Source organism: Lagopus leucura, unplaced genomic scaffold (assembly GCF_019238085.1).
Source record: "Lagopus leucura isolate 7727_CA_CO unplaced genomic scaffold, USGS_WTPT01 Super-Scaffold_739, whole genome shotgun sequence".
Lineage (NCBI taxonomy): Eukaryota > Metazoa > Chordata > Aves > Galliformes > Phasianidae > Lagopus > Lagopus leucura.
The window spans coordinates 3,562,279-3,706,457 of NW_024962255.1; the positions used below are offsets into that span (position 1 = coordinate 3,562,279).

The 144,179-nt window shown below is 38.1% G+C and overlaps 1 protein-coding gene across 1 annotated transcript; it reads left to right on the forward strand.

Annotated features, from left to right (window-relative positions):
- Nucleotides 1–31,533: 31,533 nt before the first annotated feature.
- SH2D4B (SH2 domain containing 4B) lies at nt 31,534–99,646 on the forward strand. The gene is made up of 8 exons (XM_042863263.1): nt 31,534–31,717; nt 46,550–46,709; nt 49,202–49,349; nt 58,498–58,642; nt 66,002–66,212; nt 69,429–69,556; nt 95,868–96,088; nt 98,832–99,646. The coding sequence occupies exons 1-8, from the start codon at nt 31,534–31,536 to the stop codon at nt 98,922–98,924; spliced, it is 1,290 nt and encodes a 429-aa protein (XP_042719197.1). The 3' UTR covers nt 98,925–99,646.
- The last annotated feature ends 44,533 nt before the right edge of the window (nt 99,647–144,179 follow it).

Below are 144,179 nucleotides of genomic sequence, written 5' to 3' on the forward strand. Positions count from 1 at the left end.
TTTACAACACTTGCTATAGATTTGGAACTACTTAGGCTTTGCTTGGTTTCCTAGAGTTATGAGAGTGTATCTTTGGATCCAAGGTTTAGGTTTAACAAGGTACTTAGTCTGTCCCAGTCTAAATATATGGGAAAACTCATCTGCTTAAATTGTAGCAAGTGTTTATCCATCTGATTATTCTACTTAGTGCTGAATTGAAGCACAGGTGGCAAAGCAAAGAGGAAAACATTTTCATCTTCTCTGACTATAAAAAGATGCTTACATAAGACATGGGAAGTCATGGATTAAAATTCTATTCCTGATGCGTGGCCTAGCCATTAATTTTGTAGGTATGCACAATATCTTTTATTAGACCAGCAATTAGAACAGTCAACTCCCTCAGACTTTTTGCATCAAAAGCATGACTAATTGTCCTTAAAGTAGTAAATCACCATTCACCAGGGTATTCAGATAAATGCAGGTTTGTCATCTCTGGAAAGTGTGCAGAGTCCTTAAGATGTTATCCTAAGGAGGAAGAACTATTTATTTAATTCTTGTCTGACTGGTGGAGGTCTTAGACCAGACCCTAGACAACAAAAATGAAATGAATGCTGTCCGATGAATGAAATAGTTGATGAACTTTCTTGATATAAGAATTAGAATCTTTCTGATGCCATAGTTAGCAACCTATCAAAGGATCCCATCCAACATGCTTCTCTTTCAAAGCAGATATTTATTTATTTCCTAGGTCAAACAGACTTTGATTGCTTTAGATATGGGAGAAGTTGTATCATTGTAGAAGGTCTACAGGAAGCAGTAATTAGTTGTATAAAACTGCAGTGCCAGCCATTTCTGTACATCTCATTATTTTGCTTTGACTGCTACACATACAACGTGACTATTATGCAACCCAGACACACTGTTGTAGTTTTGAGATGTAGATCAGTCAATTAATTTGCTTTCAACCAGCTATCCCTGGGAGATTGCTGAATAATGCACCTATTGATTGTCCTGTTTATAAAAGGTAAAGGGTGGTTGAATGAGTTTTTTAGACACATTTTCTTCTTAAGTTGTTACATAAAGGAGTACTATAATATGGAAATGTCTTTGCAGTGTCATTCCTTAATAATTTAGTTAAAAGTTAATAAGCTTTCTTAGCAGAGCTAAGTCGTCTTAGGACTTCACACAAATACAGAAAAGGAGGTTGAGGTCTGACTTAGTGTGTGAAAGTTGGCATAACTGTAACTGTCGAGCCATGTTATAGCCATGGTATCTTATTTATTTGTTTGCTAGTAAATCAAGTACTATTCGGTACATGAAGATTTTCTTAACATTTCTAATCTATTTGTTTGCTGAATTTGGATGCTGTGCTTTTCTTGGCCTGGAATGCTGAAGCACATCTGTCTGTGTTAAAAATATGCTGAATAATATTGCAAGCATTTGTCATAACTACAAATGTGGTTTCGTACTAATATACAGATAGTTCACATGTTTTGGAATAAATCCTCTCTAGTACATAGCAGCCTGTGGATATTGCTGAAGACCTTATAATCTGGATGCAAATAAAAGCATTTAGGAAGTCTGGTTAATGAGGAAAGACCGTGACAATCTGTGACAGCCTGTGAGAATTCAGATCTCATCATCCAAAATGCCTCTGAAATATTTAGAGATGCTATTGCTGTATTTATTCTTCAGATTTTTGTAACTTGTTTTCTGTGAGCTGAGAGGTGTTCAGGTGCGCTGTATGAAGCATGCTGTCGTACCAGTGTGGCCACTGGTGAAATCCCTGTGCTTGGAAGGAGGAAGGACTGCTGCCACGTGAATGCTGACAGGTAAAGCAACCTTCTTCAGTAAGGGGTATAAATAAATAGATCTCGGCTAACAAGTCATTACCCCCTTGGCTGTCCTGATTCCTTTCCTCTCAAATGCTGAGTTTGCCTCTGCAAATAAGATGTCTGAAACATTGAAGAGGCTTTTTGGGCTGAGCAGGCCTGTCACATCTTTTTGTGTAGTTCTGTGCAACAGCATTAGTGAGTTGATGATGTGTATGAATGGAAGGCACGATGAGATCAGAGAAGCATAAAAAGTGGTTGCTACCACTGGTTTTTCATATTTGGGTTCTTAATAAGTGATTGTGAGTGGATTCTTCAGTAAGAATTAAAGGACAGACAAAGTTTCCCTGTTGCCTTTGCTGGGAAAAAAAAAAAAAAAAAAAAAAGAGAACTCAAATGTAGTGTCTGTCCTGCCTATTTTATCTGCAGTGTTTTTTAGTTCTGATTTTCTGGAGCCTTTCTTCTACTTAGAAGTCTGATGTAGAAAAAATGAGACTGGTGTTATTAGGAGGGTGATCAAATAAATAGAATCAAATCTGTTTTATTCTAATTTATGGTATTTTTTGACTGTGTATTTGATTAAATCATCTGTATAATGGTTCGGGAACATCAACCTTTGTGCTTATTCATATGAAAATTACTTCCACGAGTCATTTTTTTGGTCATATACATAATGATTACTGTGCAGCATAACTAGCTATAAAATGAAATATGTTCAGTAACAAATGCACTGCATTTTAAGTCTGTTACATCTTTTTTATGTTACACAGGTTATGGATTTTCTTCTCCAAGATCCATGTTGTAATTTAGAGATAAAATAATTCAAGCAGTTGGAGCAATTTAATATTTTTCTTCCGGATCTGTTATTTATAAATTCACATTAATTACTATATACTCTTTGAAACGTGTTCTGGGGGTCAGTATGTTCTGTACCTATATCTGAGCTAAATGTTGCTATTAGGCATATATTCTGATAGGATATCAGTTTTCGTTCTAGGAGAGCTTGTTTTGTATGAAGTTGAACCCTAAATTTGGCATTTCTTTGCATCTTAAAGTATTTTCATGACTTTAATAGGTCACAATTCAGAGAGTAGGCTGACAGAAAGGAAAACAATAAAACACGCTGGTGAGATCTATAGTGACAGTGTTAATTGCTTGTAATACAGATTATCATGAAGATGAAAAGCTTTAATGAATGCTTTCATATTGAGTAAATAGTTAAAGTGATCTAGAGTGATACTTAGCTATCTTCAGTCAGAGCCTGGAGAATCCCATTTAAACTTTCAGTGATCTGTTCTTCAGCTTTGGTGTCATCTCCACAGAGTTCAAGGTAGTCCAGATGATGACTCAGGGTTTCTAAACAGAGCAGGATGGAAAAGTGCTGAGCCAGCATAAAAATATATTTTGAGATCATTTCTTTTCAGTTATTATGGATGAGTATAAGCTCCTAAAATAACTAATTTCACCCAAAAGCATGGGGGCAAAGTTCTGGTTCCACTTCTCATACGACACATAGTTCTTATGCAGGCATGAGCATGCAGAGATTACATCTGGAAAAATCAGTTTATCTATAATAAATGGCACAGTTTGAGGCAGGGGGAGACAGAGACAGAAAACTTAAATCTGTCACTTCAAAATATCTTGTTATAATAATGATAGCACTTGCAGTTCATCTAGCTAAATATATTTTGGTGGTCAGCAGCAGACATATAAAACAATGCAAGAACTCCATTTGTTACTGGCAACCTTGAGCTTTAAAAAGGATACCTACTATTAATATCAGTGTATTTCACACGTTTATGGACTTCCATATAATTATGGAATTTTCTTCTATTAATTATGGCTTTCTATTGTGAAAACAGTCTTCATTCTACCTTTGGGGCTTCACCAGATACGTCTCACATCCAAAAATGGAAAATTATTGTTAACAGTATCTCCTCCACTCACCTTCCTCTACCACCTCCTTAAAAATGTTTAGAGAGGGAAGTTGTTCAACTGTCATACAGTCTGTTTTACTGTATTTGAGTAGTTTTTGTGCTTTACTGTAATTCTACTATCTCCTTGTGCAGAGATCAGACTTCTGTACTTTGAGTTCCCTCATTCCTTGTGCTTTTCTTTGTGCATTCTTGCTGCTTTCTAGACTCATAATTCTGAAGTTGATTTAAATGGCATTCTGCACATCACAGTTAATAATCTGACAATTCATTTTTTAGTTTCTTATAAATTTCAGGGCACAACATCCAGTCCTAAAAACCTGCTGCTGTTTATTTTATTGATTTGTTCTAGATCAGTCTTCTGCCCTTCCAGACTGAAGTTTTCTCTAAATACTCCCTGGAAATAAAGGATCTTGATATGTTAAAACTAATATAAGAAAATTACACTGTGAAACTAGCAGCTGCAGCAGTTAACTTATTGTAGAATATAATGTAAAATGTTATCAAAACTATAGTATGTTGGATGCTCTGGAAGTAATGCCTCCTGTATTTTTTTTTTCCGTGCAAATTAATATACAAAGAGTGCAGTAACACTATTTGATAAAGCAAATTCTACAAAACACTACTTTGTTTCAACAGACACCACTCTTAGCTATGCATTTTCACCAGCTGTGGGCAAGAGCCCGCATCCTGTGCTCATTACAAAGAAAAGTCTGCACCAGTGGAGGTGACTCTGTGCCACCACTGCTGAAATGCACTACCCCCCTTGCCTCACTGTGCTCACATCCACTGTTTGGTCTCCAGAAATGTTCAGCAAGGGTCTAAATGTTCATGGATGTTATCTGTTCCATGTGGATGAATTTAGTGCCACACCTTTTGCTTCATATGACCCTCCATGTCAGAGGCTGTTTTGTCAGACTACCTTTCTGCTGTCATCTATCACATGGCAACAACATGTAATGTAATTCTGGGAAGAAGGTTCAACATCTACTGCCATCCCACCAACATCTGCCTTTGGTGTTGTAGGCGGACGTCATAAAATAGGAGACATTGTTTTTAAAGCAGCTTTAATAAAATAGTGATTTGCAAACCATTTCACTGAAAAAGATGAAATGTGAGTCTTGGCTTGGAGGTCCTTCGGTGCATGCATAAGGGGAATAATTTATCTTTTTTTTTTTTTTATTTTAATAGTTCCCTATTTCCTATCTCCTCAAAGTGCCTATTAATTAATGCAAGATTTTTGTTTTGTTTCTAATTAAAATATATGAATTTAAGACAGGCAGGAACTGAACTTATTCTGAGGAACCAGTAATGTCTTGAGCTGTTGAAAAAATGAGGAATGAAAGGGAAGGAAATTGGAACATGATTAAATGTTGTTGCTATCCTTTGAGAAGTAAATTTTTTTTGACTTAATTAAAAGCAATTGTTTCTGAACAACAGTTTTAGTTTGCTGTGCCTTGAAGATGTCATCTCCAGAAAAATGACTGCATTCATCAGGTTAAAAATCTGTGTAGGGAAGATATCTCATAATTGTTTTTCTGAGTAAGAAACTGAGGCTATAGATATTGATGTCTCTTGGAGAGGTGCTGTATTTGAAAGTAACTATTTGTGTCCTTTCTTGGCTTTTTCAAAGTTGTGTGCAAAAGGGAATATGCCATAAAATTGATAGATCAGTGTTGTAAAGAAAATTAAGTCTTTGGGTTTGTTGCCTTTTTATTGATGAAATGGACTTAAAAACCTAGAATTCATGTCTGTACAACAAGGACAATTTCTTTTGACCTGCTTGAAAAATTAACATTAACTACAGGTTTCGCTTTTGGTCGGGTTCTGCTACTACAATTTGTTGAATAAAGGTTTTTGTGTGGATCAAGTATGTATAGAAAGCCATTTTCTTACAAAATCAAGTAATACCACCTGGGCAACCTGACAGTTGAGTCAGCTTTCATGTTAAAGTGGGTCTGTTGAGTAGGAGGCTACAACTTCTGGTAGTGCAGCACGAAATAAATTCGGAGCCTGTGACAGTAAACGATCTACTGAACTATATGAGTTGCTCCTTATGGTGACACAGAATGTGTTAGCAAGAGGTAAGTAACTTTGAGCACTCATCCAATGAGAGCAATAATGATATTTTCAACTAAATTTTGAGTGGAGTTACGATACTTAGAAATGTGAAAAGTCAACCAAATCTCCTAAGTGAGAGGTTGTTTTACAAATAGCAGGGGATCATCTACGTTACTGGTGGCTCATTAGGTTGGAATAATGGTAATTAGAAATCCAGGTGCTTTGTTATTCCTTCAGAGAACAGATCAATAGAGCAACACCACGCGCATGATGACAGATGAAGTCCTTGAAAAATAACCCATCTGCTTTGTCTCTTGTGTTGTAAAATCAGTACTGTAAGCAGCAGAACCAGCTTGCCTATTAGAAAGCTATTTTTATAGAAGTCTTGCAGGAGGCCATATTGAACTGTTAACAGTCTTAAATAATAAGCCCTCTCCTCACACGCTCAGAATTTTCTCATGTTGTATGTTACTTATCAAAGCTTGTTTAACCAACACGTTTTTCTCACTGCCTTGAAGGTCATGCTTCTGATTGTGGAATTAGGAGGCAGGTGCTGTAAAACACAGATGTTCTGTGAAGAGGCAATAATAGCAGCATACATGAAGACTGTAACTAGAATTGGCCAGAAAAGGGCATTTCTGTACTGTGGAAAATTTTGGCTTGATGACATTTCATTTCATCCCTTGCTGGAGCAGAATGTTGACACTGTGGAACTTGAGGCAGAAGAGAACAATTTGTTTCAGTTTTACAAATCCTCTTCCCCAGCTGGCAGTGGGCTGGAGGAGGCTGGCTGGGCTGGCGGGCCCTGGGAGCCTGCCCACACTCTATGGGGGGGCGGAGGGGGGTTCAGTAAAATAAACGTATTCTTGAGAAATCACTTCATTCTCTTGAATCAACTTTTTTCATTAAAATGCTGCTGATCAGCCTTAACAGCAGTTGGGTGTACTGGGGGGAAATGCACTTGAGCTCTGATCTGGAAAACACTGATCTTGCTTTTTATTGCTGATGACCTGTAGGATCTGAATGTCTCTGGTGGCTGAAATACAAAATTTTTCTTTTGTTTATTTTTTTCCTCTGAGTTGATGAGCTAGGTAAATTCATGCAGATCAGTGCACCAGCTACTGAGTAGAGGCATAGGCATCGCACTTTTGCTGTGGGAATTGGCTTTTTGGTCACAGAGCAGAAACAATAATGCAGAAAGCCTACTGCATCCAAGGGTTTTTATCTGGCCTCTGCTATGGGGTTAGAGCCGTGAGATGTGGTGTGAGCTCTACAGATCCCCAGATAATACTGCTAAGTCAGTCCCAACACAAGTTCAATTTAGAAAGTCCTCAAGTAGTGAGGTAGTAGTAGGAAGAGGAATCTCTAGGTGGAGATGGATGATTAGTGGTGTCCTGAAGAGTCCGTCTTGGGGCTGGTGCTCTTCAGCATCTTTGTGTGGGTGATTGTGTGACTGTGGCGGACAGTGGGATTAAGTGCACTGCGTGAGCAAGTTTGCTGAAGACATCAAGCTTGGTAGCACAGTTGATATGATGGAAGGGATGCCATCCAGAAGGACTTGGACAGGCTTGAAAATTGGGCCCCTGTGAATCTTAGGAAACTGAGGCCTGTAACTAGTGGTGTTCCCCAGGGGTCAGTGCTGGGTCTGATCTTGTTCAGCATCTTCATCAACGATCTGGGTGAAGAGTTAGAGTCCATCCTCAGCAAGTTTGCCAGTGATGTCAAGCTGGGAGGATTGGCTGGTACACCTGAAGGCTGTGCTACCATTCAACAAGGCCTGGATGGATGGGAGAGTTAGGCAGAGAGGAACCTGATGAAGTCTAACAAGAGCAATTGTAAAGTCTTGAATCTGGGGAGGAATAACTGCATGCATCAGTACAGGTTTGAGGATGACCTGCTGGAGAGGAGCTCTGCAGAGAAGGACCTGGGGGTCCTGATGGACAACAGGTTTGCTTAAACCAGCGGTGTGCCCTTGTGGCCAAGAACGCCAGTCGTATCCTTGAGTGCATTAAAAAGAGTGTGGCCAGCAGGTCGAGGGAGGTGATCCTCCCCTTCTACTCTGCCCTGGTGAGGCCATATTTAGGCCACTGTATCCAGATGCGGGCTCCCCAGTTCAAAAAAGACAGGGATCTCCTAGAAGGAGTCCAGCAGAGGGCCACGAAGATGATGGAGGGCCTGGAGCATCTTCTCCATGAGGAAAGGCTGAGTAACCTGGGTCCATTCAGCCTGTGGAAAAAAAAGCTGAGAGGGGATCTGGTGACAGAATGGTGTCAGATATGGAAGTACGCATGAAACAACAGCGTGTCTTTGAATTCCTCCCTGCGGAAAAAATGGCACCCACTGGTATTCATCAACACTTGTTGAACATGTATGGAGACTGAACAAGGCAAGTGAGCACAGTGAGGTGGTGGGTTGTCCATTTCAGTAGTGATGACAGTGGGTCACTTTTGCTGACGCAGGTTCAGTATGAGCACAGCATGCAGGCTTTTGTTCATTGCTGTCAAAAATGCCTAGCTAATGGCAGTGACTGTGTTGAAAAACTGTGTTTTCAAGCTGAGAATTTGCTCTATCAAACAGCTTTAACTGTACTTTTCCCATCGGTTGTTTCCATGGAAATAAAGAGGAGGAATTACTTTTGGAGCAACCTATTCATTACAGAAGATTTTTCCACTGAGTTTGATTATTATTCAGTGCTGTGAAGTAAGTTAAATGTTTTTTTCTGTAACATGAAGGCATTGTAATTTTGTACAGCAGAAATCCTTTTAACTCAATGTAGTATATCTCTGATAGTAGATGATTAATTAAAAAATTCATTAGTGTCTTTACTTTAAACTTACTCGTACTTCTGCTGCTAGAATATAGACCAGTGATGAGTTCTACAAAGTAAGTCTGGTTTGAGAGAGATGGAGCTTAACTTTTTTACTCCTGTTTAGATCGTCATTTGACCTCTTCTGGTTTTTCTGAAAGTATACTTTATCATTGGTGCAGAGAACACAAGTCTCTATGATTAACTAAAATGATATCTTGTGCAAGAGATAAGAGCTAGGAGTACATGTTGATAAACTGCTGGAGTGCTGCAGTGCTCTCTGCAGGAGAGGAGTCCTGAAGAAATGGAAATTTCGAGTCATAAAGCTAGTAAATAGTAGATGGGTCTTTCTAGCAGTTTGAATAATTAAAAATGAAAACATACCTGCTTTCCTAGTTGCCTGCTAAATTATGTAGCTTTAAACCTCCATTTTCTCACAGTGACTTTTCAATATTCTTTCCTGTAACAATTGAACTAATGCCTGGTGCAGAATCTCCCGTAAATGTGACTGCGTGCCACACAGAGGAAGTAGTAGGCACTGCCATTAACTGGAAATTTAAATCTATCCTTCTGACCACTTCTAATAGCAAGAAGCCCAAATCCTCCTTCGCAGCCTAGATTGAAATCCCTAAAGATACAGTTTTTCTTCATTAAATATGGCTATTTGGGTTAGGCACATGCCTTGATTGTCTGAAAGAAGCTGAATATTTTTCTTGAGGTCAAGAATTACATGAACATCTAGCAGTAAAAAGTGGAAAAAACAAGATAATGAACACAAGTGGGTCAGCATCTTGTTGCAATGTTTGGAGTGTTGGATTTTTAACACCTAAGCACCAATCTCTTAGGCAGGAGAGCATTGAACGGGGCTGAGGGGCAGAGGGATTTTACTGCGCTGCTGGTGTGTCTACAATATGTGCATCGTCTGGCCTTGAACTATTCCTCACTCTCTCCGAGAGCTGTTGATTACAACCACTCAGCCTTTATTCTGTGGGGTTTGGTTTTGTTTATCTGCTGTTGGGCCTGCAGTCTGTCTGCAGAAAGTGTAGTTCTTGAGGAAAACGTGAGTGTTGAACTTGAAAATGTGTATAGTTAAAGATGTAGGAATGTTGCATGATTTACGTGGCAATGGTCAAAGCACAGAATTTTACAGTGCAGTGTCTGAAGCACAAAGCTGCAAGTGCATGGTAACAAACATGTTGTTGAGGGAAATGACAGTTGATTTTGAAACTGAGATTAACAGGAATAAATCCAACCCTTCTTTCTGGAGAAAAAAAGGGGATTTTGGATAATTGAATTTGACTGAGGAGGGAATACAGGAAGGGTGGGAGGATGGCTCTGAGGCTGGCAAGGGGCAGGTAACCAATGCTAAAGGCTTATGGTTGATGTTGTGCACTGTGGAGCCTTCAGGAAGAATGGCTTCAGAACCCTATCTGAAAACAGCTAAGAGGAAGAGTATGTTTGTTTATCCTAGGATAACCTGAAACAGATCAGTGAGATAAGTCAGAAGAAAGCCAGCCAAGTGCAGTCAGGGAGAACATATGTGCTGGAGGGATGACCCACAGTATGAAAAGCTTCTTAGTTGAAGTCTGCTAAACTTATTCCCATTTGAGGGCTGGAAAACAGGAAGAAAATTCACTTTGAATATGAAAGAATAAAAATGTTTGAAGTTTGTGCACAAGGATGGACATTTCTACATTCTTGATAATTTAAGTATGATACAGTGCTGAAGGAGTAGGTCTGTTTGTTACGCTAGCTTTATATGCTGATCTTGAGCCTGAGCTTCCAGGTATCCTGACCCCTTACACAAAGTAGGTATGCAATGCCAGCATGCAGGTTTACTAGTCAGACTTGAAGGAACAGGAGCAAATATGCTATGCTCAAAAGTAAAGAGCAGTACACCTAAAAAGTAGCGCGTGATGCATCTAAAAATATTTCACCTGCATGAACAGCAGTTCGTATTTGGGTCACATTCTCTGTTTTTTTCTTTGTAAACAAGGTCAGAAAGCTTGCTGGTTGAAATCAAAATGTGGCTTTTTCCTAAGGGGCTCGGTTCCAGCCGGGGCTGATTTCACCAAATACTGTCAAATGTGAGGTGAGTTGTCAGAGCTGAGAAACGTGCATTTTGACTCCTCAGCAGTATGAGCTGAGAAGTAATAGGACAAATGGTGACAGCTGAATATAAATTGACTGATTTCATTTATGGAAATGAATGTAGTTTCATCTCTATCTCGCTAGCCCCCTGAAACCTAGCTCTCTGAATTGGTTATGAGTGATGTTGGTCTCTAAAGGTACTGTTGGTCACAGTTTCTATAAATCTTAACTGGCTTAACTTTACATTATGGTCTTGCTGTTTGCTTGCATCTGTAGTCTTGCAGCACAAAGTGAATTAAAGGAGCCCTTTCTGTTGGTCACGACGTGTATGGGAAGTAGGCCATAATCTCAGCCAAATAGCATTCAGTCTAATTTCCCTGGCTCACTAAATTTAGCTTGAAGAGCTGTCAGTAGAGGAAAAACCAATTAGACTTCACAGCAGAGAAAACACTAATTTCCTTTGGCTGACAACTCCTGCAAGTTTTTTTTTTTCTTTTTTTTTTCTTTTTTTTTCCAGCTGGGTAAAAGAACAGCTGTGAATAAACAAGCCTTTGCACTGATATCAAAGCATCAGCTCAGCCTACAACTATTCCTGCTGAACAGTTTTTCGGGAGTGTAGGTGGAATTAGAGACCACAGTGATGAACATAGTCATTACTGTGCAACCCCATCATGTGCTGTCATGAGAAAAGATGCTGGCCAGTGCTGGAGGTGACTTTGGAGTGGTAGGCTGAGCATCTCAAAAGGTTTGCTATTCCTGCTGTCTGGCTGCCTGCCTACCTAACTAGTAGAAGAATTTCTTCCTTGGCTTGGCAGTGCACATAGGCCAGGTGTCCACAAGGATGGGTCTCAAAGCCACCTGTTTGGCTGTGGATGTTTTGGTTGGCATATGAGCATTGCTGGATCATGTTGATGTGCAGTGAATACAGCATGGTTACATAAGGTCTGGAAAAGAGATGTTAGCGGGAGCACTGGGGAACCAGTCGGGAAACTGAATAGCCTGAGAGCTATCTGAGCATATGCTGGGGAACATAGCAAAGGCACGAACTGGGCTTCTCTGCGTGGACTCTACCTAAACAGGCATGGGACAAAAAGATCCCACACTCCATTGCCTGGACCTCATCCTTTATTTGCACCTGGTATGTCTGATTGCCTATGGGCCTCCACCAAGACCTGCAAAATCACATTGCGAGAGGAGACTCTTGTCTCTGAACTCCTCGAGAAGGTCGGAGTTCCACCTAACATGGCAGTTACCATAGTTTCTTATTAGTCTCAGAGGTTCCCAGAATAAAAAAGACTCCAGTGGCAACTTGTGTAAATTCTGGCAGTTTTTTTTCTGTGGGCATTATCTGAAGCTTTTGGAGTACTCAGTATTACAGTGTGAACCTGACCCCACTGTACTCTCCATAGGGATGTAAAGGAGACCCTTGGAAGATACACTTGAGGTAGATCATGTGATGGATATGCTAAGAATATTCTTTTTCCAAGTTAGTAGCAGAAGATGGCATTTTTTTTTATGCAGTGTAAGATACCACATAATGAAAAAGGAGCATTCTGAGCTCTAATACGTTTTTAAAAATATGGCCTTAGAAGATCTATTTGTGCTTAGTGCAAGTAAGGCATTGCTATAATGCATGCCCAGTATTTTAAGCCTCTGCTCCAAACCCTGAGTTGCTCAGCAGTATCTGCTTATTGATACATCACTTGATTGGTTCCTATCAAGTATTAATTTTGTGCTTGTTACCAGTGCTACAGGAAGGGTCAGATTTTAAAGACGTGTAGGTAGACATGGCTGTCCTAACTTTTGAAAATTTGATGTGGATCATTTTTCTTGTTTTAAACTAAAATACGTTTGCCTGCAGTTAACTCTGCTGTATGAATGGTTTGAGCTCTGCTGCACAGAGGGTTGGCATTGCCTGGGCATTCAGGATGCTAGCATGTAGCTCCCAAGCTCTGCAGGGAACTTGCTACCGGGAGCTGCTAGTAGCTGTTCTGGGAGTAATAGAGTGATTATATCAAACAGTGCTGTTTGAAAGGGAGCACGCTCAGACATGTTGACACCTTGAGAAAAAAATGGATGAACTAATGAAAGAAATACAACAGTGCACGCATTTAGTTGTGATGCAGCTTTAGACTTCTCGTCTACAACAGCTGCAGCCTATGCTAGGTAACTTGAATCTCTTCTGAGTGCTTATGGCCCTTTAATATTATGCTGTGCTCTGTCGGCGTCCCAGAACTACTGAGATTTTGACTTCACTTGAGCAATTACTTAATTGCCTAGGAAGATACTTATTATTGAAAGCTGCTCAGTTGTCATACTCCACTTAGAGGCAGATTATTTCACCTTTAAACATGTTGAGTAATACTAAGATTAGTTCCGCTGATGTCATGGGATCTAATTATGGAGTAAGTTACCATCATGTGAGTGAAGGTGGAAGGCTTTGAACCCTTTGATCCAGTTCCCTGAAACTTTTTGATTATCTAGAGAGTAACGAAAACTAAAATCTCAGAGTTGTATTTTAAATCCAGCCTGCATGTCATTAATTTCTTACGGAATGATCATCTTTAAAGGCTTACACTCAGTCTGTATCTAGGTTAAGAGTTGAGTCATAGCAAAGCATTCATAGGCCTGCCTATATAAACGCATCTTCTGTGTTGTCAGTACTGCTTGACAGAGCGGAATAAGAGGCATGTGAGCAGCTTTGCTTTGGTGCACATTGTACTGTCAATAGAGAATGACAAATTTTAATTCCCCTCAAAATACTTACGTTCATAAGAAGTCATCATTTTCCAGTGCCTTCTTCAGTTTTCGTTACCCTCATGATTTTCTGGTGTAATTTAAACAAACCTTAGTTTTCATGTGACTTCAAGTGTAAAGCATTGTTTGAAATAGAACACAAGATTTCAGGTCACCTACAGCGCTGCATTTATTGTCGAGCTGCACTTCTATATTTAAATGACCCTAAATTTGTTTCCTATTTCTAGCACATATATTTGCAGTTCCTGTATGAGAGAGAAAATTAATCGTGTCTTAGAGATCGTATCTATCTATAGTTAACAAGAGCTTTACTTACCCATAAAAGCTGCAGCTCTCCAGGGTGGGGACAATAGAGAATAGTTGGTCTGTGCTGTGAGTCTTTGTCCTTTACAACCAGCAAGCTGTGAATAAGGGTGATATTTTATAGCTTTCCTGCTGATGAGCAGCCAGCAGCACGCTTCACTCTTTTCTCCTTCTCTTTTCTGTGACCCTGCTTTTCAAATGCATCTAATACTCCATAATTACTTAATCCTCCACCACCGCTTGTGTTTCCAGTTCTTAGATGTCATTAACAGAAATGGAAACACAGCAATTATCATGCTGGGAAAGAACCTTTCAGGTTTTCAGTATAATTTATAGTGAATTTCTCTTTGCTGTCATTCAGTAAAAGTGATTTTTGAATCTAGTAAGGGACAGATTTTCAAGACAGTCCAGATGCCTTATTGGCATTTAAGTACACTGGCCATTTTAAGAAGTGTTTGGTTCCCTGAAGCACTTTCTGAAGTCCAGCCAATTGTATCAACACATGAAACTCACCTGGTGGGAGCCGAGCACTTGAAAAAGTCTGATCCAAACTTGTTTTGTTATAACTTCTGCTTTGCACTCTCCTTTCAAGTTTGTGTGACAGAAGCATATGGAAGTATTCTTTTATCTTTCGTAACGATAACGTTAGAACCTGAAGTTGCCATTTCTGGCTCACTGTTTTTGATCAAGTGGGATGTGTTTAAAATGTTTTGTGTTTGGGGGAGAGTAGTTGTTATGGAAAGAGAACATAACAATATATTTTAAGCAATAGTTAAAAAAAAATACGTTGTTTCTGTTGCCTTTTTTCAGCCCTCTTTATTCTATTTGAGAGTTGGGCTTCTAACATACAAGCCAGTTACAGGATGGCTCTCCTCAGGATCCTGTAGAACCCCTGGCATTGCTGTAGCATGAGTTTGAAGAAATGCTGTCTGCCTGCTAATGCTATTTAAAGATTGCTCCAACAAGCAGATTGAGCTTCCCAGTGTGGCACGATGTATTGCGGCAGGTTTAGCATTGGTCTCTGAGTCTTTAGTGCTGTAAAACTTCACTGCACTGTGGTGCTGTGATGATTGTGGTGGTTACAACGCTGGAGTTGAAATCGCTGGCTGCTACAGATGGAAGACAATCTGATAATGAATTTGGAGCCTGAGGATCCTGTTAAGGAGGTTGGGACTTTTTCCTGACTCTCTTCCTAGGTAATTAAAAAGCTGGTCTGTTTGGCTGTGAGGAGGAGGGTAAACAGAATGCATTTCCCCCTCCCCCCAGTCATAATGGGGTATCTTGCAAAGCTGTAAATGGAAAATTAAAATCCTAAGGTAAAGATATCTATGTTAAATTTAACAGGGGAAACTGGTTGTGTACGTATCAGTTGTTTGCATTGTCACAGTTGGGAAAAGTATGTTCCACAGAGAATGGAGAAATACAGCACAGAATCACTGAATTGTAGGGGTTGGAAGGAACTTTCAGAAATCATTGAGTCCAACTCCCCTGCTGAGGCAGGCTCCCTTCAGCAGGTCACATGAGTGAGCATTCACACGGGTTTCCAATATCTGCAGAGAAGGAGACTCCACCACCTCTCTGGACAGCCTGTTCCAATGCTCCATCACTCTAACAGTAAAGAAGTTCTTTTAAGCACATGTGTTTGGTGATTGTTTAAGAAGGACCAAGATCACTCATGGAGTAAGCTGTTTGTTCCAACCCAGTGAGACTTTCTGCCTGCTCAGGGATTTACAAGATGAACTGGTTCATGACCAGTTTTGGCTATCTTTCAGGTACTGCTATTGTGTTTGGGGTCACAAGCTGTCAGTGTAGGCAGAGGCTATGACCTTCCTGAAAGGCAAGGGAGGAGGGTAACTGCTTGCATTGTGTGGGCAGACATGTTAAAGGGGGAAGCCCTTAAGGAAGTAAAATACAAAGTACAACAGGGAGAAGTAGGTGGTGATGCTGCTGTGGCATTACATATGCCAGAAGCATTCAGCCTGCATAGCGGCCGGTTCCAGTGCCTTCTGAAGTTAATGGGAAACTTTAAAACATTTCAGGTAACATATCACACTCATGGATAGATATAAAACAGTCATAATAGGGGGAAAAATAACACCTGTCCTTTGTAAAAACTGAAGGAAACAAAATGAGGTGCACAGTAAGTTGATGAAGACAAGAAATCATATCAGATAAACTCATCCACAGTGTTATTCATCAACTTGCTGCAGAGAATGCTAATGGGAAAACAGGTTCATAATACTGCACAAAGCACTGACAAGCAGCCAGATATGGAAATCCTGTCCAAACGAACTATGATTTTTATATGCAAACTAATCAGTTACATGGATTACAGCAAAATAAGACAGGTGGTAATCTAGATTTGTGAAACAGCACTCTGAAAGTTAAAATATTCACAAAGATAAAAGGAATGATCTAGAATAAATATGAGTGTTCTTCTTGATGAATGGATTGTATCTTCAGGAGAGAGTCAGCAACATATACCTGTGTTGGTCATTACACCAGGATGCCAGCAGACTTGCTGAGAAGGTCTCTTTACACAGGGAATACCGTGTTTTCAGGTATGATATCATTTTTCTTCTCTGCCTTTGAATACGAATGAAAGGATATTTTAGTCTGGTTCACAGGTCTAGTAGATGCAGTTATTTTGGGAAAATCAAAAGACTTTTAGTAGAGGAGTTGTCATTGGCTTACTCACTTAACATGATGTTATTTCTGTAACTATGATGAAAATAAACCAAAGGAAACAGAAGGGAAAGCAGAGGAGTTAGAGTGGAGGATGAGAACATCAGAGGACAGAGCTGGAGCCTGTGGTCATGCTTCAGCAAACTGTGTGGAAAGGATTGGAAATAAGGTGATCTAGAACTTCCCTTTGAGACCCCCCCCCAGCAAACCTCTCATTCTCTGTGGGTGGAGCCAGATCCTGACCTTACAGGTCACAGGAGTAGTGGAGGTGCATATTGTCAGGCTGCTCAAGAGGCACATTCAGGGCTGCTCTTGATGTTGCTGTGTGGAAAAATGCTTTTCTTCTCAGCCTTTAGTGTGCCCATCCCTATAACAAGGATAAGACTTTTCCTCACGCCCTGGAACATTGAGGCTGAACTGACTAGGCAGAAAATTAACTGGCTCTCAGTGAATTAGAAATCTAATTGTGAATCGCAGGAAGGGAGTTAAAACCTACGCAATCTTAATGTGCTCTGCTCACTGGCACACAAGCTGTGCATCTGTGTGACCAAAGAAAAGTGCAATTAATAACTTGAGCAGCCTCCTTTGCCTGGGAATCCCTTACAGTTGTGAATGTGATACTGATTTCCATTCCTTGATTCTATGACTATAATATACTGCATAGATGAAATTCTGTGTTGTCACTGACTGAGCGTGATATAGTTTCTTCAAACAAACAAACAAGAAATAAGTGTGCATTCAATTTTCCCTGGGTTTCCTAGCTATTTCTGAAACTGGGAAATGTCATATTGGCAATGATCTGGGGGCTTACTGAGCAAATCTCTTATCTACTCTGCATTTGCAAGATGTTTTATGTGTTTTGCATACCTAGCAAATTTTAAATTAGCTATAGATTTTTTCATTCATCTTGCCTGGTTCAGGAAGAAAATTATTTGCCTCATAACATGAGTTACAGTAGCAGCTGCCAACACACTGCCACTTTGGTTTTAGATATTTTGTTGAGGTTTTGACATCTCTTTTTCTTATTTTGGTGTATTTTGGTTTCCACAAAAATAATCTTTCACTGTGGTGACATCTTGGAATGGAAACCCTGGGATTTCAATTAGAAGACCACGTACACGTATACAGCTATGCAGGTAAAGCTGGTGTGGAAATGGGCAGATTCTATTCAGATTGATATCTGTTGAGAGTAGGGATTGAATGAAAATTCATCCAGGTACCTCAAAGACTTAAATAATATGGCCAGTGCAATGAATGTCTGATATATGTATTTAGACCTGTACTAGAAATGCTAAATCATGGCCTGAACCAGTGATGGAGCACCTGCTGAGAAGGCAGGGCCAGCCCAAGTGCACACAGTGCAGCTGAGTGACTGGAAGGGCTGGAGCCAGGATCCACCCCTTCCCAGAAGGGTTGGCAGGGGGAGGGGAGCGTATCTCTTGCTGGAGATCCTTGCTTACCTGAGGCCTTCCAAAGGTAAGCAGCTCTTTTTTTCTTCATTTCTGAATATCTGGCTGCTGCATTAGGGTTCCTTCTTATTTGCTGTAGCCAAAGACTTTGCTGCCTTGCTATTACTGTGGTACTTTGCATCCCATTATAGCATTACAGACCTAACCCCGATTATCTTTTCTTTATGACACCTGTTGATAAATCTGAAATATTTAGGTTTTCATAGAACTTGATTTAGGAAAAACTGTTCTGATCAGCTGTAATTATGTCCATCTAAGCAGCAGCATATGCAGCACAAAAGGAAAGACTGATTATACTTTCTACATAAGTACATTTCTCACTCAAGTTATTTCACCTGTTATGCTCAGTGAAACCGCATCTTTGATTTCATAACTTGAGCCAGATAGCAGAAATTAATGCTAGTGAGATATTCAGTGCTTTATACGTCACTTTTCAACTACCTAAAATTATATAAATTCTATTGTTCATTTTATGATGGAGATCAGAGGGATTTCTTCTCTGCTAAGACTAATTTTTAGCATCACTTGTTTTCTTCAGTCCTCAGAGAATAAAGTTTCACTTCCTTTAATATTCACTAATAGCTGCTTATTTATACCAGTTCTCCCTCAGTTTCGAGAGCTAAGGCTCAAGAGGCAGATTCAGTGCCAGCTGAGCAATTCTGACTAGAGGTGCTCCCAGATCCTTGCCTCATGAGAGTGTGAATATTCTAACATCAAGGGAAGAAGCAAACATCATACAGCTCAGCCATGTAAGAACTGACTGTAGTTCTTGCTAGGGATGTTGGAGGATTGAGCTGCTGGATTTAGCAGAAATCTAGAAGTTAAAGTGAACCCAGCCTTGGTTGTTTTTTTGTGGTGTTTTACGGAGTCCTGATGAAATACTCTTCTGAATAATTTCACGTATGGATTGCCTGTTCTTGAACAGATATCTGGTGAGTAATAAAGCTATTCGGTAGCTGCTTTCTTTGGAGGAAAGGGCTTGCATATTATGCTGATGGTACTGAAAACCTCCTTGAAAACTAAGAATTTCCATTAGGAGTCAGTGCAGTTTTTTAAAAGAGGGCATGTAGCATGATTGAAACTGCAGGAATGTCTGACTTTGTAAGATACAGGGTAGCCTGTAAGATGCATTGTAAATCCACAAGAAAGATTTATTCCTTTATGCCTGGTGTGCATGAACTCAGGAAAAGAAATGTCAAGAAGAGAATATGTGCAAGTGTTTATGTTACTCAGAACTGCCTGTATTCTTCTGAGGTTGCTGTGGACTTTCTTCATCTCGTTCCACTTCAGTGATGACAACATATTTTTAGATATAAAAAGTTTGTGATGATAAGGTTTCTTTTTTTATAGTGGAGTTGCTTATATGTATATATATTGATTTACAATGCTTATATGATAAAGGAGTATATAAAGACGGAAACATACTCCAGTATATGGTGCTTTATTAAACGTTAACCAAAGACCATGAAATGTCTGCTTACAAGATCAGGTGCCATTAATGGTGTGAGCTACTTCGACATAAATCTGGAAATTTCATCAATTTCTGGAAGGCCCTCATCATTAAATCTGGCCCTTGGTTTCAACTCCAGTTTCAGAGTTTCTACCTTACCAGCACATCATCCTTAAGCCACAAATGAATCCCTTTAGCAGAAGATTTTCTATGTTGCTTTTCCAGACTATTGTTTTTATATGGTAAAACATGAGATTTCACCTTACTAATCCAGGATACCTTATTTTTCCTTAATTTTATTTTCAGTTATTAATACTGTTAGCTCTTCCTTTCCCCCTCTGTTTTTAATGCAGCTCTGACTTTAAAATGACTTCCTATATCAAACATCTGCATCATCCTGCAGCTTGTTTTCTCCTGAATAGGCTGTTGAGTTCTGCTCCATGTGATGAATGTCTGTAGTATCGCTTGTAAAGAATGCAAATATTGTCCATGTTTCTCCATGATGTATTTTATTTTCTGAAAATAAAAAGTTCTAATGCAGCATTTTGGTAACAATGATAAAAGCTAAAGAAATACAGCCTCAGAACATGTTTGGAATCAAAACGAGAGGAAGTTGAAGTAAATAAAGTAAAATAAATAAAGGATATTTGACAATATCTAGGTCTTCAAGTCTTCAGCTCCTTGTGTAGAGTTTTGTAGGAAAGGTCTGAAGCAAAGTTGGGACAGTTCAAGTAGCTGTGTAACATAGGGAAGCCTCAAGTTTGCTTTAGTGCTCTACTTGCTAATCGTGGCCTCAAGAGACCTGGATATATGAATATCTTTGCCTAAGAAGCCACCTGTTTACAGCATCCTGTTGATGTCTTGGATCTCAGCCTTGAGCCGATCTGTTTATTGATTTTTTTTTTTTATATACTTCTGAAGATTTTATAGAGATTATGGAGTGACACAGCTTGCGGGACAGAGAGCCTCCTGGAAGTTTGCTATGCTGGCTATATGCTCCCTGCAGCTTCTAACAACATATATGCTTATTTTTCCTTAGCTTTTCATCAAAGAGTAGTGTCTGATGGCAATTCTTCAGTGACCTACAAAGCTGGTTAATATTGCACGCTTTAGCTAATTCCATTGATTTTAGTAGTGTTGCCTTTACTGTATCAAGTTAAGTGCTTGCTTCTGTCTGTATTTTCATTAACAGCTGGGCCAACAAAGGAAGGACTCTGCTGGTGACAAAGCTGCCAGCAAATCCAATAAATCCTGGAGAGGGATAGAAGGCTGCTTTGTTTTCATTTCTCTAATGGTTATTATGATTATAAGGATTATTACTTTATATGATCAAAGTAAAGACTGAATAGAATTATCAGTCCATGTACTGCATTACTCTGGCGCCTTCTGGCAGCTATCATGTTTAAGTCGTCCTTTGTGCTATTCGGTGACAACTCCATTTGGGAACAGTCTGTCTGACTCCTGGGTGAGTATATAGATTCACAGTAAATAAGTCAGAAGGCACTGTTAGATCATCTTGATCATCACAGACCATTAAAAAAATCACCCAGTTATCCATGCAACATTTGTTCCCAAGGCTAGAAATAACAGTTCTATGACTTCTTTGAATTCCATAGGAGAAAATGGACTGACTTCACAGGAACTACTGGAGCACTCTAGCACTCAGGTATCATGCTTAATTTGGTTTGCAAAGAGCTGGTTGTGGAGTCAGTGGAGAAAAATGAAAAACTGGCTGATAAGTTAGGCTTTAGCTTTATGAGTAATCTCACTAGGAGACTGATAATCATCAGGATAATGTATTCAAAGTCGCTGCTTGTATCAGTAAGATATAACTTATTGGATGGCTCAGTTCAAACTCAACAGTATTAATGTTAAAATCACATTGCATCAAATGGGAGGGACCAGATCTACCTTGATATTTCAGACTGGGAGCCAGATGGCTGTTTATGCTAACGATTTTGAGACTTTGGGAATGACTGAATACTCTGATGCCTCCCCTTCCATCAACTAATTTGATCTACTTGTGTGCTCTCATGAGGAGTGAATGAGCTCCTCTGCCTCATAGTTATAGCTGAAAGGTAGAAGTGCTCTCGAGGGTGGTGTAAGACCATTTTCTATGGAGGGCCAGCCTTGTGAATACACAGTGAGCTACACAGAAAATAGTCATAAGATTGTGTGCCATCCTGACCAGGATTTTGGAGATATTAGAATAAATTGAAAGAAAGGTAAGGGTAAAAAGATAAGTTTCTTTGTAGTTTAGAACAGAAGAGTTAGTTAGCGAAGGTGTCGTGGATGGAGGAGATCTCTGAGCAACTCAGTTGTGCAGTTCTGGTAAGAGGCCTTTGGAAGAGAAGACAGGATTGAGTAGGATGGCAACTACTGATAGTGTGTAAAATTTGTTATGAGCCATTGGGTTCCTGAAAACAGGAGCCAAACCAGCCATGCTAAAAGGCATCATGGAGTTCCAGTCATTCCATCTGTAATGGGATTGTGCCTGCAGGCAGCTGTGTGCAACTGGGAGCTGGATGCTGTAGCCATTACAGCCACAAGAGAGCTCTGAAGAACAGAATATGCTCACAGTAGCAGCAAATTCTTATAACTGAAGTGCAGCAGCTAACCTGCTAACTGTCCTGCGGATTTCTGAGGTTGGCTGACAGCAGCTTCTGTCAGTCTGTACTTGACAGAAAATGAAAGAGATTTGAACTGCTGAGGAGCCATATAGGTAGCAGAGAGAGAGGAGAGAAATGTGGAACAGTAATAGTGTATTATCTCCTTCCTGGGTGGCATACTCACTGCCCTACGATAAGCTACATAGGTACTTAAAGAATTTTAAGATGAACACACGGAAATAATCTTGTTTGGCAATTGGATATAATCTTATTTTGGGGAATCCCAGGATATCCTCTTCAGATGTGTAGGTGGCTTAATATGGCTTAGTGAAAGGAGAGAAGGGACCTGGACCACTAGCCATCGCCTGTTTGAATCCATTCTCACTCAAGAATGGCTAGAGAATTTGGCCAACATTGTCCCTTCATGGGAACTAACTTGTGTAGAACAGTGACAGTTTTTTCCAGGCAAGAATTTCTGTAGCAAAAACTTCCTCAGTCATGTGAGTAGGTTAGTCATTTTGCACTTGTGCTGTACAATATATGTTATGTAACACAGTGTATAACCTATGCATCTTTGAGTCACAGGGAATGTAGACGAAGCTCCTCTGTTGAGTTAGAGTCACAGTGAGATGCTACAGGGATAGCACAAACCTCTTCTGCAGTGAGAAGTTCTGGGGGAATTTCCATGAGCTGGTCCTCTTTCTCTGAAGGAAGCTGTCAAAAGTGGCTGGAGGCTTAGCACAGAAAGCAGCAGTGGGGAACCTAGTGCAGAAGTTTGGAAGAAAGGAAAAAATAAGAGTGTGAAGAACCGCAATGAGTGACACTGTGACCCTGCTGGAAAAAGCTGAGGAGTTAACTGTTGTTACTGAGAGTATGCTGAGGGAAAAGAGGATGATGAGAAATGTGTATATATGTGTGTATATATATATATATATTTACCTTACATGTATATCATAAGAGACTGATGGGGCACGTCCCCATTGTGAAACTTGGATCTGTCTTAATTTTGCTAAGAGCTTTGAAGCGTGTGTTTTCTCAGCCAAGCGAATGGAATATGGGCAGGAATGCCAGAGCTGCTCAATCTTGTATTGTGAAAATGATTCAGCAGGCTTAATCCAGGTTTTCTAGCTTGAAACTGTGGAGATGATTAAAGTCAAAAAAAAAAGAAAAAAAAAAAAAAAAAAAAAAAAAAAAGGAAGAAAGGTCCCAACAATGTTGAGCTGTTCTTTGTCCTACAGTCCATGACAAGAATCGAGAAGGTTTTAAAAAGGCTACGAAGTGAAAGAGAATGATGTTCAGTTAAATTTGGTTCTGGTCTTTTAAACCTTTTGCCCTTTTGCCCAGCACCCAAGTGTCAAAACACGGAAAGGGCTGAATATGACCTGCAGCAGAAAGCTAGGGATCTTGTGGCAGAGGATTTTCTTTCTTATGGGATGGGCAGCAAGTGAAGCTGAAAATCACACAGCTTTTTAAAGAATAATACAATGAAAAAGTGCTTGTAGCTATATTTGACATCTGAAAACAAGAAGTAGTCTGACTTTTTATGTTGAAATATGTATTAAAAAAAAATTACAAAAGCAACAAACAGAAATCATCACAAATGGCAGCTAGCTTGTGCTATCTGAAATGTTGATCAAGTCCTGCAAGCAAAAGTCCCGTGGTTATAAGAAATCCTGTCCAGATTGCCTTGTGTAAGTCTGTAGGATTTTATTGCCCACAAAGATGACAAGAATAAGAAGTGGCTTAAATTATCAAAATGCCACGTCCTGCAGGAAAATCACTTGCATGATGCCACTGAGGCAAGAAAATACATATGTAAAGCTGATGAGTCATTTAAATGATTAAAAATTCTCCTACCGGTGGCCTTCAATTATACCGGTAATCAATTTAGCTGCCATAATGCAATGTCTAATATGATGAGAAGTTGATATGATATGACTGCTGCATTATACATAATGCGGATAAATTGTACCAGGGAGTATATTAAAGAAAATTAGGCCTCACATGATACATTTTGATGCATTTACAGTTAGATGGAAAAAGGTGAATTTAGCAAACATCTTCAAAAGTTAATATATATCTGAGAGAAGAAACTCACATCATTTAGAATGTGGTATCTCTTGGGTAGCTTATTGTAATGGATTTCATTGAAAATGTACCAAACTCTGGAATAATTTAATATTGTAATTGGGTCATGGTATTCAAAGGTCTCTTGGGCTTTGCAGATACACAAAGTGAATAATTCATGTGAAGGAGAATACCAAATTCCTTCTTAAAGGAATGTATCCTGTTGTTGTGCAGCCAGGTGTGTGCGGAGGGGTAGGGAAGAGAAGAGCTGACAAAACCAGTATTTTCAGGAGGCTGTCTGTACTTAAAGTCCCACCTTGGTTTAACAGTTCATTACAAAGACTGTAGAGAGGTGATTAAGTAACTAGAGAAAAAGAAAAGATGTGCAGGGTCTTGGGAAAAGCCTATCAATCCTGAGTTGAAAGGCAACCTATTCTGCTTTGAAGAGCCACGGATGGCCTCCCTCAGCTACAGAGACTTCTGCTGAGAAACAGATGGACTGACGCATTTTGTACTTAAGTAGCATGAAGCTGAACTGCATCATGCAGGGGAAGCACATGCTGCATCTAATATAGCGTGGTGTGACATCGAAGTCTGACATAAGCAAGAAAGTGTAAAGAGGAGAGCAAGGGGCATTGTGTTCTGCATATATTTTTAACTAAGATGTTCCTTGGAGACAGTTGCCCTTGGGCCTTTTAGTCTACTTAAGGCCAGAACAGATCCCCGCAGACACTTACTGAGCTCTAATTGCTTCCTGAGCAGGACCTGCTGTCTGCCAACCAAGTACACCCTGCTCAGAGCTGAGGGGCTGACCTGAAAAACTTAGTTACTGTTTTGTAAATGAGATATAACTGCAACTGAATTAGACAGCACAGTGCAAGTGAGAGGACAGTGGTGCACTGAGAGCTCTGATTGGGTTCACTGCAGTGCAAGTGTTTTCCCTTCCTCTTTAGCCCCTACCCTGTGAGTTAAATTTTTCCACTGCTAGGCTTATGGGATGGGAGCTTTGTTGCTGCAGGCCAGCAGACCTTAGGGTGACTCTCTCAAAGAACCTTGACTTTTTTCTGTTTGGTATACCTTATTAACTTTCACTCAGAATAACTTTGGTGGGGATTTTTCATTCTCCAGTTGGAAAACTGTGATGGGACTTAACAGGTCTTTCATACATCTTGCTGTTGTATTAATAGCATAAACATGCCATGTTCTATATTGGGTTATAGTTAAAACAAGTCTAAGCTTAAGAAAGTTGACAAACTCATGTTAACCTCTGACACTGGTGACATAGGTCAGAATTTCATATATCAACTATCAATTTGAAAAAAAAAATTGGAGTGCTGCCCTTTCTACCCGGCTTCTCAAATCTTTGATAAATTGTGCTGAACCATGGAGGCATTTTGGGCTCCAGTGTAATTGTGCATACAACAGCTGTAGCACAGAACACAAAAGGATAGGCCTAAGGTAATCTTGCTCGGTAGGACTGCTATGCTGCAAGGCAAAAATCACTGATGTGATGACTTCTGAAGGCCAAGTGGTGTCACAGAGTGCAGAGTTAACCCTAGGGAAGTGGTACAATGACAGATCACTTTATAGAGTGTATCTATGGACTGCTTTCTCTGGATTAGTTTCCATCCCTCTTCCTTCCCTATTGGCAGCGCTATCTATCTTTGGGATTGTCTATTTTTTGTGCAGAAGATGGAGTTTTAGGGGGGCTATGGCATTGCCTCATAGAAATACCAGTCTTGAACCAGTGAAGAGGTGATAAGCATACAAAGTTCATAGTCCAAAAAAACCATTGCTAGCTCAATCTGGAGAAGGAAGGCCTGGAAAACATTCACTCATCCTTATTCAATGTGATGCTTTGTAATGGAATAGCAGCTTCGGGGGAATGATCTGCTGAACATTCTGAACCCTCTGCAGATTGTGCTATAGGCTTCCAGCCAGCTTTATGAGTTTGTCCTGAGTCCCAGCTTGTTTTAGCCCTTAGAGGGAGCCACAGACTTGAATATGGAACTGGAGAAGAAAGGCACGTTTTGTTACATCCTATCTCTGATGGAGGAGGTGGGGAAGGGATAATTCTCAATTGCTTATTTCTAGTTTTTAATTGGCAGCAATGTGCATACTAAATGCAAGACCTGTTTGTTGTGGTGAGTGCTGTAATGTACTTAATTTCCTAGTTACAGATTTGTTCGTGTTTAGAAGGCCTCAGAAAAATATTAATTTTACCTTTCCTGTGTCACAGTCAGCTCCTTCCTGCACTATTCAGTTCTAGCTTCTTCTCATTTTGATGCTGGCACAGTGGGACTTGAAAAGTACAGATACTGTGCACTGCTTCATCTTGGACAGGGAGGGGGGGGAAGAAAAATGTGTTAAAGGTATGAAACGCATATGAAGATTAAGACTACAGAGTTCAGCACATTTTCATTGCCACATTTTTTTTCTTTATGCTTTCTTTCACAATTTCATTCTTTTCTTTATGGGTAGAGGTGTATTACTCCTGCATCTCTCCTCGTAGTATGTAGGTTATAGCTGAATATTTTTATGTAAATGACATGGCTAAAGTAGGTTAGGTAGCTGTGTTATAAAATCTGAAAGAAAATGCTCTTCTGCTGGTTCAGCATTCATCAGCATTGCCAGTGAGCTGTTCAGCCCAGGGAATAGAGGATGCATGTGCTTAGAAGAAAATGGAGGAAGAGATGAGAAAGCTCCGGCCAATTAAATACTTTACCTTTTTCTTCAAAATGGGGCTAAAACATCTTTCTGTGCTTCCTCTTCTTCCTTACTTCCCCAGCAGGTGAGTTCTAGTGACGGTGCTGAGCATTGTTTAGCCAGAAAGATGTTATACCAGAAGCTATGTGTCTAGTCCCACAAGATGCTGTTAAAGATTAAAGGAATCTCCAGTCTTAAATTTTAAATAGCTCTGAGCTCCTTTCTGGGCTAGTACTAATTAGAGCATCAAGGTATATGGAAGTTATAGTAGGGTAAGAACTGCCAGCAAGGAACTGCACTGATAGTTATCTTCTATTTTGTTCATAGGCTCTTGAGATGTAATCCTTGTGTAATTATTTTAGCTTAGTTTGGAGTGTTGTGGTAGGGGTAACCAAGGTGAAAGGGTAATGGAGAAATCATTGTCCATATAAACTTCTCAGAAAGGCTGGGGTGATGAAGAATGCCCACAGTCAGTCATTCTTTCTTCAGTTCTCCCTGCTCTTGCCAGTCATTAATTCATCTATATCGTAATCAGGTCTGAGAAAGGACGGAAAGAAAAATTTTGTTTGTCAGTAGGAAGTTTAATTTCATGTTTTCTCTGAATAGCTGTCTTCTTCCTTTGAATTGTCTGAATCTGCTGAGTCAAGCTATTTCTAACTGTGAACTAATCCTGGAAAAGGGAAAAGTTTTTAATATCAGATTTGGTGTCTCCTCAAGGTTGCCTTTTGAGTTTCAGACCTTGTAAGGTTTCTACATTTTCTCAGAAATCAGAAGAAAAGGTTGAGGGGACTGGGCTTGTTTAGTTTGGAGGAGAGAAGCCTCTGGGGAGATCTCATTGTGGCCTTCCAATACTCAAAGGGAGCGTATAAACAGGAGGGGGAATGGCTGTTTACGAGGGTGGATAGGGATAGGACAAGGGGGAATGGTTTTAAACTGAGACGGGGGAGGTTTAGGTTGGATATTAGGACGAAGTTTTTCACCCAGAGGGTGGTGAGGCACTGGAACAGGTTGCCCAATTACCATTACCCATTCAAAACCAAGCTGGATGTGGCTCTGGGCAGCCTGGTCTGCTGGTTGGCGACCCTGCACATAGCAGGGGGTTGGAACCAGATGATCATTGTGGTCCTTTTCAACCCAGGCCATTCTATGATAAGAATACATGGTGATTTCTTAATGACAACTGAGACTTAGTTTACCAATTTGGATTATTTAAGGTCTGTTAAACTATATAACAAGATCCGGTATGTAGTAGGTTAAAAATTCAATTTTAGGTTTGCATAGATGAACGTCTCACATACTGCCAACAGGTTCACTGAGGTAGTCAAGAGAGAAGCAGCCCTTGCATCACTTGAATAGAGTCAGGCATCTCTTTTAGATGTTGTTGTTGAGTAGTCTGTGAAAAAGTCTACTTTTAATGATCATTAAAGGCTTAATGTGAGGAGAACATTAATGTCTAAAATGATTCCAATGGAGAAAGAGAATTTCTGGAAAGATTATTGCTTAAAAATGTTCTCTACAGGACATTCTACTAAGAGTGTCAGGATGATCAGCAAGACGCAGGCAACAAGGCAGCTTTGCATCGTCTTCACCCTCTTATCTAGGGCAATAGAAGTCAGATTAAACTAGAGGAAGTTTAGTGGTTTAATTTCTGTACTTATATCACTTGCACATGTGAACTTAAAAAAAAAAATTAAAAAAAAAAACAAGAACACAATAAACTAATTATACTCTTATTTGGTTAGTGTGTTAGTGTTCTCATATGTTTTGAGTTAGTAATTTTCAGATAGTGGGTTATTCATGAAGTAGTTATTTCATCTCCTTGTTTTTGCTGTTTTTGTTGTGTGATTGATCATTAAACATTACCAGTAGCTGCAGAAAATTTGTTTGTATGCTGTTTTGCATCTCGAAATCTCCATCCTGAGCTACTTCTGTAGCTGAATGCTGTTCAGAAACAGCTCTTGCTTCTTATCATGCTTAAGCGTACGTAGTCCTTGATGAAGAGTTTGTTCTTTGCACTGTGATAGCTTGTGATCACAATTTGATTTTTGTTCTGCAAAGTCAAGTAAAATAAAATTGGAAAGATGACAAATGGTTAGAACAGCAAAACTGCTTGCCCTGAAGCCTTTACAAAGGCGAGTCTTTTTCAATTAGTGCCAAAATGTGAAGCCACAGTTTCAGTATAATTGAATAAAAGCAGAGAAAGGAAGGCCAAATCCCTCAGGCTCTCCTCTTTCTATACCTGACCAAGAAAAATAGAACAAATAGAAGCAAAGTGTTTCTTTCTCTAGGTATTTTCTTGCCAAATTCTATTTCTTTAAGGAAAACAAAAATGTACAAACAAACAAAAGCCAAATAAAATTGAAGCATTTTGTTTTACGAGACTAAACCTGCACATAAGAGAGAACCTGAAGTGCAGAGTGAACTGGACTCTGTACAGAGCAAACAGCTGGAGGCGTTGTTCAAGGAGAATCTTTAGATTTGTGCTTCCACACAATACAGTCTCTTTACTTGAAATTTGATTTAAATCAGAAGTATTTTCTGCTTAAATTGTGATACTTTGTTTACTTCAGAAGAGCTTAACATGAGTAAACACAGTAACAGTGTAAGTTTTTGAATACAAGGACCATGAAAGCCATGTAAGAGCTCAAGACATCTATAAAGTTATTTTCTTCGTGAGGAAGAATGTAACGTATCTTGCAGTTAAAGGACAATGTTGTTAAAGGCAAATGGAGCTGGTACACAGTTTTTTTCTAAGTGAACTCAGAATTTCTTGAGTGTTTGTTTTAACTTTGTGTGACTGCATATGAATGTCACTAAGATAAGTAATGCTCCACTCTGCAGCATAAACAGCTGCCCCTGTAATTGGGAATTACCTGCATTAACAGGGGAAGAGAGGTCAGTGACTGAATACAGGTGGTTAGTAAGTTGTGTTGAGACTGATGAGTTTGTGTCCTTGACTTCTAATACTTCCATGTATTTCCTGGAGCGAGGAAAACAGGGAAGAACTCTGAGGAGAAGGGGAAGGAGGAAACAGACTCCAACTTTGTGTCCTCTCTGCTCAGGAATCGGTGCCAGGGGCCAGAGGCAACTCTCCAGGGAGGCACCTGCATGTGAATTTCCCTGGTTTGTTTCTCTGTGCAGGAGGAATGCATCATTCTGTGGTGTCTCTGCCCTGAGTCTTTGTACCATCGTTGTGAGAAGATCTTAATCTTTAGAACTCTTCATTTCTGGTTTGACTGAGGGCAAGCACCAGAAATAATTAGTAACTCAATACTAATTCATTAAGTGAGCAGGCATCTTCTTGTCACTTGTTGTGCATGCCAGTAAGGAACCATTGCAGGTGAGGGATGGGGTTAAGCATATTAGCAATAAGTGATAGTATCTAATTTGAAAAACGATACAGGTGTATGGTGGATGGATCATCTGTGTTCCTCTTCCCTTGCTATCTAGTGCTACTGCAAATTAGATATCTTGCTTCTGAAAATTGTTAATGACAAGGAGTGGAAAAGTGCGATGACTGCTCTGCAGTTCTGCTCCATGGCAGTTCCACTGCCATGTTCTGAATGCCATGGGAGTGGCACTCCTATCCCTCTGGCAATAGTGTGGGTCTTCCCTGTACAGTCTACCTTCTAGTGGTAGACCCTAAAAGAGAGATGTTGTGCAAGTATCATGAAATGGGATGCTACAGCCTGAGGTGTGTTCTTCATTTTGTTAAAACTCAGGATGGCCCCATCTTTTCTCTTCTTGGACAGTTTCCCCTCCTCATGGCGTGCTGCTGCTCCTTGGAGGAGTACCCAGGGAAAGCTGGATGTGGAATTCAGCATTTACTTTTCTCGTCTAATTTAGTGGCTCTTGGCCCTGCTGCTGAAACATTATTTTCCAGACTGTGGTAAAAACTCTGTTGAATAGCATAAGGTCACAATTTGCTTGAAGAGCAGCATTGTATCTTTCTGCAGTCACAAAGCAGAAAGTGAATTGCCAGCAGGATGTGCGTGTTCTACATGAACTGCTGAGAACTACCTCTTGTTTAATTAATATTAATTTACTATTTATAAAGTGATAACAAGATTCTTGCGGCTTTTATTACATCTGCTTTTAATTTTAAAGACATTTTAATCACTTTGCATGACCATATTTGTCAGCACCAGGTAAATATGAGATGATGTGACCTACCCTATTGAGACCAGTTAACAGGTTACACTGGGAAATAATATGCAAACTCATTTCTCCTCTCTTATCAGAAGAGATCAGTTCCCGAAGTGACATAGATATTGTTGGTGTAGGTGATACCTTAAACCATGACATCACTTTAAACCCCCAGGGCAGCACTAACACCCTTGGGAGTGCATTATCGCTTCAGCCGAAAGTCTCAGACTTTCATTATATTGAATTTCCTTCTACTCAAGGGAGCAAAAATGATGGGTGCAGTCAAGAATCCCTTATTTTTACCTGTTTGCAGTCGGGAACACTGAAGGGTCTTATTTCTTTTGGTCTTTTCATTTATTTCATCATCATTCTCCTTTCCTCCCCCCTCATTTCACTCGACAACTGTCACTACCTTTGGTGGATGAGATAAGCAGAGAACTCTGTCAGTGTAAGAGAAGAGGAGCAGAATATGCCTGCAAGAAGAGGGACAGAGGAAGAAGAATCGAGCCTGTGCTGGGCTGGCAGATGAGGGAGAATTCCTTTGCTGCAGGTTGCTTTCTGGAGTGCTGTAGGTGGGATCTCCTCGTTGAACTGAAGGTAGTTGGGAGCAAGTTTCTCTCTTTGCTTTTGGAGTAGTCATGCTGCAGCAAATTTTGCGTGATATGTATATCGACCCTGAGCTCCTGGCAGAGCTGAATGAAGAGCAAAAGCAAATCTTGTTCTACAAGATGAGAGAAGAGCAGCTGAGGCGCTGGAAGGAGAGGGAAGAGAAAGCACGAATGGAGGAGGCTATGCTGACAAAAACAGCAAGGCGAAAACAAAGTAAGCTTGTAACCTCCTCCTATGCTTGTTCTGGAGCTGGGGAGATGGGCATGCAACTGGCTGTGATACAGCATTTCTGAAACAGATTACAAGGAAGCTTGCCAGCTGTCCCCATAGGCAAAACAGGCTTGGGCAGCAAAAACACAGTTCCTGCTCTTTGTCTCTCAAGGCTAATTCTTTCTCCAGGGAGTAATTTAGTGTGGGAGCAAGGGGAATTGTTTCAAAGTGACTCTTTCAGACAGAAATCACCGCTCCCATTTTTTCAGTGGTAACTGGAGATTACCAGGTCTCCCACTACTGAGGCTTTTTTCTTTGCCTGCTATCCCTTTACTTGCTCTTCAGTCAAGTGGAAGGTAGGCTTACCTGTGCTGTTGAGGTTTCTTAACTTGGCATGTGACATGTGACTGGATCAGAAGATAGGTTCATGAATTGGAGCTGGTTGGGAAAGGTTGACTATGAATAAGATGTTATGTAAGAACAGCCACACCATGTGAGTTTAGATGTCCAGCTATACAGTTTTGAATAGATGATAGAAAATAGGACAAAAAAGAGAAATTGTGGGAAAAAAAACATGAAGATGTGTTTTCATGGGATATTTAGTGAAGCTGCAGAGCTCCATCCTCAGTCTGTTATGTGTGCTGAATGTGTTGGCTGAGAAAGCAAGTGAAATTATGGGGAATAAAAGAAAAAAAAATTTCCACTTGGTCATTACCGAGTGTTTGATCTTGGGTTCAACTGGTTTAGAATAAATAGAAATATTTCCTTGTTTCTTTTGTGTAAGTGGCTTCCTACTCTTTCCTCATCTAGAGGATGCATGATAGAAAACTATTTTCTCATGAAAATGTGGTTGCAGCCATTCCTCACTCAGCAAGGAGGTGTCACAGAGATGTGTCAGACACTCCCTGTGAAATGCTAAAGATCTCATCCGATCTTTAAATCGATTTAAGTCTGAACATTCGAAATCACTAATAATCCTGGGTAGCTGATTACAGCTGCAGTCACTATGTAAAGTGTTGCTCCTGTTAACTCTTTGCCATAGCAGAAGGCTTTGCTTTGAGCACCTCAATGCAGATACATTATTGGATTCAGTTGTCAGACTTCTTAAGAAGTTTAGAGCAGCTGAACCTTACAAAGTACTGAGTATATCCAGTCAGATACTTGGCAATTCAAACACTATGACTAAAGAAATGTATTTCAAAGCAAAATTAGTTTTCAAGACTCACTTGAAGCTAGGGCCTTTGTAAAATGACTCCAGGGTAGGTAACAACGGTAGCCTAGAAATGAGGGGGGAACATTAAGAACAGTCTATTTAGAAGTAGTGAGTTTGAAGTGTCCCCTGAGAGATGACAAGGTAGAAGTTGGGAAACCAAGTTGTGTCTAGTTTCTGTTTTCTTCATCTTAGTGTTCTTACCGTGAATATCTCTCCTCTAAGAAAGATGGCATTAGGATCGCTTCTCTCATACAGCACAATAACTTTGTTCATCTCGATTGATTTGTAGCTGGAAAAAAATATTAAAAATGTCTTTCAGATCCTTAAACCAAAACAGCTGTTTATCATCCAGATAATCTGCATTATGCTCATTCTTTGGGAAAGATGGATGCAGCAAACTCTAGCTGCAAAAATATTTATGTGATGATTTGTCACAGTGTTGACATCTAAATTTCCATATATAAACTATGCATTAAACCTGTTCAGCTTCCTACTACAGGAGACTATTTTCTGGGTAATTAATTTTCTGATTTATAAAGAATTAGAGGAGGAGGAGAGGAGCAACACAGTAACTTTTAGATTGCGTTTGTACTGACAAAAATGTTCACATTCGCCTAGAGTAAAATGTCACATCAACTTTCTATTTTACATATTACCAAGACTGCTCTGAAAGTAGTGCCTTGTATTTTACTATGTTGTCCCACAATGTCAGAGGCAGATTCTCAAAATATGGCATTTGGGCCACCGATACCCATTACATGCTGTTGCCATGAGACAGATGGCAGCAGAGGGGCAGTCTGACAGAATGGTGTCTGACATGGAAGGGCACACGTAGCAAAGATGTGTCATTGAATTCCTCTGTGTGGAAAAAAATTCCAGCTGTTGACATCAGTTGTCACCTGTTGAACACTTATGGAGACTAAACAATGGATGTGAGCACAGCGAGGCAGTGGGTTGTGCTTTTCAGCAGTGATGTGAAAGATGAGCCACATATCATACACAGCTGTCACACCACCAAATGAAGAGCATCTTGATCAGCTCATCCATGTGAATTGATAGATTATGACAAGGGAACAATGGATGGAGCAGAATCTTGGCTTCAAAGCATTGGAAACCATGGTGGCAATACATGGGAAGAGAAAGAACACCATATGGTATCTGTGAGGACCTCTTGAACTAATAGAAAGTTGCAGATGATAGTTGCCTGAATTATGTCATAAGAAATGATTAAATGTGGTGTTGCTACTATAAGCCACTGTCAAAACTGCAGTACGTGGGGTGGCTACATGGGTTCCCTGCTGAAGAAGTTCAAGACACAGCCCTCAGTGAGTAAAGTTATGTGTACAGTTTAGGATAGAAAAGGGGTGATTCCTCTGAATTCCCTGAAACCCACACAAACCATCAACTCTGACTGCTACACTGTGACCCTGACTAAGCTGAAAGCTTCAACTTGCAGAATGTGGCAAGAATAGAGGATGACCTTTCTCTTGCAACGTGATAATGCCAGGCCCTATACTGCTTTGAAGACTGTGGAGCACTCTGCCAATCTTGGCTGAACTGCACTACCATGCTTTCCATGTTGTCAGGATTTGGTGCCTTCGTGAGTTCAATCTGTCTGGGCTGATGAAAGATGGACTGCATGGGCAATGTTTTCCTAGCAACAATGCCATAAAAACAGCTGTGAAACAGAGGGTCACTTTGCTGGTGTGGATTTTTACAAGTGTGACATATGGGCTCTTGTTCATTGCTGGTGAAAATGAGTAACTAATGATGGTGACTGTTGAAAAATAGTGCTGCGTAGCTGAGAATGTGCTCTCTCAAACACTGTTATTCTGCTCTGTGTATTTGTTGTAGTTTCCATGGAAATGAATAGGAGGCATTACTTTTGGAGTGACCTACGTACCTTCTTAAATTAACAATTTGAATTATCCTTTCGGTTTGACTGAAGATAAAAGCATACCACATCCAAAAGAACTGTACTGGAGAGCTGATCTTACAGAAGCTTTTGAGAGAGAACTATTGAAATTAAAAGTTGAGGAAGTCAGGCATTTGGTTCCACTGAAAATATATCTTAACTTTCATGATCTAATGTTTCTAATCAAATGGCTCTTCCATTTTCTCATAGATAAAATACTTACTTATGAAACCCATACCCTGCCTCTTTGGGAGGGAGTAGGGTGAGGCAGTGCAAAAGGAATTGGTAATAATAAACATTTCTTCAGAAGTGTTCCAGAAGGTGCTTGGGCTTGAGCTGCAGTCCTATGCAACAACTGGTACAATTCTCCTCCCGTTCAAGAGCTCACCTTTTATTACTCTGCAAAGCAAACAGCAAATCAAAAGGGGTGCATTTCTCAAAATTTTGCAATGACGGTGAATGCAATTTTGATTATTTGGCATTACCTTAATGTCTCTGCCAGGAAGGTCAGCTCCATAATCTTCTCAGGCATGGAGCTGAGGCTCACCAGCCTGTAGTTCCCCGGTTCTTCCTTTCTCTCTTTTTTTAAAATGCAAGTGATGGTACCAGGGACTGCGCTTGGCAGCCATGACTTTTCAAATAGGACAAGATATCAGTGAAAATGAGAGTGCTGATGTGAGGTGAAGAGTGGTTACACAAACCTAAGAAGATTTCTGGTCTCTAAGAGCAGGACTCTAAACTTGCTGGAGAAGGGCTTAGAGGCCCTTCTAGGCCCCTTAGAGGCCTTGTCTGCTGCAGGCCGCTGGAGCCATTCCACTCTGATCTTCTTGAGTGTCATCCACGTCAGCTCTTTCTTGGAAGTCCTGGTTTGAAGCACAGCAAGCTGCACTGTGTAACTGGCTTGCCATACAAGGCAAGATATGTTGTCTTGCAGAAACCACGAGCCCAGAGTTGGGGAAGAAAAGGATGGCACTCATAGGTCAAATGAAAAGATTATTTTTGTTCTTGAGTTAAAACCACCCACAGGTTTAGGGGATGTTGCTCAGTGTGATAACTTTTCAATTGTTGTGGAAACTAACTAGCCAAGGCCTACAGTGATTTTTTATTTTTTTTTATGGGGACACCAAAGAACAGAGATTGTCTTAGATGTCCTGTTAAATGCTATGAAGCTTGATGTAAGTTGTTGAGAGAGATTAGCAATAAAAACAGTATAGCATTCTACATGAAATCAGTCTCAGTCTTTGTGTCTGAAGAAAATAATATTAGCCTTCATCAGTAACAGCTAAATCATACCTGCTTTTACGTTTGAGTTGGTTGGTTCGTGTGTCTTGAGGAAAAGGTCACAATTGAGATTTATATCAGACTGAGCCAATGTTAAAGATAGTATTTTATTTTGAGCATGAATGAAATGTTTCCATGGTCTTCAACAGCTTAAAATTCCTCCCTTTTTAAAATATAAATCAAGGTGTTAAAGGAATACTATAAAGGAGTCATTTCTCTGGGATGAAGTATTTCCTTTAGCTGACAGTGAATTGCTCTGATGCTTTTACTGTTTCTACCAAGCCTGTGTTTGTACTTTCCCTAGAATGTATTGGTAGAATTTGAGCATTGCTTTGGGGTCCTCCCAAAACAACATTATTTAATGAATTTATTCTAAGTTCAAGCAAGTATTTTGAAGCTTTTATTATGACTGGTGGCTTTTTCTGAAAGAGCTTGAAAAAGGAATAGAGTTAGTGGAATTTAGAAGTTGTCCTCTATTTATAAATAATTCCTTAGCTGATCTTTCAGGGATATTTCTTCATTGTAATAAAAACAGGTTGCCTTTTCTCGTTGTGCTAATACCTCTAAGGGAAGCCTCTTTAAAAATTCAGGATTCCTTTGGGATTTTCTCAGTGGACTGACAGGCAGCTTTGCAATTTGCAATGAAGTGCATTTATGTCATTAGGCAGAAGCCCTTTAACTATTATAGTGGAGTTGGGACTAAGCGAAGAACGCTGCCAGTTTGGATTTTGACTCTTGTGCTATCCAAAGCTGTTAGAATACCTAAAATGAGACTTCAAAGCCTATTGAGCTCTAGGAAGCTGAAGAGCAGCCATGTGGGAGGTAAGACAATGTGGGACTGTTGCTACTTATGCTGACATTTACTCATTGTGAACCGCAGCTCAGGATGTTCAGACAGGAGCTATTTGTAAACTCTGTTATTTACCTGTCTTTAACAAGCATAGCTGGGAGAAAATTAGGTAGGTTTATCACAGCATGGCTAGAAAATAATTTTTCCGTCTAAATGACATTTGTGTTGGAAAATCATTGGAGAATAGATGAAGCAATTTGAAAGCAAGTATTTCAAATGTCACAAATGGATAGTTGGAGGATAGATCACTGTTGCAGGTGAAGACCAGCGAGTACATGTTTCACTGTTTGCATTTAAGGGTGCGTGGATGTACAAAGTGACATTCCTCTACATTTCTGAACTCAGGAATGTATTCCTCATTTGTAGTAAATCTTCTCTACGTCCCGGTAATGCTTAGCTAAGGCTTGGCTAACACTACAGAGGCATGCTCCTCGCAGTATTCATTGTCTTGTTCCCTGTGTCACTGGATCTAACCAAAACTATCAGACTTGAGTATTTCCAAAGTTTCTGGCTGTATGTGGTCTTGAATTCTGTCAAGTCTCATATTTGTTTTGAATTCAGAGAGGACTGAAAATGTAATGAAAACATTCGAATAATTTTTATTAGGGATTTGAGCCAACTAATTTGAAATTGTTGGAAAAGCTTTGATGTAGCATTCACAACATATATATAGTAGCCTGTGATGCGATGCATTGTTGTTAGTACTAGATACCTTGGGGCTCAGATACCTCAGCTGCTCAGGGTTCATGCCGAATGTGGCTCTGTACTGAGCTGTGCTTAAACAGTAGCTTCTAAATGTTTCTAGCCCCAGCTTGAGAAAAGCAAACATCTCTGACCCAGATATGTACCAGATGGAACAAATCCAGAGGGACTTCTCTGCCCTCCTTGGATTAGCCCTTAAGTCTGTGCTTTTTAGTCTCATCCTCTGCCCTGCAGCTGACTTCGCTGTTTTGCAGAAACATAAGAGCAGAATATTGCTAGCTACGTAGGTCTTATTTCAGCCAAGGTTTCTTTTGCGTCTGTGTTCTGAGAGGCTACTGGGTTAATCGAGTCACTGGCAGGGAGACAATTGCTGTGTTCCTTTGCTGATGGTTCTGCTGAGCCCACCGGGACACAGAGGTGGTAGACAGGCTTTCTTGTGCATAGTTATGCTCTGGTAATGATATGAGGTTGTGACTGGTTGCAAGCTCATGAATACTTCATATGGAAATAGAGCAGCACTGCAACCAAGGGGAGAGTGAGGTTTCCCCAAGCTAATTCCATATATTCTTGCAATTTGTCCCTGTTTTCAATAGAAGCACTGGGTTTTGAAGGAAGGATTTGGAAAAGATAGGAAAACTTGATGAGTTCAAGTGAGTGATGGGTTTATTCAGACACTGATGATGGTTCATTAACCTTCCAATGCACTTCTGTGCTGTGATGATGGAAAATCTCGCTGTGGTGGGATACCAATGATTTTCCATCAGCCCTTGAAGTAGCCATGCAGACTTGCTTTAATTTATTCTGTAGTAGCAGGTAAACTTGGATGCTTTGTGATAGCTCTTAGTGAGAAATAAGCTTTGCATATAACTTTTACTGTGTATAAAAGATAATTGGGATTAGGAATCAGAAATTATAGTGCTTTTTCCTTTCTTTTTTTCAATGAACGGAAAATAAATGAATGCTATTGATGTAAATGTGTTCATAAGCTTCCTCTCTGATCTCATATGCATCTGCACTCTTATACCATTTCCAATGAAAGGGACATAAAAATGGAGTGACTTGAGCTTGCTGCTAAACTGTAATTCGTAGAGTTACAGCAACGTCTTTAAGCTCTGAATGTTACTTCCCAGTTGAAAGTGGGCAAAGCATAAAATTAATAGGCATTAGCGTGCTTTGCCCAAGGAGCCAAGAAAATATTTGGGGCATACTGGAAAGAGATCAATTAAGTGCTATTTTATTTTTCATTTGTTCACAGTATTCAAACCTCTGATATTGCAAACCCATTTTACCTTTGAGTGTTATGCGTGGATATTTTTGCCACATTTGTTAATTACCAGAGTCTGATTTGGGTAACTGTCTCCTCGCTTTGTTTGCTCTCTTGCAGTCACTCTTCCTTTATTTAATCCTGCAGGGGTATATTGCAGCATAATTATTTCCATGGCAACAGGCTGTAATTCCATAAACATAAGATTGGGTTTGTTATATGATCAGAAAGCAGCTGGAGAGCCATGAAGGCTCATTTTTCAGTGGTGCTGAGATCCTGCAACCCTTGCTGATAAATTAATGTAAACCAGCTGAATTCTCTTGCTCCCCCTGCAAATCCTCCTTCAAATAGGAAGGCACACAACTCTGTTGGAATTGGACAGCATATAAAATAAAATGCTGGGGGGCTGCTTGAGAAGTTTAGAGTTTTTCCCCATTTTCTTACTGTCTCAAAGATTAGTTTGAAGCAATGGAGCTCTCAGAATGTATTCTTGGAAGAGATGGGTTTGTGGCCCTATGACTACTAGCAGGGGTGGAGCACATAATTAACTGTAGTATATCTGCAGTTTATTGTGGGATTATGTTACTTTCATTGCTTTCATCATTAACACCTGTAGTGGAAATGCTAAATCATGGCCTGAAGCAGTGATGGAGCACCTGGTGGGAAGGCAGGGCCAAGCCAGGGGAGCTGAGGTGCACACAATGCAGCTGAGTGACAGGAAGGGCTGGAGCCAGGATCCACCCCTTACAGACCTCATTTGGCAGTGGAGGTGAGGGTTTTTTTTTTTTTTGTTGGAGATCTCTGCCTACCCGAGATCTTCTGAAAGTAAGCATTTCTTTCTGACAGCCTGTAGTTGTTGTGTTTGAGCAAATTTTCGCTTGCTGCAGCCCGGGACCTTGCTTTCTTGCTGTGCTTTTCATTGTGTTATACCACTTATTTATTCCGTGTGTATTTTTATGGATCTACAGATGTTAGTATTCAGGAAAGTGCATTCTGTCATTTTATGTCTTTCAGAAGCATTCACAGAAACATGGATTGTCTTTTCTCCTTAAAAAGAAGGGAAATGGTGAGTGGCTAAGCTCAGGAAACTGATAGCTTAATATCCTCACCATCATCTTTATCAGTGTGTTTCTAGTATATGTCTGGTACCTTATAAAACTGAGCGCAACCTCATGTACTCTGCTGACTATGAAAATGCAAGCCTCTACCTTAAAGATGTAACAGTTGTTTTTTCAGAAAGCTAAGACTAAAATCTTATATGAAACACATAGTGCTCAGACTAGAGTATGCCACGTATCTGTGTTCCCAAAGAACAACAACAGCAAAAGTAACCCCACAAACTGCATTTATCTCTGACCAACAAAGGCAGATCAGACCGATCAGTTTGATGTCAGCAGTGAATGCTCATGCAGCCTATTTCAAATGCAGAATAAAGTTCAGGAGCATTCTTCTAGTGCAGAGTGAGAGAAGGAATGCTTTTAAAGAGTGGGTCAAAAGATATTTATCTGACTACAAAGCTTTTCAGCTAGTGAGGAAATCAAGTAATTTGCTGTTGCAGAGATCTGTAGCTTCCAAGTGGGAGAGCTGTGGTGGGAAACCAAACCTCAGAGAAACAAGGCTGTTCATTGAAATAGCAGGCTGTTTTGAGAAAGTGACTTTTTAGCAGACTTTGAAAGCCCTTCTGTGCTTCTCAAATTATAAATCAGTGATCTTTCCATTTCCTCAATTTGCACTTGACAGAGCTTGTAATATTCCTTGTGCTACAAAGGCAAGGGGGATTACTGGTGCTCCCTGTTTGGCAGGGCTGAGTGGGCAGGTGCGGGAAAGTAACAGCACAGCTGGGAGGCCTGACACCATATCAAGCCTCTGATGGGCCTTCGAACTCCTCCCCTGAAAACCAGGGAGATGGATCACAAATAAGAATTGTCAAGGGTGTTGTAGCTGTTAAAACAATAATGAGCGAGCTCAGAGGATGGAACCGATTCCAACGATATCCTGTTTGCTCTGATTATTGCTATTTTTAAAGCCCTTTAATTGCAAGCGTGTTTGAAAATGAAGCTAGATAAAACTGAACTCATTAAAAAACCAACTGTGATTCTCCTCCTCCATCCTGATCAGCAGAAGCAATGAAAGATGGGGAGACTTGTGCAGTTCCATTTGCTGTAAGCCTCAATCGCAGCATGGAAGCCTGAACTAATGCAAGCTGATCCCTCGTTTAGTATAAGCGTTGCCTGCAGCGGGATCCTCCTCACAGGCCCCTTCCCCTGATGGCTTTCACTCTTGTCTAATGTTGCTAATGTTCATGTTCTCTGGCAGTGCTTGGCCGTGGCAGTAACGATATCCTGCATACACTGAGGATTTCTTAAGGCAAGCCCAAAGGGCATCCTGTTGTGATGTACAGCCCAGCCCATGGTTGAGCTCCAGCTCAGTGTGTGAGGTTGGCATTATTGCTGGTAGAGAGAGACTAGTAGTGCTTGCAGGTGAGACACTTGACTTGCTCTCTAGGGTGTTGTTTTATACTTACATAGCTTCTATGCCGTTTACTGAATAAACACAAATAAATAGAAAGATGACTTGGTCATCTTTGATCAGTTTCGATTGTGTGTATGCATTTGTGTTTATAAGTGCAATTTTATGTTGCTGTTGCTTCAGGTTGTAGGTCTCAAAGTTTGCATTGTTATCTCTGTGCTGCAAATTTAGCACGCTTGATTTTGCATTTGCCTAGTGTAAGTGGTAATATGGAGCAACCTATTTACTGGTCTTATAGCAATATAGCTGTAGCTTCGGGAGACCTCAGTAAGAGGTGCTCCTCCATTGACAGGTTAAGAGAATTGCAAGAAGTAATGTTGATTTGTTGAGTTACTACAGAGTTGATGTAGCCAAAAAACATGATAATATTCTGTACCTTTATAAATTGTTGGTCTGAGCAGTAGAGCTAGAAAAAAATCCTGGTGAATTATTCAGTACATTTTCCTGATAAGGTAATTCTTGCTTCTGAAATGCTTGTTTTTTTTTTTTTTTCTGGCTTTCTCTCCTGGACTAATCTTGATGTCCAGTACTTCCTAATGCTAACTATTCACAGCCTGCCACAATCTGCAGGAAAAGAGAAGTATTTCTGTAATCCAGCACCAGGCTGGGACTCAAGAGATGATTTTATTTCCTGATTTTGTATTAGGTTTTATTCCTGGGCTCAGATGTCTCTGTTTCTGAAGAAGAGAAATGAGATTCCCTTGTTGCTTTCTCACTGAGACTTCTAATTTATTTAGTTAGGACCTGTCTTTTCTTTTTAGACTTATTTGAGTTTCTCTATTTCCAATTTGTTGCATTTAGAAATAAATTATATGAATAGGATATGTATATTCTGAAAAATGTAACACTTTAGAAGTGTCTCAAAGTATAAATTATTTTAATATAATCAGCCCTCAATGGTAGTAATTCTGCACTAGTAAGGCAGACAACGCTAGTTTCCTGAAAATATTGAGGAAAAGAGTTTTCTGTGCTCTCAGCTCATATCTTGGAGTTGGTTCTACAGTTTGAAAATGCAAGCTCAGTATTGTTGGCCCAAAAGGCCTGACAGTGACCACTGTGAACTTGATCTTGAGACTGCAAATGCCTCCTATATGGCAGGAATTCCATTTTCACAATGTCAGATCTTCTCCCTGAGTTATTTCTTTTCCTGACCACTCATATTTTTTGGTTGTTATTTTGTGCTAAGAAAGTGCAAGGTTTTATGATCAGATTGTGCAGTAAAGCCAATCTCCAACTTTATAGGGAATGAAGCTCGAGTAGATTTAAGGTACGATTTGCATGGGAGTCATTTCTTGACGTAAAATGGAGAATAGTTGAATTTGAAAGTTTTTCTCATGCTCTAAAGAAAAAGGTGAATATAAGTTTATGTGCTGAAGTTCAAACATAATAAATTTGTATGTGTAGAAATCTACCTGTTTAACACTGGAACTTCAAATTGCCGGATTTTTGATAGCTCTTATCTTCCAACTTGAACTATGTCTGTTAATATAGCAGTATACAGTACTGCAGTATAGTACTTAACCTACAGTATATTGCACCCATGTTTTTCAAAATGCTATGTGTATCTATTGTCTGTAGACTTACAAGACAGATCTATTGTTTTAAAAGGAAGAGAGAGAACAATATCTCAGTATGGGTCTACAAATCAATTACTTGTTTTAAGTGGCTCGGTAATTATGGTTAAATTGTGTGTCTGAGAAACGTATTAGAATCACAGAATAATTTGGGCTTGAAGGGACCGTAAAATCATGAGCCACCTTTTACTAGATGTGGTTGCTTGAAGCCCCCCACACTAGCCTTGAGCACCTCCAGGAATGGCACATCCACAACTTCTCTGCACAACCTGTTCCAGTGTCTTGCCTCTCTCATAGTGAAGATATTTTTTTCCTATTTCTAATCTAAATCTTCCTTCTATTATTTTAAAGCCCTTAACCCTTTTCCTATCACAGCATGCTCCTTTAAAAAGTCCTTCTTCAGCTTTCTTGTAAGCCCCCTTTAGGTACTGGGAGTCAGCCATCTCTTCTCCTGAGAGAAAAGGTTCCCTGAGCCTCTCTTCACAGGAGAGAGGTCCTCCTGCCCTCTGAGCATCCTCATGACTCTCCTCTGGACTTGCTCCAACAACTCCATATTTTTTTGGGCGGGGGTAGAGGGGGGAGGAGCACAGTAGTGCAGGTGAGGCCTCATGAAGGTGGGGCAGAGGGGGATTATCACCTTCCTGATCAGCTGGCCATGCTGTTTTTCATGCAGCCCAGGACTCAAATGGCCTTCTGGACTGCAAGCATACGTTGCTTTCTCATGCTGAGAAAGTACCTGACACAAGTGCAGGATCTTGCACTGAGGCCTTGTTGAACTTCAGGAGATTTCCGTGACCCTACTTCTCGAGTTTGTCGCGGTCTGTCTGAATGGCATCTTTCCCTTCAGCATGTTGACCGCACGGTTCAATTTGGTGTTGTCACAAACTTGCTGAAAGTACTCAATCCTACTGTCTGATGACAACAAAGATAAAATTAGTGCTTGTCCCAGTCCTGATCACTGATGTCCACCTGGATGCTGAGCCATTGACTGCAAACACTGTGAATGCTACCATCCAGCCAATTCCTTACCCATCAAGTGGACCAGCTGTAAAATCCACATCTTTCAGATGTAGAGCCAGTTTCCTAGGAAATCATTCTGTACTTCTCAGGATGTAAAATGCGTGAAATGCAGTAGATGACAGCCTTAGGGACACATACTGATATGACCAATCTGTTCTTGGTAGATGGTTTTCAAATGTTGTGTAGAAAAAAATACAATGCTAACAGAACACAATAGAACCACAGTAGAATACATTCACATTTGTATCCTGAGACATAATCTGATAGACTGTGAAAGGACAAAGCATTTGGGGGTTATTGAAGGGAAACGTTACTAGCTTAAATTTTTCCACTCAATGAAGTTAGCACCATTACACCGACAGAGGGAATTCTTACAAATCACTTTTCAAATTTGATGTAGAATATCAGCTTTCATTGAAATATTTGATATGTTTGTTGCCTTCAGTTTGCATTGTAAACATTTATGAGAGAGGCTTGGCACTGGCGTGACCTGCTGCTTACAGCCCTGCTTCCTTCCCTTCTGCAGTTTTCTCTCTTCAGTTTTTGAGATCTCAAAAATACTTTTGATTATACATTGGGAAACCTTAATCTGGTTAAGTGGATATTTGCCTTCTTGTAGAACAGCAAGTAGTTAAAGATGGTAGGAGTAGCAAAGGTAATGAAGTAGAGAAAGTTGTAAAACAAACAAAAAAAAAGTAAAACAAAAAACTGCAAGTGAAGGTTCAGATAGGACCAAATTTATTTTAACTCCTACAAGATTGATCAGAAAAAAACTAGCTAGGAAAATGTGGGCTGTCCAATTCTTCATATCTTGAAATGAGGCAGAAGCCTTCTGGAGGGTAATAAGCGGCCACCGAGAATTTACTGGTCTCAATATGAAGGCAAGAGGCTAAAATCTAGTGGAATGTATGAGGTCTGCTCTGAAAATAATGCCTTTTATTTTATTACATTGGCTCACAACCTCAGAAGTGGGTGTTGGTGGTACGGCAGTAGAGGCTGAACCTTCCCACCAGTATTCCATTACATTTTCTTGCTGTGTCACAGATGGTGGCAGAGAGACACTCTGACAGAATGTCATGGGAGTGCATATGAAATTAAGATGTGTCACAGAATTCCTCTGTGTGGAAAAATCCATTAACAGTTGTTGATGTTTGCTGAATGTTTACAGAGGCCAAACAATGGATGTGAGCACAGTGAGGCAATGGGTGGTGTGTTTGGTTACTTCTGTTGATGCATATTTTTACAAGCATGGCATGCAGGAGGCTCTTGTTCATCACTGGTGAAAATGCCTAGGTAATGGTGGTGACTATGCTGAGAAATAGTGTTTGTTAGCTGAGATTTGCTCTCGAAAACAGTATTATTGTTCTTTTTATCCATTGTCCTTTTTATCCATTGTCCTTTCCATGGAAATAAATAGGAGGCATTACTTGTGGAACAACCTGCTTAATGTAGAGCAAATGAGATTAATTGCTGATCCCTTGTGGCCTTTTAGTCTGTATTTTTTTTATAAATGATTTTCATTGTCTATCTTGGCTGTAGTGTTTGTGGTGGAATGTCCTTTTGTGAAGGACAATTTCAATAAATCAGCAAGAAGTAAAAAATGGATGCAAAGTGCGTTTCCACTTATTCCTTCTTATGAATCTCTAAAATGTATGAATTAAATGTACAAGAGTGAGGTGGTGTATATGACTTAAAGTTTAGTCACATCGCATCTAATCAGGTACCCTTTGTACTCAGCAGGAAGCCTTTCACAGATGTTTTGGAAATGAATGCTTGCCAAACATTTGTATTGTCAAGAGTGCACAAGCTGTGTTGGTGAAATCTCTCTGCCAACACAGCCGTAGATTTTTGCATAGTATCTTTCATGAAAACTGATCCCTGTGAATTGCCTACTGGAACAGAAACGCTTCTACTGTTGAGTGGTGTGCTCTAATGTGTAGGCTTTCTGTAACTGCTTCATACAGTGGAAGCAGGGAATTCCTCAAATTTTGTGAAGGTTCAGCTTGGGTCTCTGCATGCCTGACGCTCAAAATTCTCTGTGGGCTAAAGCATTTCTAGTTGTATAATGCTACTTGTTTCTATCTCTCCATCTCTTTTTCTCTTCCTTTGTTCATCCTTCGCTGAATTAAGCAAGACAATATAGTTTTGCAATTAATAAAGGAATCTTAGTCCCTAAGTTCTGGAGAATACAACAGAATTTTATTTTTTTTAATTATTATTTTTGGTAGAGCAATGAGCCTTTGAAGATTATATGCTTTGAATTGTACAAACACTGTCTTCCCCACTTCTAGCATGGTGGATGGGTCAAATCTGTAGATTTCATCAAGCCTGATGTATCTTATTCTGAGTAGTAAATTGCTTCCCAATTATGATTTTCTGGTCTGGTCTTCTATTTTAATGTAAGAATTTGAGCCTGCACTTACGTGTTTGCTTTTTCCTTTTTTTTTTTTTTTTTATTTTTTTTATTTCTGCTGTTGGCTGTTGCAGGTAATGGCAAACACGTGCAGTGGCTGCGTGGGAAGGATGGTGAGGTCTGGGTCTGGGTTATGGGAGAAGCCCCAGATGACAAGCCGTATGAACAGATATCAGAGGAGCTAATAGCTGAACGCGCCAGGCAACAAGCACAGAAGGAGGCAGAAGAGCTATGGTGAGGATTTAAGAATCTGAATTCAGGGTCCACTTGGCATTATGGGACACATGGCCTTGTAGAAAGGTGTGAGGTAATGGTGGGTAAAAAATGGTAAGTATGTCTTGTCAACATTTGCTTTCATTTGTTTTTGGTGATATTTCATTCTGTGAAAAAATAAATTTTATTTTAATATTTAAAAAACAGAAGTCTTCTTGCACAAAAAATTGTAGTGAACATTTTTATTTTGGGGAATTTTGCTAAACTATTGTCCAATTTGTAAGTAAATAAAAAAGAGGGAACTGGCAGAGGAGATTGCCAAGTTGCTCTCTGCTGACTTTGAAAGGTGATGGAGAATGGGAGAGATGCCTGAGAACTGGAGGAAAGCCAATGTATATCACTCTTCAGAAAAGAAAGGAGGGAGGACTCACCTGCATCCCTGGGAATGTGATTTTTCTTAATGTCATCTCCAAGCAATATAATTTCCAAGCAGGTGAATGAGAAGCAGGTTATCTGGTGCGTAAACATGGATTCACCAGGGGAAAGTCGTGCTTGATGAGTCTGGTAGTCTTCTATGATGTCATGATCTGCTGAGTAGATGTGGGAAGAGCAGCGGATGTTGCAAACCTTGACTTAAGCAAGGCTTTTTACACTGTCTTCCATAATATCCTCGTAAGTAAGCATAGGAAGTGTGGGATAGATGAGCAGACAGTGAGGTGGATTGAGAACTGGCTGACTGGCAGAGCTCAGAGGGTTGTGATCAGTGGCACAGAATCTATCTGGAGGCCTGTAGCTAGCAGTGTTCCCCAGGGGCCAGTGCTGGATCCCATCTTCAACATCTGCATTGGTGACGTGGATGAAGGGATAAGAGTCCACCCTCAGCATGTTTGCCAATGATACAAAGCTGGGAGGAGTAACTGACACACCAGAAGGATGTGCTACTTTTCAGTGAGACCTGGTCAGACTGGAGAGGTGGATGGAGAGGAACCTTCAACAAGGGCAATTGTATAGTACTAAAATGAAAGAGGAATAACCATGCACATTGGTATGGGATAGAAGCTAACCTGCTGGAGAGGAGCTCTGCGGAGAAGTACCTGGGTGTCCTGGTGGACAACAGGTTGGCCGTGAGACAGCAGTGTAGATGGCCTTGTCGCTGAGAAGGCCAACAATAGCCTGAAGTACATAAAAAGAGTGTGACCAGCAGGTTGAGGGGATTTATTCTCCCACCCTACTCTGCTCTGTTGAGGCCACACTTGGAGTACTGTGTCCAGTTCTGGGCTCCCCGGTTGAAGAAAGACAGGGAACTACCGGAGGCAATCCAGTGGAGGGCCCCAGAATGACTGGGGAACTGGAGCATCTCCCCAGCAATGAAGGGCTGAGTGACCTGGGGCTGTTCAGTCTGCAGAAGATAAGACTGAGGGTGGGTCTTACCAATGCTTATAAATATTTAAAGTGTAGTAGTCAAGTGGATAGGGCAGGTTCTTTACACTGGTGCCCAGTGACAGAACAAGGGACAGTGGATGCAGGCTGGAACACAGAAAGTTTTACCTGAACACAAGGAAGCACTTCTTTACTGTGACAGAACACTGCAAACAAAGTTTGTCCTGGCTCAGCTTTCACTGCAGCCCCTGCCTGTCCCGTGATTCTGTGTGTTTGAGATGGTGAAATCAGAAAATATTTGTTGCATCTATGCCCACAACAGAGATTTTGTATGTGTAATGCTTTTTTTTTTTTATTATTATTTTCCAATTGGCTTCATGTGCATACTGCTTGTGTTAGTTCTTAACCCAGCAGTTCAGAAGCTGATTACTACAAGTGCCATGCTGGTGTTTCCAGTAGGGCTGATTCCAGCTTTCATGAAGATTGAAAAGTCTTTTGATGCTTGATGTTGTGATGTTGTTGGGACGTAGGCCACCTGCTTCCTGCACTTAGTTTTGCAGTTCAGTGCACAGAAGTAACACATTAAATATTGGATTATTCAGTATTATTGCTTTTCATATCAGATTCTTCTTGCTTATAATGATAGCAGATTTAAGCAGGGATTAAAACTTCACCATGTGCTCTGTGCTCCTTTTAGGCTGTCACAATTAATAAATGCTCTACTGTTAAAGTTTTGCAGACATTTTCACTGGTTTCACTATTTGAGAGAAAATAAATTCCCACGGTTTGCTAGATGGATAGGAAAAATCTGTTTTCGGCCAAGGAAGACAGGACATGACTGGAAAATAATAATAAAAAAAAAAAATTGATCTCATTTAGAAGATGCTATATTAATGGGACATTTACTGGAAATTGAAAAAGTTTCTTGTCCAGATGGTTATCTGAAATCCATTCCTCAGAGGTTTCTTGTTAAGTGTTTTTTCTTTTGTATTTCCATGACGTTTAATTCTAATCATTTGTTGCAAACAAGGATCTACTACTGACTAGAATTTGATCTTCAATTTAAAAAAACCCTCAATAACCATGCCTTGAATTATCTTCAATCATTTTTATTTTCAAATTCTTTTCTGAAGGAGACAAAAAGAAGCTGAAATTACAAAGAAATTCCGGGATGCTATGGCTCAAGAAAAAGCCAGAATAGTAGCAGAAAAATGGAAAATAGAAATGGAAGATCGAAAAGCAGCAAAATTGGAGGAGGAAAAGATTCAGGAGGATCTGAAGGTTTGCACAATCATATTTAGGCTTTAAGTGTTCTTACATAGATTCAAAATTCTTCTCAGCTTTGGTGCATGTTTATTAATAAGTTTTAAGAACCAAAGTTGTGTTTTTTCATCCTGGAATATGCAAATAGCTACATGGTTCTCACCGGCACAGCTGGGTGAGTGATGGGGAAAAAAATTACATATCTCATTCAAAAGTGTCAGGACAATCATATGGGTTATTCAGCTCACACACTGATGGAATTGTTTAGTCAGCTCTACTGAATGAATCATACTGGGGGAAAAATGTTCAATTGTGGAATGTATCTTTTTAAGCTAGTCTTTTTGAACATATTTGATGCATTTTGTGTGCATTGCTCATACATTTGACTTAAAAATTCTCTCTCCACATTCATTAAGGTAATGAACAGTGGATCTTTCTCCTACTCAACATATGGGAAAAAGCTTTGTTTCATGAGGTTCATTTACCTGATTTTTATTGACACCATTGTGAATTTTCCATAAACTCGGTTACAGTATTTTAATGTTGGTTTGAAATACTTTTTTAAGATTCTCTTGTCAAAGATAATTTGAAGACAAGACAGGAAATGCAGATCTCTGTTTCTTTCGATTTATTTTGTAATGATAAAAACAGGAAAATACAATTGTCTTAGTGTGCAGAGAAATTATCATGACTTCTGAGACTGAGATGTGTGCTGTGGGACTGCACAAGATTGATGCAGCTGGGTTTCCATGGAGAAAACCTGTAGCAAAGCATGACTCCTAGGAGATCTACATGCAGCCATTTCCATCTACACCCCGCTCACTTTACCCAGTTGACAGTTGGCTACTGTCATTTTTCTCTTCTTGGGATGGTGATTAAATGCATGGAAACTGTGGATGGAATCCTCACCTTGTCCCTCTGTAACAGGACAAATTTTGAAAATCTCAGTGTTTATTTATATGGTTTGATTCCCAACTAAAGTCAGCAAGTTACTTGTCTATCTATAAACAGTGGGGCTGGGATTTGAGGATGGCTATATAGCAAAAAGCCTCTGCAGCACAAAGTTGCTGATTTACCTTTGCACAATTAATTTGAACTCATAGGAGAGAATAAGGCTTTTGAAAATTGATGTCAATGAGTAATGAAACTATACCTTTCAAGTAGCTTTATTAATGTGTGAATGATGAGCAGAGCAACTAATTAAATTGCTTTCCTTCCTCTACTTTCCAGAAAGCAAAGCACTATTGAACTAAGACTGCTGCAGGCCTGTTCACTTGTGGCTCTGTTGTTGTTTCACAATGCATTTGATGGTCTAAATGTCCACAAGCTCACTGTTCTTTTGTTTCAAAGAGATTTTTTCAAAAATCTGAATGGAGCAACTTATGAAAATTCAGTGGCCACCAGTCGCATTTTTAAGGAAAACTAGCCTTCCACAGTTTGAAAAGAGTGGCACCAAACTCTGCTCATTGTACTTAGCTTGATGAGAAGGTCATGTCCCAGCAGCAGCAGCTTCTCTGTCCATCAATTTATTTAATCTCTCTAGGTTCCTTGTTGGGAAAAAGATGAATTAATCAGTTTCGTTATGTATGACTGCAATCATTGAAATCAGAAAGAAATGCACCTTTCATGAATGATTCAGAGAGTGGAATCAAATGCAGATCAGTTAGCTAGCCCACTTTAGCAGGTTTAAGATATTTAATGTGTTGGTACTCATCCTTCTGTGATAACAACCAGCATGTAGTTAAAGCAGTCCCCAAAACTAGGGTATGAAAACATCGGTGTCTGTTAAGGCTTTGTCCTCTTGAAGAATTTTGACTTGAGAGATTGGAGCTCTGTCTGTTCTGATATGCTGATATGTTTAATTTCTGACCACGCTATATCACAAACTCTCCTTTTTAAAACACTTTTGTATTCTTGACCTATCATGGGACTTTAAGGCTGCCTGCGTTAGATAAATGATATCTCACATATCAAACTGATGATTCCTGTCTTCTTTTTTAACACTATTGAAAAAATATTGCATTCCTTGGTGTTTCTTAAACAGAAATGCCTTTAATTTATGATGCTAGAATATAAATGTTCACTGCTCTATTTTTGCAGTTCAAGAACTGCTATTCTTTTATGCATCTATTGCAAAGGACAAATAAGAGAGCCAATTACTATCATTAATCTTTTTCCAAATTCACGAAGGCTATGAGATCATAGACATCATTTCCTGCTTTTATCTGTCATTAAGAGTCTTGAACAATGTACAGAGCTAAGATAAATTAAAGATGTGATCTTCAGTGAGCCAGAAGAGGGTAATATCCTTTAGCTACGTTTAGGAATGAGAGATACTGTCTCAGTTCTTTGTGGTCTCCATAAAGCAAGAAAATATTAATAGTAAAGTGCTATCTGTATGACAACAACAGATACCTGTCAAATGTAATTATATAAGCAGAACTGACAATAAAGCTAGATTGTCTCTTGCAAAAATCCATAGGTATTAATCAAAAATTATGTATTGGGTTTAATTGACACTGTGGGTCTTCATGTATAAAAAGATACTTAGTGGGACTTATAATGACATTAGCACTTTGGGAGAAATAATGCTTATTTTTATCATAGGCAATAAGAGAGGAATAGCATTACAATTTCCTGCCATTATTTTAATTTTTATTGTTATTCAAGTGTTTATGACTAATTCCCATTGGGACTGTGTTGAGTGAAGGGGGAGTTTCTGTGTCCTGGCTGTTTTCATTGCCATGAAAGAAGGCAGGTTTATAAACAACCTTCTGAGAAGAAAAAGAGTAACTAGTGCTCTAGTTCAGGAAAGTAATAAGGACCACGTCCTTAGTAGACAGAGTACACTTCTGTCCCGCTGGCTTGGATGGGCTTTCAACACGTGCTTTGTGAGTGCTTTCCTGTGCTCGGAATGCTGTGGACCTGTTTTTTTTTCCAGTGGTTGCTGCCAGATATACAGATTAGGAATGCAGTAAAATGTCACAGTTACCACTTAGAGTACTTTGCACTTCTTACAATCTAGCAATGAGCATTCTGTCCTACACTAAAAAAAAAAAAAAAGTTGTTTCCAAGTAAATATCAGGTAATTAAGTGGGCCTGTTGTTATGTTTAAGTGCAAATAAGCTATAATTTCAGCTATGTGCTCTGTGCCAAGAAAACACTGAACTCTTTCCCAAGGATAGTGTATTCAGAATACAAGAATAAGACAAGAGCTTCTTGACCGGATTTTGCATCTAACCCGTTCTGAAAATCCTTTCAGTACATTCAATACCAACTGCAATATTTTGGTAATGCTTCATTTCTGTACTTTTTTGACACCACAGTTAAGATTTTATTTTTTATTTTTCTATGCAGATGTTTCTTTAGTGATACGGTAATGAGGCTGGTTTTCATCTTCAGCTGGGAAACAGATCTTCAAAGTTTTCCTATCCAATGTGCAATGAATTGTGACATGAACTTTAAAGAAAAACCCTTTCCCTACTAATGTGGGTACTGATTATGCTGCTGAAGCTGATGTCCTTATTCTAGACGCAGCATAAATATGACCTTTCCCATGGGTAAATGAGAACATATGAACCACTGATGGGGATAGTTGATGTACCAGGGATTTGAATTGTGAAAAAAAAAACAAGCCATTAGGAGACTGTGCTCAAGAATGGTCTGCTCCAGCTCATGTAATAAATCTCAGATCCTTCCTAATCAGAATGAGTCCTCACCTTTGTTTTGTACTTCATCTAAAACATGGTCTTTGCAAAGCAGAGTGTGATGTTGGCACCTGCCCATATGAGATGTATGTGAATAGCATGTCCTGGGGCTCATCTGTTAGTGAAATGTGAATTTTACATAAAGCGCAACTGCACTGATGGTATTTGTCTTCATGCAAATGCGTGCATGGACTAGTGAAATGATGCAAACCCCCTGTTCCTCTTGAGACACTGATAGTAGAGAAAATATGTTTCTGCAAATGTTTTTCTTTCTGAGGCAAGTGGGAGGATTTTCTCAGAAAAATGTTGGGAAGTGGTTGGATGTATTTCTGCTGATGCGTGCACACAGCTCTGCTGGAAACTGCCAGGTGGGTTTGTGGAGAATGCTGGTCTCTAAAGTCAGTCCTGGTGTAACAGTGCTGCTGACAGCACACTGTCCCGGAGCCGAGGACCCTGGGTTTTTCAGAATCTCTTACTGAGGGCTGGGAGACTTAAGGCCTCAGATGTGAAGATGAGCTGTGCTCGCAGTACTCTGGCAGGTGGCCTGGACATCTGCCCTAGCACAAGGCTTTGACTGCGGGGAGTCCAAGTAAATGCATAGCAGCTGTGCTGCAGCTGGCTGCCTTCGGCTCTCAGGCTGCCAGGAACGTTTCCTGACAGCCTTATGTGTGGAGGGAATCCAGGTACCCTTCGTCTCAGAGAGGGCTGCTGTAACAAACCCTCTGTGTGGGTTTTGCCCCAAGCAGAATGGCAGTCGTTCAGCTGCCCTGCATCCTTCCTCCCGAGAGAAGCCCCAAGAGCCTCAGCAGCCAGAAACTCCATTTTCCATTGGAAAACAATGAGGTGATGTTTGTCTTGTCTCAGGGCATTTTAAAAATCATTCTGCAGCAGAAACTGAATACTGACCTAATCTTTTCTCATCTGTGTTGGACTGAAATACCTCAAGCTAACCCTGGCTAGGATTAAATATTATTTAGAGCTGGCTGAGGTAGCACTATCAAACACTGTGTGATGCACATTTACAGTAACAAGTTTGTGGTAAATGCTCAAATGCCAGGGGCTAGATAAGATCATTTAGCATGTTCACATTCTTCAGTGGAGTTTAAGCTGTAGAGGATTACTCCTGCCTATTGAATTGCCAGCATGATTTGTTGCAGCAGGTTGGTATTTGTTGGCAACTTGCAACCATGCACAGAATTGTCACCTTCCTAATTATTCTGGAAGACATGAAAGAATCACTGCACACAGTGCAGTCTCTCCCAGCTGCGAGGCAGACGGTGATGGTTGGAGATTATTACAGCTCTTTTCTTTCAGCTCTATGTGAAGGATTAGGTTCTCAGAGAGAAGCAGATAAACGTGGTGCTGTTCTTTTTCCATTGGTGTAAGTGTGAAAAGTCCAATTGTTCATTTTCAATAAAAATTCACACTTTTTATTCATACTTATCCAAATGCTTACTCATCTGTCCTGTGTTGTGCTATGAATTGTCATTTCTCCTCACAGGCAGTTGTTCCCAAATATACTTACACATTAGTGCATTCAGGCACTAATTTGAGTAAATGCTATTTAAAATCAAACTTGCTCAAAAATATAAAATGGTGCAAAACAAGTTTTGTCAATTCAGAGTCAAGTGCTAGTGTTGAATGTTTTTGTTATTATTTCTTCTTTGACCTAAAGATCCTTGTTCCCACTAAAGAAAAAAAGCTACGCTTTTCTTAATAGCCACTGCTGCTTTCCATAGAGAACTGAATTGGGTTCTTTTTTTTTGTTAGGGATTTTCATCTTTATACTACAAATTCTTGAACAACAGCTGTATTGAAATCAAACTTCTGACAAATCCCTTGTGTGATTGAGGGAAATTGCTGAGGTGGATTCTTGTGGGGTTTGTTCTGGTAGTTTTTGTTTTGTTTGTTGGTTGGTTTTGTATTTAAGATGTTGAATAGAAACATTTTGATAATTGAGGATTACCTCTATGCTGATCTGCCTTCCTGAAAGGATAGCCTCCATGCGGTGGAATTTTTTTCGAAGCAGTGCAATTGGGTGGATAACATTCACCTCGTAAAAATAAAGCACAGCTGATTGGATGCTTTTTCCAAGAAGGAATTTAAAATGTTTGCTAGCGACTGAAATAAGAAAAGTCTTGTTCTGCAGGAGATGTAAAAGGGATTTTTTTTCTTCTGAAGAAGCTTCTGGGCTTTGAAATCAGTGCTTCATAAAAGCATTGACATTTCAGAAATAATGAAGTGTCCACTCAACTAATCTTCTTAAGACTCAGGAGATAACAGTGCGAGGACAATGTTAGAAATAATCAGAGAGTCTGGCATTAATATATGAAAAACTGAGTGAAGAACAAAACCGGGCTTTTCTTTCTCAGAAACAGTAAGATCAGCCTAATTTATTGTTCATCATGTATGCTATAAAACCCCTATTCACTACCAATAAGTTTTTCAGGTCTTTTGATTTAGTTTAGTAGAATCAAAGGGACCTCCTCTGCTTACTAGCGGTGCTCAGCTGAGCTAAATGGAGAAATGTTGTTTTCATTTACTTGAGGAAATGGAAAAATTGCGGAATTCTTGCAAGGGCATAGATTTGCATTTGTTCCATTTTCCCACTTAAAATGTTGATTGTTGCTGCTAAATTGCTTGCTACTTCTCAGTCTTTTTTAATTGTCAACGGACAAAAGCATTACAGAGCTGTGTCAGCTGTCTGACTGTTCAAAAATCAAAGCACCCTGGTGAAACTCAAGGCATCTGTCCTTGTTTATGCACTGTTATTTCCACATTCATGCAACTACAAGATGTTATTTTTCTTAAACATGGCATTGTGTCATTCCTAACTGGAACAACCAAACAGTATTGATTCTTTTTGGGTCTTGATTAAGCTTCTATGAGTCACAAATGGTGAATAACAATATTATTTGCTTTGAAAAGCTGTCTTCAGAAAAGAAGTTGAATCATGCTCCTTTAATTCCGGTTTTCAGTTAACAAAAAATTACGTATGCAGTGCTGGAGAGAATTAAAAAAGCAAACAAGCAAACAAACAATAACCCTTGCCATGGTGGATAAAATTTTTCTTGATTCTCAGATGAGTATTCCAGATGTATTTCATCACTGGAAAAACACAGATGATGGTTACTCTTAAATGTGTTAAAAAGCAATGTTGTTCGGTAACATCTTCCAACAGGAAGAACCAAAATGTGGAAAATTAGATGACTTTTTGCAGGAATAACAGCTTGGTTGTGCTTTTCCTGATGCTGCCTGTGAGTTTAGAGTGTATTCAAAGTCAGGTTTTTCATCCATCTCACCACTCAAATTTGTAATTCTTATTGAGATAGACCACATATTGTGTTGGTCGTGCTGTGAATCCTGCTGTGCTGAAAATTATGAAGATACCTGTTTTCAGATTGTAAAGTATGGCCTTCGAAAAAGTTCACAGTGCACAAACAGGGTGTGAAGGAAGCAAAATACATCTGATTCCCCTTTGAAAGAAGGAGCAGTCTCATCTGAACTTAATTTCAGACTGTGTCTTAAAGAAGAAAAAGAAATAACTCATGCAAAGCCCCATAGTTAAGACCTGCTTGCTGAAATCTATGAGCTCTGAAAATTGATCAGTCATGTTGTTGCATTTGAGAAAGTTGTTTTCTGGTTTAATCCTATTTTTTTCTTTCTCTGTGCTGATCTACTGCCTGTCTCATTGTAATTAAACATTAAAATCCCACCCAAAAGAAGAAGTTAGTAAACTTCTGGCCTTTCACAAACCAAAAAAATCCCACACACAACTGTTTAAGGAAGACAGAAGTATCTCTCCCAAGTCCCTAATGTAAAAGCAGTTTCACCACAGTTTATTCAGCTGGATCAGTTGCTTCATGCTAGACATTTGATAACAATTTATAATAACTGACAGTCTACCTGGGCTTCATTTCTAGTTTGGGTTGAGTTTAGCTGAGTTTGTAATTGAGGGTGGATGAATACTCAGAGACTACTAATGAAACTATTCTGCATAAGTTTCTTATTGTTGTGGTTATAATGGTTTTTCCATTATTCATTCAAGACCTCTGTTCTTAATGAGATAATTATTTACACAGCACAAACTTCTTAGTTTGTAGTAGCAGTCTTCTTAGTTCAACAAAATAAATTCACTTCTCTTCCTAAGGTAATAGTGAAAAATACAGAAATACAGATGTGGATCCCTATTCCTGCACTAATTAGGTACCTTGGTTATTGATAGTATGTAGAAGGGCGTCCATAACATTACTCTATGAGGTTTCCATCACTTTGATAGTCTTCTTGCACAGGAAATTTTTGTGTGTTAAGTTACATCTTGCAAAGTGTTTAGCATATGCTGGAGGATCTGACTTTCCTCCTGGAACGTAATGGTCTTGATATTTGAAGAACGTTGTTCTCTGTGTTGGTTATGAAGACACACGGTGACAGTTGCTCAAGTAAGAACGCTAGTAAATCTGATTCAGAGTAGTACAGATCTTAGAAAAGATGTTGTAGCAGAAATGCTAAGTCAGGGGTTGAACCAGTGACTGAGCACCTGGTGGGAAGGCAGGCCAAGCCAGGGAAGCTCACGTGCATGCCATACAGTTGAGATTGGAAGGGCTGGAGCCAGGATCCACCCCTTCTTAGCTCTCACTGAAGTGTTAGCAGTAGATGTGAGGCTATCTCTCTGGAGATCCCTGCCTAGCTAAGATCTTCCAAAGCTCTTTTCCTTCATTTATGTTTCTGTGGTTCCTGCATTTGTGCTCGTTCTTATTTGCTGTAGCTGAAGACTCTGCCACCTTGCTATTATCATCCCATTATATCATTACAGATGTATATAAAGCTAGAGTGGGAGCAATGCCTCCAGTATAAGTCCATGTGTATTGAAAACAAGAGTGCTACTTCTGAATTATAGGATAGCGCAAGTTCAGGTGCCATGTGATGAGGTGTTTTCCTTATATATTTTAGATCTTTGGTCCTTTGAAGTTCCTTATTGCTGTGATTTCTATTATATTATATGGGATAAAACTCTTAAGTTAAAAGAAAACTTTTTTCAAGATACCATAGTTACTTTGGTCAGAAACAACTGAAGTAGTATCTGTACAATCAATGAGTATACAGATTATATAGTATGTCCAGGAGTTTGGCTGATGTAGCTATTATATTAGAGTAGGAAAGAAGAACAATCACTCTATCTTGGGCTTCTGTGGTAAACTCCAGTGGAGCAGATCTCTAGAAGAGATCCTTCCCCACTGGCGGGGTCAGCTCTTAAATGGGTCTAGAAGAGGAGGAGACAGGATCCACCCCTTCCTGCAGCACAGGTGAATTGCCTTCTCCTGTGCTCCCATGGCTGACTTACTGCTCACCTCAGGTGATCAATCAGAGGTTCAGGCTGTGATTCAGCAGCCCCGTAAAAGTGTCCTAACTTGGCATATTCTTCTGCTTTAGTCATTTCTGTTTTGCTTCATTTTGCTTAGAAAAGAGAAGAAGAGGAAAGACAAAAGGGTGAAGAACAAATAAGGCAGCAGGAGGAAATCCGAGCAAAAGAGCTGTATTTGAGTCTCAAGCAAGCTCAGCAGCACAGTCAGCACAGCGATGATGACCAGGAGTGGGAAGAACAGTGTGAGTAAAACCATCTTCACAAGATTTATGTGTTTCTGGAAGACTCCTATGTGCTTCTAGAATGAAAAGAAGTGTTGCAAAAAAATCTCTCGTGCCTAGAGGAATGCAAAATGCTGTATTATTTTTCAGGAAATCACAAACTTATTTTAGAAGTGAATGCTTCTATGAGTTTACCGAATACGTTTCTGAATAACAGTCTATGTCAATGACTTAAAAAAATGTATCAACTAGAATGGATGGACACACTTATTCAGATGCCTTGTTCTCTGCTATCTCTGAAGAGGTAGAATCTGTCTTTATCTGTGTTTTAATTCCTTCTGTATGTTAATGGGATTGAGATATGATTTCAGCTCTTCAGTTTGAGGGATTACAGTAAATAATACATTGTTTCCCTGAAAAAAAAGCTCATGGAGATACTCTCCCTGTATGAAGACAATTTCTTTTTAGCCACTCTGAAATCATTTACTGTCGTCTTTGTGGTTAATTCATAAATATAATTATCTTTTTTTTAAAGACAGTAAAGAACAGGGCAAGCACGTGACTCAATGTATAGACATATATTGTAGATATAACCTTAATAGGTTGTTGTGAACAAAATGTAGGTCTACTTGATCTAGAGTCTACTGTAAAACTAACTGTAGAAGTGGGAAATATGCATTTTCTTGGAGGAAGAATATTATTATTTCTTGCAGCAATACTTGTTTGATAACTTTTCAGGAAATGTGATGTTTGTAATGTTATAGCTCACATGGGTGTATTCTATTAATTATGTACAGTGCAAAGTTTAATCAACTAATACTGAGAATAGAGCTTTATGGAAATGACAAATAGCATGTGCATTATGTGAAATACCTCATGAAGTAGGAGAAAATATTGCCTTACTGTTTCAGAATATGCTAAGAGTTTATTTTATAGTGTTGGTAATCACTTCAGCAGTTCCTGAAGACTAGTTACAGAAGTCCTATTACCTGAGATTGATGTGACAGAGAATCGTGCTAACAAAGTGAATTAAGATTATATAAGATACACTGGTGCATTTTCCAAGGTGGTAGAAGGATAGGCTTATTTTTGATCAATAAAACCTCTGCATATTACACTGTCAATAAAGAAAAGGTAATGATTCCTAAATCATCTAAATCTAGGTATACGTGTTTATTCTGAAAGGAAAAGTGTAGCTTTCTATGTTTGGACTAAATTAGGTCAGAAGTAGTCTTTAGTTTTGTCGAAAATTAGATGTTGTCAATTACCATTGGCTACCAACATAGCATAGAGGATGGCATTATGTACTTCGATGGTAGATAAGGAAAGAAAATACTCCTGTAACCATGTTACAAAGAAAAGTGCAATATATTTTTATACTGAGAGTGGCAACAAAAAATATTCTAAAAATTACTAATAAAAGATATAATTTTTTTATTACTGCAATTATTTTACTTTGATGCACTGAAGAGAGAAGTGAAGGTTTTGAAATCGTTTCAGTTTTCTCAAGGAATCCTGGTTGTACAGGGACAGATATCAGAAATGCAACAAAGGAATTATGAGAAGAGGCAGAGGGAAAAGAAACAAGCTGTGAGAGACTTGGACCATTTCTTTAATAGCATTCGGTGTCAGTCCAAAAAAGATTTCAACTACATCATATGTTGACTGACATAATGGTTATTTTTTTCTTATGTAACCTTTGGTTGGAGTGTTTTATGTGTTTATGTGAACTCTAAATTATTCGTCCATCCCTTGTCACCCTCACTCTATATACTTTGCTACCTGTATGGATGTATCTTTGTGCACAGAAGAGTGACTGACTGCAGCTCAGATAATTTGAGATACCAAGTGTTATCACCAGTAATAGCACTGCTGTGGCAAAACAAAAGGTCAGCACGGTCTGGTTGGCTGCACCATGGCTAATGTTTGCAGCCTGCTCTAAATTCTGTGCTCTCAGAGTTTATGCTGTTATCAGGAATTGATTTAGCATTAAACTAACTGCAGGGTAATGACTGGAGTGTATCATATCTTTGTTTATCCTCTTATGCTTATCTCATTGTCTCAATTTATCCCAGTTGATTTGAGGGCTTAGAACTGTGTTCCATTAGCAAATAGCTGTGACAGTTTAAGATATGAAGAGGTAGTGTTTAGTGCCTTGGTTGAAACCAGTTCCTGGGCTGGTTTAAACTCTGCCATCTGACCGCAGTGAGTTTCCTGAGGAATGTTCGTATCTTTCGTTCCCTTAACTTTGCCAAAACATCAGAACCTGCAGCAAACAGACAGCAACAAATATTTGGAAGAGGAAACATGTTAAACTGCTAGGGAATGAGCTAGTGTTCAGGTTCACCAGACTTCTCAGCTTTAAGTTCAAATGACATCGTTTTTCCCCCTTTTTGTGGCAATCCTTTCATTCTATCTTCATGTATTTCTTCAGCACACTGAGAGGAAATTTAGTGAAAGTGGGCAAAGCTGTCCATTTGTCATCTTTCCTAAGCAAGAAATAAATGCACGAATATGTGAGAAAGGTCTAAGCAGACATAATATTAACATGTTTTGTCTCCTGCCCACCTGCAATGGAGACCTTATTGCCCAGTAGGAGCAAGGTTAAGCTCCTTTGTGTGTTGTGTCCTTGTAGTTAGTCCTTCATATTCAACAGTACTGGGGTCAGTACCGAAGAGGAACAGAAGTGCCTAGTGCAGCTATTGTGGAGAGCAAATGTAGCAATGATATTGATGACAGTAGTAATTTATTTAGCAGATGAAATTTAGAATGTGATGAGAATTCATCTCTCCTCGTCACATTATCCCCTCGGTTTACTGCCAACGCGATAAGCAAAGTGCTGCTAATATTAGTTTCTATTGTTCTGTTCAGTTTGCTTCTGTGGTTTGCTTGATTGTGCCAAATAACAAAAAAAATCCCATAGAACTGCTTTGTTAATTGAAATAGCTAATTTCAGTGCTTTTTAATATAATAAATGACAAATGTGGAAAAGCCTGAAAAAGCTCCACTTTGTGTGCATAATTGCTACTAAATCATTTTTTCCTTCGTATTTGTTGGGGTACTATAGAGGGCAGTTGCAAGTTAATATGTGGAGTATTTAGGTTGGCAGATGGGAAGATGAATAGTAAAAAGGAATTATTCAGATAGTCCACTTTCCCAAGCTCTTATTCTGAGAAGTGAGAACTGAAGCTAAGCTTGGATAGAAGAGAATGTATTCTGATTGGTTTTGAATCTTTCTACAGGCTGGTCTATTTTGTATGTTTCTAGAGTTTTCAAGAAACGATACTCTGTGCTATGCTCTCTTAGTGTGACTCTGTTGTGTGAGACCAGAAATGAGGGTTTTACATAGCATAATATGAAAACTTGTAGCTTAAACATTCCTCTGCTTGAATAGTGCAAAAGGCATTCTGTCAGTACATTGCCAACTTCCTGCAAACTGCACCAAGGAAAGAAATGCCTGGATACTGTCTGACCAACTGTACCCCTCTCCAGACAGTTAATAAGCCTGAAAAGATGCAAATAGATTTGAGTAACTTGCTCTGTTCATATTTTTACATCTTTTCTGAAGCACCCACCTTTGGTCTCTGTTGGAAATGGGATATCAGGCTGATCTGGTAGAACCTCTTCTATGATTTTGTGTTTTACCACAAGTTATGCCTATGAACTTGTTGAGGTTCAAAGGATTTTATGTTCTTCTGGTACTTACCTTCCACAGAAATTCAAGTGGAGGAATTTACTGGCAGGAACATTTGATAAAATGCTGATTTTTAAAGCAAACAGCTCCCAGTTCAGCTATGCATTAAATAAGCAAATGCTCAACCTTAAGTATGTGCTCATAGAACTTCAATAGATCTCAGAGCACATTGCTGAATAGGGATGGAATTATTGACATACTTTCAGATCAAAAGATTGCTGAAGTCAAGCCCTGTTGCAGAATATTTGTGGGAAGTTATTTCCCAATTGTGGAAGAGAAAACACCGTGTGATTTTTGGGTTTGCACTCAGAAAATCTGTGAGTTGAATTTTATTTATCGAGCGCTCATTTTGAATTACTCATGAACAAGCTTTCAAGAATAATTAACAAGGGTAAAACTTAAGAAAAATCTCTTAAAAAACAAACAAACAAACAAAAAACACGTTTATGGCTTTTTTTTATTTCCACATATCTCCATCTATAACTCACAGCTCTTCAAAATCATAACATGTATTATAGAAAATGGAGAGTTCCTAATCTCACAATTGACATGCTTCACTGACCACGCACAGCACAAATTAATCCTAATCTGAGTTAAAAGATTTATTAATACAACTTTTCCAGAGCTAGATAAGCTTATATAATATAAATAATGATTCCACAGCCCGAACTCAAAATATGAAAGATGGTGCTGCATTTTGACTCAAAAGATTGTTTAGACTGGCAGAGAGAAATTATAGGTTCTCAAAAAGCGTCCAAGATGGAGCAAACTCAAGACCACATAGAAACAGGTCTGCATTTCTACACAAGGTACAGCATAGGGCACAAGGTACATCAGGGGAAAAGTATGCTTAATTTCACCTGAGCTGGAGGAGGATGTACCTGTTCTTGTTCTTTGTTCTTAACCAACATCTGAAGAGAAACCTGATGGTGGAGGTGGACGTATGGGCTTGGCTGAATGGTAAATTTTGTGCGTAAACTTGAAAAATCAATCAAAATCCTCCTTTTCCAGTATTGAAATTATTCTGGAGTTATTCTGGGATATAAATTTGTAGTAATTCTTGATGCTAGATAGATACCTACAGTGATGATTCAGATATTTTTGAGGACAGGAGATATTTAAATATCTAGTTTTCTTACAGAAAATACCGATTATTAAATGTTGTGCTTTGCATAGGGGTCACGCCAAATGTACACTTACTGTAAAAGCGTCTTCTGTCAGCAAGTCAATAATTTAAATAATCAATTAAGAGACCTTGTACACCCCCATGTTCAGTGATGCAGTTCTTCAGACACTTCATCTGGAGAATTTTAATGAAAATTCTTCATCATGGGAAAGAGATGACTATATATATGTGTGTTTATGTATATATATACTTTTACATATATATATATATATATACACACACATGTGTAGACTTGCACATGAATAACTATACGTAGATATCTGACTACAGTTTTCTTTATTCCTACACATTTATAAATGTATATGCATATGTATATGCGTTTACATACATGAACACAAGCGTCTGTATCTATATGTATAGGGATGGGCAAGGCTGCACATCAGATATCCATTCTGAAATTTTTTGGAATGTTAATGATTGACAATTGAAAAACATGTTTCTTCCCATTATTTTGCCATAAGAAACATTTATATTTGATACTGCTTGGGAAAACATAGTTCAGGTCTCAGGCATCTGATGATATAGATTTATTAGCTAGCAAAAAGACAGTAGGAATGTCTGTTGAAAAATCTATTGCTGAGGAAACTTGAGCATGAATACACCTTGTTGTTTTTCCTTTGCCAGTCAGTCTGTACATCAGTAGAAAGGAATTCTGAAAAGCTCCATGCAATCTGCCCTCAATCTGTTTGTAAGGAACAATGACTGGTTTCTAAATGTCCTACCCAGCTGTATTGTACTCATCTTCCTTGCTCTCTCATTGCTGCTAAAACAAAGTCCACATTTAAAGCAATTGCTGCTCGCTGGCTTTGCAAAGGATAAATCATAGAAATTTTGTATCTAGTACACTTGACATACTGAAGTAGCATATTTAGATAAGATTATCTACCCTTAAAAAGAAGGACTTGTAAGATAAATAGTGGAACACAGTACTCAATTTTTTTGTACTGTATGGCTGTTACTGCATTTAGCTAAAATGACAATGTGTGTATTTAAGTGAAAATACATTGAATTTGTGCGCACAGGAAGTAATGATGACTCATTTATTATTCTGTCTTGATTAGTTTTAAGTCGTATATATCTTTTTACCTATAATAATACTTCATAACTAAACTTAGAGGTCTTCTCTCATTCCTTCATTTGCCTAGAGTGTTTTATTTTGTTTTCTGGTAAGCACTTTTATTTTTTTATTCCATTAAACCTTTTCATAATTCAGATAAATCTATTATAGCCCGTGCTTGCTGTAAATCAGGAGCATAAACCAGAGGCATGCAGCCTAATGAAATGCAGCTGTCTGGTATTATATCATGCATTCCAAGTCACAGGTACAATCACAGCAGAGTAGGAAATAGCATGTGCACTTCATGAATTGGGTATGATCTGACCCAGGATAGTCATGGCAGGATTGATAATTGCTGCTGGAGGCAATAGCGTGCTGCTTTAATATTTGCTTCACTGAATGTTAAAGGTTTGTTTTGCACTGGAATAATTTTCCTGCCTGAAGTTATTTATGTCTGAAAAAATCATCAAAATGGAGCTTGAAGCACCGGGAAAGAGCAGATAGATGACAAATATTTGCATATTCTTAGTGCATTTAAGTCACACCAGTTTGACAAGGAGATTGTTAGTACACTGTTTTTAAAGTAAAGAAGCTTTAGTGAAAGATGTGTGATCTGCGATGGCCAGAGCTGCAGGTCCATCATTTCAGGCTATGGAAATTAGTTTGCTTTACTTAGGTATTCCTGGTCAGTGCCACTGATACGTGTGTATTAGAATGATAAGATATCCTGAGATGGGATATTCCCATAACATCATCGTGTCAATTGAATGTGCCAGACCAGACCCTGGGTCTTTATATATAATTTCAGAGACTGAAATAGGAAGCGATAACACCATCTGTAGCATCAGAATACCCTTTACACTGACTATTCATTTTCTCTGCTGTTCCTGAAACAATTTTTTGACTGGAGTTTTTAAGATGGAGATGTTTATGATTTTAAACATCGTAATGATGATCGCATCCACTTTTAGAAAGAGAGCAACGTTAACAAATAGAGCAATCTAAATACCAACACAATTGTATGTTTTGGGAAAACCTCCTGCAGTTCTAATTATGTGCATAGCTGCTCAAGCAATAATTAATATTCTCTCTTGAAATGTATAACATGATCGACCACTAGTGGAAAAGATGTCCTGCAGCAGAATTTCTCTTATTACATCCAGTGCAAGCATCAGATGTAATCACAGTCTGTGGAGGCTCAGTTTTTGCCTGTAGCGATCAAGCCATTGATAGCACAAATTTGGCATACTTCCTCTGCTGTTGGGCCTGTATTTGAAGCATCAGGGAGATTATCTGCTTAGTTTTCTCACTGATAGCACATTGTAATTGGTGTGTTCTTAAAATCAGGTAACATGAATAATAATGACATAAATAAGGGCAAATGTTAGTAATTCATGTATTTCAAAAGCTTCTCCTCCTGACCCCTCCCCTTCATTGACTCAGTGCGCCGCTCCAAAGCTGCGGATGAGGAAAGGAGCCACAAAGCACGCAGAGCACGGGACGAGTACCGGCGGCAATCCTTGCGGGCCATCCAGAAGGGCAGAGTGGCTGATCTGAGTAATTTGTTCCAGGGAACCAGCCTGAATAATGATCAGGAGGCAAAACTGAACAGCAACAGTGCGAGTCCTTTGCTGTCTCGTGCTGTGACATCCAGGTTCGTTTGTGCAAGCGTAACTTGAAAATGCGTGTTCTGTTGAACTGTTCCCTTTCCAATTACTACCTGTCTCAACAAGTTCAGTGTTTTTTTTTATGTTCTCACTGTCTTGTTCTTTCACTACGACCAGAGCAAGAATGTTTTTAGGGTGGAAACAACTGAATACTTAATGCCAACTAAATTATTTTTCAGGCAGATTTGTGAGAGCCCATACTGAGAGATGGGCCCATCAGAAATCATGATCAGGTTAGTATGCAAGGCTCTGATGTAGAGAAAATCAAATGGACAAATTCTTAGGTGAGTCTTAACCCCCAAGCCTGAAACTCTCTGCTTCTCAATGGATCATAGAATCATAGAATGGCTTGGGTTGAAATAATGATCATCTAGTTTCAACCCCCCTGATATGTGCAGGGTTGCCAACCACCAGACCAGGCTGCCCAGATCTTTGAAAACACGTTATGGATAGTTGTCATACTCCTAAATTTCAAAGAGTTCTCCTGGCAAACTCAAATGTTTTTGGCGTTTTCTGTTTATTAATCTTTCATCCAACCATTCAGGGAGTACTGTGTAAAGAATTCAGCATATAAGTGTTAGAAAGGTTATTGGTCACTGTTTTCCTGAATATATCTTCTGTCATTAATTTGGCTTCCTGCAATGATAATGACAATGTGAATTCTGTCAGAACGGTAGCATTAAATGCTGAAAGGGACAGTAGATCAAACTTTGCTTTACCAATTTGTGTTGTACCAGTGAGGAGTCCCCTCTTGTGTGGAAATCTGTTCTGCTCTGACAAATAAGTTCTTTTCTGTGTTATGTTGAATCAGAAAACCTCTGACAGTAATAGCAAAAGCAGCTTGAGATGGAATCAAAATATCACTGGCTGAGAGAGAGTAGAATATTTAAAATTGCTATCAAATCAACTTGTCAGAGGTGTTATATTTTTCTGAGCTACTTAAATAAAAGTCTTCTTTGAAAGGGAGTACTATAAACACTAATGAAAATGATGTATTTTAAAACAGATGATCTGTAACTTGTAAGAAGAAGTTCTGTGCTTCTGAAGCGAGGATACTGTCATTAAAATTTGCCCAGGGAGGTTGTGGATGCCTTGTCCTTAGATGCGTTCAAGGCCAGGCTGGATGTGGCTCTGGGTAGCCTGGTCTGGTGGTTGGTGACCCTGCACACAGCAGGGGGGTTGAAATTAGATGATCCCCAAGGTCCTTTTCAACCTAGGCCATTCTGTGAATTTGGTAGTACCAGACATGAATGTTTTGAAAAAGGGGTTGAAAAAATACTGAGGTATATGTTCTGATGGTTATACAGCTCATGTTCAACACTGCTTATCTATTATAAGCTATGCTTTAAACATGTATTGTGATTCAGCATATATGTAAATGTATATAGATCAACTTCCTACACTTAATACAAGTATGGCGAAGAAAGAATGTAGGTATCTAAAATTTTCCTTCTCTTGTGAGGTGGGAATTCAAGGGGGAGATGTACAGTATGTGGTTATTTATAGCTGGTCTGAGGCAGACCTTCAGCCTTAGGGAATGCAGGTTTAGTGTCATATCTCTAGCTTTTTCTATGTGACGCACAACCCCTGTAGTTTTACCTTCTCCTGTCTGTTTATTCAGCTTTTTCCTTTTGTTCTTTTTGTATACTGTGCTTACATTTTACTTGTACTTTTGTGGCAGTATTTTTCTCTTCTGTCATGTATGAACATGTTTGACAACACTAACGTTATAGAAAATGACAGTGATTTTGAGATTTGTCTTTGGGCAAAAATAAATAAATTTCACAAGCCTTTCGCTGTTAAATAGTAGAAGTAGAGCAAAATAAGTTAAAAAATGGAAATGGGTTGAAGGGCTTTGGAACTCAAATGGTTTCCTGTTTCTTTATCGAGGAAAGCTATTAAAAAAAAACAGAAATAAGAAACATACATAGGATTTTTGTTTATTTCATTAAGTGCATATCTGTGTCTGAATCTTCACTTTCTCCACTCACTTGTATGTTTACATCTTAAAATTTGGTTATGAATGTTGGTCAGATCTACCCACGTTTTGATGGAATTTAGCAGTTACTGTTACTTTGGGCTTCATCACTCGATATTAACAAACTCAATCACTATTTTTATTAATTTTCATATCATCAAGCAGACATCATCTATCTTTTTTCTCTTATTCATTTCTAAAGATAAGTTTACTGACATGAATTACTGAACCTCACATGTCAGTTTCATGTTTGGTGCCTTCTGAGTTGACGTTTTATTACTAGTTCTTCCATTACGTTGTCTGGAAATACCTGATGTTAAATAGCAGCTTCGTGGCAGGTGGGCTCAGAAAGCAAGAAATAGGTAGCTGGCTACTGTACTGCTCCCTATGAAGAGTATGTCTGTCTTGCCAAATGAAAGTGACATTATACTACAAGTGGACATACCTGCACCAGCTTGAAGATTTGATAACTTTCGTTAACAATTTGAGCACACAGAATTCCACCGGATTTCAAACAGAAATCCATAGTAAAACCTCCCTTCTATTTGTGTTACCAGGGTAAATGAGACTGTGTGCTTGACTGGAACACAATCATGCTTCGTTTTGATACTATAGAGCTACCTTCAGTCCTCATGTAGGATTGCTGGATGTGTTTCCCATATATTTTACCTGACTTGCCTTTTACTAGCTAATATAATCTAAAATACTTGTAAAGTTGTAAGGGAGGCTGGCAAATCGAGAGTGCCAAGGCAACATAAGGACTTAAACCAAACATTTCCTCTCTCATGCTCGGTGGTTTAGGTAAAGGAAATATTATAGGTGATTCTGGATTAGAATTTCTTGCCAGGACAAAGGAATATATTCTAAGCAGGAAAAAAAAAACTACTTGTGAAAGTTAGGTGGAATACAAAGGCTGCCTGAAATGCCCCTTGCATCTTTCGTGATAAATTGTTTTTTCAGTTGTAGTTCTTTGCTTAAGAAATTAGAATTCTGTTAAATTCTGAAAATGTTTTTGTTTTAAATAAGAACCCAAAAGAATTTGAACAAATAAAAAAGAACATAAAAATTGTTCAGTGATCTATACTGAACAGCAATTACACTGAACGTGCTGTACTTTTAGGTGTGTGTTGTAAAATACATACAAAAGAGATTTTGAATTATATTGACCCTTGCTTTCTTACACTGCTGATTCCCTATGTCACCACCTTCTTGCCTTTTAACATAGTAAAATCTGGGAACGTCCTTCTAGACCCTTTTCAAGAGAAGTCATCATTCGCTGGTTCAAAGAAGAGCAGGTCCCTCGACGTGCTGGGTTTGAGAGGAACACCAACAGGATTGCTCAGTGGTTTCATGGTAATATCCTGATCTTTATTTTCCCATCTTATAGAGCTGTAAGCGTACCTTCAGGAAGTAAATCTTACCGACCTTTCCTTTCAGAAAGGAATGTTTACTGACAATGTGAAACCTGGTGCATGTTTAGCATTTTTTTTTTTTTGCATCATTCCTTCTTCTTAGCATGTGCTTTCCCTATTTTCTTTTTCTGATTAAGTAGATTTGTGACTCAAATCGCTGATGTTTTTCAGGAGTATTTTGATTAAAAAAATAATAATAAATGCTTTCTGTAATATGGCAAGCCAAGCAGGAAGAACAGACTAAGATGGGATGAGGGGGATTTAAAATGAAGTGGCAAATATTATAGTGGTATGTTATGTGAATGTCTCACATTAAATCTTTTCTTTCCCTGATTGGCAAACAAGATTTGAACTTATGTGTCTAACACCTGTTGCGCTTTGCATACCATGGTATTTTTATTTTCTCTTTGTTTTGCAAAGAAGAAATATTGAGATGTCTTAATTTTTTTCTGAATGTCCTGGAGAATACAGGAGAATGTGTCTGTCTTGCATAAGGAAATGGCAATACAAATGAAAGCCATTCTGCAAAGCCAGAATTATGGCTAACTACTTGAGCCAAATAAACAATAATGTAATAATCATTTGGATAGGTGGGTGTTTCTATGGAAAGGACTACCGCCTAGTATTTAATATTGTTAATATTGTGATTAACAGTGGGTTTTCAAAACCTCTATAAAAACATCATTGAAGAACTTCTGTATTTTCTTCTATCCCAGTTTTGGACCGTAAAATGGGAGGATACTGTTCTGCTCACATTAAGATCTTTTTGAATGCAGTGCATTAAGATATCTATTACAGCATTATTAAAGAAGTGCATTCGTTAGGTACAGAATTACATGGTTTTGCTGAGGTCAGCAGGCCCTTGCTTATCAGATTCGACTGACAAGTCCTTCAGCTTTTTTTTTTTTTTTTTTTTTTTTTTCAAGATTAAGCACTAGCTTATTTGCTGTCTTCAAATTGTACTATAAATGTCTGGTATTTTCTACTCATATAGAGATGAAGGCTTTGGGTTGTTGTTAGGCTATATTTAAAAAAGACAAGTAATAAAAGAAAATGTAGTTGCTGTTATATCTTTATCTTGGGTTATATTAATATGATAAGGTGCTGATCTCTTCTCCCTATTGACCAGTGATAGGATCCGAGGGAATGGTATTAAGCTGCATCAGGAGAGGATCAGGTTGGGTATTAGGAAAAAGTTATTCACGGAGAGGGTGGTCAGGCCTTGGAACAGGCTCTGAGGGAAGAACTCCAAGCTGCTGGAGTACAAGGGGAATGCTCTCTGACATAGGGTTTGATCTCTGTGTGGAGCCAGGGGTTGGATTCAGTGATCCTTGTGGGTTTCTTCCAACTCAGGATATTCTGTGATACTATAATTTGTTTCCTCTGTTTTCCCTTGTCCTTTAGCCTTTCTCTTCTGCTTGAAATCTGCTTAATCGTGTTATTTTTTTTTTCCTTTTCCAATTGGTTTACCAGCCATTATGTTCAGAAGAAACTTCAAAAATGTAGGACATTGAGCCATCACATATTCTGTTCAGCATTTGGTTATTTTTCATTCAGAACATACAAGAGAGTTAGTTCCCTTCTTGTCTGGGGAGTGGTTGATTTCTAAATATTTCCCCAGCTTTAGTTGATTCTAATGTCTTACTACTGTTGATTTTATTTATCCACTTTTTCCACATTATTTATCCATTTTATTTATCTGAGAGAGTGGGATCTGTCAGAAGTATGCTGAGTGTAACGTGAGATGACTAACTGAGGAATTTGCGAATTGCCTGTCTGTTATGTGGCTTCATGTATGTTTGCTAAGCGCTTTACGCAGCATTGTGTCAACTCTGCTTGCCTTGAGGTTGAAAGAATAGTTCAAAGGCTGCAGTTCAGAATATCACAGAATCACAGAATGGCCAGGGTTGGAAGGGACCTCAAGGATCATGAATCACCAACTCCCCTGCCACAGGCAGGGCCACCAACCTCCCCATTTAATACCAGACCGGGCTGCCCAGGACCCCATCCAGCCTGGCCTTCAACAGTTCCAGGGATGGACAGGGCATCCACAACCTCTCTGGGCAGCCTGCTCCAGCACCTCACCACTCTCATAGTAAAGAACTTCCCCCTGACATCCAACCTAAATCTTCCTTCCCTCAACTTAAAACTGTTTCCCCTTGTCCTGCTGTTATCTACTCTTTCAAAGAGTTGATTCCCCTCCTGTTTGTAGGCTCCCTTTAGGTACTGAAAGGCTGTAATGAGGTCACCTCACAGCCTTCTTTTCTCCAGGAAAAGAATATCTGTAAATTTCATGGCTTGTGAGTGCTGGGGGAAGGTACCAGGTGAACACAAGCTGATGGTTATTGCCATCTGGTAGAAGGAATGCGCAGGTTGCCTTTAGTCATCATTCCTATTCCACATAGATATTACCACAAATGTTTTTAGGACTTGCTGTCACCTTTTCTGGAAGTTTTACCAAGAGCAGATCTGGAACAAGTTTGGTCACCAAATTATGTTCTCATTGTGTAACTTTACATCAGAGAATAGATAGAGGCATACTGTTAGGCATGAGTAGAAAGGTATACATTTCTGTCATCCATACTGACCCTATTCTATGTGTACACAGAGCACATTAGTCTCCAAGGCTGTTAGTCTCATGCTTTTCATCACTGCTGAATTCAGACACAGAGATGAAAGATGTTCATATGCCAGCTGTTATGCAGAATGAAGAAGAGCCCTCTGTTGGATAATATGGAGCTCGTTACATGCTGAATGAGGCAAGTCAGGCTGGAAAATCTGTCTAGTATTTGAAGGTCTGATGACAGGGTCACTCCGGTTTTGCACCATAGCCTGTAGATAATAGCCATACTGTAGTTTTAATTTATTTTAAATAATTATAAAGTAGTACTGTTTATAACCTCCATGTATAGGTTTTATGTTTTGGAATGCTATGCAAGAAGAAGGTTGTCCTTGCAGGGCTCTACATATTCTCTATATGGTGGATTTAAACATAACTATTAGAATCATGTTTACCTATTCATTTTTTGGGAGATGGAATGATGTTTTTTATATTCCCAGAATGGTTCACTATCAAACATTTACTGCATTTCTAATAGTGCTTTTCTGAGAGAGAATTTGGAGTTGTGTTTAGATCCTGCAATAGGTTCCTGCATGTGATTATGGATGTTATGAGTAAAGTCAGATACATAAATTGTGATCCAAATCCTTCATCAGCTCTAGTTCAGTTCTCAGCTTCTTCCTTAGGAAATAATAGATGTTTTGCTGTTTCTGAGAACTAAGATGATCCTTCATATACCACGTCACTCTACTTAGTTCATAATGATTGTTTTAGTGTGTTGATTCTTTTGAAGGTTTTGGAATTGTATTTCTAGTGCCATTACAGTTCCAAAGTGTCTACACAGGCAGGTTATTAGCAAACAAAATAAATGTTTTAGACTCATGGCTCCACTTGGAAGGGAGCAAAGTATCACGGTGAGGTAATGTGAGCTGTAGCGTGTGGCAAGGAGAAAGGAAGCTCAAAAGAGCAGCAGGGAAATTGTAGAATGAGGTAAATGAATAATTAATGTGAATAGGCTAATTGCTAGTGTGGAATTGTTTTCTTATTCTTCTACAATACATTGTCCTTCTTGACTGCTTGTTAACTGGAAGCTATGTTCTAAAGATGTAGATGAGATAGAGAAAGGCAATTTCACTAAGGAGATACTGTAGACACTAAAAATGTGAGACTATAAATAACAGGTGACTACAGGAGTAGAAACAAGTTTATAGTGTTAACAGTTTCATTAATACAAACTGATCAGGTGCCATGCCTGATCAAAGATTAAAAAATATGGTGTTTTTTTTTCCAATTATGTGCTTTCGAGTTTAAGCTTGTGCCAGAACATTCTTTGAATCTTTTTCATAGAGCTTACTTCTGTGTGAGCTTATTAATTGCTTAATGGAAAAATATTTTGCTATTAAAAATGAAATTGATTTACATTCTGGAGACTTGTTGCCCCCTCTATTTAAAACACTTTTAAAGATTTTCATCTCTGTGTGCTTCTATTACAACATGAGCACTTACGATTTCATTTAGTAGGCCACAGTGATGGCTTAGTGTATTTGCCTGTAATTTTACATTAGTGCTCTGTGTTGTGTCGCCTTAGTGAATTGGACTGTAGGTGGTTAGTTTTTCTCAATTACTATAGCTATTTCATTCAGACTGTATGTAACATCACATTACATAAAGTAAAAAGGAGAGATTGTATAATCATAGAACGTAGAGTTAGAAGAGACCTTTAAAGGTCATCTAGTCCAAATTCCCTGCAATGAACAGGAACATGCACAGCTAGATCAGGTTGTCCAGGGCTTGATCCAGCCTTGCCTTGTAAGTCTTCAGGGATGGGGCATCAACCACATCTCTGAGCAACCTGTTCTTCCGTCTTCCCACCCTCAGTGTAAAAGACCTTTTCCTTGAACCCAATCTAAATCTACCTTCTTCGAGCTTGTATCCATTTCCCCTTGTTTTGTCACAACAGATCCTGCTAAAGAGTCTATCTGCTTCTTTCCTGTAGCTCCCCTTTAGATATTGAAAGGCCACTATCAGGTCACCTCCCAGCCTTCTCTTCTCCAGAGAACACTGAACAGCCCCAGCTCTGTCAGCCTGTCCTCGTAGGAGAGGTGTTCCATCATTTTTGTGGCTCTCCTCTAGACGCACTCCATGACGTCCATGTCTCTTTTGTACTGAGGACTCCACATTTGGATGCAGTACTCCAGGTAAGCCCTCACCTGCACAGAATAGAGGAGCAGGATCGCCTCCATCGACCTGCTGGTCACGCATCTTTTGATGCAGCCCGCTATACATTTGGCTTTCTGTGCTGCAAGGTCACGCTGCTCTCTCATGTTCAGCTTCCCATCTGCCAGTATCCCCAGGTCTTTTTTGACTGGGCTGTACTCAATCCTTTCATCCCTCAGCTTGTATTGGTAATGAGGGTTGCCTCAACCCATGTGCCATGTCTTGCGTTTGGATTTGTTGAACATCATGAGGTTCACCTGGGCCCACTGTTCAAGCCTTTCATGTCCCTCTGAAAGCATCCTGTCCCTCTGCTGTGTCAACTACACACCACAGTTTGGTGTTATCAGCGAACTTGCTGAGGGTGCCCTCGACCCTGCTGTCAGTGTCACTGATGAAGATATTGAAGAGTATCAGTCACAGCACTGACCCTTGAGGGACGCCACTCACCATTGATCTCCATTCAGACATGGATCCATTGATCACCACTCTCTGGACTTGATCCTGCAGCCAGTTCTTTGTCCATTGAACATTCCACCAGTCAAATCCGTACCTTTCCAGTTGGGAGGGAAGGATGTTGTGGGGTACTGTCAAAGGCCTTGCTAAGTCTAGATAGATGGTATCAGTGGCTCTTCCCCTGTCCATTGATGCAGGATGTTCCTGAGCTGAAAGCTCTGCTGTTCATCTATGGAAATGAAAGAAATATCTATGTAAAAAAACTCAAACAAGTGAGAGCATAGATTATTTGGAAAAAAATAAAATAAAAAACATATATAAGGACCTAAAACTTATGCATTTTAAAGAAAATAAGGACGAATATGTTCAAGTACAATGTCCTACCTACAAAGGTTGTGTATTCTATGACTGGGGGAAAATGATGCTGATCACGTATTATGATAAAAGTGAATGCAGAAAGCCTTGTTTTCCTGACCAACTCCATGAATCTGAGCTGTGCTTCCCTTTTACATATACTGTAGTATGTTCCCTAGACAATGGATCGTGTTTTTTCCTTTCCATGTCAGTCATGTGTTTTCATTAGTTATTTCATCTGCACACAAAGTGCACTTAGATGTCAGCCATTGCCAGCATAAGGTATTCAGCTCATACTACATATCTTTAAATACTGGATCTGGATATTTCTCCTTTTCTAGCGTAGCACGTGTGTTCTGGATAGAACCTTGTTAGTGTTGGACAAACTACTGATATCCTACCTATTAGTAATCCATATCTGATTGTCATGTGTGCCTGCAGCCCTTCTTTCTTTGCCTGCAGCGTTATGCTAACATACATTCTACTTTACAGGCATCCACTTGGCCACCTTCAGCTTACGCTAGAGTAAGTCACATTTATTATTTTACCTGCAGTATTTTCTCTGTGAAGTACAACAAATATCTTTAGACTCAAGGTCAGAAAATTTTCCTGGTCGCTCAGCGGATGGCCGCCTTTCTGATCCTTCTGTCTTACTACTCGAAGTACTGAAACCATGATGCTATTGATCCAGCCTGTAGGCAAAGGATGACAAGTTATCAGTTGGATAGTTCTTTTGAAACCATGCTGTTTTCCTGTTAAGCAAACCTACCTCTCTCAAACAGGGTATCAGCAGGTATGTTGTGTAGCCATGTGGGGGGGAAAGCATGCACCTGCACAAAATTATGTTGCTGGTTAGTCTTAAGTATAGATCAGCCAGTTAGAAACAGATTGTGACACTTAAAGTGCTCTCACCACGGGAGATAAACAGTAGGAGATAATATGAAACAAAGCGAAGAGATTTCTGTGAGTCTGTTGGCAGCTAAACCTTTATGAGCAGCTTCTCAATATGACTCTGGATGAAGGCAGAATGAGTTGCAGAGTGGGAAACACAAATTCACTCTTTTCCTGCAAGGGAATGACAACTCCTTCTTCTCTCTTGAATTTCAGAAAAGTCAGTTCTTCTTTCTACTTCCTTGTCTTTCAGTGAATGGGACTGTCACATCACCATCTTGTGAAACTTTTTGAGGTAAAACTCCAAAAGAGCTTGACAGAATAACACACTGTATCGTAACTTACTTCCGCATCCAGGATGAGTACCTGTAGTATAACACATAATAGACCTTAATCCATTATATGAAAGAATAAATTATATAGAATTCCACAGAACATTCTGCCATTGCTATTAATGCTGTCACTGTTGTATTTCTGGGGAGCACATGGATTTTTGTAAATCCATTCCACTGTGCTTGATGGAAAAAATGTTTTGGATTTGTAGTGAGATGCAAATATTTACAGATGTTTCTGTGCAAGTTATCAGAGAATTAATTAACCATGGGACAGAACTTGCTTCTGTTTTCATTCTTAACCATGCTGTTGTTTTCGGAGTAAGCTTTGAGATCATAGGGTGCCAGTTGCAGTAAGGGATTCTGCATACTCTCAACCTGTGTCCAGATCCTCTTACGTAAGTAAAATTATTTGATTGATGAAAATCAGATAAAGCAGAAGGTTCAAGTTCAGACTTGAGATAAGAAATTAAGAAAACATTTCTGTTTTCATCTTGTTGTGAGTGTGAGTCTAGCTGCTAGCTCATTTATCTTAATTCTAGTTGTAGGGAATGGTGACCGCTTTTAATGGCTTAACAGAGAACTGGGGTGGACTCCAAAGGATGTCCAGATCTGGATCACTGCAAGAGCTGCATATGGTTATTATCATGCCATTCTTTGGGCATTAAGTTTTTCCTATCCAAATATTATTCTCATTTTACTTCCAACTGTTTTTCAATGTTTGATTGACTAAATCAAAACATGAGAATGTTGCAAGCAGCTAGAAAGGACTGTAATTAACAAGATAGATTAAAGTTCTGAAATCTAGTCAATTGTGTGACAAGAAAAGTAACTTATTATTCTCCCTGACTTGTTTTTCTTTGAGTTAGAAAAAGAAGTGCAGTTTCTTAAGTACTTACAGAAAATACCATGATCAAACTGCTTCATAGAAATCTATCTGGAACAATTATTTTAGTATGAATACAGAAAATGTTCTAAATGTAGCATGTTTTAGATTTTATTCCTAAATCAATACTAAGTTTTAATGACTGCTTAGTTAAAAACAAACAAACAAAAAAAAACCATGTAGAAAGATCCCTTCTAAGTCCAGTAATGTGATTGTGAGAACAAATGTAAATAGACTTCAGATTTGACTACTACTAAAAAAAAAATACGGATTCTTAAACCTTGTATATATTCAATATACTTTCAGGCAAAAACATTTTCCTTCACCAGTGAAAAAGTTTTGAAAGTGAAGAACTCAGTATATGTTCTGCTTAATTTCCTGCTATAAGATATATTGTAAAATCTCATTTGTAGGTCTGCATGTTATCTGTGACTTTTTCTCCTTATATTGAGTGAGCTCTTCTGTTATTGTGGTTTGCTGTTACAGTTGTCACTGAGATTTCCAAAAAAAGTTTCCAAAAAAAGCCAAAACAGCTTCTTCAACATCTATGAAATGTTCTATGTACATTGTGAAAAGTGTTTTTGAAGACCATCATTGACATATTTGTTTGGTAGTAAATATGATGTGATAGGCACGTGGCTATTTGTACACATATAAAAAAAAAAAAGTCCTTAAATTTTCCTATTTTTTGGATCTGTTCATTTCGTTATAGAAAGTAGATGGCTTGATTGATTATTTTTTAGTGGTGGATGTATTTTTGTCAACAACCAGATGCCTTTGTGTGTTCAACTGCCTTTCTTCTGTGTCTAATTCACAATGAAGAACATTATCACTAGAGGCTCTGGGAAGTTTTTATTTACCTGATATTGTTAAGTAGTTTTGGTGATCGCAGAGAAAATTGAACTGTATAATTGTCATTACAACTGATAACATCTTCAGTGTGTTTGTGTTAGTGTGTCTGGCTACAAACAGGGGGCCAAATTTGTAGCACTACTCTCTCTAGGTTCTTTCTGAAGTTAGTTGTTTCATGCTAGGTTCATACAGCAACTCTCACCTACGTTGTAAGGTGCAAAGAAACTTACCATGGGAAGGCAGAAGCTGGATATTTCTGCAGCTTGTTGACAATGCCTTTCTGGACCCTACCCGATTGAGCCCTGGCTGACTTCCCAGGGCTGCTGTATGACAGACTCAGAATGAAAAAGTCAGCTCTTGTTTATAGGTCAAACTGGAACTTTAATGACTCTTGTTGGATGCAGTGAAGAATCTAAACTTTCATAGACTCAGATAAAAAGGAAATTAAAATTAAAATGACATAGGCATATCAATACAAATTGGTATCAGTGTAAAAGGCCAGTGGAAAATATTAGCAGCTCTAGTAAATTAGAAGTTTGTTCAAGGCTGTAATGTGATATTCTGTTTACTACCATGTTACTCAATTAACTTCTAGACATTTCAGTGTCTATTCATTGGGCAAATGCTCTTACAGTGAGACTGTTAAATTAATGAAATCGTATTCATAATGCATTCTCAGTGTGCTGAATGACAGATCAATATCTGCATAAAATAAAGTCAGTTAATGTAGCAGTATACCGGGAAGACTCTGAACACAATCAACCTGGATGTCACCTCTCCATAGTTAACTGGTAAAATTAAAAAACAAAAACAAAAAACAAAAACAAAAACAACACTTTCCATACATCTGCACACTTTATATTACACCATTCAGGATGTTTGTTTACAGAAAATGTTGAAGCTTGCCTATTTACAGATAGATTTGCTTTTCATTTAACTCATGAGCACATTTTCTATATCTAGTAGTCCTTACTTATGTTGAAATCTTACTGTTCTGTTTCACAGTAGTGACTGTGAAGCTTCATGTTTGCTTTAGGTAGGACTACAAATTAATTGCCATTCTGTGAAGCACTACCACTAAGTATTTGTAAATATTATTTCTACAGATACAAAATAGAAACAAATTACTTGGGCCCATAGAACTATCAATCACGTTTCCTAATCTAAAGGTCATCCAGACTTCTTCCTTTTATACTCTATACATATTTCTTAATCTTTTAACTAACAATTATGAAATTATATGCTATGTGAAGTATTCCAGAATCCAGTCAGTAATGCTTATTTTGGAAAATGTGTGCTGTTTTAAAGGACTGTGCAGTTTATCCTTCTAGATAGATGTTCTGTCTTTGACTCGTGTTTCTTGTTCAGATGAAACACTTGTTAATTTGCAAATATAAGTGTTTCTTCTGGCACTGTTTGTTTTTTTTTATTTAGAAGAATTTCTTGTTAAATGTACGTTTATAGTTGAGTGAAGTGAGATTAGGGAAGCTGATAAAATCCAATTCATGCCAAGATTGAGAGAAGTAATCTGAAAAAAACGAAAGCAGTAAAATTAAATGACAGAGATTGTACTATGCAACTTAATTAATTTCGAGATATTTTCTGACAGCTTCACACAAAGCATAATGAGGACAAGATGTTACCTTTACTGAGATGATAAAACACTGTTAACAAAGGGATCCAGATATTTCAGGTTAACAGTTGTCTTCACATCTGAAAAGGAGAAATGAAATGAAGCCCATCTTTGGTGGTTTACTTTATGTGTTGCTCTGAACATATCAAGAAATGACTCTTTTGTGAAGCACTTAATCCCCTAAATTAGATAGATTTAGGATGTACTGGATTTATGCTCAGTGCAGGGAAGGCTTTGTTCATGTTACTATTTCTCTTAAACCCTTTTTTTTCCTTCTTCTCTATTGCCACATTGGGACTCAATATCTATTTCTTCTTAGTAAGAACTTCTGAGCAGCAACTCATGTAGAAGCAGCACAAGCACTGTTTCTGTCCCAGTAGAATGTGGTTGGGAGGATACCCTGCTCCTTTCCACACTCTTCTACTCTCTTGCTTTCATAATGTATTTCAGATTTATATTTGTATGAGCAAACTCACTTCTGTTTTAAACATCTGTTTTTCTAACATTAGTCAAGATGCAATATCGTCTGTTTTAAGAGCACAATAAACCTTTCAGATACTTAAATTTATTTCTTCAGATTCCCAGGTACCTGATCCTATTTATGATGGTGCAAATGTTAGTGATTTTTTTTTTTTCCTTTCAAAGAGCGTAACATGATGTTAAACATTGATGTTAACAAACATTCTTCTTATTGGTTAGGTACATATGCCACCCAAATGAAGAGGAGAAGCTCCATTTAACCAAAATTCAAAAGCCTAAATATTCTGATGGGGTGTTATCCAGAAAAGTGCAACCCACCTGCATGTCTGTGTTTGCATATAGGTATAAAATATTTTTAACCAGCTGTAAGTAATTTTGTGGTATAGGTATATTTCAAAACATAACAATTGAAATTTAATTGATATTATTATTTGTTTAGTTTGTTTCTTCCTTCTCTGTACTATGTTGTACAGAAATGCCATTTACATGATGCGGTCATCCAATAATACTTGTATTGAATCTGAATCCTGATTGTTCTTCTTGTGCTTCAGAAAGAGGACAGGGTTTAATTCGGTTTGTGCCACTTTAACAAGTGATTGAACCAAACTGCAAAGCACTTTTAGAAGTGACACTGAATGAATATGTCAGTAAAAGCAAAAACGTATAGTAGAGTTACCAAACGCACTTGGACAACTTTTGGTGTAGTGTTTTCTTGCCTGTGGATATGATATATTAGAAATGTTGTAAACATAACAATTATTGTGGCTTTGAGCACAACAGTAGCAGTGTTGGGTTCTTGGAAATATAAAATTTAGGGATATAAAGAAGAATCATTCTCAGAAGCAATTTATCCATTTAAGAATCTCTCACTATGGCTTATTAGGACATAAATTCTAAAACAACTTTCTGCAGGGGCATTGTTCGCTTAAGTTAGTTAGGAACTTCGGTACTTGCCATGAACAACTCATAAATCCTATGCCCCCCTCTGCTTTTATCTTGCTCTTTCATCTACCTACAGTAGATATACATTAAGATCTACTGCAGTCAATATGTCTGCATATTTAAATGATTAAAGCTTACTTGTGTCAAAATTAATAAAGTCTCTTTTCTGGGTTAGATTTATTTGCAGGTTTTCTTGTGGAACACTTGAAATTTGGAAATAATCATTGAAATGAGAACTGTTAATTAGAAGTTGTTAGTGGCTTTTATTTTGTGGTGAATCTTTTGACTTGGAAATACCATAGAAGTATTAGAAATAATGTTGTCAGTTTTTATACAAAAGCCATTCCTTCTGAACAGAAAACCTTTGCTTTGAAATTTCAATTAATTTATAGATTTAAAAGTTGAAAAAAATGCAATAATATTTAAAAATATTATGAAACTGGAATATTTGTATTAACTAGCTCCAATATATTTATGGATCATCAATTTGACTATTTCTTTTTCCTGACATTAATGATTTACAGCAAATTTTGCTGGGGTAAAACCAATGAATTTCCCCATCTGCCAGGTGATGAGATGCCCATTCATTTTTTTGTCTATTGTTGAAGTCTTGCTCTGAACAAAGATCTTAAACTAAAATCTGGTTTCTCCAGTAGTAAGTCTGTTCTCATTTACAAACCTTTTGTTTGCAATTGTTCAGACTTGTTGTCTTCCACTTACAGAAAGCAGTAATATACACATACTAAGAGAGCAGATGCCTTGAGTTCTAGGTTCCAAATGCAGCTTAGTGCCACATAAGAGAACTTGCACAAAATTCTGATTCTAATGCTTTCAACTTTCAAAATTTCCTGTAATGGATAATTTTGACTTGCAAATGGTTTCCACTTTTTATATTACTTTTTCTTTGAGTTGTTTTTAAAATGAACTTTTTATCCAAAGAATAATTTCCCCCAGCCTCACATAGTTCTCTATATGTTGTATGTGTTCAGAACCGTACCTCCCAGCTTAATTATCTTATTGTAAACATCTCTGTGTGGATGTCATCCTGGCCAAGGCTATTTAATAGTAGCACTATTCTGTGCACCACTCTTGTTTATTTTCTACCTCTGGAGTATAATCTGACAATGTTGCTTCAAAATTGGTTGTATGAAGCCAGGAAGGAGCTGTGTAAACAGAGACTATTTTTAAAATTAATTCTTCAACTTTGTCTTTTTACAGAAAACTTGATCAAAGGAGTCTCATCAAGAAGTTCATTTGTGTAATTGGCTTGACAAAAGCTTGATCTTCTATATTTTCTTGTGTCTGTGCTGCCCTCAGAAGTAGTCAGGAGGAGCAAGGATTTATGATGGCTGGAGTTATGAGAACATAAGCAGATCCTTGGAGGGCTTTTGATCTCTTATCCTCTCCTTTTGCAGACCAGCTTTCTTATCTTTTCCCTTGATGTAGATTTCATTTGCATATTGGAAGATTTTCTCTATCCTTTTTGAATTCAGAAATTCAAATTCAGTAAATCAAAGTATGAGGATTTAAATGGGAGATTACAAGATGAGTAACTGATCTGGTTAAGAAGAATCGCTCACGAATGATGCCCACAAGCTAGAATTTCTTTTTCCTCTGTTATTTGTGTGATCAGGACCAAACGAATGCAACTATTTTGCCTACCTGGAGAAAGTATGGTGAGTTTTGTCCAGCTTTCTAAGAAACTGCCAACTGTTTCAGTTTTCGTGCACAACACTTTATCAGTACTGTTGTACTAGAGCAGAGCTATTTCTCTTCTATTACTCGGCCAGGATCAAAGCTTAAATCAGCTTCTTTCCTTCAGATATTTTTTTCTGTGTGCGCTACACCATCCTATAGTTTCTAGCCTAGTCAGGCTGCTCAAGTGAGCTATTCCTGTGAGTGCTTTACTGTTTTTACAAATGCTAGTATTTCAAGAGGTACAGTAAGGTTTTAACGTCTACTTTGCAGTAGTCACATCATACCTCTATCACAAAAGTTTATTGATAGTTTGTTTAGTGGGTTTTTTCACACTGAACAGGAATAAAAATACACTTCCATTTATATGATAAAGAGGTGAGTGTATCCTACAGGAGTAATATTTGTAATAAAGTTCCCTATTTGGATTAGCATATTGATATTCTTTCAAAGACTGCTTGTTTCTTATCTTCAGACTTCTCCATGAATATGCTTACTTCCATGCTATAAAGGCTAGTCTGACAGTCCTTGAATTATAGAATCATAGAATCATGGGTGGTTTGGGTTAGAAGGGACCTCAAAGATGCTTTAGTTAAAAGCCCCATGCGATGGGCAGGGTTGCCACCTGCTAGAACAGCATCCACCAGGCACCATCCAACCTGGTCTTGAAAACCTCTAGGGATGGGACATGTGCAGCCTCGCTGAGCAGAGTGTTTGAGCGTATCACCTCCCTCCCTGTGAAAAATTTCACCTTGGAATGTATTCTAAATCTCCCATCCATTAGTTGCCCTGTCCTGTTACTATTTAGTCATGTAAAAAGTTACTTTCAGAGTGACCTGTGTATTTTTTAAAAATGTTAACTAAGTACAGTGGTGTCTAGGTTGCTTGTACAGGACGGATGTGGTTTTTTTTTTCCTTTTGTTTGCTTTTTTTTTTTTAACTTTCAAAAAACTTTTATAAAACTTTTATTTTCTATTTTCATCCCAACAGAAAAGAGAAAAACACAATTATGAAGAATATTTGCATTGTTTATGAAGGGCATTCCCTGGTATCAGTCTTACCTTGACTTTACCAGAACGTAGAAGCTTCCAATTTAAGTCAGTGTGAGCATTATAACATAAAATATTCTTGCCTCTATTTTTTTATTAAGTTATTGATACTAAGTAGGTAAATTACACTCATGGAATATGGTTGAAGAAGACATTGAGAATATAAAGGTAAATTGTTCCAATTTTTGTATGACCTACTTTTCAAAAACTGTATAGATGAGAAAAACTAAGGGATAACAGCAGAGGTTTAATGCAGGACAGCCCATCCCTAAAGAAAAGTTCAAATGTATACATATAGATGAGGTAAAATTAGAAACACAAAAGATTAAATCCCTTTATTGTACAATCTTTTCTTTTATGATAGGCAACAATAATGTACAAAGAAGAGTTTGAAATCTGTTTTCCTTCTGGCTAATGCATTCTATATGCTGATCTGAAAGTAAGGAAAGAAAGAAACCAGCACTGTGCTTTGAGGAGACATTAACAGACAAATTTATAGCTCTATTATACCAGTGGTGTATTCAGGCAAGTAATGCAAACGCCTATCTTTTATGTGCTGCACTGCTTGTTAGTGAATGCGGTGTAAATATTTTGACAGTGAGTATAAAAGGCTTTTTACAGTATTTGATAGTCTGGGTGTAGAATGAACTTTAAAGGAGACAATTAATGGGTATGTTTTCAGCAAAGTGCATAGGGAATTAACTCTGAGCCACACTGGCGACAATGAATGTAGCGCATCTGATTTTCTGTAGATCTGAAGGAAAATACCCATTATAATTGTATTACTCATTTAGATAGAATTTTCAGAGATCCCTGGGAGTGGAAGGCACTCATTTCTTTCTGAATTTTAGTAGCTTTTTAATTGCTTTAAGGAATCTTCAGAGAATTAAGGAAGCTTCTGAGATCTGAGCTTTCCTTCTTTTATGAGCTGATCCTGATAGAACAGAGAGATGAATCTGTATTATAAAACAAAACAAAACATCAGTAGTGTGTATTTATTCCTATGACACTTTGTCTTGGTGAATTTCTCCTGTAAGTAGAGGCAAAGGGTAGTTCTGTTCACCTTATGTCTTCAAGGAGAGCTTGTTCAAAAGCATAGTGTGTCATTAATATTCCTCATCCTTGCCTGAAGGGATTTCATGCCATCAGAAGCACATTATTCCTCTGAGCCTTCATTTTCTATATGTCTCTGTTTGTAGCCCAGAACATGCTGTCCATGCTGAGCAAGGCTTACAGGGGAGGTAGTTGAAATTCACTGAAGTGTTGTTTCCCAGTGCTGTTTGTATCTTCCATCTACCAGGATGGTTAAAAAGAAGAACAATCAAGAAGAATGGGTAGTGAACTCCTGCTTACTTTTCCATAGTGCAGATTAATCTCTATTTCAGGCATGCTACTTGATACATTGCTGCTGAGCTTGCACAGTATAAAAGGTGGTGAATCTGGAATAAAAAAAGGTGTCTGCAGAGGCTTCCTAACCAATGTTTGTTCACTTTGCCTCTGTAACTCAGAGAAGTCTGGCTCTTTCCTGACAGCTGAGTACCAGAAAACTGTCTGTGAAATGTCCAGTGTACTTCAAATTTACATTCAATCAGTTGCTTCCTAAGTACATCCAGGCTTTCCTTCCCGTTTTCCTTCTTAACATACAGGAAGGTTTTAATTTCAATTAAACCTGTATTTTAGGTTTTGCTTTATGTAACCTATTGTCAGTCTTTCTTTCTTATCAGCACAAAGACCTATGGACCCTTGTTTCATAACTGTTATGGGCACTGTACTATTTACTGGGACTTAAATCAGATTACCAATGTGAAGAAAAACAATAAATATCAGCATTATCATCCCTGTAAGTAGGAAGAGCATTTCATAGGAATGCTGCAATCCTGGACTTTTTGGGTTCTTGTGACACTGTAAGAGATTATTCTGTTAACTTCTGTGTCTCAAAGCTTGCTGGGGACACAGATGGACTTGTTCAAGTCCTGAGCAAGGACCGTGAAAACCTTTGTCTTAAGGAGACAGATGGACAAGTCCAGGCAAGCCCTAGGCAAAGGTTGTGAAATCCTTTGTTTGGGGGAACGTAGATGGACAAGGCCAGGGGCAACGAGAGCGAGATGAACTGCAGCTAAATAGCTGTGAAGTGCTCCTTTGTGTGGACCTATCTCAGGATGATGGGCCATCAGGATCAGGATCAGGTGCTCAATGACTCTTGCTCGAGGCCCATCCTTGTCACGTAGGCAGGAGAACAAGGAGGATAAAAGAGGAACTGAAAACCATGAGGATAGGTTTCTGACAACAGACTCCTCGCGAAGAACGAGGTTTCTGACAACAGATTCCTCATGAAGAAGGGAAGGTTTCTGACAACAGATTCCTCGCGAAGAACGAGGTTTCTGACAACAGATTCCTCATGAAGAATGGAAGATTTCTGACAACAGATTCCTTATGAAGAACGGAGGATTTCTGGCAGCAGATTCCTCCTGAGGAGAGAGAGGAATTCCGGAAGATAGAGGGATTCCTGAAGATTGAGGTGATTCCTGCATACTGTCGAACTCTCCTGAGCCTGCTGCCTGACCGCTGTTGCTGCTTCAAGAATTGGCTCCTCGACTTCTTCGTCTACCTGCCTGCTGCCCAAGGCCGGCCACGCTGCTGCTCCCCGTCTTCTGCTGCGTTCTGCCCGGGACCTTCAAACACCGTGCAACGGGACCGCTGCTGGATCCTGCTGGTGACTGTCCTCGCTTTATGCAACTCCTGCTTCTTTTCCATCTTTTCTATCGCACTCCTTCCCTTCCCCGTCTCCCTGATTAGGTTTTAGTAATAAACTGGATGCAACAACATATGAACCGTTGTTTCTTAATCTCACACCGGGTATACAGATATTAAAGAACCTCATCTCCCTCCTATAAATTGGAGCGAGACAGACACTTGTGGTCAGATTTTGGAAAACAAACACAAACAAGCAAAAACCTCAACTGTTAATATGATGGTGTGTGGCATTTTATTTTATCTATTATTATTTTAAAACCTGGGCATTTATTTTGATGCCTAAATGGGAGTAGAACTCTTTTGAAGGTCTAGTCCCATGTGAGTTTATTCTGCATTAACAGCAGATGGTGAATGGTTTCAGCAGCTTTGTTTCTATTACCAGCAGGCTTTGATTTACTCCTTTGCTTTGCTTTTTTGCCTTTATTGCTTCTATTCTGAAACAGCAGAGATAGAGGTATTGTTATGTCTCAGCCATAGCTTTTCTCACACAATACTATTGATTTCTTCTTTCACTGTTTGTTTTTTGTACCATATTTAAAAAAAAAGAGTTGCTTTGAAAGGGAGAAAGGAAATTAAACCTTTTATTAGTTGGTACACAGCAAGATCCCACTGCTGAAAATACTTGTGCGTATACTAAATGGTGTATGTTAATTCTGCTGTAAATGCCAGAGATTTGACCTACAAGGTCTACTCTGAGAATAATCCCTCCCATTTTATGATGTTGGTCCACAACATCGGAGGTGGATGTTGGTAGTATGGCAGTAGAGGTTGAACCTTCTTGCCAATATTCTTTTAAGTTTGGTTGCCAGGTGACAGACGGCAGCCGAGGGGCGCTCTATCAAAGTGGTGTCTGACATGGAAATGTATCTGGAGCAAAGGTGTGACACTGAATTCCTCACTGTAGAATAAATATCACCCACTGACATTCACTGATGCTTGCTCACATTTATGTGGACCAAATTGTGGATGTGAGTGCAGTGAGGCAGTGGGCGGTGTGTTTCAGAAGTGGTGGCAACAACAGTGGCTCACCTCTACTGGCACAGATTTTTAAGAGCGTGGCATGAAGGCTGTTGTTTGTTGCTGCTGAAAATACATAGATAATGGTGGTGACTGTGTTAAAAACCAGTGTTTTTCAGGCACCGTTTTATCAAATAGTGTTAACATGCTCTTTTTAGCTTCTGTAGTTTTTATGGAAATAAATAGGAGGTATTACTTCTTGAGTGACGTACACGCATTCTGTTCTATACTATTTCAGCTACAGATCAGATCATAAGCCACTGTAACTGGTAACAAAGTTCTTTAAACTCTATGTGACATTGGTAGTCTCAAGGATAACATAAAGAACTCATTCTAGACTTCATAGTTTTTTTGATGAATTGTGCCCTTCCCAACGAACACCAGTAATGTGTTCAGTTAACTTCAGAGTTCACACAGAGAATTGCACCCGTGGGAGGGAATTGAAAACTGCTACCTGAGGAAACTTGCTTTGAGTGATATAGAGGCTGCTTTTCTTAAGAGCATGAACTATAGCTTCAGTTCTTGCACTGAGGGAAGCAATCACTTCACCTTTCCTGCTTTTATTCTTTTTGTACTTCTGAGTGACTGAAGGATTTGTATATTTGACTTTTTCCTAGGCCAGAGCTAGTAGCTACTGTCATGCATTTGAACTTTTATTTTAAGCCTTTTCTGTTCCACCTTATTAGGGGATATTTATTAAGCATACAAAGAAGAAAAAAGCGAGCTATATTCTAGTCCTTATTTCCCCAGCTTCAGTTTTCTTCTTAGCTACTGTTTGTTACTTGTGCATATCTTCATTTGTTGTGGTCTTTAGAATCCATGACCCTCCTCTTCAGTTAGTTTCATGGCATAGTATTCTTACTAGCTGTTCTTGTTCTTCCTTACAGTGGTTTATATACTTCTGCTGGCATGCTACCACTGCCTGTCAGACCGCTTTACCCGGTTGGAATTCTTATGCAGAAAGAGCGAGAGATTTTTCTGAAGAACTTGTAGCACTGGTTCAGCATAGGCTCAAAATAAAAAAAGAAAAAGAAAAAAGAAAAAAAAAAAAGAAAACGTGAGGTTTGTAACGGTTTCAGTTGTAGATGATCTCTTTTTGCTCTGTGTACGCGCAGAGTACACATACTGAACTTATCCTACCACTATCAGGAAGGAGGTGACGTTGCTACAGCCTTTATGTCCTTTTAAAATCCCTACGTTTTGTGGTGTTGTTACTGCAGGAACAGATTTAAGTGCTTTTACACTGGTACAATCACAGTTCACTTTATGATTTTGTACTACTTTTTAATACATACTCTTAGCTCAGGTACTGAATGTTTTCCTTTTATTGTTACATTTTAAAACACAAGAGTGTTGTTGGTTTTTTTTTTTATGGTATTCTCCATGTTAAATAATGCAATTTGAAACAGTTATTTGCTTTATAATTTTTAGTTTTATGAGATGAATGGGTATATTATTTTTTGTTTTTTGTTTTTTTTTCCTTTGAATATTCACAATAAACAGATTTCACGCTTCTTTTTAGCTTTTGTTGTACCTTGCTCGCTAGAAGGACACCTTTACATCTCTTCGTGGATCATAGCAATTACCTGTCAAAAGTGCTTTCTAAAATAATCTGGGACTCTCAAATTAATATGGAAGGCATCTATTGAAATTCTTTAGGTGAGCTGTGTATGTAATAATTTCAAATAAAGAAATACAAATTCACCTCTACTAGATATTTGTCAATATTGATCTTCCGCTTTTTTTTCCTCTGTATTTTCTTCACATTTGTGGTCTGTAAGCAGTTGTGACAAAGTTTCTTCTTGTATTCAAAATTTGAATGAGTCTATCTTTGAAAACAGCTTTCTATGATGGATTTGTGGGCTATTTACAAGACAAGACCAAGTAGGAAGCACGTTAAACCATGTGGGGCTAATATAAAACCAAGATATTGCTGATAGATATATTTACAAGAAATATAAGAGGTGAGAATTCTGTTTATTTTTTTATAGAAGTACCTTTCAAACTTGTATTTTGATTTTTATCTACCCTGCTATTTCAGTAAACATTAGGAACAAACAAACCCATGTAGGCTCATCTAAAACCATCCCAGATGCAGTAGGATCTGTTTGAAATTTTAGCTCACTTTTCTCATGATTTCTTTCAAAAGTAATTGCCTTTAGTCATAAAGTTCTGAGTAGGTTGGCTATTTACATCCAACTATATGTTTTTATCTTTGGGATCACGTAGGCAGAAAAAGCTATAGAAATTTCCTCAAATCGCAACTTTTTCAATTAATAACTTTTTTTTATTCCAAATGTTGTGTCTGTCCAGTTGACTTATTTAGTTCCGGAAAAGGGAAGATTACCTTGGAAAATTCTTTTCTAATTCAATTATTCTCTCTCAAAGTACAGTTTAGACCTGCCCGTATAATTGAACAACCACAGTCCTTTATATTATTCTGCTAACTTCTTATGTTTCCTTGTGTTTGCTCATTTGTCATATATACTTTCTCAAAGTGCTGTGTCCATATGAACTATAGCATGTGAATTATTCATGCAATGATAGCCAAGTAATATTTAAGTTCGTGTGAGTTTTGATCTAATTCTGCCGAAGACAAAGGAAATAATAGCATTGGCTTGTCTGTGTTTTGGATCTTCCTTCCTAATTTTGACTGTAGAAATAGATCACACACTTCCCCAGTTATATGTCTTAAGTTGCATAAACAGGGTAAGTCTCTTTCCTATTATGTTTTATCTGCAAATGCTCATGATTGTTCAACAAATCAATTTTTTCATGAAATAGAATGCTTTTCATAATGGTAATGAAAGCACTTTTGGCATGAATGCTCTCATAATTATTTACTTAAGCTTGCATTTGTGTTGCTTTTGCAACACGAAAAAACCTTTTGCACTGAAGTGAATTCAAACGGAGGAAAAAGTCAATGAAAAGCGAGAACGTATCAGGTAAATGCGTAGTTTCTGTTGCAAGGGGGGAGGTGAGCATTTCTGGGCTGTTTATAGCTTTTGTCCCTCTAATCTCAGTCAACCTCTGATTTAAATCAGTGCATATGAGTGTGTTAAAGATGTCTTGATCATTAGGGGCAAGTTATGTTTCTGTACTGACATTTATATTACACATGGTAGCAGGGCAGTCTCAAAAGTAATGTCTCCTATTATGTTGGCCCACAATGCCAACATGTGGAAGTCTGTATGAAGCAAATTAAATTCCTCCATAAAGAAACAATGGCACCCACTGACATTCATCAATTCTTGCTGAAAATTTATCAAGACCAAACAACAGATTTGAGCACAGTGAGGTGTTTCAGTAGTGCAAACAGTGATGTGTGAGAGAAGCCTTGTGAAGGATGGCAGTACAGATTATTATGACTGGCATGCAGGCTTTTGCTCATCAATTCTGAAAACACACAGCTAATGGTGGTGACTATCTTGAAAATTGTGTTTTGTAGCTCTGAATTTGCTCTCTCAAATAGTGTCATCATTCTCTTTGTTTCTGCTGTAGTTTCTATAGAAATAAAGAAGAGACATTAGTTTTGGAGTTACCAATGTGTTAGGTCACTGCTAGGTCACATGGACGTGTTCACAGTCAATGGAAATGACTTTAATTGAATCATCAAAAAATAATTTTAGACTAGTAGATTTTCTTGCCTTCTTGCCAAATTTTATCAGCTTTTTTAGTTTGGGTTCATTCTTGTTACGGCATTGTCTTAACAAGTGTTTATATACTTCTCCTGAGTTTCAATCAAGGATGTGTGTAGGATAATGCTGAGAGAAGAGTGGGAAGCTGAAGTATTGTTGCATAATATTTCAGAATAGTATTTTCTTGTTAATGAGTGTAGTGCAAACCTGAAGGCAGTGCCAGAACTTCTCGGCTGTGCCCACTGAACTCATAATGGAATCTGCAGTTGTAGTATGATCTTATTATGCTCTAAATAACAGGATGTTCTTTTTCCTTTTCTGGATGATTGGTGGCATTAAAAATATATATATATATCATGTTTACAACAGAATTGTTAAGATTTGCATATCATCTACAAATGGTCGTGATATGATCTATATATAAAAAGAAAGCCAGTAATTGGGAACAGATCAGTTGATGATTAATAAGTTTCTGTTCTATGATTTGAAAAATCTGTCCTTCAAAAACTTAAAATGCCTGTTCTACAGCATTGCAATTAGAATGTTTTAAGTGGGCATGTAGATTTGTATAATATGATGGGTGCATGCATTGTATGTAAGAGGGACTAAAATCAAGCCAGATGCTAGGATTTATGTTTTCAAGAGGAGTTACACCTTTGATCCTCTCCCAGTCAAAACTCTATTGCTCTTCTGCAGTTTGCTGTAGATAGTAGGTAGCACATATTCTCTGAAATAAATTATTTGAAATGACAGAGGGAACATATAAGGCAGCACTGAAATGAGTTTCAGTGGGGTAGCAGCTTCTATTCAAACACACTGGTACGTGTTGGGGCACTCAAAATGCTCATACTGATGTTTGCAAATAATTTTTTTTTGCTGTCTATTTTAGAAACTTGTGCATGGAGTACTGATTTTGCTACTTTGGGCCAAATATTCAGCTGGCATACATAAATGTAACTCTCTTAATGTTATTAACAAAAGTTTGAAGTTCACCAACAATGCATTACTTTTTTTTTTTTTTTTTTTAAGAGACTGGCAAGGATTAGAAAGAAAAAAATCCCTTTCAAATCACCAGTGATTTCCTTTTCCAGAGACCGTTTAATATCCTAACTAGCACAAAGAAGAGCATTGGTGATTCTAATCCTCTTACCAGAGCCTTGGGAAACCAAAGTTTCTTGACTTCAGTTCAAGCTGTGTTAAATGTTCATAAGGGTTTCACAGATGTTGTTAATTTCTCTAAGCCACTCCAGGAGTGTGCAGTGCCACTCTTTTGCTACTTGTCCTGAGAATAGTATAATATTTTTGAAGGGGTGAAGGAAGACTTTCAGTGCTGCGATCACCACCCAATGTACAATTGACCCATAGAACAATGAAGTAATTGGAAGATTAGAGAGAGAAGGGTGTGGGGAAGAAACTGCACTATTTGAGAGTCAGGAGAGAAAAAGAGAGGAAAGTATCTGGCTGACAGTTTATTGCACTATCTTTAGTAGAAAAGAGAATAAAGCAAATAGAATTTGGCTGTGAGCAATGTAGCTTTTTTCACCAACTCAATGACAAAAAGTGCCCAGACCAAAAATACACTCTGGCAAGGAAGATAACATCATGTGGAAGCCTGCAATGTTTTAGCTCTACTGGTGGGATCTGACAGCAGGTGAGCAGATTCTTTAGTATTAAATTAACTGATGCTAAAAGAATGTGATTTTATATACCTGATAGTATCCTGAGACTACTGTTCACCATATAATGCAAGCCATTTTTTGTTTTGATTTTATTTTTTGATTTTATACAATTTTTTGTAGCTGCCGAATTGCCTAGGCCAACTCATTCCTCATCAGAGCTGTGTAATCATTCAGATCCTGGTTAGGCGTAGATAGGGGAAATTGTAACATCACCCACTTCTTATCCCCAAAGTTAGCAGTGTGTTTTTAACCTAGAATTACTGTATAAACATTGGTTATTAGAGCTAATATGCTATTTGTTGCTGATGGAGCTGATGGTTCTTTCCTGTGCCATTGAGTGCTGTGAACTCATTATGGTTTATCTAAATTTGTTTCTAGGAAGGATTTTTCATGGAAGTAGGCATTGTAATATTAATAGAAATCTTTCTTAGTGCATTCAAATTCAGTTAGTTTAAAGGCTGGATGTTTGCCTTAACGAAGAATTGAATTTCTTGGTGTGTGTCACCTGGTATATGGCTCTGCATAATATGCTGTATTGTATGGATTCTTCTACTGTCTTTTCATCTGAGCAGAGTTTGAGAGTTACTTTTAATGATTCATCTTGGATTTCTCCAAGTAACTCCGTTTTTAGTATTGCAAAGTGTAGCAATTGACACTGATAACAGAGCAGTTGCATGCTGTTTCTAAACAAGTGTGTATGTTTGCGTTTACTGCTTATTTTGTGTGGCAGGTGTAAAGATTTGTACCTTATTCAGCAGAGCATGTATGTATATTTTTGTCCTCAGTCCGATGATATTTCATTAGGGACCTCTGAGTCCCTCTGGGTCTGAGCCTTTGTCATCATTTTCAGCATTGCAGCAAGTAAAACTGTAAAAGAAAATCATTGCCTTAAGGTAGACAAAAATGGAATGAGGAAGAACTTTCCTACCTTTCTTAACAGTGCACACATTGCTTGCTATTAGGATCCAAATCTCGTCAGTCCCTTCCCACACCTCCCAGAGTGATCATTTTCTGCATGGGCTTAATTAGAGCATCCCATGGTTTGGTCTTTGAGGTAGGCTCTGCTTTGTACTGACTGTCAGTTCCTGGGATATGCTTATTAATGCACTAAAAAACAGTGTGGTTTTCAGCACTTGAACTCCATGGAATGTTCACTGGGACGTGTGCAGGGTTATATAATGACAACCAGTTCCCTTAAATATAATATGTATTGTAATATTTATGTATTTAGCTTCACAGAGATTAACTTTGGAACATGTATATATATTATTTATTGACATTTATGCCCTTCTTGCATCCAGGATGGCCTAACTCAACATCTGTTCTTGATTAAAGTGAGCATCTGGTATTTTACAGATAATTATGAGACATGAGCTTATTGTCCTCTAGGCCTATCAGACAAATTGGAACCAAACTCTCCATGTGGACAGTGAGATATGTTTCAGATCACACCTTTTGCGTTGTACTTCAGGGTTTATCTGTTGTACCCTGTTTGCCAGCAAAAGTACCAGCAAGATCAGTGCTATATCCTAGGACCAGAAAGGAAAGAAGTGATGAGGATGTATCCAGCACAGAAGAATAAAATGGGAAAGTTGAAAGCTCTGCTGTTGTTAAACTTTCTCCTTTGCATACTAATCTGAATTTGTAATTCTTCTTAATTCCTGAGAAATAGGTTTGTCGTACAGCAAAGGAATGAATTCAGGGAGGGGGAATGTAAAAAGCAAGTAGTTAGTGACCAGGATGTTGAGAGTTTTTTCCCTGACTTGTTTTCTAGAAAGTTAGGTTGGCTCAGGAGGAAAAATAGCATAAAACCACAGGATGACAGGTATGTACTGCAAGGAGCCTCACAAAATTCTGTCCTCTCTTGTTCTAAAGCAAGGTGCATAACTCATTGTTCATTATGAGCCATAAACACTAGCTCAACTATGATTAACGTATCCAATATCCACTTATTTGTGTACCCTAGTTCATGGCTACACATGTATTAATTAAAGGAGGTTATTACTCTGAACTTAAGCCTAAAAGAAGAGGATTGCAATCTTTGTTTCTTGTTCTCCTCTCTAACAACATTTCCTAGAAGAGCAAGCCTGTGACCAGATAACCTAATATGTTTATCTCTGTTAAAAGTTCTGATAGCTGCAGGATTTGGTTTCATATAATCATGGAATCATACAATGGCCTGGGTTGAAAAGGACCTCAGAGCTCATCTGGTTTGAACCCCGCTGCTGCAAGCAGGGTTGCCAACCACTAGGCCAGACTGCCCAGAGCCAGTTTATTTTTGCTTTTGTTTATCTGTATGCATTTGAAAGAAGTTGTTGGGTCAAGAGAACCCCAGCAAAATGCTTTTTCTTCAGGCACTTCAGGCACTCACGTAGTTTTCATTCCTTAGAATCTGTTAAAACACTTGAAAGTCAGAAGCATACCAATACAATCACAAATACCAATGAGATAGTTCAGGTTCAAATTGCAACGCCAAATTGTGCTAGTTCTAATAAATGATCTCTTGTTCACAAACCACGTGTCTGATGTACCTGTTGTGTTTATGCACTTCCTCTGAAAGTATGGTAAGGTGGGAAAAAGTGATTCTTAACCAGATGGTTTAAAGACATATCTAATGCAACACCATCACATCTTTTATAGCTAACTCTCAAAAGCAGATAGCAGTTACGTAGTCTCCGTAGCTGTAACTCCTCCTACAATCATTTGAATATTTAGTAGCTAAGCAAGTTTAGTTTTACTTATACTTTGCACTCGTGTCATTGGTTCTGCTAAGTTCTGCCAATCTGTTGTCATCTTAACTGCAGCTTTTTTCTTTGCCAGGTATTATTAGCCGCCAGGAGGCAGAAGAGCTGCTGATGAATAAATCTGAAGGAACATTCCTGGTGCGAGTCAGTGAGAAAATCTGGGGCTACGCATTGTCTTATCGCCAACAAAGTGGGTTCAAACACTTCTTGGTTGATGCTTCGGGGGATTTCTACAGCTTCTTGGGGGTAGATCCAAACCGACATGCAACACTGACAGACCTTATTGATTTTCACAAGGTAACACTCACTAGGTAGAGATCAATAGCTGAGTGGAGGTGATTAATAATTTAAAGAGTAGCCATGTAATTTGAAACCACACTAGAGAGAAGTAAGGATAGCAAGGAAAGGAATATATGTGTGTATATATTCTAGAGTAAGCCTTGCTTTAACATTTATAGTTGGTATCTTTTGTTGCAGTGAATTGGAAAGCTGTTCCCCTTTCTCTGTAGACATCTCGTTTGTGTTTTCCTTTAAGCAGTCTTATGCAATGTATACTTTCATAGGCTAAAACCAGACTAATAAGGGTTGAGAGAATTAACACTTTTTGAGCCTCTATGCTTTACAGAATTGCATGGGAAATACCACAGAAAAGGTCTTTGAATGAAGTTTCAGCATTTTTAGAGCGTTTTTTTTGTCACCTTTGATGTGATGGCTGTAATGTACGAAAGCTGAGCAGTGGAGCAGAAAAGAAAGGAATATTGAGGTTTTCTGTTGTAGGGAGGTGCTAAGAGTTGTTCCTTATCATCCAAAACAACTTTATGAGAGTAACTTCACTGAGGTCTTTGCCGAGTTTAGATGGGTTTGAATTACTTTGTCTCTAACTCGTGTTTCCTGTTTAGCAAAAGGAGGACAAAACAGAAGCACTGTTCCTGGTAGCATAGGCTGTTTTCATCACCTCGAATCTTTCTCCAAACTTCAAACTAATTCTATTATTTTTTTTTTGTTCTTTCATACAGCATTTAATTTTTCCAATATTCAGTCTCACAGTCACTAAGCAGAGATGATTTTTCTTCTAATCTCCCCTTCTGAATCTTTGGTATTTCACTTAGTTTGCAACTTCTCCTCAGTCAGACCTGCAGCTGTAATCTCTAAATTACAACTGTTACTACCAGTACAGCATACTGTAAATCAATTCTTTTGGATTTGATTGGTTTAACAAAATGAACCTGAGTTTCTCAGAATTTGCATGTTATGAAGGAAGAGAAATTATAGCGTGACATTCTTCATAGAAACACAGGTGGTCATCAATGGCAAAAAATCCCAAACTCATTCAGGTTGACTGAAAACAATTTATTTGTTCAGGTTTTGTTATGACTTTTCTCATCCTAGGCAATCGCTGTACTAGAAATCTATTTACAGACAGCAGTAGAGTACTTCTCAGAAGCTGAATAGCTTTTAGTTTGCACTGTCTAAATTTTTTTAGGTATTTCTTGATAATAGGTATTAGTTCCCCCTGTATTAAGCCTATCAGAGTAGCTCCTTCACCTTTAATGTCACCACACAGTTCTCTTTTAAGTGTCTAGCGTAACAGCTACATTAAAATTGTTCCCTTTGACAACCAGCTCTGTAGGCTTCTTTATCCTCTCTCTCATATGGTTTTCTCAGAAGCTTCTCTGCCTGCCTGTTCTGGTGATGTACCTTCTCAAGTGCCCTACAGCCTTTTGGTAACTGGCTATGCAATTTTGATTTCTCCAAATCATAAACCTTTCTCTTGCAGCTATTGCAATATTATTTGGAGCAATTGCTGCTTCCTCATTACTGTTTTTGCCGAGAGTACAGCTTCCTAATGCAAGATGCCAAAATTCCTTGAAGGTTTCTTTCCACTTCCAGTCAAAATGAGCAATGCTGGCATAACTAGTCCTGCAGTTATTAGCGCTTATTCATTTACAACTGCTTCATTTCAATTACAAAAAGTTAATACAAAGAAATCAATCCACTGATTGTTAATGGGAAGAACAAATATCTTGCAGAAAGAATGTAAATTTCCATTTTCTTTGCACATATGTACTGTGCAGCAGGCAGCAATAATACATCCATGATATTGCTAAATCCTTGCATTTGCTTTCTCATAACTTTCTCAAAAGCAGTTAACTTGCGTAATAAATTTTCTGAACTTAGCTTGATGAGTGACTGGGGTGGAACCACATCTTGGACTCTGCGTGTGTTCTGAGGAAACCAGGCACCAAATTTCCACTGCATTTTAGTAGAAACTGGATGCCTTTTGAAAAATTTAGGCCTAAAACTTGGATCAAATTTTATGCCATTGCAGTCAGTAACAATGCATGTGTAAATATCCAACTTATGCAATAACAAAAATGAATTATTATTACTCTAGAAGTAATGCAAAGACCATGTTCTCTACTGTTTTAGTAAGTTCTTCACTATTATTATTCATCTTAGTGATAAATTACTAGAATTACAGGTTTGTCATGCGAGTATCTAATTAATTAAATGAGGTGCTATTTTTAAAGATTATTTTTGCCTTAGCAAGATTACTATCTTCAGCTTCTCAGCCAGAAAGCTGTTACGCTGTTGTGTGTGAGCTCTCAGCATTGCACTCTTGCTCAGTCTTCTTGGGAAAGTTTCCAGCATCGCAAAGGCTGTGGGAGTAGCACAGTAGGACTGCTATGTCTGTTAAATTAATCATTCAGAACACTTTTTACAGACATTTATAGCTGTTTGTCTTAGCATAGCAACTAAAAGGTGAGTCAAATCACAGCATTTTTTGTGCATCAGCTATTTGATACCACTATTTGATACTGGCACAATTTACACAATTTACCACTGACATAAATACCAAATAAAGCAAGAAGAAAATACATAGTTGATAGGATCCCTTAGCTGATCTTATTTTTATCAAGTATGCTTTGTAGCTGATTACCAACAAGTGATAGATTTTTAATGCTATCAGCTTTTCTTAGAATTCAGGGAAAGACTTAGAAGTCTATGAACGATACTCTAATTTGTTTTACCTTTCTAGGAAGAAATCATCACATCCTCAGGTGGGGAGCTGCTACTGGAGCCATGCGGACAGCAGAAGAATCCACCAGACTACACCCCTTTATTTGAGTAACCAGGACTCATTGGAATGTGTTCTGGGTAGCTGCAGTAACAATAGATAGCCACAAAAGTAAACACCAAAAAGTAATTAACAGACTTCATAAGCCACTGGTCTTGTGGCCAAAGAGTGTCCTCATTAGAAGACCCCAAATGTGTCTGGTTCACATGTGATTTATCAAGATTATTCATATTGCAAGCTTTTTAAAGATGAAAAACTACTGACGGATTACAGATGAGGACTATTTCCAGAAATTTTTAAAAGGTTGTGGCCAATTGTAGTGAAAGCTAAGTTGCTGTCCTAATTTTCCTGACATTTAAGATTGAAAATGCAAAATCATGTACTTCTAACAGATTGAAGTATGGTTGGGAACTATTCGTTGAGCCTTGTGTAATGCACCAGTATTGCTGATCAAGCTCTTTTTTCCAAAGCAAAATTGTCAGGTTCTATGGATGATCTCTTCACTCAGTTGTGCACTTTCGGAAGCAAGCGATGCAGTCTTAAAATCTCCTTTTCCAGTTTGTGATTGCTCAAATGACTAGATATAGCTGGAGTCTTTGTATCCTGCTTTTCAATACAGACTGGCAAAGTTCACTGCAGCAGAGACGATCGGGACAGTCATTCTCATTCTGTTTACAATTACATGCAGTTGAGCTGCCCCAGAAGGAATTCTCCAGTACAAAAAAACGGTCAGTTCGAATAAACTTGTTATTCTGGTAACCACTGTTTGATTTGTAGTAGCAACCACAACTCATACTGACCTTGCTCATGTTTAGGTTTTTTCTGATGTACAAGATACGTGCTGGAGATTCTTACTTTTACTTTGCTGTAGTACTAGATATCTTCCTTGGTAGTACTAGATATCTTTCTTGACTGAGCTGTAAGTGGTACTGTAACATCTCATAACAAATCAATTCAGGAAATGCAGTAAATAAGCAATGCTTATTAGCTGGAGTTGCTCTTAGCATACAGTTCCCAGATAAGACATCTGGGCTTTTCACAGCAACTGAGTTTTCTGAGATAGGACATTATTTAGCTGCAGCTGATAACTTGAGATACCAAGTGACTTGGAAACTAAATAAAGAGCCAAGATACCCAAGGAGTCTTGGATTTTTTTTAAAAGTATACTCCTCTGCAGATCACCATAGTCTGGATCCTCAAAATGGAATATAGCTCTGCAATTCTGAATGTAGACTTAATTAACTCCTCTAGTACAATCTATGGTCTCTGTTAAAGGAGAAGCCTGGTGTGGTATGTCTGATCTGGGACCACAGTGCTCCAGATCATGGAGGTCAGCACAGTGGTGATTCACTGTGCATTTCAAATATGGACACTGTAAAAGACATAAGTAAGCTGCTTTCCCCTCTGCCCTCAATAGAACGTTCAGCAAGAGCTATCTAAACCCTCCAAGGAGCTCCCATATCTACTACCTGCTTTCTTACCTTACAGAGGTAAGTATCTGTACTTGTAAGTACCCATACATACCTCTGAGGCCAGAATGCTGAAGAAAGGAATTCACATTCACAGAGACTGTTGAGAATAGTTCTATTTATTTCTAATTAAAAAGTTCTCAGCATGTTCCCTTTATTTATTTATTTACTTACTTATTTGTTTTAGGGGTAAGAAGGCCTGGGCATATAGCTTTCTATCCTATGTGTCCTGTTCTGATGTAGTCAACATCATAACAGCATCATCATTTTCACTTTGGACTACATTTCCTATGTTTCCTTAGTTTTGTTAATTTTTCTGCTGATTCCATCCACTTCTCATTCTACGTTTTACCTGGCTTTAAAATAAATTTCTTTTAAGTTCCTCTGCAAATGAAATTGCTGTCTGGAAAACTGCAATTTCATCTGAGAAGTTTATTATGCTAATAAATGTCAGAATTCTCAAATAAAGGAATTGGTTTTTTTTCCATAGCTTCACAGAAACAATGAAAAACAACCAGCCAATTCATAGAGTATCAGCAAAGAAAAACTCAACAATATATAACCAGAAGCAGCAGCGGCAGTGAAATAGAGTGCAACTTGACTAAAGATAAATTTTGAAAGAAACTAAGAACAGGAACTTCTTGGTAGAGATGTGTGGTTGCTCTCTGCATGGATTAAAAAAAAAAAAGAATAATGGGGAAAATATACACTGATAAATAATAGGGGAAAATGTGCTTATCCCATAGTTTTGGAAGCATTTTGGCAGTCTGCTGCCCTTGGAGGAAGAGTAGGCACTGCTGCCTCTTCTTTAAAGGTTACCTTTTTTTCTGCTGGCCTTAGAGCTTTCAGCAGTAAGGTGAGTTTGAGCTCAGTGTACCTCTGCATTTGCTGTTTTCTGAAGCTGTTCATCTCCGTGTACTAAATTTTTTCCTCTGCTGCAGTTTCACTGTCTAGAATGGGCAGTTTTATTCTTTTTTGCAGTGGCCTTTAAGCCTCGCTTTCTGATCTGTTTTTCTATCAGTAGCTATTATTGGATCATAAGAGGTAGGTGTTATGGGTTTTCATTATAAAATTTCCAGGCTTTTTTTTTTTTTTTTTTTTTTTTTTTGTCAATGAGACCACTGGGAATATGATGAGAGACCTACTACAATAATCCCTGTTTCACAGGGAAAGATGTTACAGCAATAAGGAAAACTTTTAAACACTTCCCTTTATGCCTGTTTCATAGCAATAAAAAAAATGGCATGCAAGTTCCCATGCTTATTGGCACACATCTTTGAAAAAGCAGCTCCTGAGGGTTATTCTTACTTTTTCTTGCATTTGTTCTTTCTAGTTTTGTTTTAATCTGTTGTATGTGCATACATAGATATTTCCTATTTGCTATTGATGTCACCTCTAAGGAAGGGCAAAAATCAAGCAAAGGAATTGACAGTAGTCATGGATGAGATTTTCAAGGCTCCTCAAAGAATATAGGTGGCAGTCTATTATTTCCTGTAATTACTGTAGTAAAGTAACTATCTAGAATGAGTGTATTTACATAGTACTACTTGTATAAAAGCATAATCCAAACTAGCTATTAAGTTCTGAATCCTTTTTGTGCTGATGGAGTATTGAACAAAAGACAGCTCCTGCCTCAACACATATCTACGTAAAAATGCTAGTTGAAGTGGAGATTAGTTTCAGACTTACTGAGTAGAAACTGTTCATAAACACCATAAATTCAGAGAGAGAATATCCACTAGATTTCAATGGCTTTGAATCAAATCCGTAAAACACATTTCTCTGCTGAAGTGAACCAGGGTTAACCCACTGATGACAGTAAAACAATTCAGTTTTCAGAACTAGAGATCTGCTTCAGTTCGTTCTCTTAAGTCCCTGCAAGTCTGGCTGCAGAGCATTAATGGAGTTACACTGCATTTCTCTGCAGTCTGAATTCTTCTCTTAATGCAACAAAACAAACTTGATCTCAAGTAAAAAAGGGCTGTTTACAATGAGAGAAAATTTTTTCTTCTTTTCTGTTAGTGAATTTATTTGCATCATTTAATAATTTGAGTCTATTTTTCAATGACTTTCAAGGACTGACTTTCTTTTGTCTTATTCTGCCTTTGCTTTAGAATTTCTTTTTCTATTCTTGAGAGAATGGGGTTAGTGACCTCTGTGAAGTAATAATGTGTCCCTGGCTGGGCTATCAGTTGCAGAATGATGTGTTTGCACTTGACCAGATGTTTGACTTGTGTTTCCTGAGATAAATCTTTTGACATACTGTCTGATGATAATGATACTTAATTGATTTTTATAGCTAGTTTCTTGCCACGCAAGTGCTGCATGAAACCTCTTCAAATATTTGTTTACTGCTAGCAATTAGTCCTGTAGCTTGTACACTTACATTATGAGCCGTAGCTAATGCAAATTTTCTACTAGGCTGGAGCCTTCAGTGAATTTTGTTTCTACTCTCTTGGACTTTCATCCAGTAGTTTTAAATTAAGGTAACAATTTTATAGTTTCTTTATTAAACGTTGATATTTGATTTTTCTTATGGAGAATAAATCAGTTTAAAAGAGGTTGGACATTAGTTTGGTCTTAATTGTGTCCTTTTGATGTGTGTGTGAAGGAAACACTTAGCATGTTAATGTCTCCTTTAAAGTTCTGCTGCCATTTCTACCCTGTTCTCAGTTTTAATGAGAATTCTGTGTCAAAGAAGGTCATGCACTCGTGAACAATTGAGAGAATAGGAAAGAAAAGGAGCTCAGATTGTCTTTATTTCACAGAGTTTTACGTATAACAGTTGGCCAAGTCTTGTATTTAATATTTCATAAGACATGGTGTTTTACCTGCTTAGCATTCGGGGGATCTAGGGTGAGACTTACTGACATTGCTTTTATACAACAGCAACAGGAAAATACTCATACAGCATGTAACTCCCAAATGGAGTTGAATGAGTAACATTGGGAATAACACTAGGTACTCCGAGAGTGGTACAAAAGTAGTGTATAGAAAGAGTAAGTGAAAATTTAGATCAAGAATACAATAAAGACAATTTGTATATAGCTATGTAGAGCTAGGAGTGTTTACATATCCTTATTTGGTAGAATTTCCTTTTGTCATTAATGCTCAATCCATGTGAATACATGAGCAATATTAATTCTATTATTCCAAAAATTCCTGGGATGTAGATTGCCTGAAAGGGAGATCAGAAATAGTTCTCGCAGACAAATTATTATGCATTACTATGTGGTATTTGGGGCAGAGAATTTTTAGATTTATTGTACATAACTGCTGGGATGTGAGAATGTAGGAGATAAACACTGCTCACCACATAAACCATAATGAAATTTTGTCATTTTTATAGCACTTGAAATTCAACAAGGAATAAAGCTGTCCCAGGTTATACTGCTCTCTTGTAGGAAATGCTGTCCATGTCATAAAAAAACAGAAACTTGTCTAGGAGATTAAACTTAATAATGGACTTAAATACTACAGGAAATCATTTCAGAGGCCTACGTTAAACACTGCACCACTCTTAGTAAGATAACCTATTGTGCTTTCCTCTTAGTTCTCAAACCCCTCTTGTTTGTGATAGCAATCCAAACTTCATAGAGGATGTATTACAGTATGTAAGAAGTTATCATTTTTACCATTAACTTTTTATTTCAGAGTATCTGGGGGGAAAAAAAAAGTCAGAGAGCAATGACCAAATGCACACAGTTCTGCTGCATTTGCAGTATGCTGGTTGATCAGTTTTGAATTTTGGTCTGCTATGTGCTCCATGGCAACCTACTCACACTTAAAAAAAACCCCACAAGACAACAAGCCACTAAGTGCTATGCATGTGAGTGAACTGTTGTGTGGGTCAAAAATCTTCACCCAGTTCCAGTGCTGAGCAACCACAACATCCACTGGAACCCATGTGGCCATTCTTACAATCACCCTTCATTTTTCCCAGAAAGAAATGGAGTTTTAAAACCTTGCATTGACATTTTCAAAAGTAGGACTGTCCTATTTTCCAAATATTCAAAGCTTTTCTAAGCGTAGCCATGTTTTATAATTAAATAGCTTCAAAGTATGTACAGGCATTTTTTACTGAAGAAAATATGAGAAGTATGCAAAAGTTTATCTCAAACTATTTCTATACTTTAATAAGTTTTCAAAAATGTGTTGCGTTAGGCACCCAAGTTAATACAGATATTCAGTGATTTTGAAATTTGAGTAGGTATCCATTTGCTCCTTATTTTCCTTTCAAGGAGGAATGGAAACCCAGTGAATAGATATACAGAGCTTCAAACCCATTAAATAATGTGAGTTGACAACTGGAGTGTATATCTGAAGTCTTAAATAAGATCCCAGGTAGTGTTTTCTTCAGAAAAAATTAAGCTAACAAGTTAGGTGATTCAGGAAAAAAAATACAATATCCATCACAATTTTGAATAATTTGTGTTAAATACTTGGATCTTTTTGGTATGATTTCAATTTATGCTCTTAGTTTTGAGTGCTGAAAAATCATTAAGAGAAATGAGAAGTAATACACTGGAAATTAAAAATACTATTCCAATTTCTTAGAAAGTGGACAACACTTTCTACGCTGTAGTTATGTAAAAAGCTAAGCCTATTAATTAACTTTCTGCTGGAGAAAAGATATAATTTTCTAAGTTCTCATTGTGACTAATCACAACAGCACTCTCCTCATGGATGAAGGGTTCTGATTAGAGAAATATAAAATTCTGACTACACAGCCAAATGTTTGATGAAACATTTGCAGTGAACCTGTTGCATGCAAATAATAAGTATTTAAAAACAAAAAAAAAAAAACAAAATCCACCTAAATGAGAATTTTTTTTTTTACATACAGGGTACATTGGAATTTCTGAACTGAGATTCTGTATGTAATTTTTATTTATAGACGTGCTATGTGTGGATGCGCATCCTACAGAATAGTCATCATTATATAGGAAAAATGAATAGCTTGACCTTCAGTCAAGCTAGAAACTTTGATTTCAGAGTTCCAGATCAGGCTGGCATTGGTTACTTGAGGATATGTGGGGTTATCAGAGAGTGAAAACATATTTGAAATCTTGAAATGTTTTCCTGATAGGAAAAAAAAGATTTTCCCCTCCCTGCTTTACATAAAACCAGTTTGCAGTATGAAACTGCTGCAGCCATCTTTTTCCTATTGGTGAGCAGAGATTTGAACAATTTGTTGAAGTCTGTGAGAAACAAATGGGTAATAAGGATTTCACAGCCAGGTCATTTTTTATTTATTCTCTTCTACAGCGCCGCACACAGAGTCATGAAGTGCTAACCTAGCTGTTCTTAGAAGTTGTTCAAAATCCAATGGGCTAAAAATATTCCGTCTGCCAAGCACTCAGGGTGATTTGAAAAGGCTTGGATGCTTTTTACTTCGGGCCACAGGCTGCAGATAAATTAAGAGGCGTCAGGGTTTTTTTTTTTTTTTTTAATTTAAATCTCTGTCTTCTCCTGCAGCCCTATTAATAATAAACTAAATTCACAACAGTGAAGGAGAAGCCTGCTTGCTGGCTAACACTCTGTCTGTAAAATGGTGCCTGCATCTCCCCACAGTGCTAAAATTCATTTCAAGTTACACTTTAGTAATTGATGATAACTTGCCATATCCCCTTACAAAGCTTTTTTATCAGTGTCTTTGGTGGTTTGTTTTATATCAGCAGCAAATCAATGAAATTTTAATGGAACAGAGCTCCTACTGGAGGCTGAATTAACATTGCTTTACCTATTTCATTATCAAGTGAAGTTCTCAAAGTCTGAAAGGATAACTTTCTCTGACAACTGCAGACTGAGAGAATGCAGCTGGTGAAATATAAGTAGGAAATGCACAAGAGCACACTGAATTATCTTGGTTTGTGGGTCTCCACCCTCTGAAGAGGACTTGCCCAGTTTGGACTGTAGAAATGGGGAGAACCGTAAGGAAGCACGCTGCCATGCTGCCTCAAGCTGAAGGAAGGAGCCCATTCTCCAGCAACATTTGGACTGGGAAGTGAGGTTTGCGTTTTGTTTTTACTCTTGACTTAGCTTTCCACCATTTCCAAGGTCACTGTGCTGGTGTTTAGGATACATATTGCATGGTGTCTGAAACAAGAATACCCACATGTTGCGTGTTTGTTGGTTTTAACTGCTTGGTGGGGATTTGTTGAAGGCAGAACTTTAGCTTATTCGTAGAATCATGGGAGATTGGAAAAGACCTTTAAGATCATCACATCCAACCGTTCACCCGTCACTACCATGCCATCTAAACCGTGTCTGTATGTGCCACATCTGTGGCATCTGTGGGTTTTCTCTTTCCTTAAGCAACGCTTGCAAGCTGCCCCAAAAGCTGCTTCTGGAGAGTGATGGAAGCACCTTCAAAAGTCAGCTTGCCCATTTTTTGGTGAAAATCCTGGAGAATTTTGCCTTCTTTAAGCTCAGTGCTTTGTAGAGACTGCTGTTGCGTATCTGATAAAAGACAGTTGCTATGATTTCTGTAACAGTTATAGGTACAACTGAGGAAGTGTTAGAAGAGATATTTAAAAAAAAGTCAATTTCAAACCAAAGGAAGTAAGGAAAGAATTTGTCACTGTTGACAACAGGAAAATGAATAAATATTGCAATAGATACATATCTACTCAATGAATTTATATTAGTATCAGAGAGATGTCCTGTCTCAGGAAGGCTGGTAGACTGATGTTATTAACTTCCTTGATGGAGATCTTTCATTTTAGGCTGTGAATTTGTGGTGTGACATCATCATTATCTTCTTTGTAGTTTTGCTTGTAGTCTTCTACTTCCTAAAGAAGTATGCAAATTATTGGATTTTAAAATACTAAATGGTTGTAATTTTCATATTTGCTTGTTCTGAGCTGGGCTTCTGAGTTCACCTTTTGGCACCAACATAGAAGTGGCTAAGCTGAGAATTCTTCAATTTTCTATGTGACTTAAGGCATACAGTAGATGTCTGTCATTTTGGAAAAGTTAAGGTACGATGGAGTTGCAAAGACTTGGTAAATGTGGAGTGTATGTTGAGTCACATAAAGCTTTGGCATTTGTTATTAATTTATTTCTACACGCATCATGAGAGTCCCTCATCAGCAGGAATTGTAAGGCTATAAAAGGGGCAAGGGATCATATTTTCTGCAAGAATTTAACAGCTAATTGTAACAAAACAGCCTATGAACTGCTTCAGGGTCCTTGTTCAATTCTTTTTCAGTTTCCTGACAGCAGGGTCCTCTGCTTCTCTTCAAAGACCTTTATCATCCCTTTCTTGATTCTCCTGCTTTTTTTTTTTTTTTTCTTATCTCTTTTCCCCCACAGCTTAGAAAGCAGAAGTGTTTGCTAGTAAGTTGTAGTCACTTGAGTGTACCATTAACGTGTGCTTGAAACCTCTGGCAGCCATGCCAGAGCTGTTCAGAACTCTTTATTGTAGAAAAAGTAGAGAAGAAAAACAATTTGAAAGGCAAACAATTTGATTAAGCAAAGGAAAGCAATTTCAGGGAAGCTGAATTCTTTGTTTTTATCCTGAATAGTACTGAACTCTTGAAATATAGGAATACCTCTGTGTCTCCTCTTCTGCTGTCCTTTGAGGTTCTCACAAGCTCTTGGTTCTTACTGGTTTTGAACTTAGTGCTATAATAATGCTCTTCCAGTGCCCACCTGACTCAAAACTCCTGGAAATCTGTGCATATCTGCTTTTAATCTTAATTTTCCAACGTATTAAGTGTCTGATAGAAGGAGATACATCAAGGATGAGAAACAAGATATTTCTGTGAATAAATCTGATGAACCCCAGACTTGAATTCCTTGAAAAAATTTCAGAAGAGTATCTGAACCTTTGTGGTTTGTATAAAATCTTAGGAACATTCTGAGAACAGCCAATCTGTAATGACATTGTCCTTCTGTATTTTTTAATCTGTCCTGCTACTTTGGATATAAGTCCTCTAATAACTCTTTGGAGTGCATCAAAATGTCATTTTGTGCAGAGTGCCTGCTCTTTTCCCTCTAGATCCTAGCTTAAAAATGAACGCTGTATCATAGGAGATCATTTTGGATTACAGAACAACTTCTCAAAATGTCAGTGGTAAACAGTCAGCAAATCCCTCATTATCAATAATACAGCATTGATATTCAGTAAAAAGCCATTTGTAATACTTTCCAGTCTGTATCCTAACAAACCTTTTAGCTAGTAGCAATTCCCCAGCATCACTCAGGTTTAATGCAAGAGAGATCTGTTTTTTTTTTTCCCTAAAGAACTCAACTGAAGGTTTTATAAACTCCTGTTGGATAAGGGGCTTGCATTTTAATACTGTTTTAAATGAAACCATTTAGAGATGTTTTTAATTCCTCATCTTTACCCTTTTTAAGAAATAATTTTAAAAAATCCATTATCTGCTCAGAAACCATTTTTTTAAAAGTAAAAGTACATTACTGTTTACAAAATTATTTTTGTGCACTGAATACTGACTTGAATGCCACTAAATCTTGTTGAGAGCGTGAGTCTCTGACTTGTGTTAATTTCGTTATTCTACACTTTTCTTAACAGCTTGCTTTCTTGTATGAAGTAAAAGAGTCAGCGTTCTTGTGTTACTTGTTGTAATGTTACTTGAAACTGTAATGCAATAGCTATAAAGCTATTATTTTTTCCATGCATATCAACTTCAAAATTCTCACTGATTGCATTGGTAGAGAGTTAGGTCTATATGAGGAGCAGAGAAGAAAGGTCAGTGAAAAAAAACCAAAACGTGAAGTCTTATACCTTCAGAAAAAATGTGCTGATGTTCGAGACAATGAACATGGTGATAAGCCTTGGTATTGGGTTGAAGATTAAAAAAAAATTCTGCATTGCTGGGCTTCCAGCACCATGTTACTGTACATTTTATCTTGTTTATGAAGATTTTAAGGCGTGGAGAATGAATTTGACTGTTTTTGACTTACCTGTGGAGGTTTTGTGGCAGGATTAGATAGCTGCGTACTGGGAACCCTGTTAATATAAAACAGTTCATCTTACATTAACTTCTGTAAGCCATTAGCCTGTACTGAGCTGTCCTTGAACAAATGACTCACGAGGGTTGTTTTAGATATCTGATTGCCAGCTACTAGCCAGTCAATCATACATGAAACATTAGGAGAGCTTGTAAAACATAGTTCACAAAAAATTAATCTCACTGAGAGATAAGTGGATCTGTACATTTCTTTTTAAAAGAATAACAGTGAGAATTATCTTGAAAAACCATCTGTTTCACGTTAGGTATCACTGCTGACAAGCATTCTTCTAGTAGCATGCAGCGCTAGACCTTCAAATAAAGATGTTTTTGAAAGGAAAAAGCTCTCTATTTATTTAAATCAAACTTGGCTAGCTTTGATTTCCAGAAATGATTCAGTAAAACATACTGTCACAAATATATGTCAAAGTCATTGTCAAATACCAAACTATTTTAAAACCAGATTGATGAATAGTAGTAGCTAAGCTTCAAACACGTTTTTTTTTTTTTTTTATAGTGTTATTAGTCATGTGCTTGAGACCTCTAGTTAACTTCACTAGAGCCTGGAATGCCTGCACAGATTTTCTTTGTCATATTTTTGGTTCTCCAGTGTATTTTATGAGCCTTCCTTCATCTTCTTTCTCCTTCTACACTGCTTGTCATGGGCTATTATTGAGCTATTGGGACATTCACTCAGGGGACTGTGACTGGACAGCTGTCACTGCAGCAGGAGTTGTGTGCACAGCACAGTTGAATCTTGAAGCACTTTTTAGCAGGAGTACAGATTGTGATGGTACATACTGCAGTGGTATGCCTCGTTTAACACCTGAGAAGAATTGCAAGCAGCTGGAGCTGTGTTTTCTTGAACAGCTCCATCCAAAAGGGAGACAGAGAATACGAGCTCCAGAGAATAATCTAGAGAAACTTCAAAATGTATAAGCAGGATGTTGATATAAAAAAAAAAATAATAATGGGGTTGTAGGGTTAGATAGTCACAACAGCCTCTGTAAAGTAAAAGACTATTAATGTACATCAAACCCTTTCATATTCTTGCCTTGGGTATTATGATTCTGAAGAATGTAATCCTTAGCTTCAATTCATCTATGACAGAGGAATTAAGACAATTTTTTTTTCCTTTGACATTCTCTGTCCCTCTTGTTCCACCAAAGAAAAGTTCAGTCCTATTCAGAGGACCAGGATGCAGCTAGCACAATTTTGAAACAGTACAGTTTCAAAACTCCTGAGTGCTGCAGAAGAGGGCTTAATATACTGTGGAAATTGTGTTTCCACAACCCGTGGAGGACTGGCAATAAAAGTTAAAATAATAATAATAATAAATATATGTTCACTTCATGATGGACTGCGTTCCGGTGAAGGTCAACTGCAGCCATAAGTTAATGATGGAATAACTTCAAGCCAAACAGTAAATAGTGTAATACAAACTGTTAGGTGACAATAGTTTGCCTTACAGTCATGTTAGACAGATAGCACAGCATGTTTGTGATAATGTACGTGCTGCCCAAGGAAGAGAAAACCTCATGAGAACAGATGTAAAAAGAAGGGCTTTAAAAAACTAACTCCATCAGAAGTTATCTAACTTCCTTTGGAACCTGGTATACACATTCTGAAAATAAGACTGTAGTCTGAACAGTTTTATTTATACAGATGTGAATGACTTCTTGTGCTCCGAGTATTCATGCAGCAAGCAGATGGGAATGTATTTGTACTCAGAGACCTGAAGGCAGCAAGGAAAATGCCGAGTCAGACATATAAATCCTGAAACAAGTGAGTAAATGTTAACTCAGATCTGACCCTGTGCAAATCATCAAGAAAAGCTCATTATTTTGAATGCTTAGTGTGATGATTGCTTGTAATTCTAGCACCAGCAAACTGCTAATGGGCCAAATGTCTGTGAAGGAAGAAGGAGGAAAGAGACCTTGCCAGAGTACTTCGATTTTATTATCATCATTTTCTCCTTTAATGTGCATTAATATGCTACTTGGTTTTGTTCAACTTGCAGAATTCAACAGTGATACTTATTCTCAAAACTCTGTCACCTCATTTCTCGTAAGCTTTAGCCTTCTTCTGAAAAATGGTTGTCTGACAATATTTATTCATTTGAATAAATATTCAAGAGTTTTACTCATTAGGACAAGGTTCTTGAGTTTGGATTGTCCTGCTCACACAGTCCCAGTACTTTGGTAAGCTGCTGCTTCTACGTTGGTATTTTATTGAACCCGGCTGATGGGTGAACTTTTTCCCCACTTGTTCATGGTATAAATAGATTTTCCAGCAACTATAGCATCCAAGACCCCTTGCAACTGGCTTTATTTTGTGATCTTACAAGATAGGAATCCCCTGCTGCTATATGCTGTCAAAATTTGTCAAGTGTGCATAACTCAATATGTAATTAAAGTAGTTTTGACAAATATAAATCAGGTAGGTTGCATTCTGATTTTGTGTGGACATTTGCAATTGAACCCCTGTCAGAGTTTGGCAGACAAATAGCTGAAAATATTTTGGATGGTGTTGAAGCTGGAGCCGGGCACAGAAAGTCCCCTTTAGCTGGTGTGTTACTGAGAAAAGTCTGAGTACTGGAATGTCAGTGAATTCATTTTCTTTTTTCTTTTCTGCAATGGGAGACAAGTAGCTAGCATTATTTCAAAATAAATATTCTAATAGTGTTTTGTACTTTGTTGTGTATGCGGTGTTCTGTGTTTGAAATTAAAGCCTGAGAATAATAGAAAAATTGACTTGTTTTGTAGGTGCAGCATCCTTTTATGAGCTAGAATGATTACATTCCCTTCCAAGAAGTGTAAGAACAGAGAGGGATGATCTTGGCAGAAAGCGTTCTGTAGTTCGTATCATTTGTATCTAAAGTGCCAATTTCAAAAGCAGCCTTTTGTCGGGAGCATACCACAGCCCAACTTCAAATGTGATGAGTTGTTTTGCATTGTCTTGTTTTGTTAGTTGGAGGCATTTTGTAAGGTTTTATATTTGCTAGTGTTTTGTTGAACAGATTCTTTCAAAGGAACTCAGGTGAAAAATTGAGGTATCTAAAATAATTAGTTGCTTTTGAACAATCTTTCTTTCCTTGTTATTTGATCAAATGCTTCTCAGAAATTCCTGATTAGAGCTTCTATGGGAAATTAAGATCCAGAATACGGCTATCAACAAGAATGCTCAGCTGACAGTCTCAATTTTGATTGATAATTTTAATGTAAATATGGCAGACAAATGAAAATACATTGGCCAGCTTAATCAAATAGATGATTTTTGAGAGAGCCTGGCTCCTGTCTGGCTCACCACCATCTTTTTGAGAAGGTGTAGGGATGTGCTGCCAGAACAGTAAATTCTGCTCCTGGTCCAACGATGCATATAGAAGAGGCTGTTTATGCGGGATCGGAGATGCATTTGCCAACAAAATAAATAAATGCTAAGAAATGTATCAACCCTTCTTGCTGACTTACCCTCAACTGGCTGTGAAACAGCTGGAAAATAATGCTGCCTAGAGAGTTGGTCTGCAGGTGAGAGGGATGATGAGCACTGTTTTTGCCCCCCACCTCATTAGTATATCTGTTGGCAGTATTTACTCCCTTTAGTCTGGGAATTCCATAGGAATCACTGGTGCAATGTAGAGAGACTTGCAGACTGAGATGAAGTGGAAAGAAAATCAATCCCTGCTAGAAAATCACTAGGTGGTAATTCATCCAGGAGTCAGGCTAAAGTTCCTGTCTGCTTTTCATGATTTGCTGCTTCTGCTTCTTCTCTCCTATGTTATCACTGAAAAGAGGTCTTCTTTCAAGGTCTTCAGAAAGTAGGAAAACTTTTTTTTTTTTTTTTTTTTTTTTTTTTTGTGAAGTCCAAGAGGGACAGACAACGTTATTTATTTTAATATTGCAGATTCACATCACCCTTTGAATATTTCACTAAAAATTTGGAAGAGAAGAAGTTTCACAATTCTGACTATTGAAAATAATCGTGAAGACCATTGAGATGAGTGACCAGCAAGGCAAGGGAGGAGATTGTCCCCATTTTCCTCTGCACTTATGAGTCCCCAGCCAGAGTATTGAATCCAGGCCTGGGACCAACAGCACAAAAAGGTTGTGGAGCTGTTGGGCTGGGTCCAGAGGAGAGCTACAAAGACGATCAATGGGCTGGAGTGCCTCTTGTACAAAGAAAGATTACTGAAGCTGGAATTGTTTAGCTTGGAGAAGAGACTTAATTGTGGCCTTCCAGTAATTGAAGGGAGCTTAAAAACTGGAGAGGGACTGATTTTTTACATGGTCTGATAGCGATAGGATGAGGTGTGATGGCTTTAAACTAAAAGAGGGGAGATTGAGGTTAAATGTAAGGAAGAAATTTTTACTTAGAGGGTGACGAGGCACTGGTGTAGGCTGCCCATAGATTTTGTGGGTGTCCCATCCCTGGAGGTGTTTGAGGATGGTGCCCTGGGCACCCGATCTGGTGGGTGGCAATCCTGCTCACAGCAGCAGGCTGGAACTAGATGATCCTTCCAACCTAAGCCATCTATGGCTCTATGATTCCGTGAGAGCTGCCTTAATACTTGAATTTCAAGCTCTATTATCAAGTTGCTCCTTTAACAATTAGCAGGCTTTTGAATATTTGTGATAAAAGCTTTTCTTCCTTTCTTCTCTTCCATTTCTTTACTTGTGTATTCAGACAAGCTGAATATATGTAATCTAACTTATAGCTTTCTGGCTGAGATATTAACAGTAGATGAAGAAAACAAATAGATTTGTTGTTTGTGTTTCTGTGTTGGTTTTTTTTTTCCCTTGATGTATTTTGACCTTTTCTTCCACAACTTTGAGGAAGAGATTCCTAACTGAGAAAGACTGGGTTCATTAACTTAATCAAGGAGCAACCTGGAGGATGGTTAGCAACAGAGGGAGAAGAAAGTGCATCTATCTTGTATTATAAAGATTTATCATGTGATCAGAAGGCAGTTGTATATGTTTGTACAATTGCTTACATATCTCAAGTGAGTAACTACAGGGATAGGAAAAACACAAAGCAGTCTTAAATTTGGGGAATGTATTCTTGTGATACAGCACAGCACTGCCAAGGCTAAATTACAAACCTAATAATTTAAATAGTATAGTCTTATTAGTCACATTCACCAAATGATAAGATGGCACTGTGGTTCCCCAAATACCACTGGAGACAAATTATTAACAGTACTGACATTTCCACACAAAATTGACATTAAAAAGTGTTTTGTTCTGTTTTTCCTTTGGTAAGTAATTAAAGATGGGCAAACCCTCAGCAGCCCTTGATTTCATGGCTCTCAGACATATGATATGAATGTACACTGTGAATCAGCACTTTGAAAAAGTTGCCTAATGAATACTTCTGTGGTTGTTTTGTTTGCTTACTACGAACTTTGCTGAGGGTGAGTCAGCAAAACACCGCACAGATTTGAGCTATTAATTTTGACTAGCAGAAAATGGTTGAGTTGTTCTTCAAACTCTTGAAATGACTAAGAAAAAAAGCTTTTTTTTTTTTTTTTTAAAAAAAAGGAAGTCAATAAGCTTCTAATGGGCAGAATTTTTATTCAGTAGTGACTTATCTATTAATCAAAGATTACTGATACCTATCATTCTCCCTGTAAAACTGTATAAATGGCTACAATCTTCACAGTTTAAAGGTACAAGAGAATGTAGACTTGATGCAGAAAGGAGATGATTAATACAACTGAAGAACTTTAGGGACTATCTGGGCTTTTTATTGACTGCAAAACTGCAAATACCAATGTTTTCCAGTACTTTTTTTCATAAAAGACGCACAACTATGCATGTAAGTAATAGAAATGTAACATTAGAGAAACCGCTTTACCTAGCTCATGTCCTTGCAATGAGATAGGCTTCATAGCAGGTGTTCATCCTTCATTTTCCAAGCATTTTCTGGGCAGCCTGGTCTGGTGGTTGGTGACTCTGCACATAGCAGACTGTTCAAACTGGATGATTATTGTGGTCCTTTTCAACCCAGGCTATTCTATTATTTTCTAACAACTTCCCTTCTGTTCTGATGACGAACAAAGGATGCTTCTGAATTAGATATTTGTTTATTATTTGTCACCAGAGTATTTTTAGCAACCTTGATGTTAAGAGAGCTGCTGTCATTGTTACCTGTAGGATTTCTCTGTTCTAGACTAACCCTAATGAATTCCTGCAGCTTTTCCTTTTAGGTCATATTTTTAAAACCTATTATTACAGGTTTTCTTTTTTATGTTCTCTTTAGGACTCTGTAATTCACTTTTGTCTGCTTTAAGCAAACTGGCCAGTTGGTGTTCTGGCTGAACTCTTACCAGGAACACACAAAGCAAACCAATTTGCTTCGTTTCAGATTTACAATATTCCTGCTAGTACAGTTCTTAATAATTTTCCTGTATTGTTGACACTTTCTTGGGTTTAATCTTGACAGCCAGATTCTTTCCTGATATACACAGATTGTTTGTTTCCCTTTGAATTATGCTCTTTATTTCTCTTCCTTATGAATGCGTTTGTAAGATTGGAATGTCTTATGGACATTTCTCCTCCTTATGCCCTGGTCTTAAATGAATGGATCTTCAGATTAGTTCCTCTCATCCAGAATGCATAATAAATGTCCCAGTATGATGCTTTGATTACATTATTTATTTCATTTGTCAAAAAATTTACAGAGATTATGATTAAAACAGTTTAAACAGTTAAAAAAAAAAAAAAGGAAATAACAATTTCAGATCAGACCTCTGGAAGACATCACTTAGAGTCTCTTAGTCTGATAGTAAATAGTTAATTTTAGAAATTTTGATTGCAATTCTGCAAGTGCTTTCAGTTTATTGCACTTCTACAATCCCAAATGCCTCACTAAGGCCAAAGTTTGTCATCAGAGCATTCAGGGGATATCTTGTAGGCAAGCAGGTGTGCTGATTGCGCTACTAGCTGTTAAGTCAGCTAGAAGGGTTGCTGTAGTCAGGTATTTATGATAAAACAGGGCATTAGGAAGGGTATGATGTTAAGGGTTCTTATTTTCACAACACTTAGCAACTCATCAGGTTTTGAATAAGACTGAGTGGTCCGTGATTCTCAGGTAGTCCTTTAACCTCTTAAAAATTGATACTGTTTTCTTCTTTTTCATTTACAAACCAGGTGAAAGTGTTCTCTAAAAATTAGGATCAGTTTTTGACTTGAGCTACAAGTATGTACACCTGTGTTTCTGGGGGAGTTCCTTCCAGCTGTAGTTTTATTCACCATGCAGGCCCACTGAATTTCTCATCTATCTGTGACTAGTTAGATTTGTGTGTGTTCAGTCTCTTGCAGAAGACTTTGTATGAAAAAACTGACTTGAGAAAAATCAGGAGAGAGTCCAAAGAGTGATATAAAATTCAAAAATATCTGCCACAGTATCATTTTTTGAAGCATAATTCTAAAGAACTGTTACTGGAGATCGAAATTTTGTTATACTCTGTCAAATGGGTGGTTTACTTCCTATGGTTCTATATATAACATTCCTATACATGGATGGAAGTGAATATGAAAGGTATGGAATGTAGGATAATTATTTTCTTACTTTCTACACCCTAAAATTACTCAGGAAATGAACAGAAGCTTTCTCAAAAAAAAACAAAAAACAAAAAACAAAAAAACCCTCCCCCACACACACACACAAAAAAACAACCATAAAAAAAAAAACAAAAAACAAAACAAAACAAAACATGAGCTATGATTACCAGATTCCGAGTGACGCTTTCCAAGACGTGAGTGTGCAGAAAATTTTGGAAGCCCTTACTGCATGCAAGCCACAGTCGCGGCCTGAATTATCTAATCTGGTCATTTTCACTGAATCCGTGCAAGCACGTGAAGTGATAGCAAAGGCAGAATCACAGAAGAAAATGTTCAGGTCAACCCGAATTCCAATTGAAAGCCGGAAATATCTTATGCATGCAGAAATTATGAGTAATGCCAGGTAATATTTTTACGTTATAAAAGTGGGAAAGTATGCACTTAATAAACTCTGGTAAGAGCTGCATGGCTTGATTATTGCAGGTGAAATAATTCAGCTGTTAACAAATGGAGCAGACCTCTCTCAAAGGTCTTTCCCCTGCCCTGCCACCACTCCTGCCTGCCCTAAGATAATTCTGAGCACTGCCTTACTTCTAGTGAGAATCCTTATGGCAGGCTGAGGCTGATACAAGGTTAGACAGAAGATTCTAAAGTCAGAATTGATTTTGAAATAAGTAATTTGAATGACTTTTTAGGTAATTAATATACAGCTTGGAGCAAGACACCTAGAAGTAGCCAATATTCTCTTCCACATCAAGAATTCAGCTGGAATCTTGCAAGGCAGTTTTGCAGATTCTCATAATGAGAAGTCAGACCTTCAGTGCAAGTTGCCTGACTCCTCTAGAATAAGTTGAATCGTTATCAGTGTACATCAGCAGAAGATTTCTACTGTGGCATAGTGGAAATACTATGTCAGGGCCTGAAGCAGTCATGGAGCACCTGGTGGGAAGGCATGGCCAACCTAGGGGAGTTCAGGTGCACGCAATGCTGCTGAGTGATGGGAAGGGCTGGAGCCAGGATCCACACCTTACAAACCTCATTTAAGGGCTGGAAGTTGAAGTGAGGTAATCTTTAGTTGGAGATTTGTCTACCTGAGGTCTTCTGAAGGTGAGTGGCTTTTTTTTTTTTTCTTTTTTTCTTCGCCCTCACCTCATTCATTTCTGTGTCCATGGCTGCTGCACTTGGGCTTGTCCTCAGTTGTTGCAGCCAGAGACTTAGCCACCCTGATGTTTTTACTGTAGTTTCTATCACATTGTAGCATTATAAGTGGCATGGTCAATAAGATAGGAAAACTGGTTTGCTGGGTTTTCTTTTTGGGAGCTACAGTTTACCTTGGAATTAAGCTTTAGCATTTCATAGGGAAAAATGTTTTAAATATGTAAACAATTAATGAAAATTAAATGTAAAAGTAGGTGGTCTTACATTTCACTGGTGTTCAGACATAATGTGTTGGGTTTTTTTTTCACTATACAGTCAAATAGAATAAAAAAGAGAAGTAAGAAAATAACAGCCTCCTATTTTAGTGGTACGTACTGATTTTTACATTAAAAGCTCAATTTCTGATTTCCGTACTAAACAGAGAATGATTCAATGATTTTTTTTTCTTTTTTCTTTTTTTTTTTTTTTACCCCCAAGCCTGGCTAAGTTTTTTGAACTCCAGAATCTCCAGATTGATTCTGTCCTCCCAATATGTGGTCTTTCATCACACTCTCGACTTTGAAAAGATTCTTTCCAACATTTCAGAAATTCTCTAATAGTACAAATGGCTGTGGTTACAGTAAATGTCTCACCTAGCTCAGGGGGATTCTTGCTTCTGGTAACTGAGGAAGAAACATTCTGCGATAACTGAGGAATGTTTCTGTAAGTTGAAAGAGAAGAATGACACATTCAAGCTGTGGTACATTTTATTGTCTCAGGCTTCATTGTGTTCATTAGGCCTTGAAATTAAATTTTCTTGTAAAACTGAATATGCTGCTGTTAAGATTTGCCTGGATGGATGCAAGAACATATTTATAATGAAGACAAAATGAGTGTTTTTGTTTTTTTTTTAAACATATGGAAAATTAGAAAGCATGTATGTTCAATTTTTAGGTTATGTCAAAATGTAAATATTGGTGGTAGATCAATATTGTTGTATTTGCTGTTACTTTTTTTTTTTTTTTTTTTTTAACTTATATTTGGTTTTTGGTAATATGTGGTTATTTATCAGTCCTTAAGTGGACATAACTTCTATGTCTTCTTATGGCTATATGATGCTTCCCAAAGCTTTTGATTCATATATTAACAGTAAAAACGTTTTTGACTTCTCAAAAGTATATGGGATGGAGAGGAGGTAAAAAAAGAGAGATTCTAAAAATAAGCTATATCCAACTTTCTATCTTCTAGCCAAGTTTATACAAACTTTCTGTGACTGCATACTACCATTCCTCTTGCTGTAGTTTTGAATCGTTTCTACTCTCAAGTAGTAATTTTAAAGGTATAGCATTGTGATTAGCGTGGACCATACTAAGATTATCAGTAGTTAGCTAAATCAAGATCCTTTCTAATTCCCAATGATTTGATAGAACATCAATGTTTTTTGCTTCCACCCTTACTTTCTGCTTTCTAGATTTATAGAGTTGCATACTTGCACTGCACGTGTATAAGTGTATATAATCTGTTGTGGTGTGTGTTGGAGATGAGAGGAACTGATAACTGTTCTAAGTCTGAATTCTGTCCTTCTGTAAGAGGAAGGCACATTATCTAAGCTTCACTGTGAAACTTTTGTTCCAAAAATCAGGTAGGGGACTATGCTGAACCTGGAGAATGGTGTTAATGGTGAAAAAAGACAAGGAAGTAACATATGTACAACAGTCCCATAGTTAATGTAAAGATAAGATTTTCATACATTTAGAATAGTCTAACTTCGTATTTATTTATTATTTTAACCTTGTGAAATATTTATTTATTATGAGCCAAATGAGTCATCATTGAGAATAATAGCTTTAGATGAAAACATGTCCATTTATCTGTTGATACTTGAATTAAGTGTACTGCATGTGTAGTGTATGGGAACTGGAAAACCCATTTGCTTGGAAGGCATATTTTATAAAGTTCATACTGCAGTGCCACAGTCCCTACACAGTGAGAGAGCTTCATGATGATTTTGCTGGGACTAGAACTTGAGCAGAGTAATCTAAATGTTTTTAGTCCATTTCATCTTGCTCTGATCCCCATAGTTAAGGGTCAAGTCTCTTCATCAGTTCTCTGAGAGTCCTGTGTATCTGATTTCATGATTACTTGAGCCCTTCTATAGGGAATTCTTGCAATCTTGCACTTACTGCTATTGCTATCAAGAATTTCTGTGGGCACCCAGAAAAATGAGGTCAATGGAATTGAAAGCAAGCCAGGAAAAAATCTGTGCATTTCAGGTAATTGCTGTTGTACTTCAGTGGACATCTTGTGGGCACACAGAAGAATCAATGTGAATAGTGGTGCTGTTTATTTTAGTAGATTAACAAGACTCAATGAAAAACAAACAAAAAATCCCTTCATTAGTTTGACTTCATGTTTGGGAAGAAAAAACTTTCACTGAGAACTCTAGGAAACTGAGAGAAGTCTGTCGTGAGATCAAGAATGGAGAATTCAAAACTAGGGAAGAAATCCGAGGTGATGCAGTCAGTGATAGTTGCAATATCTCAGGGACGTGCAGTCCAGGGTTTCTGTCTGCAAGTTTTTCTTGCATAATGTTACATGAGAGATAATGTATTCTGTACTGTGGAATGTTCATCTTTGCACTGCTGCTTGTAATTGTAGTTTCAGTTTCTAGTTCCTTTCTAGTATTTGCAGGAGCACTGTGATTTTTTTGGGTTGGTGTAGTATAGCACGATAACACTCGTGAAGTAAAGTCCTCTTCTACACAGTACCAAAGTAGTTGTACTGGAAAGGTGCTGAGCATACCTGTTGGTGTTTCTGCGCAGTTTACATGTCTGTCAAAATAAAAGATTATATGTCTGTGAAAATTGTGGAACTGCTGCTGACTGATAATCAACATACAACAGAAGTGTTGAATGGGGCAGGGAGGAGGGAGCATGTTGTATGTTAAATGTATGTGAAATTCCTAATTAGTGAATGACCCTGATCACGTTCCTCAGAAGTCTGTGACCTAGAAGAACTTATCAAGTAGAAAATCACTTGTTGATTTTCTGTTTCCTTAGCATGAGACAGTAAAGAAAAAACAGTGACTCTTCACAACTACAGATCATGTTGCTCATTCAGTTCCTACATCCAATGATATTCTTCTTTGCTATTTTATGTACGTGTTCCTTGGCACAGAAGGAGACATATCCTTGATGAATTCTGGCTACTTCCCAGAGAGTATTCGTTTCACTTACTCAGCAAGGTTTTAAGATCTATATTCTGGCCTAATATTGTTCAACACATTTGAATACGAGGGAGTCTGGCAGCTTTCATTGCGATGGAAATCTGTTGTTCTTGGCTTTCTTCGGTTTTGGCTGTGAAATTATTGATAAAATTAAATCGAGTCCTTGCTGAAGCCAATTGCAAACTCCCAAAGACTGAAGTAAGGCCGATATATTTGTGGCTTAAGATAAAATTTATTAGGATGTCTTAAAATCATACAGAATTTTATGTTTCAATTAAAATTGTGAGGACTGGTCAAATAACATATAGTTAAAATCCTGTTCTCTATTATTTTCTACGGTGAAACCTCATATTAGAAGAACTCTTATAGCAAGAAGATTAATTTTCTTTAGTGATCTTTGAAGGGCTGCTCACTCATCTTTGCACAGGGTGATTTTGCTGATCAGAGAGTATTTAGTCCATATGTGTTTTCCAGTCTGGGGAAATGGAACTTCAATGACTTTTCTGAAAAGCTTTGTATTGGACCTGGGTTATTTTTGTAAAGAATGTATGAATTTACACGTATGCCAGAATAGGCTTGACTAGCTGTTGTTTGTCATAGACTTGGATAGCTTTGGTCCCTCCAGCTTTCGTTATTAAAATATAAAAGCATTTTATTGTCATTCCTGAAATTGCTCTCTGATCAGAAACAGATCAGACCGAAGTTTTACAGGTGAATATTAAAAAAAGGTTCTATCTGAAACTGGTTGAAGCCTTGCTACCACGATTTGTATCTTGATTTCATTTGGGTTAATAATGAAGGTCTGCAGTCCAAAATAACCTTTTGTGAATACTTAATTTCATAATTGCATTGCGCCAAGAACACGAAGCGGGGATTAGCCAACCCGTGGTAGATGGTAGGGAGGTTTTCTGAAAGAAGTTAGTGCATAGTTTTCTCAGAAAGTCCATCTTTGCCCATATCCAACTGACTCTAGGTGATGTAATTTGACTGGAGTATAATTGAGTTAGCCTCTGCTTGAATGATGATGTAAGGTTTGATTCCTCTGCCAGCTCACTCAGGTTATATGGCTTTGTTCTGTATGCTAAGAGGTAGCTGTTAGCACCTGGGCAGGTAGCTGCTGATACTGAGAGCCTCTCTGGATGCCCACCTAGGGCAAGGCAAGGTCCTGGTGTTCTGTTCCATTAGTACTTCTGCTGTATTGCAGCATATGTCTGTATTTCATGGCATTTGGTGTATGCTTTTATTTTGTTTGTTTCCTCTTGGAAAATTTAGTGGAAGCTTTTCGTAAGAGCAGATGCTTCTGTGACTCTGTTCATTGGCTTTTTCTCATACTCCACCAAAATAGATATAGAAAATTGTGCGGAGAGAAGCTTTTTATTCTTTCTGTCAGCACCATACAGAGGCAAAAGAGTTATCCTGAAAAATGAATGCGCTATTTCTATGCAAGATTTCATGTGAGTTCCTATCAGGAGAAAAAAAGTGCAGAAAGTAAAGGTTGAAAACATGCATTCTGCCACTATTTTGCCAATTAATGAGGCATTAAGTTTAAATGAAGTTGAACTCAAAATGAGCTAGTAGTGTTATCTCTGGAAGTATAAGAAAAAACAAAGTACTGAATAAAAAAGATGACAGAAAATAGTTTCTATGACTATGTTTTTGAAATGATTCTGTCTACCATTGTCATTTTAGATAGAATTACTATTTTCTGGTCTCAATTTCTAGCTTAAAAGAACAATGCAACTTTGAAGAGAAAGTGCAGAAAAAATGTGAGCTCTGGTAAACTAGTGAGATGGCAGTTGTCATCAGTTGACTTACAGAAGGTGCCTAAATAACTTGAAGAAAACAAACACTGTTTTGAAACTTAATGAGTTTATTATTTTTTTGTTTTAAAATAGGACTTCAGTACAGACCATCTCATTTATATTAATATCAGAGGAATGTCCTACCTTTAATTCTTTGCGTGATCTATAGGATATGGAATTCACTTCTTTGCTCTGGCTGCCCCTACTGTGAAACTAAATAAGCACTTTGGTTGATAATTTAAGGTAACATCATAGAAATCAATCCACAAAAAATAGTGCTTTTGTGCCTCGCTTGAAGTGCCTTGGTCACTTCAATGCATGTATTCCAGATTAATTTATGCATTCACGTTTGCATGTGCAAACTTGAAGTCAGGTGACAGCATCATCCTGCTGATAATTATAACAAAATTTCCTCATCATATGAAATTGAAGTGGAAATTATATTTTGACAGAGTACTCATCAAGACAGAATTAGTACAGACTGAAATATGTCTGGAAAAATTAAGTGCATGTGCCTGACAAATAGATTCATCTTTCTCCAAAATGGTATTGTATTTATATGCATGTGACAAAACAAGTAAGGAGTAGCATGGGGGAGAAAAAAAGGAACTTTTTCTCCTTTGGAATAAATTAAGCAAAAGATGCTTTATGTGGCATTCTAGAAAAAACAAAATTCAGTGTGTTTATTAAAACAGTTCTGCATGTTACATTTGAAAGCTTTCAAACACAGTGCATTCCTGTGCGTACTTCTAAATGTTCATGTCAGGGTTACACAAAATTGGGAGGGAGGCTGGGATAATGCTGTGAAGCTCAATGACAGTCTGCCCGTAACTCAGTCTGCTTAATGCATTCTTGGGATCTGCTATTCAGAGTGTAATTCATTCTTCATCTTTGGAATATGCTCTGTATTTTTTTTTCTTTCCAGATAATTGTTATAAGTGAATGGACAGACAACCTAGTATGCTCTCATATGCATCATCCATGTATGTGGAACACAAATGTTCATGGGAAAAATATACTGCAGAGTAGAAAAAGCAAGATTGTGGTCTGTATGTCAGTGTAAGATCTTATTCTGTTAACATCAGTGTCTCAAAGCTTGCTGGGGACACAGATGGACTTGTTCAAGTCCAGGCAAGTCCTGGGCAAAGGTTGTGAAATCCTTTGTCTGAAGTACACAGATGGACAAGGCCAGGGGCAAGAGAGATGAGCTGCAACTAAATAGCTGTGAACTGCTCTTTTGTGTGGACTTATCTCATGATGATGGTCATCTCGGGGTTGGGGGGATACTCACATGACCCTCGCTCAAGGCCCATCCATGTCACACAGGCAGGAGGAAAAGGAGAATAAAAAAGGAACTGAAAACCATGAGGATAGGTTTTCTGGCAACAGATTCCTCATGAAGTGATGCCTGCATGCTGAAGTAGAAGAAGAGGTGTCTGACATCAGATTCCTCACACTAGGAATTCCTGTATGCTGACAGACTCTCCTGGGTCTGCTGCCTGAGTCCTGCTGCTTCCTCCCGGATTGGCTCTGCGACTGCCTCCTGCTACCTGCTTGCTGCCCAAGGCCAGCCACGCTGCTGCCCCCCTCCAACCTCCCCCCGCTGCTTCTGCCTCGGACCTTCAAATGTCGTGCCATGGGACGCTGCTGGATCCTGGTGGTGACTATCCCCGCTTTATGCAATTCTTGCTTCTTTCTTATCTTTTCTATCACCCTGCTTCCCTTCCACGTCTCCCTGATTGGGATTTGTAATAAACTGCTTGGGCTAACATGTGAACCGTTGTTTCTTAATCTCATGCCAGATACACAGATATTAAAAGAACCTCATCTCCCTCCTATAAATTGGAGCGAGACAGGCAGGAGTAATGCTACAGATATCCATCTGGAGTTCCTGCTTACTTTCTACAACCAGCAGTCCATGTCTGCTGGAAATAGGCAGGATTTCTGATGTTTGGATTCCTTTCAGTACTTGAAAACATCTTTCCCTGGTTCTGAGCGAGCATGGTGCCATGAGGCAGTAAGTTCATCCTGAAACAGGATTTAGGTCTTTAGCTGTGCATTTGCCCTTTGCTAGTGCACAACCTTGACTGTAAGGGCTGTGTTTTGAGGTTTAACAGGAAAGCTGTGTCGACTGATGTAGAAGCTGAACTGTGTTTTAAAGACTGAGATCTTCTGATGTCAAAACGGAAACCCTCAGAAAGAGGTCTTTGGTTCAATCTGTACTGTGGTCTCTTTAGTTTTATGAGCTTGACGGTGTAAACTGTGCTTCGTGTCTGCCTGCCTTCCACTCCTTACCTCTGTGTTTGCTTTGTACCTTTCTTTGCAATAACTTGACTCAATGAGCTGTGAGAAAGGAAAAGAGAGTGTATTATGTGAGCAGCCAACATCTACAGGGTGATAGAAGCTTGATTAAGCAAACAAAGGATGTCATATTAAGAATAAATAATATTAAGAATAAATAATGATTTGAAGATATATTACAATGGCAGTTTTGAGGAATCTAAGGGAGAGACAGATAAATTACCACCTTGTAAACTCATAGCTCATCTGCACCTCAGCTGACACTGATTTCTGGGCGACTGCCAGATAGATGCCGTCCTTGCACGTGTTTGTATTCCTCTAGAGGAGGAAGAGAACTTGGCTGTGTGTGTTAGGCACAGCGGGACTGTGAAAAGATTCGGTCGTGAGCGGAGCAGGCGATGTAAAACGGGACTGTCGGTGCGAGCCTCTGGCCGCGGAGGTACAAGAGCATTGAACTCAGGCTCAGCAGGTGGCACTATTGAGCTTGTCATTTTAGCAGGGCGGCTTCCTCGCCGCGGTACCCCTCCTGCGCGTTTGTTTTTTAATAATGAAATTATTTTAATATCACGGTGATGCTGTGTGAGTCTCAAAATGCAAGTCATGGCAGGGTATTCTTGTACTACTGTAAGAGTCGACAAAGTGCAAGAGTGAGGTTTCTTACTTTGATCGTTCCAGAAGTACATTGCTTTCTGCTGCAGAAATAAAAACTGTTATTGCATGAAATCCATTTGTAGGAGTTCTATTTTCTAATAACTAATCTTATTCCTTCCTTACTTGAAAGAAACTTATGCATTGAGGTGGAATGCATAATGGCACAGCAAAAAGTTGTGGAAAGCTGAAGTCCTCAAACTTATCCTGTGCTCCAATCATATGAGAGGTCCTACAATGGGAACCTGCATTGTCTTTATGAATGTTTGCCTCATCCTTGTAAGTAGTTGCCTCCATGGCAACCAATTATCTAAGCTTTCAGTGACGCTTTGCGAAAGTATTAATGAATGCAATACTTCTTTGTTAAGGACTGTCATGGTTACTCTGGCTAATGCTTTTCATTTCCTCGTATATATCAAAATGGTTTCCAATGGTTGAATGCTCACATATCACCCCTGCTGGTTCACAACCAAGAGATGTTAGATGTCTTTGATGTAAACCTGAACATAACAAGGCTCTAATCTTCTTCTTATATTGATTTGTCACAGCAGAGTTTGAGTTTAAAAAAGCTAACTGTTCCTGAGTCATTCTTGGATGTCTGCTGTCTGAATTAACTTCTTCTATTTGTAAAGAAGTATAAGGTATTTGAGTCTTGTGTATGGTTTTTTTTTTTTAACTTGAAAAGAGCAGGGTCAAGGGCTCGTGATGACTAAGATGATTAGCTCTGCGTACAGTTCATCAGTGTAACCTGTAGGAGATATTCTACCTTGAAGAAAGTAGAAAGTAGATAGCTTGTCTCTTGAAAATGCTTACAATTGGAATGTTAGTATTCTTAGCAGGTAGATAATGACATCCTTCCTACATCCTCATTTATGTGTGTAACATTTTGCAAGTAGGCTCCACAATGCAATTAAATACGCCTGCGTTCAGCATTTCCAGGGGTAACCTCCATTCTTTTTTATGTAGATCACATTGTCTCAGGAGTGAACTGTGCCCGTGACAAAATACGACGTAGATGTGTCTGAGTTATTCCTGTGCATATACTTTGATGTCTTACTCGTTATTTTTAACATCTTTTTTTTTTTTTCTGCAAATGTCAGCTATATCCCTATGCCCAATAAACAGAAACAAGAACACATTGCAAATTTTGTGTTCAGTTTTCTCAACTTATTTGCATGGACAAATAATAACAAGTGAGGGTGACCAAGAGGATGATATTGGTGGTTGACTGTGGTCATGATAGATTAAAATGTAGCATGGTAAGCTGGAGTGATACTGACCACTTTAGCAAGGCTCTTGGAATTGCATTTAGAAAACATCTATTGACCTATCAGTTACTGCTCAGGTTTTTCACTTCTTAAAAAAAAGGACATTTACTCCTCACCTGTGAGAGACCAGCAGTTTTGGGGCAGATATTCCATCTGATGGAAAATATATATGGTTTCTAGCACAGGTGTTTCTGTAACACCTATAAATAATCGTGGGAGATTGCTTCAGCAACTGGAAGATGTTACTTATACATCAGAACTTGATTTCTCTTAAAACCAATAAGAAATAACCAAACTGCAGAGGTGCTGCCCAGAAACAGGACATCTTTCAAGGATCTGCCTCAGAACCTATGTTGCTCAAAGGATTTGTGAATCCTCTAGACAGTTTTTTTCCTAACATAGCGTAGAATAACATCAGCCCTCTCGTAATGCACAGCTGTGTATCTTGTACCCTGTGGAGTTTAATCTCTGCTCTGGAGAATTGCTTACATGACTGCCATCTGGATGCATACAAATTATTTTGTTCTTAGTTTTATAAAAACATTAGCCTTGCTGCTGAGGGGAGGTCATTCAGGGTGTCTTTGTCAACATGTACATAAAAACATGTTTCCTGCGCAAACAAGCTTACAGTGTATTACTGCAATGATGCTTGAATTACTTGGTGCAAACCGTAGTGGCGGTAGGTAAAGAACGCAGTAGTTTGTCCAAACATATTTTACTAGTGAGGACTAGCACCACAGCAGTCTTGTGCTTGCTGCAAACTTCATCTTCTGTGATAAGTCCAGGTTGCTAGATATGGTGTGAAAATGTCTCAAACTGTACATTTTGTCACAGTGTTGTTATTTGTCCAACACTGCCTTTGCAATTATCAGTCATCCTCCTCAGTGGATTGTGCTTGATTTATTTTAACTCCCCTTCAGTCAGGCTTCTAGCATAGAAGCTGCTCTGCTTATGTTTCTTCAGAGCTCATGGGTACATTTGGTCTCTTGTTTTGAGCAATCCTGAGCAGCTTGGGTCTTCTTCATGTTGCCTGCCTGTAAATTAGCAAACTGATTTTATTAAGTATAGAGAAGTGGAAATTCAAAACAAATGATTCCTTCTTTTAGGACAATTATTTTTGTATTCTTTTAAGTCTGTAATGAAAAAATGCATTAGGACATGTTTGTAAGTGCAGTGATGCACGCTTCAGGAATTTGGCATGTTGGATATGATGAGAAATTTGCCAGCCTTGGAAGAGAGATTATGTTCTCCTGTGTTACATATGGTCAGTGAGGAGATTGTGATTGTCACCTTCTAAGCCTTTGTTCCCTTGTTTTTTCTTTCTCTTTTTCCTCCAAGCTGTTAAAATCTAATGATGACAGCAGTGTTGAGACATGTGAAGGCTGAGGTTTGAAATTGCTTTTGGGAAAAGTCTGAACTTAAAATGTCAAATTGCTTCACACTTAGCTGTGCCATTCTGACTGCTCCTCTTGGATGCTGTATTAATCCCATTTCACACAGGGAAACTGAGGCATAGATGAGCCATCATCTGCTACTGATTACTGTACTGTAAAGATAGATTAACTGTCTTGAGTCTAGTTACTCTGGAAAACTACAGCTGTCTGAGCCAAGGTTTGGGAATGTGCCCAAGGATGGATTTCCACTTGACTTGTGGTTGGCAAGCAGCTACGTAGGGTCATGTAGATCAGGGCAGGGAGAGATCTGTAATGATCATTTATCTGGACCGTTTAGGCTCAAAAAAGGACTTTTGCCAACAGTAGATCTAGCTAGTCTTGTCTTTGGCTGTCTTGAAAAACTTGCAAAGCTAGATATTAGTCACTTTGGTGACCTGTTCTGGTGGTCTGTCATTCTCTTAATGAAACAAGTTTTTCTTGGATGTCCATCATCTACTTGATAGCATGCAAACTGCAACTGTATATGAAGAGATAAAGAGTGATGCAGCACTCTTCCTGTGCTGAACTGTTTGTTGGCTCTTCTACCTTCAACTAATAAAAAGAATGATCAGATATCCACAAGCACCTAAGCTTAAGTAGTACTTTTATTCTTCCCTATCTTATGAAAAGGAAACATTTAGGCTATACAGAGAGTTAAAACTGAAAATAAATTCTAGGTGAAAGTAATACTTTAACATTATACAGTCTTAAATCTAAGTATGCCGGAGTACTGAAGTTATTGAAGTCATTTACTGAAGTCATGACAGAGTTTGTTGAGAGCTGCTGAGTGGTTATTTAGTTATCAATGGATTGTTGTTACTATCCCTGAAAGTTATTTTCATTCACAGTCCCTGTGAAATCATCTTGTTTGTCTTCATGGAATCATAGAATGGTTTTGGTTGGAAGGGACCTTTAAGATTACCTAAGCCCTTAGGCGGGGACACCTGCCACTAGACCAGATTGCTCAAAGCCCCATCTGGCCTGTCCTTAAAGTCCTCTGGAGAGAGGGAATCCATAGCTTTTCTAGGCAACTTGTTCCAGTGTCTCAGAACCCACACAGTAAAGAATTTCTTCCCAATATCTAGTCTAATCCCTACTCTTCCAGTTTAAAGCCATTTCCCTCATCCTGTTGCTACATGCCCTTATAAAAAGTCCCTCCCCAGCTTTCCTGTAGGCCCCCTTCAGGTACTGGAAGACTGCTACAAGGTGACTCTGGACCCTTCTCTTCTCCAGACTGAAGAGTCCCAGCTCTCACAGCCTGTCCTTGGTGGTGCTCCATCCCTCTATTCATGGCCGTCCTCTTGAACTGCTCTGTCAGCTTGATGTCCTTCTTGTGTTGGGAGCCCCAGAACTGGACACAGTACTCCAGGTGGGGTATCACAAAAGCAGAAGGACAGAGGGCTGTAAATCTCTATGCTACTAGCATGATAGAAGACGAAAGGATTATACCAATATACTGAATGAGGATTAGTCAAAATTGCTGATTCATCTAGTATTACCATCAGGTTATTATCTAGAAGTGTTTCAGCTCTTAAAGAATAGAAGCATGAATTTCTTCCTATTTTGTGTGTTTATCCTCATGATGGATGTTATATGGCAGTCAGAGGGGGAAAGAGAGAGGGAAGAAATAGACATGAAAGCAATCAAGGAACAAGGAAAAAATCATGCCAGTCATTTGCCAGGAAGGAAATTCTCATTTTTGATGCTCAATACTACCTATAATGACAGCTTCTATAATTCTTGACGGCTTATAAACTCACTGTATGGTACAAATACAGGCAAACTGGTTTGGAGATAATCTGTTATATCCTTCATCTCAGTAGTTTTTCCAGATGTTACTTAGGTTTTCCTTCTTCCTTTTCAGGCTCAGAAGTTTATTCCAGGCTATTATGAGTCTTTATAGGCTAGTAAGTTCCCCTCCTCTGGTCCTAAATGTAGAATAAATGCTAATTTCTACTAGCCATTGTTGTTAGAGTTTTTTCTTTGTGTAAATGCATCAGCAAATGGCACAAAAAAAAAAAAAAAAAAAAAAAAAGTTCATCAAATGTTTTGTATATGAAGTGCTTTCATCTTGCTTTTGGATTTGCTTTCTTTTTGTCTTAATAGTAAAAAAGCTGTTCTGTTTGGCCATGCCTGCTTTATAAATAAGATGATTATCAGTATCAGTTTTATTGATTCTACTGAGACCATGTAGCCTGTTAAATGTCAAAGACAGAGTCCATTCTGGTCTCTATTTATTGTACAGTCAATCACCTAAAGAACTTAGAGTGGCTAAAATATTTATAGATGTAAATGTGGCAGTTTATTTAGTCAGCATCTAAATCATGGAACTTCTCCACAGAATCTATGATCCTGTTTATTAAGAAATGCTACAAAATCTCCTGATTGCACAACACCTGGTAATACGATGTGGAAAGGACCTACGTGCTTAACACGCACAGTACAGGCTGTCCTCATTATTGAGAAAGAATTAAATGAGTGATGTGTCTGGGCAATTAACTAGAGCAGCAGAATGATTATGGCTGGGTAAAAAGTTTCAGAAAGAGTTGTTATAAGAATAAATATTCTTAGAAAAACTGAATAAAGGAAAGTCTCAGGTTGCTTTCATACTTCATATTGTTACTCAGCAGTTCTGCATTTCCCTCCTACCTCCCCTTGTTCATAGTGGTTAACTGCTGAGGTCTTCTTAGACATTAAATGGTTTTACCTGAGCTCAAATTAAGGCTTACACTCCTGCAACTTTGACAATGACATGTAATAGGTTATGAAATTGTGCTAACTTATGTTCCTTTATTCACCAATAAGAGAGAGGTGGTGGATTTGGTGGATTACAGTAACCTGTTAGAAGCAGATAGAGGACTATCAAAACTTCCTTCGTATTCTTATTTTGTAAAAAGAATACAGAACAAGAGGAACAGGTGAATTTGTTTCTCCATCTCTTATAGAATAATTTTATGGATGATTACAAGAGACTATATTGAGCTGAGAAGTGCTGGTCATGTTTCTTAGTTAAATTGACTGTCTCTGAGAAGTATTCTTGTTAAATTATTTTGGGTTTCTCAGGAAAAAGTAGCAGCAAATATGTTTTTCATTACAGAATGGGTTTCTACAGGGAAATAGGCTACCTAAGCTGCTTCCTTTAGCCAGCTGAGTTCCCTTATTTACTGGCACAACTTTTCTTCCCAACCTGTTCTCTGTAGAAATCCACTAAATTCTGTTTTGGCCAGAAAAGATATTAAAAAAAAAAAAAAAAAGAGAGAAAAGGCCTAAGCAGAGGTCTATTGTTCTCTTCTTCCTTTCCTCTTTTACTATCTTATTATATGTTGACTTCTAGAAGACATAGCTGCCAAGAGTATTTTCGGGTTCAGAAGAGGACTTACTGGAAGATATTAAGAGCCCTCAACTTCTTTTGATCAATAAGTCTCTAAACTACATTGGATTATTGCATCCCTGGTTGGATAAATGATTCAATAATTTTTATTAGATGTGGATGTTGAAAATGGACTCCATAAGATTCTCTCTACTTTCTCTGAAAAGTGAAGATGTTGTAGCAGCCTTAAATGTTAAGGTAGATAAACAAAAACAAGTTTCAAGACAAAGCTCCAGCAAGAGGCTTAAGGGAGTCCTTGGCTGTTTACTGTGTAAATTAATCTCTCTTAGCCAAAGGTAACAGTGATACAGAAATTCTATATGAAGTGCAAGTACTTGTGTTCTTCAAAGAAAGTTGAAAGTCTTATGGTGGAAAAAATGAACCCTGAATTGGAGATTATTGTTTGTAGACAGAAACAAAGAGGCTAACTTGATTAGTTGACTACCAGGGAAGACTAACAGGTGGCATCCATTCCAGAATTATAAATGCTTTCAAAGCAAAAAAGTGTTGAATAGGAAATGGCTGTTCAGTGGAGAATTACTTCATGAAATTGGATGTTAGGAAACCGAACCTTGAATGAAAATGAAATAATCATAAAATGGAAACTTCTAACTTTAAGATAATATTTTATTGTCCCTCCACATCAGGACCCTTTTGCTAACCAAATTACTGATTCAGAACAGAGGGAAATGTGGCAGTCACCTTGGAAAAACGAGAGGGAGACATGCTAGAAGATTCATCAGGATTTTCTGTATTTCAGCAATATAATTTATTCATTGCAATTATGTCTGTCAAGGGACATCTAGAAATTCAATCAGTTCATTTCATAGTTAACTTTTAAAAATATGTAATTGAGAAAATGACACTTTTCCATCTGACCTTAATGAACACTAACTTTGTATAGCTGCTCGCATTTCAGTCTACAATCAAATACAATTAAGTTAAAAGATAAAAAATATGGTGAGTTGAGATTTGGAAGAAATTATGACAGACTTAACGGCTTATTTGCCCATGAAAACTGAAGAAAGGACTCTGGGTCTTAACCAATGGAGGTTAGTGAAGGACACTCCTTACCAATCTGAAGATAGTCGGACCCTGGGGTCATCAGACCTTATCATGGCATCCTTATGTCATGGGTTATAAAAATGTGAACAAAAACACTCAACACTCAAATAGTTCAATATTTTGACATAAAATAATCCCTTCTACGTGCATGTCTTCAATGACTAGCTGCAGTGCATAATAAATCAACTAAATTATATCTAGAGTGTCTTAGTGTCTTATATCAGCTGTAACAAGGTGTTTTGTATGCTATGGTAGTCTTCTACTATGCTCTTATTATGCTTGAAGACATCAAAATTCATATTCAATCAGATTTTTGCTCTTCACTGTTTCCTAGGCTACACATAGGACAATATATATGTTTTTTTTTTTGTTTTTTTTTTTTGTTTTTTTTTTTTTTTTTAAGAGTGGGGATCAGAAATGGAAAGGAGAGTGAAAAAGTGAATACACTGAGAAACAGCAAAATATGTTGTCTCACCAGAAGTAAAGCAGTAATGTTTTGAGCAATAGCTAGGTTTCTTATGATGATTTCTTTTCTGTTCCTCCAATGAATTCTGTATTAGTGTACAAAATGCAAACTTTTAAATACAGTGCCTGACTTCAGAGATCCTCACAGGCAGCAGAGTGTAACAGAATTTATTGGGGTTTGGAGCTCTGTAGTCTGTGATTTTCTGTTGTTCATCTGTTTCAAGCAATAAATTTACTCTCCCATCACTACAGGCTGGGTCACTCAAAGCAAACTAATACGGGGCTTTAGGCAATGAGTAAGGTAATCTAACAGGAATGACAGCCAGTAAAATTACTCTGTGTTTTCTTTTTAATATGGAGGCAGCCTTTGATCCTTCGAATTAGCAGCGTTATATTCTGAGGGGCTTCAAAGGTGTGTGCAAGTCCAAGCAATACACCGTCAGAAAGGTGGTCATCTATTGCTTTCCAAGGCTCAGTTGAATCAGACATTGATGGAAAACAAAATATTGTGATCACTCTGTAACTGCTTCATTAGTTACAGTTTTGCCTAGGCAAAGAGTACATGGTCCACGACCAAGTGAGGATTTGCAACTCCCTGATGGCTCTTGTAATGTTGTGTTGGTTCATATTGAAGCAGATACTGAAGACTAACATACCTAGAGAATCAGGCTTACGTGGTATCAACCTTTTAATTTCGTGTAGTATGCACCTTCAGGGACGCCTTCAGCATGATGCTGTTTTAAAATGACATCCATATTTTGACATAAAAAGATTACAAAGGATGCTAGTGCAGACTTAAATTAGAGGCATTACAAGCAATGCATTTGCAGTCATACACAAAAGAGATAGGCCTAAATTAAGCTCTATCCTGGAGCCTGTGTACCTTTAAGTTGTGCATCTTATTCATTTGGAGTAGCTGGCTTCAAATTTAATGTTGCGGAAGCAATTTATGAAGTACACTTGTAATGACTTTAACAAAAATTTAGAAGGAACAGAAAACATGATAGGTAAGAGTGAATTTTGCTGAGACGTTGCTTTGAACTTGTCCACTTGTAACAGATAGCACATGTATTAGGTTAGCTCTGCAGAATAACACGTGCCTATGTAGATGTTGTGTAGGTGAACTGGCATACAGGAGAACTGAATCTATAGTAACACAACAGTCTACTCAGCTGGGAATCCAGAATGTTGCACTTTTGTTCTTGTCTCTGAATTTCCCTGAATTTCTGAAATTGAATGTGAATTTGAAGTCCTGTTCGTTTGTGCTATTAATGCTTTAAAACTTCAGAGAACAGACAAACTAGTTGTTTTGTTGCCTAGAAAAAACTGGCATAGTTGACTGTAGCAGCTTTTTTGTATCCATTATCATTCAGTTTGCAAATAAAGTTTTGAACTTTTAATGTCTCGTATTATTTATGTGTGACTTCTCTAAGTAGCAACAAAATAACAGGGTCAATTAAGAAGTTGTTATTCAGTAGCTGGAAAGAGCCTTGAAAGGGTTAATGTTTTGTGCATTTGTGTAATTAGTAAGTTTTGCAAAACAGTTATTTCTTACTCCAGTATTCATTATGAGTCTTTTTAGGGTGGATGTGCACTGCTGGATGAAGGTCAATGTTTTTTGCTTTGTTGGTCAGCAGCCTTACAGACTGTGCAGTGTCTTGTATTTCTTTCCTGAGCTTATTTGTCAATTAAAATCAATGGCATTTTCTGTAGGTGTTGTATGTAATGATTAATGACAAGAACTAACTAACACAAAGGCAAATCAACTCACATCCCCATTAAACTTAATTTAAGCAAACTGTATTTAATTTTTTTTTAAATTATTTTATTCTTTGGTTTGTTGCTAAAGTATTCAGTAATCGTGTGCTGATTCTGTGTTTTCTTTGCTCCCTGCATGGAGTGAGCTATCTACTCTTGTGTAATTAGGTGATTTGTAGAAGACTGCTCACCCTGTTTGTGCAAGTTCTTCTAAGCCGAGGCTTGGTCTAAAGATTTGATGATTGGAGTGAATGATAGCATGGGACTTGAGCACTTTTTTTGCAGATGGCACTAGCAAAGTTGCAGTTTCAAGTGATTATGCATAAGTTTTTTAGAGTTAATCAACTATTGGCACAGGTGTGAAATGCAGAATATGTTTTCATAATGCTGAGTGACAGCTGAAGTTGCTTATAAGAAATAAGAAGGACTGGTTGGGAAAGCTGAGGGCAGCCTTGGATGCAGTGACCATGAAATAGTGGTAAGGGACTGATATGAAAGAAACAAGACAATAAGTAGTATTGGAACCCTGGATTTCAGAAGTCTATGAAACTGTAACAACTCCAAATATTATTGCCATTTTTTTTTTTGCAGCAGGAAGGGGTAATTCAGCAAGAACAACCTTTAATAGGATTGTTCACCCCGCTTAATTACTATGGATGGTGCAGAAAAGAAGGGGATATCACCAGTAAAAACAGTATGTCACAACCTGCCATCCTACTCGGATTCAGTAGAAGTAGTATCTGCAAATAGAGCCTCTGGGTTAAATGGTATGAATATCTGAGCCTTTACCACTATATAGGGTTCAGGATTGCTTAAGATGATTCACTGAGTGAATGATGCTGAGAGTGTTTTCACATGCTTAGATGCTGACTGATATTTACTAGTATAAGTAGAGCCAAGATGCTTAAGTACCAGAAGATCAGACCTTTGCTCTTTTTGGAATCACTTGAGTAATTTTGTTACTAGCCGATCTTCAGGTGTTAAGGTAAACACCATACATGGTTCCACTACAATTATGTGCTGTTCTGTCACTTATCATAAATGCCTACATGTATGTCATTGAAAAGAGTAATATAGAGATTTTCTTAGTCTTTGAGACGGGTGGAGTGAAAAGACTGTGAGATTTGCATGAGGTTAGATACCTCTAGGAGATAATGAACATTTGTTTTCTTGACCAATTTCTTCACTGAAATTTCTTCCTTGAAACAGTTCCGAAGCATTGGAACAGGCTCCAAGGGAAGTAGTTGGGTCACCATTCCTGGAGATATTTAAAAAAAACTTTTGTGTGCCTAGGGATATGGTTTAGTGGTAGCCTAGCACTGCCAACCCTAATAATTGCACTTGATTTTAGAGATAATTTCCAGCCTGAATATTTCAATGACTCTAATTCATGTGGTCCAATCAGAAGAGAATATTTATTTATTCAGTAAAGCTGTGGGATTGTTTGATGATATACTAAGAACGCATCAAGTACTATACTGCAACTGTGAAGAAGAAAAAAAGATTTCATAATATAGAAAGGGAAAAGGAAAATCACTCAGCTTCATGTTTTCCAGCGTAGTGAACATTAAGTGTGCCTTTGTTAAGAGGCTGAGGAGAAAAAGTGACCTCTTGGTTTCCTAGTGACAGGTAACAATGTTTGTAGTATATCTGGAGAGCTGCCACTGTTTCTCTAGATAAATCATACAGGCCCTAACTTTTGAAATGTATTCTTTTTTTTTTCTTTTTTTTTTTCTTTTTTTTTTTTTTTTTCTTTCATTATTTTTATTGTTATTATTGTTATTATTATCAAACAACTCACTCATTAATAGAAATTATCTTGGGGATTTATAGATTGCTTTTCTTCTTGCCACACTGTGGAGCTTCTGTCTGTGTGATTCTGTTGCAGTGCTCACGTTGCTCTGGTTACTGTAGTGGAGCGTGCTGATGATTTGATGTGGAGAATGGGTATTCGAAATAGAGCAGAGTAGAGAGATGAGTGTGAGTGGCTATACTCATGGAATGCTAGAATGAGGGTGTTTGGAGTGTAGGGGAAGGGAGAACAAAATTACTGTGTTTGCATTGCTTCAAAATGGCTTGAATAATTCTTATAAAGTTGCTAGATGGCTTTCTATCTTCTGTCAGACTATTTGAGTGAATAGAAACCAGCCTAAGAAAAGAGAGGTTTCTGTCATGCTTAATGATTTTGGAGCTTTTATGTTGCTAATTTCTATTTGTAGTTTAAAAACGTATATGTATGTGTATGTATGCATATATGTGTCTTTAATATTTGCCCATAATGAATTGAATTCCTTTCTCTCTGAAATATTTGGACCACTGTAATGAACTTCCAGCTTCTGAAAATGAAATTATTGAAAATATTCTAAGACAAATTCTCTAGTCTTCCTAAATATTCTAAATTGTCTAATCAGCCTTTTAGGTGGTACATTTTTAGCTATCCTAAAAGGCAAGTACCATGGCATTAAGACTAAAGGCTCACATCGCTTAAAATAAATGACCTTAACAGCAGAAATGAAAATGTTTTGTTGCAGAAGAGTAAATATCCAAAGTCTGATTTCAGCCTTTCCAGTTCTCACATGCCTGCCAGTAATCCCATGGTAAATAAGGAATAGTGCTTTGTGTGATGATAACTTTATAAATTCTAAAATGTTCTATCTTACACGTATTTAGGCAGTTTAACTAGTAGAAGTAGAGGCATACAGAGGAGCATAACATGAGCCATACACATAATTGAAGGTGGAAAAAAAAAAGCAGCAGCATAGATTATATGATTTTAAGTATTGAGCATTTCAGAAATGAATTGTCTGTGAAATATTCGAAGGATTGTCTTTAGATTTCCAAAGCTGGAAAAGAAAAGGAATTTCCATTCTTCCCACGTCTTCAGTACTTCCATCTCACACTTCAATCTTTCATTCATACATTATAATTAAAAATTAATTATTATTGCAAAAAACTAATTTATTTCAACCAGAACAAATCCTAGTCTCACAGGATTTAAAACATTTTTCATCAGAAGGGAGAAACCAATGATTATATCACATGCTGAGAGGGCGGAGATGCTTTTGTGTGCCATATTTACTTGGAAATATCTTCCTACTTTGAAGTAATTATATTTCTACCTTCACAAAAATCAGATTGAACCTCTTATTGAGTTATGCTACCTCATTTTTTCTTCAGTAGCAAGAAAACATAGAGGATAAGAAAGCATTACTTTTTAAAATTCATTTTTGAAGTTTAAACATAAGGGAGTAGAAAAGGAAGAAAAGCTTCAAATATTCAGCTAGAATAAAGAGTTTCTTAACTTATGAGTGATCAAGGGGAGCAAGATTAAATCCATAATGATCTGATAATTACCCTGCTTAAGAAAAAATCCTACTTTGCAATCAAAAATACTTGATGGTTGGATCTGTCTTGTGAGAGCCATTTGACAGATATGTTAGAGGAGTTAGCTGAGAATACATTGGTCTTTAACTCAGTACTAGTGTTACTAACACGAGTGATATATGAGTAGATGATAGTAGGAAGACACTACTTTGCTAACCCATTTTTCCTGCAGCGTGTCACTAAACTGTTAAAATGGCAAATAAAGTCAAAGGCAAGGGGAGAAGAAAAACCCTACCTGTACATATATACATTAAGCTCAGATTTGAATGAGCTTTTGGGCTTTCAGTAGATTTTTGAGGCTCTGACTCAGTGCTTAGGAGTCAAATGGAATAAACCGAGTTTGGAATTTTTCAGGGACTACAATGTAGGAAATGTCTATTTCTACAGCCATGGTTTGTCCATATTGTCAACATTATGAACATCTGCTTCCTTAATCTGGTAGAGAGAAAGACCATCCCACAAAAAACTAAATAGAGGGTGAGATATTTCTGTTAAGTCCTGCATGGCTTCCTGTTTTGAAAAGTATCATCAGGAGGCAGACAAATCAACTACGAACAGGGTACAGCTACAAAAAAGCATTATCTGATGATGATTAACATTTTTATTTTATTACAGGAATGTTGTATTTTCTATTTTCTCATTGTTTATTTTAATTGTGGAAATAGATTCGTGTGTCGTATCTCGTACACTTGGAGACATTTGTATTCAGAGGAGTGCAACCCAAGATTTGCCATGTGTTTGGTCCATGAAAGGTGTCACAGAATCTGAAACTGTTGCGTTATGTAATTTTATTGAATTTCCTTTTACTTTTTCTCCTGTATAACTAGTGCAGAATTAGTAGAGTGGGTGTGCAATAAAATAGATTTACAAAAAAAAATTCTGTTTCTGACTGAATTCACTTATGTTGAAATTGCATCTCAGAGAATAAAGAACAGTTGTGGTAAAACAGCAAATAACACTTTTTTTTTTTTTTAATTTTCTATTGCTGAGTTAGGTTTTAAATTTCACTTACACAACTTCATGTCTTTGAGCAATTTATCCTTTCTTAAGACTATGGCACTTTTAAAGTTTTGGGAACAGTACACCAGAGAATCCAAATGAGAAAATACAAAATGCCTTCTGAAAATGCTTGAGAAATTTTATCTTGTTTGCTTAACTACAGACGACAGACTTTTTTTTGCATCGCTGTGAAGTTCTCTATGTGGACATGCATATTTTCCACTCTTACTACCATATTCTGTGCTGTAATGTTTTTCACTATGGCACAGTTCATTTTATATGACATAACAGACTTTCCCATAGATGTACCAAAATATGCTGGACTTGTTTGATGACATCACTGAGCCAGGCTTTTTAACAGAAGGCTGAAGAGCTGAAGAGAGCAAAAGGTTTCCTAATTATTCACTATGATCCTTGATGAAAATGTCTGCTTATCAACTTACTAATGGAAAGGAATTATATTTATATGTGTAATTAGTCTGTAACCTTTTCACAGCTTCTCTGTGTCTTACATTCCTGATGTCTTTTTCAGATCGCATTCTCAAAATGCCACAGATCAGATCCTTCAGTATGGGTGGAATATAGAGTGCATCTGATTTGTTATGACTTGAAGATTGGTTTTGTTGAGGTGTTTCCAAAATGTGACTACCTAAACTACCCTAAGGTAGTTTTTGTTTGTTGGTTAGGTTGATTTTTGTATGATTTGGTTTGTTTGTTTTGCTTCATTATGTTTTAACCTAGCACAAAAATGCTTCTAGCTAGTTAGAAGAAACACTTTGCATAACAACTGCTTATTTCCTTAAATAAGGGGTGAGTGGCAGATGTGGATTTACATGACTCTTTCAGCAAAATACCTCCCTGTATTCCCTTCATTTATATCTACACTAACAAGGCTTCAAGGGAAAGAAATAAGCTTGTAACGCTGGTTTATGTTTATTTATATTTTACCAATTGCTCTGTCAGGCCATGGAGAATATTTCCTCTCAAAATCTCATTTTCAATTCAGCCAAACTGAATTTTAAACAAGTATTTTTATAAAAGGCGTCGATAACTGACTAAGGGTAGCAGCTGTTAGCTAATGTGATTATTCCTATCAGTGATAAAAAGAGTACCACTGTCACTTCTGTTAGTTTGATACTAGAATCGTAGAATCATTAAGGTTGGAAAAGACTTCTAAGATCATCTAGTCTTACTGTCCCCCTATCACCAATATTGCTCTCTATTACCATGTCTACCATGTCCCTAAGTACTACATCTACCCTTTCCTTAAATACCTCCAGGGACTGTGACTCCACTGCTCCCTGGGCGTCCTGTTCCAATGCATCACCACTCTTTTTGAGAAGAAATTCTTCCTAATGTCCAATCTGAGCCACTGAAGCCTAGAATGTAAAACCCAAGTTGAAAGGCTGCATCAGGAAAAGCTACACTTGTGTTGAGGAACTGCAAATAATGTAGCACTGATTAATCTGCAAGGTGATGCTTGTTTAGGTATTATTGGTTATGTGGAATTTTTTTTTTTTTTTTTTTTTTTTTTTTTTCTGTTGTAGTGCAATAGTTATAAAGCATGTTCTAGATATTGTCATCAGTTGTCATAATTGTCACTTCCTCAGAGACAAGTGCCATTGTGAACATAAAATGTTCTCGCTGGACCGAAATAGGAAAAAAGTACTGTGTGATACAGAGCAGTATCTGTGAAAAGTAAGAATTATTCTTCTATTACTCAGTTATTTATTTACTAGTCCTCTGATGCCTACTTCAAGAATGTCAGACTCCATTATAATAACTCTTGTTGCAAAATTATTTCTTCTCCACATACTCATTCAGGTGCTTGGAAAGATAGTGACGAAAATGCTTTGTACCAAGTGTGAATCATCTAGGGAATGTTTGAGTCAGTCCTTTCCAAAACCAAGCCTTTAGAAGGTCTTACTCCTTAAAACTTGTTCGTGCACCACATTGGTTGCCTTCCAGCATGAATTTGATCTCTGCCCCCTAATTGCATCCTGGTTCTGGCTCCAGGAAGGAGATCTATTCTACTGATGACAACTTCTGGCAGTTCAGATTGTACTGTGTTATGGTGGTAACCTGTAATCCAGCCTGATTATTTACTTAGAAGACAGAGAAGGCTCTGCAGAATGTGCTATGAAAGTGAAACCCCATGTCTGCTCCCTAACTTCTTCATCAGGCTACCAAAGCAGAAGGGTGTTGTGGCATCATCCTGGGAGTGTGCTGCAGTGTGGGAGTAAGTGGTGTCATCCCTGCTCTAGGAAAAAGTAACTGGAGGCCCAAATGATTCACTTTGGCTCTTCATTTTTTTCTGACAACAGACCATTTTGTAATTTGAGAGTGATGCTCCTTATGACCTTTAATCCATTTATGGCTAAGATGTTAAGTGAGGGTTTGAACCCTCTGTAGGCTTATCATCTAAAGCTGCCAAATAACCAGAATCATCCTGTCATACAGTTACATCATCCAGTGTTCTAATTAGAACATAATGAGACATACTAGTTTAGTTCCTTTCATCTCTAACTGCCTGTTTAAAACCCTTTCTTTACGAAGAAGGGTTTCCATTTGAGACAGATCAGGGAATTCGCAAGATGTTCTTTTTTTTTTTTTTTCTTCCCCTGTGCAAATTCTACTCTGCTAGTATTTGAGTGAAAGTAATTAATTTGAATTTAATCACAGTAAAGTTTTGTCCATACAGCTATGAACAGTACGGGAGTTAATTACAAAAACACTCAAATAATTGTTACTGAAGGAATATAAAAGGAGGAAGAGTATAAAACTAGCAAGCTAAAATCAAATGAACCAACAAAATTGAACTGAACCTCCTCCTCTTCCTTGCAAAAAACTTAAAGGTTTTCAGGAATTCATTCTTTCCATTCCCACTCTTTCCCAAATGCTGTCAAAACAAGTTGGCTAGAAAAAAGGTTTTTTTTTCCAGAACTGTAATTGAAAAGGGCATTTGCACATGAATTATGTCACTGAATACATTAGTGAAATATACAGCAGCCAAATCACTGAAGGAACATATATAACAAAGAGACTGTGAGCAAGTTCTAGTGATATCTGTATATTCATCTGTAGAAGGCCTTAAGCAGTGGTTGAATCTTCATCTCACTAAAAAGGTGGGTTTCTGTTTGACTTCAAAGATTTTCTTGAGGTCAAGAAAGATTCTATCTCACTGATAGTTATTTTCCAGAGTGGGTCAGAACGCCATCGAGTTCATAAGGGTGACAGAATTAAACATGTTGACACAGGTTTTCCTTATGCAAAGTTCATATGGTTGCAAAGTAAGTTGAGGACAGTGAAAGGACTTCACTGTTGTCCAGCAAATTGCAAAATCAACCTTCTTTTATCCTGATGTTCTCATGGGATCGCTGAAACTTGTAAGCAACAAAATAGATCAGTATTTCTACTTTTCTGAAACAAATAGATTTCAAAGTAGATACTAATTTTAAAAGAAGGAAAGTGGTTTAAAATGACAGATTCAGAGCTGTGTGTAGCTTCAAATGTAATGCAATTTTTGCTTATGCAAATCTAGCAGTTTTATGATTATTTTTTTGGTAGCAGAAGATTTACAAGTTAACCATGTATGCACAGTCATTCTGCATACAGAATTCATGAAATTTGCCCTGTAATTGCTCAGTGCTTCGAAGATCCAATTTAATTTCAGTGCTAATTAATACACAATGCTTAATTGGAATAATAATGAAAGTAATGCCTCCTATTTATTTCCATGGAAACAACAACAGATATGAAGATCACACTATTTGAGCAACTTCTCAGCTATGAAGCACTATTTTTCAACATAATTTCAACCACCATTATCTATGCGCTTCTGCCAGCATGGTCAAGAGCCTGTGTGCCACACTTGTAAAAGTCATCGTGGCCATCCAGAGTGTGGCCTGTCTTTCACATCACTGAGGATAATGCTGAAACATGCCACTAGATACCAAAAGACTTAAACAATTTATGTAGTATTCGAAGAATAGACTTCTCAACTTTCTAGACAAATAAAAATACAGTGATATGTTAAAAGCATAGTGAAGATGAGTTAGCTCTGAGATGCACATGCTCTAGGAAGTGATCCCATGCACTCAGCACTGTAATAAACCTTTATCAGCTTTCTAAACTATCGTTTAGCTTGGAGAGTTTTCTTGGTTAAGTTTTTTGGTAGCGCATCCACCACCTCACTGTTTTCCTATCTAAGGCTTGGTCTCCATAAATGTTCATCAAGCATTGATGCATGTCGATAGGTGCCTCTTCTTTCTGCGTGAAGGAATGCAGTTCCATACTGAATTGAAGAAATTGATGCATAGGAATTTAACAACAAAGTTTTATTACTGTTAAGTCAGGTATTCTTTATTAGCAGTACGGGAAGCAGTTCAAAGATGATGTAATTCAGAGCCCATTATATTTCCACAGGTAGTGCATATTC

Excerpts from the sequence above, each read along its gene's own strand:
- SH2D4B (XM_042863263.1), top strand. The coding sequence starts at position 31,534 with ATGCTGCAGCAAATTTTGCGTGATATGTATATCGACCCTGAGCTCCTG. Across the intron at positions 49,350-58,497 it reads AGATTCAGGAGGATCTGAAG|AAAAGAGAAGAAGAGGAAAG; the intron begins GTTTGCACAATC and ends CATTTTGCTTAG. Across the intron at positions 66,213-69,428 it reads TCTCGTGCTGTGACATCCAG|TAAAATCTGGGAACGTCCTT; the intron begins GTTCGTTTGTGC and ends CTTTTAACATAG.